The 125,546-nt window shown below is 40.9% G+C and overlaps 2 protein-coding genes across 3 annotated transcripts; both read left to right on the top strand.

Moving 5' to 3' along the window:
- The first annotated feature begins 31,804 nt into the window (after window positions 1-31,804).
- Window positions 31,805-64,288, top strand: LOC149450011 (melanin-concentrating hormone receptor 1-like). The gene is made up of 4 exons (XM_089692436.1): window positions 31,805-32,256; window positions 32,868-33,553; window positions 42,928-43,479; window positions 59,000-64,288. Exons 2-4 carry the CDS (start codon window positions 33,195-33,197, stop codon window positions 59,214-59,216), a joined length of 1,128 nt encoding a protein of 375 aa, XP_089548562.1. The 5' UTR covers window positions 31,805-32,256; window positions 32,868-33,194; the 3' UTR covers window positions 59,217-64,288.
- Window positions 64,289-77,231: 12,943 nt separating this feature from the next.
- NUDCD3 (NudC domain containing 3) lies at window positions 77,232-122,850 on the top strand. 2 transcript variants are annotated; one of them, XM_089692434.1, is made up of 7 exons: window positions 77,232-77,348; window positions 89,361-89,561; window positions 89,643-89,914; window positions 101,725-101,857; window positions 103,704-103,847; window positions 108,728-108,916; window positions 120,949-122,850. In XM_089692434.1, the coding sequence occupies exons 2-7, from the start codon at window positions 89,370-89,372 to the stop codon at window positions 121,057-121,059; spliced, it is 1,041 nt and encodes a 346-aa protein (XP_089548560.1). In that variant the 5' UTR covers window positions 77,232-77,348; window positions 89,361-89,369; the 3' UTR covers window positions 121,060-122,850. The 2 variants fall into 2 exon arrangements, with proteins under 2 accessions (XP_089548560.1, XP_089548561.1); XM_089692435.1 differs by having other exon boundaries at window positions 77,277-77,368.
- The last annotated feature ends 2,696 nt before the right edge of the window (window positions 122,851-125,546 follow it).

Below are 125,546 nucleotides of genomic sequence, written 5' to 3'. Positions count from 1 at the left end.
AAGAAAGGAGATTATATATATTCCAATTCTGAGAAATTTTCTGGCAAAGTCCACACTGCAACTTACACCTTTGGGAATGTAATTTTCCTAGGTCCCCTGCAACTCTCACTGGTTCCTCCCTCTGACTTCCACATAATTACTGTACCCTGTAAAGGAAGGTCAGAAGGAGGAACCAGTAAGCACTGTGGGGCACCTAAGAGATTGACAATTCTGAAAGTGTTGTTTCTCGGTTCACACTGATGTGGTGCAAACCTGATGCAATTTCACTGTGCGATTTCTGTAGTGGCAGTTGCGACTCTAAAGCAAAACTAATGTGATTTTTGAGGGGATTTGGCATAGCTGAAGATAAAAATCCCACTAAACTCACACTAAACTCGCACAGGAGCCTTTTTAAATTATTATTATTATACAGGATTTATATAGCGCCAATAGTTTGCGCAGTGCTTTACAATATAAGGGAGACAGTACAATTACAATACATTTCAGTACAGAAGGAATATGAAGGCCCTTCTCGTGGAACTTACAAGCTAAAGAAAGGGGGAGGTGATACAAAAGGTGATAGCTGCGGGGGATGATCTGGGGGAGGTGATTCAAGTACAATTCTTAGGTGGAGATGGGGTAGGCTTCTCTGAATAAGTGAGTTTTCAAAGATCCCCTAAAAACAGACAGGGTGGGGGCTGACCGGACATACTGTGGTAGGGAGTTCCAGAGGATGGGAGAGGCTCTGGAGAAGTCCTGGAGGCGAGTGTGGGAGCGGGTGATGAGGGAGCTAGAGAGGAAGATATCTTGGATGGAGCGGAGTGGGCAATTTGGGTGGTATCTGCGGATGAGGTTGGTGATGTAGCTAGGGGCAGTGTTGTGGATGGCTTTGTAAGCTGTGGTTAGTATTTTGAATTTTATACGTTGGGTTAGTGGAAGCCAATGAAGGGATTGGCAGAGAGGGGCAGCAGTCACTGATCGGTTGATAAGGTGTATGAGTCTAGCAGCAGCATTCATAATAGACTGAAGGGGGGATAACCTGTGTAATGGTAGACCAGTGAGGAGGGAGTTTCAGTAATCAAGGCGGAATAAAACCAAGGCGTGGATAAGTTGTTTTGCAGTGTCATTGGTCAGAAAGGGGCGGATTTTGGAAATGTTCCGGAGGTGGAGGCGGCAGGATTTAGCCAGTAATCGGATCAGAAGTGCACTGCAAAGATGTGAACAGCTTTCATAGCAAACAATGTTTATTCAGATGACATGTGAATCTATGCCTTTCGGATCGGATCTAATATGCATAGAATTCACATCAGAGTGAACCGGGATTTAAAGTTCAGAACAACATTTGGAATCTTTTACAGATGTGACTTTTAAACTTTTTCCATAATGTTAGGCAGGGATGGACTGACCCTGAGATAGAAAAGGCAGCCACTTAGGGTGTTGCAAGCTATAGCAGAGAAAGGGGGTGCAGAAATATCTGTACCATCCCAATCGTAACAGCACTGACACTGCTATACACACTCTGCAGTGGGGTGGAGTCTGCAGCTGGACTTCTAGTTACCCAGAAATATGACAGCCAAAACAAACTAGCAGCAGTCCCGCAGTTCAGTGCCTGTACTCTGTCATTGAGACTGCAACCTATCAAAGTGCAAATCTTTCCTAATTGGCTGTAGTTCCAGAATGTTTGATTGGTTACACCCTTTCAATAACAGAGTAGGTTCCCTGGACTGCTGCTAGTTTACTTACTTTCAAAAACAAAAGAAAGGGAAGAAAAAAGACTGCACACCTAATTAGCTAACCTTAAATGCATTTTATTATGCACCATAAACAGTAATAATCCATCAGAGACATGGCAATCCCACATAACAGAGGACCAAGAGATGAAATAGTCTACTGGGACTAACCTACCCCGAACCCTCCAAAAACCAACCCCTGACACAACCCACCCCACCAAACACTCCCAACCCCCCAACAACTCCCACAGAGACCCGCAATGCTCCCCTCCGCTAGATGGAGGGGTGCATTGTGGGTCCCTGTGGGGGTTGTTGGGGTTTTTTTTCCCATTCCTTGATCATTCAATTAACTTTTTTTGCTGAGAAAATCTATCACTCATTACTATTGTTTCTCCTAGAAATACCTGTGCCTGCATACACAAAATGTACACGTTCATCTAATATGAACTAGCTTAGTTTTATGGAGATCTTGCTATAAAGATCATCTGGTAGCCAGGCATCATCCACTGTTTTTGGCAGCTTTAGGCAAGCCACAGACATAAGACGATGGTAAGACTATCAAACTGGAAAAACATCTTGCTTACATGCACAATGTTTCTGATGAACATTTAGGTTTATGAATTAAGCAGACACTCCTTATATGGGGTTATCTCAATGAAACAACAACAATCGCATAGGAAAACTGAATGATCATTTTAAATGTAAAGTTGGATTTAGATGTGAGAGAATGGCTGGGTGTTTAAACACATTCAAACTGTCATACAAGGTTTAATGGTTGAGCTGTAAGCTGTAATGGAGCTGCTTGGTTCACATGAGTTTTCCTTTTTGGTTGAGAAGGGTCAAATATTATAAACATTGGGTAGATACTTCCTACTTATGTAAATGATATGTTTATTAAATGTTAGCTTCCGATTAATATTAATCATTTTGTTTTCACTGAAATAAAGTAGTCGGTGAAATTAACACTCAACATAGTGCTATCCATGTTCTAGCATAAATTTACATTTCTCTAAAGATTTAGAGGTAATATGTTGAATTCTTCATGTCCAGTATAACGAAGAGATATAATTCAGGCTCACTTGAAAGGTATATCTGATAGATGTGCATTGTATTACCTCAAAGAGTTATAATTTTGAGCTCAGCATAAGCAGAGAGGTTACATCTTCTGGGGTACACTACACAAACTATATATACTGCTCAAAAAAATTAAAGGAATACTTTTTAATCAGAGTATAGCAACAAGTCGATTAAACTCCTGGGATTTTGATTTGGTCGGTTAAAGTGAAGCTCCACCCAAAAGGGGAAGTTCCCCTTTAAGCCGTTGTCCCCCTTTGGGGAGTGAGGGGGAGGGGGGGTGGGGGTCGTTTACTTGAATTTGACAGGTTGAAAGGTACCTGCTCCCACTTCCACTGCGATCACCTAAGGCGATCGGAAGCTAAGTTATCCTCCCCCCTCCCTCTCCGCAGTTTTCAGGAACATGTGATAGATCCCAGAAAACTACGGGACCTACTCTCACAGGCGCAGTGGGTGCCCGGCTATGAAGCTGCAAGCTGTCACAGCCAGGTACCCACATTGAAGATGCCGGCGCTGGGGAGAGAAAACCAGCCATGGTGAGGACACCGTTGGACCGAGGAACAGGTAAGTGTCTGTATTTTAAAAGTCAGCAGCTACAGTTTTTGTAGCTGCTGACTATTATTTATTTTTTATTCAACTGGAACTCCGCTTTAAGTTGCAGAGGGGGGTTGTTAATCAGTTTCAGCTAACAACAGGTGCACTAGATAGGCAACAATTAGACAGGAACAGATTTACAGGTGGAGGCCACTGACATTTTTTTCACTAATTTTGCATTTAGTTAGGGTCAGTGTCACTACTGGTAGCATGAGGCAATACTTGGACCCTACAGAGGCTGCACAGGCAGTCCAACTCCTCAGGATAGCAGATCATTACGTGCCATTGCCAGAAGGTTTGCTGTGTCTCCCACCACAGTCTCAAGAGCATAGAGGAGATTACAGAAGACATGAAGTTACTCTAGAAGAGCTGTACAGGGACATAGAAGATCCTTAACCCAACAAAGGGACCAGTATCTGCTCCTTTGGGCAAGGAGGAACAGGATGAGCACTGCCAGGAGCCCTACAAAATGACCTCCTGCAGGCCACTGGTGTGAGTGTTTCTGGCCAAACAATGAGAAACAGACTTCATGAGGGTGGCCTGAGGGCTTTACATCCTCTATTGGGCCCTGTGCCCACTGCCCAGCACCATAGAGCTCGATTGGCATTTGCCATTGAACACCAGCATTGGCAGGCCGCCACTGGCACCCTGTGCTTTTCACAGATAAGAGCAGATTTACCCTGAGCACATGACAGACATGAAAGGGTCTGGAGAAGCCGTGGAGAATGTTATGCTGCGTGTAACATTGTTCAGCATGACCGTTTTGGTGGTGGGTCAGTGATAGTCTGGGGAGACATATCCATGGAGGGCGCACAGACCTCTACAGGCTAGACATTAGGTATGAAATTCTTGGACCCATTGTCAAACCCTACGTTAGTGCAGTGGGTCCTGGGTGGCAAGACTATGCAGGCAGTTCCTGGAGGATCAAGGAATTGATACTATTGAATGGACCTTGAGGTAGCCTGACCTAAATCCAATATAACACCTCTGGGATATCATGTTTCGGTCCATCCAATGCCACCAGGTTGCACCTCAGACTGTCCAGGAGCTCAGTGGTGCCCTGGTCCAGATCTGGGAGGAAATACTCTAGGACACCATCTGTCGTTTAATTAGGAGCATGCCCTGATGTTGTCAGTCATGCATACAAGCACATGGGGGCCATACAAACTACTGAGTACCATTTTGAGTTGCTGCAATAAAATTTCAGCAAAATGCACTGACCTGCTGCATCATTTTTTTACTTTGATTTTCGGGGTGTCTTTGAATTCAGTCCTCTGTAGGTTGATAATTTTATTTTCTATCAAACGATGGGGCATCATTACATTCCTAACATATTACCCAGTCCATATCAGTATAGATATCGAGCATGATATTTTTTTCCCATTGAGATCTGATGTCTTCTTTTAATTTTTTTGAGCAGTGTATTTACAAACTTTCATGTATTTTACACTAGATTTAGTGCAGATTACACCAATGAGATTTAGAAATGTAGCTGTATCAGTACCTATTTGTGATATCTATGTACACACATTAAATCGACCAGCAAAAAGACACACCCACCGGCGACAACTACCACCCACACGTGCTTGACATAGCTGGCACAAAATGTATCGCTGATTACAGTCTCTTATTATTCCTGACACAGAAGCCTTTCACACATCATTCTACAACCTGCATTTTGCGACCCCTGCCCCATACATTATTACTGTATTTTACTTAGACTGAGACTAATGAATTTTACTCTTCTCTAATTACTCTCATGCATACCCTGTAAACCATTAACACCTCTCATCGCTTCTTTCTTACATCTTATCGACTTTGAAGGATATAGAGAGCTCACCGAATCAGAATTCTTAGAAAAGAAGGTACCACAAGAGCACTACAGTGCTATTTATGGATTTTATCATTTAATGGAGATGTCATTTAACAAAGGTATAAGAAAGAAATGTCATTTACAATACCATTACCAAATTTGCACATATGTGAGATTCTACTAAGAGCTCTGAGAGTGTCAGGGCTAGTAAACAAGGCATCAGTGCAGGTTAGCTGGTAGATGGTAATGTAACGACCTTGGGCTTGTGTTGCAATTCAATTTGGAAGCAGAATCTGAGGGTATTCATACTGATTTTGTTACATTAAAGGCACATATTCTTTAACCACTTCAAAACCATGGCAATTCTAAAACTTCCCATGTGCATGTAAAAATCTGCATTTCTTGAAAAGTTGAACAAAATGATGGTTGTTGCATTTTTTTCATGATATTTGCCCAGCTATATTTTTTTTAAATACACTTTAATGAATTTTAGTGCACACAAGAAAAATATAATACCCAATTTTTTTGTACAATATAAAAGATCATGTTACACCAAGCAATTAGATACCTAACGTCACACGTTAACATTGCGCATGCCTATGGAATGGCGACAAACTAACTAAAAATCTTCATGGCCAGTGACAAGTACGTTTTACAGAGAGATCTGGGGTCTGTTAAACACCAGACCTCTCTTCTGCCCTCAAAAGCATCTGATCAAACCAAGATCTGTTTAATCAGATGCTTTACAAGCTGGTAACGATTTGTAAACATCAAATCGAAACCAAAACTGAGAAATTCTCGTCACTTTTGGTTTCTTTAGGCATTAAATATTTTTGATACTTTTACTTAAATGATTATAATTCTGCAGTTTATCTATTAATGTATTATACTTACTTTTTCAGGTTCAACAGATTTTTGGGGCTTTTTGAAAGAATAAACTGCAATGAAATTAGAGAGATTCACATTTTTATAAAATAGGCTTTAAGCCCACATTTATTAAAGACAATATAAACAAGCCAAGTGTATGTCTTCATTAATACTGAAGCATTTAAAGTCCCCATGTCTATTAAATAGTGTGCACAGAAAGGTGACGCTGTGAGTAAGAGCTCTAGGCCTTGAGGGAAAAAAAGGGCAAGTGGAGGCAGTCCCAATGCAACTTATGAGGACTGCATCCTTCAAGATAGTGAATGGATTTATCTCTGGTGAGGACACATGGATGAGGACACTGACATACAAAAGGTAATACGGGAAGGGGAGAAGATGGAGAGGTAACCTAGTTCACTATGGTAACTTTGTAAAATCAAAGGAAAGTGAAAAAGCTAGAAAAGAAAGAGCAGTCTAGAGAGGAAGAAGAAAAAAATGGAGAAAAAAAGAAGGGGGATAGGAGTGGGAAGAGCACTGATGTTCCCCAAGGGGTCCCTTCCATTGTGTAAGCAGTACAAAGAGGTGAAGCTTTGTACTGGGAGTTAGGGATGTGCATATTGGATCCAGGGGGTTTATACAACTAGAAATTTCTTATGGGTATCCAAAAGTATACTGGCGAGTTTCTCATTAATAAAAAAAACAGTAAATGTGGAGAAGCAAAACCCAGCGATTTCTTAGGAAATAGGTGATGAAACAAATTTGAAAAAGTTTAAACACTTTAGTCCAGAATCTACTCAACAATGGGCAGGTCCACCAGATTTGCAACATGTCTCCAGCAATGTTACAGCCTCAAAAAACAGGTCTGAATGAAAAGGATGGAGATGTGCCAGTCTGAAAGATACTAAGTACTAACAAGCAAGGACCTTAAGGGTTGTCTCAGCTATAGTTTTGTTAATAGAGCAAGAATACATAGTGGACCAAATTTACTGCCAATGCTCCTCAGTTTTAATGCCTTTGAGGTCGTTTTCCCACTGAGTGAGTAGTATGTGCAATTAGGCAGTTAAACTTGGAGTAACAGAGATGAAATTAGGAAAGAGAGAGGTACGTGACAGTATATATGTTCAAAGGCAGATAGTTGGGTTGTGAGTGTCTTATTAGCCAATATTTGATTTGCATATCTGGAACTTTTCTCTGAACTTAGCCCAACTATAAATACAGCTTCCAGTAATAAAGGAATAGGTGTACTAAAACTAGGCACTAGGTGATTTCAAACCAGGGGAAAACTGTGGATTCCCTAAAAGTGGAGACAATGGTAGGTGTGGAGATATGAGGTTGCTAAAATGTTTGGTGGAGTCCCAGACTGTCAAACTGTGTATACCTACTTTTTAAAAGATAAGTTCACCTTTCGTAACATGTTATGTTTTTTACCCATATTCAGGGTGTAACATGTAACATGTAAAGTACTGGCCTACGCTCCCCCCCCCCCCGATCCCCCATTGTGACAGCTAGCGAGAGATCTACACCCCCCACTAGCTGTCACAATTAAACAATTAAATAAATTTGCCACGCGATGCTCCATCCGTCACTCAATCACAGTATTCTGTGAATGGGAAAACGACAAGTTCTGACAGCCTTTGCAGCTGACGGCTTGCAGTTCTCAATGTACTACCACAGCACTGTTGATCACTGTGGTAGTTCATTGATTCTTCCTGTTGGTGTGTCTCTGCTTGTCTATACGAGGTACAAGCACAGATACACAGACGGGTCTACAGGAGTCCTGCATGGCACCAGAGATTTGCTGATCGCTGGTGCAATGCTTTCCATGCTTCCAAAACAAAAAAATAGTAAATATACATGCAAAAAAATGCATATTATTTTTTAAAAAGGTGATCTTATCCTTTAAATTACCATTTATTCTATTTTATTAGTCTGATCCTAAGAGCTAAAGCAGGGGAAAAAAACATAGTTTTATTTTCGTTCAGCCGGCAGACTGAATGAAGAAAAACTAGCGGGTTTCCTCATCCACAGGTGACCTGGATGGACAGGGCTGGTTCCCATTAGGCACTGTAGGCATGTCCCTAGAGGGACACCCATCTGTATGAGCAGGGCTGTCAACAAGGGGTCTCTCTCCTTTCCTTTTACACTAGCTCCCCACAGCACAAGGGAAACTGATGTAAGAGAGAACACTGTGGACCCTGATGTAAAAGGGGAACGCTGCTGACTGTGATGTAAGGGGAGGGGAAAGGCTTTGGTGATCAGAGACCACCTTACATCAGAGTTACCCTTTACATCACAGTCCACACTGTCCCCCATACATTAGAGCTCACCTGTACATCAAAGTCCGCAGTATTCCCCTTTACACATATTAAAATATTTCTTTCAAAACATTCATTAAAAAAAGGCGGTCTTACTATCTTTTTTTTAGGAAGGGGGGGGCTTCAGATTTCTCTGCCAATAGGCTCCTGAGATGTAATTCCGGCCCTGTGAATGGAGGAATCATCCCTGCTGTCCTTTTCTATTCTGACAGCAGGACTAGTTTGCTGCAGCACTGATTGAAGGAAAATTTTCCAAAATGTCTATTCTCAGGAAGCCATCCAATAGATCGATTGCAGGAACAGTCATAAAAGGTGAATATATTGGCGCCCAGCCGACACCAGCGTTATCAGCATGTAAAATACACAATGAATGAACCCAGCCACTCGGCACATGCGCAGTAGATCGCTGGGAAACGTAATGACGTCACATCGGTCAAACCCCGCCCTATGCGTTTCGTCATCGACGTCCTCACGGCGCATGTGCCAAGTGGCTGGGTTCGTTCACTGTGTATTTTACATGCTGATAACGCTGGTGTTGGCTTGGACACCTTTTGAGTTAAGTGCAATGAGTGCATAATAAATGAAGTTGTTTTAAGGTACCGCACTATGAAGTTGTTATTGTTCTTTTCCAAGTGTCTGGCCTAATACCCTTTGGATATGAACAAGGTGGAGTCTAGGAGAAGTGGATTTCCTTAGTGGTACTTTTCAATACAGATCATTGCTTCCTTCATTTTGGTTAATTTGGAGTTGGCTTCTGCTGAACATCACCCGCTGGAGATCGATCTACTAGTGGCTTATCATCCTGCTTATCATTGCTCCTAGAGCAATTAGCGCCTTATGCTGATTTATCATTTAGCTCTGGTGAGTTTATTCAGTTTTTCTGATGGTGGACTGTCAGAATTTTCTTAATTTTTTGGACTTTAAAGATTTTTACACATTATCCTTGGACATTTTTTTGAGACATTTATTTATTTATATTTATTTTGTATTTATTTTTGTTGTATTTATTTATGTTTAGATTCACATTTGTTTATTTGGGGTATTTATTTTGTTTTACTCACTAGCGCAAATTATTTTTTGTTCTCAGGCACAGTCATAGATGGATCAAACAGTCATAGGTGGACCGACATTCGGTTGGTCCTTTTGATCCATCTGTAACAGCGTATACCCAGAAATGGATGCGGTTCAACCATTTTGGTGAGAAGGGCTGGGGTCTGATGCCGCGATTGTGACACCATCTATGGCCAGTTTAAGGAGCCAGTGTATATTATCAGCACAGGCAGTGGGCACAGCAGCTACTGTCAGACTTTAAGCTTATCTAAATCTAAGAACATTTTTTTAAATATTTAGCTGCTTTCCAGTGGTGACTGTATTATTTTCAACTACTGATCCTGCCAGTAACACTTCCTAACCTACAGTGACAACATTTCTCAATCTGTACCTTTGGGAAGCAGGACTCTAGGAATACTTCCCCTCTCCTGTTCTCCAAAACCTAGGGGGAAGGTGTTTTGTAGTATACAGAAAATCTTGGGAATAATTGATAAACGTGTACAGGCAGAGATCACTGGAAATTATCAGTTTACAAGATTTCTGGCAGGATCGACAGGATTTTTTCTGCCCTTGTTGAACAGATATAACAAAATATTTTCAGTGGTATATTTAAACAGACCAAAAGGGAGTAAATAAGTGATGTTTCTTTGTTAGGGTTTAAATATACTTTCTGGCGATACATTACTTCTAACTCCAAGGGCCTCGTGAAACATTCAGTCAGAGTAAGTTACACTAAAAAGGGGGCAAAACTAAATCTTTTATTGGTATACTTACACTTGTATGATAATTTAAGACTGAATATTCAGATCCTTGCTTAAGCCCAATAATGACTGGTTATTGTTAGAGACCTCCATCTGTATCTTTCTTTCTCACCAAGAGTACTTTCTTGATATCCTATCCTTGACATCCTGTTAATTACTAATTTGATTAAGAAAAAATACGAATATGCTATATCAAATCACAACTAGTTAAGGGTCAGTACTCATGTGTGCTTTATTCAGGAAAGTCTTCACTTGCACCAATATGAGACAAATTCTTGGGCATTCCCCTTGCACTGTATTTTATACTTTAGGGCAGCACAGTGGCTAAATGGTTAGCACTTCCGCCTGGCAGCATTAGGGTAATCAGTTCAAATCCCAACCACGGCACCACCTGCCTGGAGTTTGCATGTTCTCCCTGTGCCTGCGTGGGTTTCCTCTGGGCACTCCAGTTTCCTCCCACACTCCAAAGACATGCTGGTAGGTTAATTGGATCCTGTCTAAATTGGCCCTAGTATGTGTGAATGTAAGTTAGGGACATTAGATTGTACACCCCTTGAGGGTTAGGGTCTGATGTGAATGTACAATATATATATATGTAAAGCGCTGCGTAAATTGATGGTGCTATATAAGTACCTTAAATAAATAATAAATACGTTCAATAAAAATGACTGAAACAGGAAGTAAATTAGAATTTCAAACATGATTAGGACAGAAAAAAGAAAAGTTAAAAAAACTTAAATAAAAAATATAGATTTTATGTTTTTTTTTTTATTTTGCATAGTAAAAAGACATTTGACATACGTCCATGCTGCATAGCCAAACTAGTTCAGCTTGGACTACACCAAATACAGCACTTATATTTAGGAGAATACAGACACATTTTGCCTAATTCTTATGGTGTTCAACTTGGAAACAGGGAAAACTAACCTATGATCCAGCCATGGGTACCAAAACGTTTCCTAAACTTCCATAAAAGGCTCTACTGCACTTTTCAGCAGCTAAATATCACTTGCTTTCAGCAGAAGAAATTGGACTGTCTCAGTCTTGCATTTAAAAACTTACTTTAACACCTGAAACTAGTGTGCATGATGAGTGTGCACTTAAAGCATGATAATGCTTTAATTGCAAGCCTGAACTTTTGCACATCTGCTTTGTGCGGGAAAAACACTGATGATTTCATCATCAGGTTTCATTAAAAACAAACGTTAGCATGTGAAAACATGCCAAAGTAGAAAGTTCATATTTCACCCTTAGTGAATCGGGCAGAATGTGTACAATGTAGAAGTAGGAAATAGTTTTACTGGATCCAAGTGTTCTTTCAAGCAACTCCAAGAATGTGTGGAATGGTTTCATGTTGGTGAGTGAAGAAATGTACATCAGTGCAATGGTGGTGAGTGGGTGTTGGTGCATTGTTAGCGAGTGTGGAAGTTTGCACTGATGCAGTGATTGTAAAGTGCCCCCTAATCTTCTTACTAGTCGGGGACCCTGTGAAAGTGAGGGAGCCTCAGACTGAGCATGGATATGAGAAGCACGGGTACAGCACACTACACTTGAGGACCTGACTGTGTGAGACTTAATATGTGAATTCTACTTACTGGCTGTGAAGTTTGTGCATGGTTGGTGCACTGGCAGGGACATGCATTGTCAGGCTGTGGCAGGGGAATGCGTGGTAGATGCAGTTGCGATGATGTGTGCTGTCAGTGTAGTGGTGGGGTTGTGTGCAGTCAATGCAGTGGTGGAGACGTGTAAGGTTGGTGCAGTGAATATGATGAATAAAGAAGTAATGCAAGAAATGGAGAAACATGATAGTGGCAGGGACACTACTATGTTTGTGGAACCCCAGAGGTAATAAACATTGTACAAATGTTTGCAGGGGGCATGATTACCATACATGCTGCATGCATGCACTGTGGCACTACTGGAGCTACTACTGCACAAACACGTAGTAGCAACTCCATTTTTTATTTTCTGCACAACACTGCTCTAGTCTGGTCTACAATAAAATGATGGTGACCAGCTTTAAGTGGCTACCAAAGGTGCCTGAGTATGATGTAGTAGACTGATGGAGCAGACACACGTGTGGTATCAGCTCTATGTAGTTGTACAGTCCAGTGGCAGCTGTTGATACAGTACCAGAGCAAAAGCTTTAAGAAGTCTAACTTGAAAAAATAAATGCTGTTTCTCTAACATTTGTCAGCAAAATGATTCACCACTATTTGTCTCTGCCCATCTAATCTATTCAATCTTTTACATCATTATTTTGAGCATGCAATCTACATATCAGGCTGAAACTGGGGGGGCAACTAAAAATCTATTTTACTTCTTGTATTTATTTTCACAATAAGTAGTGGATAGTATTTACAAATGAAGAGAGAATTTACAAATGAAATAAGTAGCTTAGTAATAAACAAAATATGAATTGTAATTGAATTGAGGCGAGCCATTGCAACCACAGTTTCTAACTGGTTAATCCTTTCTTTTCCTTAGCTTCTTACTCCTGCTACTTATTGTGTGTTATGTATTAGGCAGCAACCAGCCATACAGAAAATATGTAGCATATGTCAACATAGAAAGATGTGTACCCAGTAAGAGATGTCTTCCATGAATCAATGCCTAAATAGACAATCTGAGCCCAAACTGACCTAAAACTCTGAAGCAGGAAATAGCTTGAAAGCCAAAATGAAGCAGGCTATATCACCACTCAGAACTGTAATGACTGGTGGTTTACCTGTTGTCAAAAGGATTTCTATATGTGCTATTCATAACAGTACAGTGTGAATAGTTATGTCATTCATAACCTACAGCATTGGAGTAATGAGTTCCATTTGAAGCACTAGAGTTTGTGTGTGACACCATTGATTGCATGGGTTTCCATAAACTCTGTGAACTCCAATACCAAAAATAAACCCCAAATATTGTTTTTTTTATTAATATTTTATTAAATTTTACATTCCTTCTATTCCATCAATTAATAAAAATCTCAGTATAACTTATTCAATTATTTTCACCCAACATACAAAAAAATACAAAACTCCCCCTTCCCCCCCCATCCCAGTCAATCCCCTCTCTTCCCTCCCCCCCATTGTATTTTGTGACACTCCCACCAGATGTGACCTACCTTGCTCTGTTCCCCACAGCCTCTCCAACATAAAGGTGATTTATCACTATTTTGTTTGTGTACTATATTTGGTGTCATATACCACCTCGCCAAACATTTGTAGTTCATCTCTACATCTTTCATACTCACATTAGCATGTGTTAACTTATAAATCTTTTTTTTTTTTGTTTATCTTCCTCCATTTTTTTCCTAGTTCTCTCTCCCATCTCTCCATATATGCAGGTGCCGTATTTATTGTTAACTTAGTAAGAATTTTATATATTTTTGAAGTTCCATGTTTCCCATCCCCCCTGTGTACTTAGCAAAATTTCAAATGGAATCCATTGTTCTTTCTTCCTAAGGGGTCTAGGCAGTTTTTCCACAAAATGTTTCATTTGTAAATATCGCCACTCATCTATTTTAATAAACAACTCCTTCTTCTTTTTCATTTGTACTAAGGGGCAAATTTCCTCGCCTTTCATTAAGTCTCTTAATTGAGCAACTCCTTTTTTTATCCATCTCCCTGCAATCTTTTCTTTTCCCAGTGGAAAAAAATCTGTGTTTACAATAGGCATCAACATTGAATTGAATTACTATCCCATCTGTTTGTGCATTGTGTCCCAAGCTCTCAAAACAATTCTTGTAAATACACTTATATTATCTATCACTCCCCGACATTGGGGTGGTAACCAAATTATCCTATCCAAATATGTTTTACTCAATGTGTTTTCTATATTTATCCAACTTTTGCCCTGTGCATTATGTGTCCAATCAAAAATTTGTGCTATCAATACTGCATTATAATATCTACTAAAATCAGGTACACCTAAGCCCCCATTTTCTTTGTCTCCAGTTAGAACTTTGTAACTTATTCTAGGTTTTTTATTTCTCCATATAAACTTTAACATAATTTTTTTCATTGTCTTAAAATACTGTCCTGGCAGCTTTATTGGGATCATCTGAAATTTATATAAAAATTTTGGAACAATTACCATTTTAATTAAATTTATTCGTCCTATCCACGAAACACCACCTCTCCCATTTTCTCTCATTTCATCCCTAATTTCATTTAATAATGGAATATAATTCACTTCATATAGATTCCTTAGGGAGACAGCTACATTTTTTCCCAAATATTTTAGTTCTTTTTCCTTCCATGAGAAAGGAAATTCCATTTGTAAGGCCTTTTTCTCTCCTCTTGGAAGATTTATATTCAAGATTTCTGTTTTAGTTGGGTTAATTTTTAGGTTAGACAGCTTCCCATATTCCTTCAGTGTTTTCATTAAATTGGGTAATGTTATCCTTGGGTTACCAACATAGAACTGCAGTTTGTCTGCGTACGCCACAACTTTATGTTCTGTCTCCTATCCTAATTCCCTTAATATCTATATTTTTCCTTATTTTTTCTAAAAGGGATTCTAAGGACAGGATAAACAGCAAAGGTGACAATGGACATCCCTGACGGGTCCCATTATACATCTTAAAGTTCTCTGATATTTCCCCGTTAACCTTTATTGCGGCTGATGGTTGACTGTACAATTTCCCTATCCATTTTCTCATTCTAGAGCCCATCTCCAGAGTCTTCAGTGTATCCAACATGTATCCCCAGTCTAATCTATCGAACGCTTTCTCGGCATCTACCGACAATAACAAAACTGGGAATTTTTCTCTTTTACTTTTTTCTATAAGCATTATTGACCTTAATCCATGATCCCTACCTTCTCTCCCAGAGACAAACCCCATTTGATCCATATGGATCCACTCCGGCATTAACTCCTTCAGCCTATTTGCTAAAACTTTTGCATATAGTTTGGTGTCTATATTTAGTAGGGATATCGGTCTATAGCTAGAACACTGTGTACTATCTTTCCCTTCTTTTGGTATTAATGTAATATGTGCCTGGAGAGATTCCTCCCTCATTTCCATTTCCCCTTCCAGTGCATTCATATATATTGTTAATTTAGGTATCAATTGTTCTTTAAATTTCTTATAGTATCTCACAGCATGCCCATCCGGCCCCGGGCTTTTCCCTGCCATGGTGCTCTTTAATGCATTATAAATTTCTTCTTCTGATATTTCTCTCTCTAGGGATATTAACTGTTCTTCTCTCAATTTCGGTAACCCCAACTCTTTTAAATATATCTGTCTTTTTTTACTTCTTTCTTCCTCTTCTCTTAATGACTGTTGGGGATTGATATTACATAATTTACTATAATAATCTTTAAACACTTTTGCAATATTTTTGGTAGAATATTTTAGTTCTCCTTTATTATCTCTTACTTTCTCTATAAAATTCCTACTTTTCTTTTTTTCTTTGAGCCCTCATTAAGAATTTTCCTGGTCTATCTCCCCACCGATATATTTTGCTAATCATCTTATTAAACACTCTCCTTTTTTCTTCCTCTATTAAATTATTTAGTTCTTCTTGTTTTTCAATTACCTTCTGCTTAATCTGTTTTGTTATTTTCTTTTTATGTACCTGCTCTAATTCAAGTAATTCTCTATAAAGTGTAATAATTCTCTCTTTCCTTTCCTTTTTCTTTCTCACCCCAATCGCTATTAAGATTCCTCTAATATAGGCTTTGTGGGCTTCCCACACAGTCGCCACCAACACCTCTTCAGTCTCATTTCTTTCAAAATATAGTTCTATTTCTCTTTTAATTATCTGTTCTGTCTCCTGATCCTGAAGAAGTGTCTCATTCAACCTCCACGTATTTACCTTTTTTTGTTCTTTCCCTCATTTTAACCTCATTGTGACAGGTGCATGATCAGTTATAAAGTTATAACTTCTATCTTTGCCTTAACCAACGACTCTATAAGTCTATGGCCTACTAATATGTAATCCAATCTTGAGTACGTCTCATGTGCATGAGAGTGGAATGTATAGTCTCTCTCACCCAGATTTTTAATTCTCCAACTATCCACCAACTGACAATATTGTATTGTTTTCCTTAATTCTTTCAAATGTCTATTACCCTCTCTCAGCACATGAGACGTCGTATCAATCTGTGGTTCCATGATTAAAATCTCCGGCCACAATTAGTTTGCCTTTTAAAATCTAATAGCTTCTTCAATATATTCTTTAGATAGACCTCCGTATTTTTATTAGGGCAATATATATTTGCTAATGTACCGTATTTTCCGGCGTATAAGACGACATTTTAACCCCTGGAAATCGTCTACAAAGTCGGGGGTCGTCTTATACGCCGGGTGCTGTGCTGAAACCTTACCGTACTTCCGGGTTGATGCTACTGCGCATGTCTTCGGCAGCAGTAGACGATCGCGGATCACCGTAGCTCGCAGAACTGCATGAGACGTCGGATGCAGCAGTGCTTGATTGAGCTTGACTGAAACTGTGATATGCAGAGAAGGGATACACAGTGATTCTGCGCATGTCACAGTTTCAGTCACGATCAATCGAGCACTGAACGGCTGCATCCGACGTCTCATGCAGTTCTGCGAGGAATGGTGATCAGTGATCGTCTACTGCTGCCCTAGACATGTGCAGAAGTGTCAGCTCGGAAGTACCGGTATGGTACTGCTGCATCCGACCTTGTCCCCTTAACTGCTATGAGATACGGTAATTAATTATTAATATTATAATGTCTGTGGCAGTTCTGTGCAATTTATGGTATCTTGGAGACAGGCAGGGCTGGGCAGGCAGGGAGAGCTGACCCACCCAATCCAAGCAGGCTTTGTATGCAGTGTGCACAGTGTGCACAGAAAATACTGGTACATTGCTTGCCGTGATTGGTTGGAAGAGGGGGGTAGTCTTATACGGCGAGTATAGCCCAAACCCTATATTTTAACAGGAAAAGTAGGGGGGTCGTCTTATACGCCCAGTCGTCTTATACGCCGGAAAATACGGTACATTCTATGTCTTGCAATTTGCCCTTTAAGAATAAAAATCTCCCCTCCGGATCCTCCAATTTCTCTTCCAAATTAAACCGTATGTTTTTCGCAAACCCAATTGTCACACCTTTAGCACGTTTAATTGGCGAGTCTGCATAATACCATAATGGGTAGTGCTTAGAGTATAATCTCACATTAATTTCTTGTGTTAAATTGGGTTTCCTGTATAAACACTACTTCTATAAATCTTTTTTGTATTTCTCTAAGTATCTTAAATCTTTTCTCCCAACTATTTAACCCTTTAACATTATAAGTCATAAAATTAACCTCCTCCATTACTGTATATATTTTCCATTCTTTCTTTCCCTAGGATTCTCCCTACTTCTTCCATCAGCTCTTTTTATGCTGAGTATTACCCATATCCCTTTACCCTCCCGCACCTCCCTCCATTCCCCCCTCCCTCTCCTCCCCTTACCCTCTCCATCCCTTAGGCTACCTTTTTGCCTACAAATCATTCGTGGTCCCAATACCACCCCTGATTCAAGTTTAAAGTGGTGCTCCGATGGTGATTCGCCAGCCACCTATCCTCCTCTGTGTCCTCCTACTCTTTATATCTAATAAATCTTCAGCAGCCTCTCTAAGTGAAAGGGTTGAGTAAAAAAGGAAAAGAGGGCCAAGAAGAAGAAAAAAAAAAAAAAAAAGAAGGTCCCCTTCTCCCTCCTCCCCCCCTCCTCTTCTCTATTCTCTATTCCTCCTTCCCACTACCTGCCAATCTTCTTTTTCAATAGCCCCTATCTCTCCTTCCTCTTCTTCCCATCCAGGTATCACCATTTTCTGTAATTCAAGTTTCTCACAAAAGTCTCTCATATCTTCAGGAAATCTCAATCTTGCTGTACGTCCATTTTTCCATTCGATTAAACATGCCGGGAATCCCCATCTGTATTGCACATTTTGCTTCTTCAGCTGCTCTAATAATGGTTTCAGAGACCTCCTTCTTGTTAATGTCTCTATTGCTAAATCAGCAAAAATCTGTATATTTATTTCTCCATACTTAATAACCGTTCTTCCTTTTATCTTCTTCAATATCTCTTTTTTGTCCCCAAAGTTATGGAATTGCACAATTACATCTCTCGGTTATTCTTTATCCCTTTTTTGTTGGAGCTTTCCTACTCTATATGCACTATCCAATTTAAGCATCTCTGATATAGATCTGTCCATTATAGTATTCAACATTTTACATATTATATCCTTTAGGTCTTCACCATGTGAAATCTCTGGTATTCCTCTTATCCTTAGATTACGTCTCCTATCCCTATTTTCTTGATCCTCTATTTTATATAGCAGCTTTCTTTGTTCTTTTCTCATTTCTATCATCCGCTTTTCTAATTTCAAAATATTTTGGGCATGTTCTTTCACTTTTCCCTCTGTTTCTTCCACTCTTGATATCATTTGCTCAAGATCTTTCTGTATTATCACCATCTCTTGTTTTATTGATTTTTCAAGGCTTTTAAACATTTCTGCTATTTTTTTTGTTTGGCATTTGTAGTTCCTTTTCTTGTTCTTCCACCTCCGCTCTCTTCTTTCCTTTGTTGACTACTACTCGCCATTCCCAGGGATAGTCTAGGACCATCTTCCATACTGATTTCCAACACACTCTTTTCACTTAATCCTTGTTGTCTTTTTGGAGTTACATTCTCCTGTGAGGGTATATATTTTTTAATTGTACTTTTTTAAGAACTCTTGGGCCCACCTCCTTTGGCTACTTTATTTTGTACCGTCAAAGATTTAGTTCACTTCTCCAAACTTTGGGGGGGGGTTTAATTATTTTACAGTCCCTTATATCACTTCCAATCCCTCTGCTGGACTCTATATCTTCTGGGGATCTGTACTTTGTTATTTAGACCTCCTTTCTTCTAAACCCCCTGGGTAATCTCCCCCTTTTAAATTCACTTTTACATACAGTTCATTGCAAGCAATACAAAACACCTTGCTTCTCACACTCACCCTCCTGCCGTCTTCTCCTTTACATACAATGGCTTCAGGCTTTTCTTTCTATAGGCTGTGAGCTGTGAGCTGTGAGCTGTAAGCTGTGCTTCTCACCAGTTCCTCTGCTTGTATTGCTGCTTTACTTTTGCTTAGGGGGAGATTCCCCCGATGGGTTCCATCTCTGATGATCTAGGCCCCGTGTATTCAGTGGGAGAGCCGGTGTCTCCCTCCACCTGGAAACGCCGGCCGGCTTCTCCTCCTCCCAGCACTCCAAACAACCCGCTGCTCCGGACAGAGGCTTCACTCGTTCCCCTGCAGCGGACACCCGACGTTCCACCTCCCGCAATCTCAATACTCGACAGGTCTCCACGATCTCCCACACCTCCAGGAAGATCCCTCCTCTCAAAGGTAAGTCTTTACAAGCAACCCTGACGGCTTTGCTGGACACATATGAGGGGAAGGTGGCTGACTTGCGGAGAATGCTCACATTACGCTCTCCCTCACCGCCATGACCAGGCTCCTCCCTTCCATCTCCCCAAATATTGTTTTAACACAAAATGCAATATGTGTAAACTATAAATTCATCCACATGGTACACAACTCCTGGTCACTAAGAAATCGCTTCCTCCCCAGGAAGCCCAGAAATGAACCGTTGCTCAGCATCCAAATTTAAACAAAAGTCCTCAGGCTTATAATGTCAGTGGGTAAGTTCTTATTTCTTGGGTTTCCATCATAGATCTCTCAGTGCTTAATTCCTATATCTTCAAAGTGATGTAATCCTCTTCTCTGTACCCCTCAAAAATATCAAATAAACCGCACATAGTGCATTATCTGTTTTCACATAAAAAAAATTTTTCTAAATGACACTCACATGAAAGTGCTCAAAAAGTGCCAAAAACTTCACCAAGTGCCTCCGTGTTATATCCGTAATTCTTACGCTTACCCTCTAATCAAAATAGTTTTCTTTGTAAAGGGAGATCAATCCCATGAATTCCTCCTTCAACTTTCCTCCTCGTGTATGATAAATGACTCTCCGAAAAAATGAGATTCATATAGTGTAGTAATTTAAACAAATGGACATCATATAGTGCCACTCCGTGTACCCTAAACCCAAACCAGTGACCACCAATCTCTGTGAAACAATAAGGTGAATCACCACCTTACGACTTATGCACCTTACCAAACTGCATATGGATAAAACCTTGAATAGATAAACTCTTTGCGACAATTCAAACCATTATCGTTCTTCACAATTCAATCTCTATATCAGTATGGAAACCAAAGCACAATAGACAACCACTGCGTAGCAAACCAAACAATTAAATTTAATGAATGTAAAAAGTGCTTACAAGTAAAAAGATGTACATCAGCGTTGGTATACAATTCCTGAAACGGACCTCAACCAAAATGGTCACTGCTGAACTTCTGGCCAGTGTCTGACATCACTTATGATGCGTTTCGTCATTACGGCTTTGTCAAAGGATGCATCCAAAGGATTTCCTTGCTACTAAATATTTCACAGTCACCTGTTAGTGGTATTATAACAAAGTGGAAGCAACTGGGAACAACAGCAACTCAGCCATGAAGTGGTAGGCCACGTTAAATGACAGAGCGGATTCAGCGCATGCTGAAGTGCACAGTGCGCAGAAGAAACAAATACACTTCTGGAAGAATGGTCAAACATTCCCATAGACACGCTCCTAAACCTTGTGGACAGACTTCCCAGAAGAGTTGAAGCTGTTATAGCTGCAAAGGGTGGGCCAACTCAATATTGAACCCTACGGACTAAGACTGGGATGCCATTAAAGTTCATGTGCGTGTAAAAAGGCAGGCGTCCTAATACTTTTGGCAGAATAGTATATGTACTGCTTGAGAGGACTATCAAAAAACTGCATACCTAATAGAGGAAATGAGGATCAGAGAGGGTGGACATGCTACATTTTTGTCTTAGGATATGCTGTAGAAGACAATATGAAACTGGGAACATGTTACATGAAGCTAGTAGAGATCAATGCTATTATCCTAACCAATGCTCCCACTATAAACTGAGGTCCGAGGGCCACACATCATATACCAAAGGACCACATGTGGGACCACAGGTTGGGCACTAGGGCTCTAGGATATGATCCCTTTAGCAAAGCACGAGCAATTGCAAAAGTTGATGAAAATCTCAACATTTCAAGGCATGGCAAGAGGTTAATGAACTAGTCATCCCTCATTGAGGGCTACAGAGTAGAATGGTGCAGAAATCCATTAAGCAAATAAGGCTTTGTAAACAGATATACAAGTATGTACAGCACAGTGGAGTGTATTAATTTCTAGTGTATGTGGGTGGGTAAGTGTGTCTGCATGACTGTGACAGGGATTACTAAGATCCATTGGGTGAATGGTTTAATGTCCTTTGTGAAGTGCTAAGGAATTTGTAGACACTATGCAGAAATTAGAAAAATCTCTTTTCTGTAGAAAAATACAATTGCCAGTCTTAAAAAGTCATTGACATTTACATCTGGTACTTTACTTTTCACAAGAAAGTAACACAATAAATAACAGATTTGCCCATGTATGGACCATAAGCTATTAACAAAAATGCATGAACAAGATGACACATGCTGAATCTCAGTTGGTCAAGTTCTAGACTTTTATTTGAACACTTGTATCTAGATGAGTCACTTTTTATGCAACTCATAAGACACAAAAGTAGAAACACTGCAGAACTAGAGAAAACTGAAAGATGTAAAATATAATAGAGAAAAAAAGGAAAGAGAATGAGAAGAGGAGCAGAAAGATAAATATGAAAGGGTTAACAGGGAATAAAGAGAGAAAGAAATTAAAGAAGAAATGGAGGGGCACAGAGAATAAATGGCAGAATGAACTGAATATTATAAAATATGATAAATTTACTAGAAAAAACTCAAGCAAAGAATGAATAAAGAAAATATTGATAAAAGGAAACAGCATATAAAGCAGAGTTTCTCAGCTAGTGTTAACAGTATTATGTCTGCAAGAGTATCAAGGGGTATTTCTTGTCAAATACTATTAAACAGTCTTGTACACAACCAATTTTTTTCATTACGTCGTTATGTTATTATTTAAAAGATATAGATCCACACACTCAAAGTAGATGGTGGAATACCTCCTGCTGAGCTTCCCCACTGTTAGAATACACTCATCAGCAATGCTGGCTATAGCCGGCAGCACTGATCGAGAGAACATTTTCCAACAGGCTGGATGTATGCAAATTGATAGATAGATCAACTTGTGTACAACCAGCCTGCCCATACATGGATCGAATATTCAGCTGGTTCCTGCACTACTTCAAGGCGACTTCTATCCCACTTGTGCCCCTAGACTTTAATGGAAGTCGCCTCCAAGTCTGATCTTCATCTAGATTGATGTGATTTGGATCCGACATTACAGGAAGATTACCTAGGCATTCCCTGAAAGATGCTTCAAAGTTGCTTCAGAGTTTCTTCAAAGTTGCTTTAAAGTAGTACTCAAGTTGCCGGACAAAGTCGCACGACTTTCAGGTCGCAGTAGTGTGAACCGAGACAAAACTGACACATTTAAGTGGCTACCTGCAAGAACAGACTGAGAGAATAGAGACAATGGCAGAGAAAGAGTAACAAGTTGAAAGAAAGAAAATAGCCAGAAGAGGTATATAGAATATAAAAGTATACTAAGGGTGTCAGTTAAATCAAACATGAAGTTCAGAAAAAAATAAGGATTTGCGTACATTTATAATGAGGAATCTGAGCAGTGTCTTCGGGAGGACTTTTCAGCCTCAGCCAGAATACTGTCCTCAGTACCAGAGACTCCAGGTTGAAGGGCTGGCAAAAGGGGGCACAGAGAGTCATTATACAGATCTTGGAGGTTGGTGGGTTCACTGCCATTTCTTTTACTTTGCAATTAAACTTTTTCAGTAAAATGACACGCCAATATGCAAGGAAACTTGTACATTATTATTTTGAGCGTGCAATCTATATATCAGACTGAAATAAAACTTAATTTACTTCCTGTATTCTATTTTTTTACAAAGAGTACAGGATGCCATCATACAGTGTACAGAGAATGAATAGAGGGCATGGGAGATAAGGGTACAATGGAATTGAGGGTAGGAAGAAAGAATATAAAAGATATGGAACAAGAGAGAGGGAGAACAGAGAAAGCAATGAGGGGATAGAAGAAAAGTGAATAATGGAATTGAACGTATGGAAAAGACTACAAGGCGATGGACCTAGAGAGGGAAAAATGGAGAAATTGATAAGCGGATATGAGAGAAGTGTAGAATGAAACAGACAGTAACTTCTGGTTCACACTATACCCACATGTGAATCTTACAGGAACCATACTGCATTCCTGTGCAATTCACATGTGGTGCAATTTGAGCAGCATTGTACCAAAGAAGTACAGGCACCTTTGAGCCTCACTGCAATCGCATTGCATGGTCATTTTGTACCATGCGATCCGGTGCAGGCAAACCGTCTGTCAGGAATGAACTGGCCAGCAATGGTGGGACTCACCTGCCTTATGAGCTGCAGTACCAGGGCTGGCCAGCGGGTGCTCCCAGCAATCAGAGACTCAACCTTGCAGCCAGTCAAACACCTGAAACTGATTATACTGGTGTATTTAAGGGATGGCCAGACCTGCAGACTCTGCCTTGGTGTGTGTTTCTCCTGGGCCCTGTATCCTGTTCCTGTTCGATTCGTTGCTGACCCTGCTCTGATCCCTGGCTTTGTCTGACCATTCTCCTGCTCCTGATCCCTGGCTTGTCTGACCATTCTCCTCTGCCTGACCCTCTGTACCACGCTGCCCGCTACCTGCTGAACCTGGCTTGTGACCCCGACCATTCTCCGCTTGCTCCCCCTGTACCTACCTGCCCGATTGATATTGACCCGGCCTGCCTGACGACGCTTGCATTGTATGTACTGTCATCTGTGGGTGGTTGGTTTGGTTTGTTTGCACTGTGTTATGTTTTAGTATTGCACTGTGTTTATGTTTGTATTGTTAGTGTTAATAAATTATATTGTTTATAACATATCTGAAGTCTGCGTTTCCCTGCGTCAGTCACACACCTCTAATCATACCCGGGAGCCCTGACATTACACCAAGGCCAATCCTGACCAGAAGTGGCTGCACAGGGAAGCCATCTTGGTTTGTTGATGGGAAGGATGGATCTTGATGAGGTTGCGTATTTATACCTGATGTCTCTACCCGGCCTGATGCCTCTACCCGGCCTGATGCCTCTATTCATCCTGCTGCCTCTATTCAGCCTGCTGCCTCCATTCAGCCTGCTGCCTCTACCCAGCATGATGTTTCTACCCAGCCTGATGAACTGATCCAGCCTGATGATCCTATTAGGCCAGTTTGGCAACAAGGAAACGTACTAGCAGGAACACAGGAACAGGAACAAGAATGCAGGATTACAAGATACAGGGCCCAGGAAAACCACACACACCAAGGCAAAGACTGCAGGTCTGGCCATCACTTAAATACACCTGCATAAGCAGTTTCAGGTGTTTGGCTGACTGCAGAGTTGAGTCTCTGATTGCTGGGAGCACCTGCTGGCCAGCCCTGGTACTGCAGCCCACAAGGCAGGTGAGTCCCACCACTACTGGCAAGTCCATTCCTAACACCTGCGCTATCCAACAAATAACAAAGTGAAAATTAAATAAACTGAAGTGGGATAGCTGCTGCTAACATCAAAATGTGTTCCCACAAAAATGACAAATAATAAACAAACATGTGATGACACGCTGCTGACGAATAGACAGAAAGATTTTCCAATTTCTTAATCCATAGCCATGTGGTAGTAATCAGACATCTTAAGTGCGCATTTGACTGTCAGATCAGAGCTAGGGATCGACCCCTTTAAGAGCAATGGAGGTCTCATATATCCATCTTAAAAGGAACAAGAAAAACTCCCATGGTGCAGTACAAACTATCAGTAATATTTATTAAAAAACAGTGTTACACTCACATGTATTCAAAGATAAAAACACCTTAAAGCACAAAATCACCAAATGCAGGCTGTGAATCCCATCAGCTGGTTTCAGTAATCTCGTCTGTTCAGAGCCACGCCTCTTACACGTTACGTCACGCCTATTATAGCCTTTAAAATCGCAAAAATTTAAAGTGTTATTAATGTGAGCAGCTATATTAAAGTATATTGGATTTTAACATTGTTGGCGGTATTACACTATTTTGTCCCTCATATTGTTTACATCTATATGGTGCCGGATATATGGGGATACATGCAGTATCATGATTAATGGATCTGGATACGCTATGAAGAGAATATAGATATTGTGGAGTTCTACAAGAGGGTCATCTCCCACCAGCATATATATGATATTGAAAACATCTTTGGTTTTGATTATTGGTAAGGGTATGCATTCCTTACCACTATTAGAAGTGTCACAGTGTTAGTGTGAATATGAGCACTGAAAAGTGATTCACATACATAGTGTTTTTCACTGTTTGGATTCACCGTTTTTTCTCACTTTATTCACTTTTTTTCACAAAATAATAGTTTTGGTTTTATGTCACTTGAGTCACTATATTTATGATATTTAAAAAATAATGCACTATGTGATTTTTCTTTTTTTTGATGGTATATTGCTGTCGAATATATTGGAAGAACTACAATCCTTTGGACACTTGTTTCTTCATTGCTATGAAAATTAGCTTTTATTTTGAGAACATTTTAGGGTCTGGACTTTACTTGTGTAGTCGTTAATTGAGGATTTTAATTTTTAATTTTTATTCATTTTTTATTTATTTTATTCATTTAAAGCACTTTCTCTTCATCTGGATGTGTTTGAAGGGCCACAGCAATAGGTTCGATCATGACAGCAAGTATTGCATGAGAAAGTGGGCAACTCTTGCAAGTAACTCTTTATATAATAAAGGGGACAGACAACAATTTACTTATCTTCATGGTCACCTGGGAGGATTTATAAAGGAGGGCAATCCATCTCAAAAAGAAGGGAAAAAACCCCATCCTCTTCAGCACCATGTGCATATGTATGTCTAATTAGCTGAATCAAACTCTTTTTCTATGTCCAGTGCTACAATTATTCTGGTGCCCCAGTTGGTATGCAAAGCTTGAAAGATAGAAAAAAGTATCCTGATATTAACGCCAGTAGACTTTTGTGGAATAAAACCTATTTGATCAGGGTGTATCAATGTTTCAATAACACTAGACAAGCAGGTCACCAGCAGTTTAGTGAGGACCATGTTAAGGAGCGATCCAGGTCTATAAGAACTGCAGCTCAAAGGATCCTTCACAGGCTCTTGGAGAGCTACAGGTGAAACACGAAAAATTAGAATATCGTGCAAAAGTTCATTTATTTCAGTAATGCAACTTAAAAGGTGAAACTAATATTTGAGATAGACTCATTACATGCAAAGCAAGATAGTTCAAGCCGTGATTTGTCATAATTGTGATGATTATGGCTTACAGCTCATGAAAACTCCAAATCCACAATCTCAGAAATTAGAATATTATATGCAATCAATAAAACAAGGATTGTACATAGAACAATATTGGACCTCTGAAAAGTATAAGCATGCATATGTACTCAGTACTTGGTTTGGGCCCCTTTTCCAGCAATTACTGCCTCAATGCGGCGTGGCATGGAAGCTATCAGCCTGTGACACTGCTGAGGTGTTATGGAAGACCAGGATGCTTCAATAGCGGCCTTCAGCTCTTTTTCATTGTTCGGTCTCATGTCTCTCATCTTTCTCTTGGCAATGCCCCATAGATTCTCTATGGAGTTCAGGTCAGGCGAGTTGGCTGGCCAATCAAGCGCAGTAATCCCACGGTCATTGAACCAGGTTTTGGTGCTTTTGGCAGTGTGGGCAGGTGCCAAGTCCTGCTGGAAAATGAAGTCAGCATCCCCATAAAGCTCGTCTGTGGAAAAAAGCATGAAGTGCTCCAAAATATCCTGGTAGACGGCTGCGTTGACCCTGGACTTAATGAAGCATAGTGGATCAACACCAGCAAATTACATGGCTCCCCAAATCAACACAGACTGTGGAAACTTCACACTGTCAGGTCAGCAGTCTTTCCCATTATTTTGATTCCTACTGAACCAGACTGAGAGACCATTTAAAGGCTCGGGAACCCTTTGCAGGTGTTATGGTTTAATTAGCTGATTAGAGTGGGACACTTTGAGCCTAGAATATTGCACCTTTTCACAATATTCTAATTTCTGAGATTGTGGATTTGGGGTTTTCATGAGCTGTAAGCCATACTCATCACAATTATGACAAATCACAGCTTGAACTATCTTGTTTTGCATGTAATGAGTCTATCTCATATTTTAGTTTCACCTTTTAAGTTGCATTACTGAAATAAATGAACTTTTGCACAATATTCTAATTTTTCGAGTTTCACCTGTATATTCACCAAGTACATGGTGTGACAATTGTGCACAATAGAGACATGAATTCTGTACGCAACAGCCAGTTTGTCTCTACTTTCCTCCCTCCTCCCTCTAGAAATGGAATTTGTAGCTGGAAGTTTTAACAAAACTTCAAAAGAGCCTCTTATCTTAAATAAAACACACATAGAGACTCAGTTCCAGAGCTGTAAACTGCTAATTAGTCTTGTGCAAGATGTCCGTTTTGACAACCACTTTTCTCTGCCCGATCGTAAAACAATAACTCAGTCAGCCAACACACACCTGACCTGTTAGGCCATTAGGGCTCCAGGATGCAGAGCATGCCATGAAATGTCCATTCCACATGTAACCATTTCACATACAATTCATAATGTTCAGCAGGAACTGGGCACATTAATATTAGGTATATATTTAAAAAGATCATTTTAATGTGAGTCAAACCAGGCCATACATGACTATGATAGCACATAGGAGAGAGAAGAAAGCAGTATCTTCCCTCCTGGGTGACAAGGGTGCACTGTGTTTGCTATCCTTGGGTTTGAAATATAATTCTGAATATTAATCTGCCAGTTGCTAGAATACCACCTGTACATACTGGAAGTTATTAATATTAGTATGAAATTGCAGTGGGGACTTGGTCATAACCTTGGTTACCACCTAGCACCCATCCCCAAACTGGATGATTGGTCATTTGTTCTTAGGCGACACCCCTTTAATATCCTAGAAAAGGACTGATAGGCCTGGAGGAGAGAGCTCTCATTTTAACATCAATCAAGAAACATCTAACGGACTTGAGAGGGAAGGCAATCTTTTTGCTCGGACAATTGGACTCTGCTTAAACCAAGAACATTGCAAGTATTCTGCTTTCTTAACTCTTTTCTTTTATTTATCTGTTGCTTTATTGTTCTCTTTATGTCTTTGTAACATCTTTTTCTGTAAATATTTTAATTGCACCATTTTAACCTTTTTAGTAATAAATCCTATTTTGAAAAGTGTTGAAACTGTCTCTAAAGCTTTTAATGCAAACTAAAGAATCACTGTCTCTTGAAGAGTGCTCCTGTATGTAATAATCCTCTGAATATCCCTGTCTGTGGTGACAGTGTGTAATACAGACGCTTATGCTAATATCATAGTGTTGTTGTTAGGATTTGTGAGTTTCCTCCTTCTCTGTAAAAAGGTGGTGGTGGCAGTGTGAAGGGTTAATTTCGTAATTAACTTGACCCAGTAACAATCGCTCTCAGGCTGCTGGCACATAGATTGTGGTCCAGCAAGCTGGAAAATCTTTGTGCAGGGTGCAGCTGAGAGTGGCATTGTTACGCAACATTGTGACAGCACGGTGTGAGATCAGCTGGTCCTTTGTCACAAGTTGGTGAGAAGGGCAGGGGTTGGGTGCCACGTTCCGTCACACATGGAGTCAGGAAGGGTATCCCGCTCATGAAAATCCACATAAAGATCCCTACAAGCAGGAGCAAGAATATATATATATATATATATATATATATATATATATATATATATATACAGTCAGGTCCATAAATATTGGGACATCAACACAATTCTAACATTTTTGGCTCTATACACCACCACGATGGATTTGAAATGAAACGAACAAGATGTGCTTTAACTGCAGACTGTCAGCTTTAATTTGAGGGTATTTACATCCAAATCAGTTGAACGGTGTAGGAATTACAACAGTTTGCATATGTGTCTCCACTTCTTAGGGTACCAAAAGTAATGGGACAGAATAATAATCATAAATCAAACTTTCACTTTTTAATACTTGGTTGCAAATCCTTTGCAGTCAATTACAGCCTGAAGTGTGGAATGCATAGACATCACCAGACGCTGGGTTTCATCCCTGGAGATGCTCTGCCAGGCCTCTACTGCACCTGTCTTCAGTTCCTGCTTGTTCTTGGGGCATTTTCCCTTTAGTTTTGTCTTCAGCAAGTGAAATGCATGCTCAATCGGATTCAGGTCAGGCGATTGACTTGGCCATTGCAGAACATTCCACTTCTTTCCCTTAAAAAACTCTTTGGTTGCTTTTGCAGTCTGCTTTGGGTCATTGTCCATCTGCACTGTGAAGCGGCGTCCAATGAGTTCTGAAGCATTTGGCTGAATATGAGCAGATAATATTGCCCGAAACACTTCAGAATTCATCCTGCTGCTTTTGTCGGCAGTCACATCATCAATATATACAAGAGAACCAGTTCCATTGGCAGCCATACATGCCCACGCCATGACACTACCACCACCATGCTTCACTGATGAGGTGGTATGCTTAGGATCATGAGCAGTTCCTTTCCTTCTCCATACTCTTCTCTTCTCATCACTCTGGTACAAGTTGATCTTGGTCTCATCTGTCCATAGGATGTTGTTCCAGAACTGTGAAGGCTTTTTTAGATTCATTTGGCAAACTCTAAATTGGCCTTCCTGTTTTTGAGACTCACATCTTGTGGTGAACCCTCTGTATTCACTCTGGTGAAGTCTTCTCTTGATTGGTGACTTTGACACACATACACCTACCTCCTGGAGAGTGTTCTTGATCTGGCCAACTGTTGTGAAGGGTGTTTTCTTCACCAGGGAAAGAATTCTTCGGTCATCCACCACAGTTGTTTTCCGTGGTCTTCCGGTCTTTTGGTGTTGCTGAGCTCACAGGTGCGTTCCTTCTTTTTAAGAATGTTCCAAACAGTTGTTTTGGCCACGCCTAATGTTTTTTCTATCTCTCTGATGGGTTTGTTTTGTTTTTTCAGCCTAATGATGGCTTGCTTCACTGATATTGACAGCTCTTTGGATCTCATCTTGAGAGTTGACAGCAACAGATTCCAAATGCAAATAGCACACTTGAAATGAACTCTGGACCTTTTATCTGCTCATTGCAATTGGGATAATGAGGGAATAACACACAGATGGCCATGGAACAGCTGAGAAGCCAATTGTCCCATTACTTTTGGTCCCTTAAGAAGTGGGAGGCACATATGCAAACTGTTGTAATTCCTACACCGTTCACCTGATTTGGATGTAAATACCCTCAAATTAAAGCTGACAGTCTGCAGTTAAAGCACATCTTGTTCGTTTCATTTCAAATCCATTGTTGTGGTGTATAGAGCCAAAAATGTTAGAATTGTGTCGATGTCCCAATATTTATGGACCTGACTGTATACACAGTGCATACCAATCAATAGGGATTCCATACAGTTCTGGGGTCTTATTATTGGAAAAGGACAGGATAGCGGCTTTAACCTCATCTAAAGTAATAGGGTCTTCCAAAAGGGTTCTATCTGATGAGGAACGAACCAGGATAGGTAGGGTTTGGAATTTATTTCTCAGTGTAGAAACATCATACAGGAGAATGTGTGGATAATGGTAATAGGTTAAAAAGACCTGGAGTATCTCTGTAGGGGTCATCTGAATCTCACTTTTAACAGGCAAGCATCATTACCAACAGTAAAGAAAAGCTACAATGGGGCATGGTCTGAAATACCATTTAAGAGAAATGTGGCTGCAGTAATCTGTGAAAGAATAATGAGACACGCAAAGGCTAAATCTTTGTGGGATGCTGAGACATGAGTAGAAGAGAAACAGGAACACTGCTTTTCCCCAAGATGTATCCTCCTCCAAATATCAACACTCCACCACATATGTTGAGTAGACATCAGTGAGGTTTAGAAGATCTTTAAACAAGGATTCAGTGAAGATCTCCAGACATCTACTCTCCGCACCCTTGTGTAAACTGATCACTCGTACATTACTTCCACGGAGATGGTTCAAAATGTAAAATTTTTAAGTACTACCAAATGACTTTTCACAAGTCTCTGATGGCATTATCAAATGTACAGATGAGATTTGTTGTATGAATGTTTGTACAAAAATCTACCAATGTATAGCCAAGCTTTACTGTCCTGTTGCACTTTTTATTGCACAAAACTAATAGGAAACATGAGACTTATTTGTATGAAGATGAGCTTTCATTGGAGTTTTGAAAGCATATAAGTAGCCAGTGAGTCAGTTTAATGGCATTTTAGTTTTGGATGGACTGCAACTTTAAATTTTCTTTCCCCCTGGATTTAAGATCTATCCCATCATAATAAAAGCCCACAATACCTTTCTCATCTCATGCATGCTACATTATAGCAAAAAGTACATATAATTTTTTCAGCAATTTTTGATGCAGAACAACAGCACATCTGGATGGAGGCATTTGCAGAGAAGATGAAACAACTGCACTTAATAAGGAATCTGAGTGTGTATAGAATAGGGGAGGGTTAGCTAATGGACCTACATGAATGATGTCAAAGAGAAAGGAAACAGAGGGGATCAAAACAGAGCATAACTGAGAAGGATGACTATGAGAGAGGTATAGAGCAGAATAGAGGAAGAATAGAAAGCTCTGTGAAAAGAGGGAGAGTGTAAACGACCAGCTGAATCTGAGAATGGACAAGTACAAGTAGAAAGTAGGGGGAGGAGAGACATAACACAATGAACACAAACAGAATGAAAGAGAGGGGATCATGAAAAGCAGGAAAGAGAGAGGGTTTATTAGAAGAGGGAGGGGAGAGAGACATACAGAGGGGTAGATATAAGTAGATTAGAATGCCCATTTCTTACCTATTAGCCTTCTCTCTCCTTTCCGCTTTCCCTGCAATACCAAGCAACAAGTCACAGGTAATTGGAGCACAGATCTTGTCCTTGTCACATACTTAAATGCAGACACATTCACTGAGGCAGCTATACAGCAGGTAAGTCATAGAGAACCATCTGTGTATTATTGCATCTGTTTTAATGAGACAGTATTAGTGATTGAGCAGAATATAAAAGGAGAGTATTTCATGTGTATAGCACAAATATGTAAATTAATGATGTAATTGTGATGTATGACAGCACCTATATTTTGCTTTCTGTTCAAACTAGCTTTGTATGCCTGTTTTATAGCCAAGCAGACAAGCACTATACTGCAGTATATTAATGATACGCTTTGTGGTAATGCAGTACAGCTGCATTGACTGGATTAGCATTGCCTGTGAAATGCCACTGGTTTCTGGAAAGTGGTTATGAACATAAAGCCAGCTTGTATGAGCAATGACTATGTATGTCTAATATTGAATGTACCCAGATGTGTGTAGGCATTATATTGGGCTTGCAGCATCAGTAGCCTCTTATCACTACAGATTGTGTCTGGCTATAAAGTGAGCATATATATACTGTATGGTATGACTATGTGTATGCTAGTGTATACGGTAGAGTGTGCTGATCTGTGGGTAGGCAATGGTGCAGACTCATACAGGTGTCATGTCTCTGCGTGGGAGTGAGGTCATTAACCATCTATCTGTCTCCTTTATTTCTTTTTTAGGGCTGCCACAATGATGGGAAAGTGAGAACAGAATGAACCTGAACCTGTGGAAATGTACAATCAGAGACTACTGTAGAGAGTAGGCAGTGGAATTCAATGAGAATGAGGGGCTCACTCTGTATGTATGTATGCTTATAGTGCTACAGTCAAAAGAGGCTTAAGTCTCATAAAGCAAATACACTACAAGTAACAGTCACATGGGACAGACTGTGCCACAACAGAGGATATGCTTACATTTTAACAAACGTGTAGGCAATGGCAAAAACTTAAAACATCTGTTAAGACCAGGTAAACCCCATAGTTTTCAAAGAAGCTATTCCTGAGAGCATGACACCTTCACTTCCTTGGATGCCTACAACCCTACCCCCTGCCTCTGGTGTTATGTCTCTACGAGGTCCTGGGTGGGGGGTAGTGTATGGGATAATCTGTGGCTGTGGGGTACTGTGCAATGGACTGGTCCTAGCAGTGCTGCTCAGCTGCCGACACACTCTGGTGTCTGACCTGTATGTGGTGAACTTGGCCCTGGCTGACCTACTCTCTTTGCTTGGGATGCCCCTTCTTATCCATCAACTTCTCCATGACAGAGGCTGGGTTTTTGGAGACATCCTGTGCCGTGCTGTGACTGCCCTGGACCTTAACAACCAGATCACAGGTGTTGGCATCATCACTGCTCTCTGTGTGGACAGGTAATTGAGAAAAACAAGCAAGGTATTTTGTTTACATGGAAAGGAAGCCTACAGAGATCTGGTGTCCTGAGGTTTCATAACCCCAGGACTTAGGTTTACTGGCAGTAAGTTGAGCTGTGGCACAAAATGGACTATGGAACTCCTACAAAGAGAAAGGAAGCATGGGTAAAATTAGTTTTCTTTTTTATGTGTCTCAGAGTAGAACTATCTGTGCTTTTCATTGCATCCATTTATTTTCTCACCTGCAATGAAAGAATGAAAAGGAAATCTGATTGGGACCCATATGCAGTACAGTCATTTCTTCTTTCAGACACAGAAGGTAAACTCTTACTGGCACTGGAGGTCAGTTGTGGGCAGGAGACTTTGTTGCTGCAGAATGACTTTATCTTAAAGCTCTTCCAACAGTAGAAAGACCTTGTACAGTGAGGAACAGAAGTATTTGAACACCCTGCGATTTTGTAAGTTCTCCCACTTAGAAATCATGGAGGGGTCTGAAATTCACATTGTAGGTGTATTCCCACTCTGAGAGACAGAATTTAAAAACAAAATTCAGGAAATCACATTGTATGATTTTTAAAGAATTTATTTGTCTTGCACTGCTGAACATAAGTATTTGAACACCTGAGAAAATCAGTGTTAATATTTGGTACAGAAGCCTTTGTTTGCAATTACAGAGGTCAAATGTTTCCTGTAGTTCTTGACCAGGTTTGCACACACTGCAACAGGGATTTTGGCCCACTCCTCCACACAGATCTCCTCTAGATCTGTCAGGTTTCGGGGCTGTCACTGAGCAACACAGAGTTTCAGCTCCCTCCAAAGATGTTCTATTGGATTTAGGTCTGGAGACTGGCTAGGCCACTCCAGAACCTTGATATGCTTCTTATGGAGCCACTCCTTGGTTATCCTGGCTGTGTGCTTTGGGTCGTTGTCATGTTGGAAGACCCAGCCACGACCCATCTTCAATGCTCTGACTAAGGGAAGGAGGTTGTTGCTCAAAATCTCACAATAAATGGCCCCATTCATCCTCTCCTTAATACAGTGCAGTCGTCCTGTCCCCTTCGCAGAAAAGCACCCCCAAAGCATGATGTTACCACCCCCATGCTTCAAAGTAGGGATGGTGTTCTTGGGATGCAACTCATCCTTCTTTTTCCTCCAAACACGATGAGTGAAGTTTAGACCAAAAAGTTCTATTTTGGTCTCATCTGACCACATGACTTTCTCCCATGCCTCCTCTGGATCATCCAGATGGTCATTGGCAAACTTCAGATGGGCCTGGACATGTGATGACTTGAGCAGGGAACCTTCCGTGCAATGCATGATTTGAAACCATGATGGCGTAGTGTTCTACCGACAGTGACCTTTGAAACTGTGGTCCCAGCTCTCTTCATGTCATTGACCAGCTCCTCCCTTGTAGTTCTGGGCTAATTCCTCACCTTTCTTATCATCAGTGATACCCCACGAGGTGAGATCTTGCATGGAGCCCCAGTCCGAGGGAGACTGAGAGTCGTCTTTAGCCTCTTCCATTTTCTAACAATTGCTCCAACAGTTGATCTATTTTCACCAGGCTGCTTGGCAATTGCCCCGTAGCCCTTTTCAGCCTTGTGGAGGTCCACAATTTTGTCTCTGGTGTCTCTTGACAGCTCTTTGGTCTTACCCATGGTAGTAGTTGGTGTCTGACTGACTGTGGGGTGGACAGGTGTCTTTAAAGTGCTCAGACAGGTGCTACTAAGTTAGATTAATGAGTGGAGTAGAGGTGGACTTTTTAAAGGCACAGTAACAGGTCTTTGAGAGCCAGAATTCTTGCTGTTTCTTAGGTGTTCAAATACTTATGTTCAGCAGTGCAAGACAAATAAATTCTTTAAAAATCATACAATGTGATTTCCTGAATTTGTTTCTCTCAGAGTAGGAATGCACCTACAATGTGAATTTCAGACCCCTCCATGATTTCGAAGTGGGAGAAAATCGCAGGGTGTTCAAATATTTCTGTTCCTCACTGTATGTGTTTGTGGTCATTTGTCATAATCGTCTCACATAGGCAAATGTGCTTTAAAAGGTTTCCTGTGTTGTCTAAAGATACCATTTTAAATTATATACAACATATCACTTAACAGACAACAAATTATTTTGTTCAAGCATGCGAACCCCAAATCTGACTGCATCCAATATTGGATGGGTGGATATTGAGGCTGTCCTCCTAAAACATTAACAGTGGGGACGATGTTTTAATGCCTAACTTTACAGCCAAGTAGGTTGTCATCTTAGCCTCTGTTTTATCTGCCATTGTGCTGTATAAGTGAACAGTTATGACACCAGCCATTTAAAGTTTGACAGTTCAGTTGAGAGCACAAACAACTGTGACAGTTATCATGTACGGCATGCCTTGCATGTAACTATTTTAGGAAACAGTTAAACCAAAGGGTTTTATTCCACTTTGACTTTTCATTCACAGCTAGAATTTGCTTCTGTTTTATCTGCCATGGTGCTGCACAAGTGATCAGTTATGACACCAGCCATTTAAAGTTTGACAGTTCAGTTGAGAGCACAAACAACTGACAGTTATCATGCATGGCATGCCTTGCATGTAACTATTTTAGGAAACCGTTAAACCAAAGGGTTTCATCCCACTTTGACTTTCCATTCACAGCTAGAAAAAAAAAGGTATTTCCTGCTATTCCAGAAGCAATCTTTTGAATTGAGCAGCTTTTTAAGTTCCTCATAATTTCATGTGCTTTGAGTAGGATGATGGTTTGCATTCAAATCTATTAGTCTAAACTCAAGGTTCACCTTTGCCAGCTTTTCCAATAAAATAAGTGGCTGAAAGCCACAGTACAAAATAGCTATGGAAGTATACATAGAGTAATGTTAAGGTTAGTAACCTGCCATCTGCTAGTAGTTTCAACCTTTCTCAACCTTTTTTTTTACCACAGGGAACCCTTGAAATAATTTTCAGGTTTCAGGGAACCCTTGCTATAATAATTATCTCTACAGTTCACAATATAATTGCAGGCTAAGCATGTTGTAGATATATAGTAAAAAATAACAGGATAAAACATGCAATATGCCTAGAATAAGTGATGGCCAGAGCAGATATTTTTAACACCTTTCACTTCTTTATGACACAGTTATTTTGAGCAATAATAATGAAATTTATCTAGCAGTAATAATGGCCAGAAAAATGAATTGCAGTATCCTTTTACATTGGTTTCCAGTGAGATATGTGCTCTCATACCTTAGTGGTCAGTGGAAAATGAAGAGTCCCTATATATTGTTGATAAGTGGAAGAAGTCAGTGAAAATAATACCCTGTTGACACTGGAAGCAGCTGCAGGAGCATACAAATTAAGAGAAGAAAATGCAGGACGCTGCAGCCCTAGGACCTGGGGGAATCATCAACAGATGTAAAGCACTGTCAAGGTGAATACATTTCAGGGAAGGAGTGGGGAATTTATGCTGGGGGCCCTTTTATCCTGGGGGATGGAAGAGGGGATTTTTTTCTTGGAGAAAGAAATTGTCTGACTACTGTGTTCTAGCTGTTACCTAATTTTACCCCTGCATCCTGTATGTTTCCTTTTTTTTACCCCTGTGCTTTGTGCTTTACTTACTCCTGACTCCTGCGCTCTGTTCATTATGCACTCTGACCCTCTGAGCTTTGTGAATTACATACTCCTGACCCCTGCAGCCTGCACCTTACATACTCAAGACCCCTGCTATCTGTGCCTTACATAGTCAAGACCCCTGAAATTTGTGCCTTACACACTCCTGACCCCAGAACTCTGTGTCTGACTACTGCGCTCTGTAGCCTACATACCTTTGATCCCTGCACACTGTGCCTTACAAACTCTTGCCCCCTGTATACTGTGCCTTACATACCTCAGACCCCTGCACACTGTGCCTTACATACTACTGCCCCCTGCACACTGTGCCTTACATACCTCTGAACCCTGAACAATGTGCCTTACATACTCCTTCCTCTGCACACTATGCCTTACATACTTGTGACTCTGTACTTTACATACTCTTGACCCATTCACTTTGTGTCTTACATGCTCCTAACCCCTGCACTCTGTGCCATACATACCCTTGACTCCTTCTCTGTGACTTACATACTCCTGCACACTGTGCCATACATACCCTTGACTCCTTCTCTGTGACTTACATACTCCTGCACACTGTGCCATACATACCCTTGACTCCTTCTCTGTGACTTACATACTCCTGCACACTGTGCCATACATACCTCTGACCCCTGCACTCTGTGCCTTACATACTCCTGACCCATGCACTCTGTGCCATACATATCCTTGACTCCTTCTCTGTGACTTACATACTCCTGAACACTGTGCCGTACATACCTCTGACCCCTGCACTCTGTGCCTTACATACTCCTGACCCATGCACTCTGTGCCATACATACCCGACTCCTTCTGTGTGCCTTACATACTCCTGACCTCTGCAGATTGTGCCTTACATATTTCTGACCCCTCCCCCCTTCCCCCTTCCACACTTCTGTCATCTGTACACTGTGCATTGAGCTACATTGTAAACTATATACTCCTGAGCAAAGCACTCCTAGTTTAAACAGATGCTGTTTGCCAAGTGTTTAAATATACAATGCAAATATAGAGCAACAGTAAAAAACAAAGGCAGCTGACAGTTACATGTGGCACTTGAACTACTAGTTGCAGATCCTTTGTTTAAACCATAATGGCTGCCTTTGAACATTATAGGGTGGTAGAAATTGTATTGTGTATACATTTGCTAAATCAAAAAGCAAAGGCTGTTATTCTTTATTTTCTGTCAGATTTGATACAAAGGAACTGCAGTGTCCTTTAATGACATCATGTAAAATGTGCTATTCACATGTAAAAAAATGAATTTTAAATAACTTTGATTTTGAAAAGCTAGTGAAGTTTAAAATACATGTTAATAAATGCCAATGGTATATTTTATTCAGGAACATAACTTTTTAGGCTTTTATATTTTAGGCTTAGAGTTTCCTTACAGGAGAAGTATGAACAAAGCTTTTTAGGCCATACTTCTCCTGTGGGTCACAGGAGTACACTTTTTTTCTGCACTCCTGTGACCCAGATTCAGACAATGTAGGACTAAAGTCAGTAGTCTCTGATCACTCAGTTCTCTGTGTAGAAGTGGCGGGGGACAGCTGCAGCCTGGATCAATGCTGCAGCCATCTAGGTGAGTATGTATGTTTGTTTTTTTGGATCCCGCACTTCTCTTTTAACCAATTCAATACCGGGCAATTTTACACCTTCCTGCTCAGGCCATTTTTCAGGTTTCAGCGCTCTCACACTTTGAATGACAATTGCGCGGTCATACAACACTGTACCCAAACTAAAATTTTATCATTTTCTTCACACAACTAGAGCTTTCTTTTGGTGGTATTTAATCATCGCCAGGGTTTTTGTTTTTTGCTAAATTAACAAAATAAGACCGAAAATTTTGAAAAAAAACACATTTTTCTTTGTTTCTGTTATCAAAGTTTGCAAATAAATAATTGTTCTTCATAAATTTAGGCCGAGATGTATTCTGCTACATGTCTTTGGTGAAAATAACCCAAATTAGGATGTATTTTTTAGTTTGTAGGAAAGTTATAGGGTTCACAAACTATGGTATAGATCTGAATATTGATCAATCCTGAAGTACTGACAGCCAATCTAATTTCTTGAGGTCCAAGAATGTCAGAATAGTACAGATGTCCCCCAAATGACCCCTTTTTGCAAAGTAGACAGTCCGACGTACTTCATAAGAGGCATGGCGAGTTTTTTGAAGTTGTATTTTTTTTGTCATAATTTTTCGGAAAATGAAAAAATAAAAAAAATTATTTTCACTATTTGTTTTTTACATACTGTCACCAGTGCAGTACAGCGTCATCATATAACCGGCATGGCGGTGATCAGGGACACTGACTGGTGACAGTGTGAAAAAAAAAAACATATTTTTTTTAAATTTTTTTTATTATTTTAACTTTTTTATTAAATTTTTTTTCTTTTTTTTAAGATTTTGTTTTTCATATTTCACTATGTCCAAAGTAGTACAATGTTACCATAGTAACATTGTACTACTTTGGGGAAGTGATCAGTATATATATATATATTTTTTTTTACACAATTTGCTTATAGCAAAGAATTACTTTGCTATAAGCAAGCATTTACCTGAATGACATTGATTCATTCAGGGTTTTTTTTTTTTTTTTTTGTGCTTAGCTGTGATTTGGCCACAGCTAATCACATGACATGTGCATGTGATTAGCTGTGACCATTCACAGCTAGACACTAGTATACAATGGATGGCATGAATGAAGCCATCCATTGTATACAACTGTCATGTGACCTGCTGTGATTGGTCACATGGTACCGGCAACGGGGCCGATACTCAGATCTGTTATCGGCCGTGTCCGAGGTACACGGCCGGTGACAGATCGCGCCGCTGCGCGGGTCTGCAATCGCGCGAACTGCGCATGTGTGGGAGTATGCCAAATGGCGGCCTCCCGGAAAGCTAGTGCATTTTTCTGGACGCCATACGGCTATTGGCCAGGCATCAAATGGTTAAAGTGATTCTCTTTTAAAGCCAATGGCTCCCACTGGCTGTCTCAGCCAATGAGGAGGAAGAGACCCTAGGCTGTCATTCACATCACTGGATCGCGATGCGGCTCAGGTAAGTATTGAGGGGCTTAGGGAGCTGCTGCACACAGAAGGTTTTTTACCTTCGTGCATAGAATGCATAAAGGTAAAAAACCTTCAGCCTTTAAAACCACTTTAGGCTGTCTGTCCATATGTTTGTGATGCACAGAATGAATTCTAGAAATAGAACCCCTGTGGATAAGGGATAATTTGAAGCCTGTGGTTCCTTCTGAGTCATGACATAACTAAAATTGGGGAACGATCTGGTTTACACTTTATTTGCAAGGGAAGGAGGAGACAATGCCCTTTATATGAAGAGCAATATACAACCTCCTATAATATAAGGTACTGAGGAAATGGCAGAGACTCTTAGTTGCCCTAGAAACAAAGAAATGAAGGAGAGGGAGACACTAACAATGGGGGTGACCTATATGATTGCAGTATAAAATGTGGGAAAAGGTAACAAAGTTCTTGGAGGTCTACCAAGGACATTTCATTGGTGACAACGATGAAGTACTCAAGCAATGAGTTTTTAAAATGGGAAGCATACTAAATAATGAAGTACATTTAGTTTTACTTTTCTATAACTGTTTGAAAAATAATGGTGCAAATATTCTTTTAAGTTCCTGTGCAACATTTCCTTCTGGCTCCTCAAATATGAGATTTAAAGTTGGACTTCACTCTTTCAATCCACATGAACTATTTTTAATTGTTATGCTGCTAGCATTGTAAATAGGAAAGTATATCATATTTGCTTGTTTTAAACATTCCTTTTACATTTCTTCAGTTACTTCCTGGTTTCCAGCCCTAGGTAAATGATGTCATACATCTCAGAAGTCTTCAGGAGGGATTTTCTCAGCTAAGCACACCCTACTGCTTGCTTTCCTGAGCTAAGGGCAGATAGATTTCAGGAAGTAAATGCCACGAGTCTTCTGACCTAATTCAAGATGCACGTGGACAGAAATGCAAGAGGTGATTTCTCAGCAAAATAAAGCATTGAGACATGGAAGGCTGAGTTTGCTTTGAATATTAAAAGTGAATTAAATAATGCTTTTGGTTTGTGGTGCTCAGATGTAGTGTAGTTCCGCTTTAAGTTATACATGGAGCCTGGTGGGCTTCTATGGGTAACCACATTTTGTACATTGCTTTGACCTAAAGTGTTACTAAACCAACAGTAGTAAAATTTCTCTGTATATGTAGTAAAGCATGCTTGTTATACTCACTGTGAAACCTAAGGGGTTAATCCTCCGCATTGTGTAAAAAGGCTGTTTGATCCTGTCTTCTCTGATCCTCTCCGTCTTCTACTGTCCCCAATTCATCTGTAAATTTCTCTGTATATGCAGTAAAGCATGCTTGTTATACTCACTGTGGAACCTAAGGGGTTAATCCTCTGCATTGTGTAAAAAGGCTGTTTGATCGTGTCTTCTCTAATCCTCCCCTTCTACAGTCCCCATTCCATCTGCTGATATTACAGAGCTCTAGGAGTTACTCTGCACATGCTCAGTTTAGTGTGTATTGCTAGAGAGGTTTTTGTTTTCTTTGAGAGTGTGCATGTGATCAGCACAGAGCCAATCAGCACTGTCCAGACAGAGGGTCAGGTGTTATGCAGCCTCATAGGACAGTCAGAGCAGAATGAAAACTTTTTCCTACAAGATTAACCAATTCTCAGCTGGACACTGAATGAAGTCACAAGACTGCTATATACTGCTGATGAGAAAAGGTATTTAGCAGTGTATATTTACTAAAATAATTATTAACTAATAATTTTCATATTCTGTGTACTGCGGGAGACCGGATATACTGGATGCCGGGTCCTGGGTTTAGTAACACTTTAAAAACGTATGTTTTGGGTCCCTGTATTTTCAATATTTCATTGTACAATTCTCAGGTTGTACTTCCAGATCCTGTAGCAACCCTAAGGAACAAAGATCACTGATAAAATCACATGAAACTGATCAACTTCAAAACTGTGTTTCAGCGAATGGCTCACTAAGGTGGGGTTGAACATTTAAAGTATAACTAAACCCAAGAACACAAATATTATTAATTTAAAGCCTGTGCTTAGATGTGGTGACTGTATACGTTTTCAAGAACATAGTTAGCAAGCACAGAAAATATGTATTGATCTTGCTGGACATGCATCCTTGTCATTTCTTGTGAGATGAAGTGGAAATAAATCTTGGGTAAACTATTAATCCTATCACCCCACGTGTAATGGAGATCAACATAGACAGACAGGTTTGAAATCCAGAGAGTATGGTATTTATAGGATTAGCACAAAAAATAAAGGAAAAAAAATTAAACATCTAACAACAAATAAAATAATAAAACATCTAACAAATAAAACATTCACATCATCTAAGCACTGGAATACTTCAATCTAGTAATGTTTTTGGGTTTAGATATGCATTCACTGGTTTTAAACTCTAAATTAAAGCTGAACCCCAATTGCATCATCTTTCATTGTGGTATTATTCTCTTATCTCTGTAAATTAGTTTTCTTTTCTCGGATTAGCATAAAATTGCGTTAATGTGTGTGTCAGTATAGATTTGATACCTATTTTGATAAGAAAAAAGGGGAGAAAGTAAAATCCAGGGGATATGTTTTCATTTGTACCCATCAAGTATATCAGGTATGAAAACATTAGTGGAAAATTAATGAGTAATGGTATAAGAATGTAAACCGATAACATTAAATATTTGTAACAGAATTATGTTTTTTCTGGTCTCTTGGCAGATACGTGGCAGTGGTGCACTCAGCAACCATGGGCCAGCGGAGGAGTGTGCGCTGTACGTGGATAGTAACTGGTTGTGTTTGGGTATGCTCACTCCTCCTCAGCACACCGGTCCTCCTCTACTCTGGAGTGCAATGGGGAGATGGAGTGGCTCTCTGTGTCCTGGATCTTCCTGGAGCTCCTCCATCGCTATATTGGTACACATTAATGCACAGTCTCTTGACTTTCCTCTTGCCATTGTCAGTCATTGTAGTGTTGTATTCCCTCACCCTTCATCACCTTTCTAGAGTTATGAGAAGAGTTCAAAGGGCTCCGTCTCAGCGCAGTCGCAGAGTCACCAGGATGGCTCTGGCTATTGTGGCTGCATTCCTATTTTGCTGGGCTCCCTTCCATGCAGTGCAGCTTGTCAATCTTTTCTCCAGTGGGCCTCCTTCAATCTCTACCTTCTACCTCAATCAAGCTGCTATTTGCCTGGGCTATGCTCACAGCTGTGTCAGCCCGCTCCTGGTCATCTGCTGCACTGAGGGCTTTCGGGAGAGGTTGCCTCATGCCCGGTGAGTACAATTATTATTATTTATTTATTACAGGTACTTATATAGCGCCGTCAATTTTACGCAGCGCTTTACATACATACAGTCAGGTCCATAAATATTGGGACATCGACACAATTTTAACATTTTTGGCTCTATACACCACCACAATGGATTTTAAATAAAACGAACAAGATGTGCTTTAACTGCAGACTGTCAGCTTTAATTTGAGGGTACATCCAAATCAGGTGAACGGTGTAGGAATTACAACAGTTTGCATATGTGCCTCCCACTTATTAAGGGACCAAAAGTAATGGGACAGAATAATAATCATAATTCAAACTTTCATTTTTTAATACTTGGTTGTAAATCCTTGGCAGTCAATTACAGCCTGAAGTCTGGAACGCATAGACATCACCAGATGCTGGGTTTCATCCCTGGTGATGCTCTGCCAGGCCTCTACTGCAACTGTCTTCAGTTCCTGCTTGTTCTTGGGGCATTTTCCCTTCAGTTTTGTCTTCAGCAAGTGAAATACATGCTCAATCGGATTCAGGTCAGGTGATTGACTTGGCCATTGCATAAAATTCCACTTCTTTCCCTTAAACTCTTTGGTTGCTTTTGCAGTATGCTTTGGGTCATTGTCCATCTGCACTGTGAAGCGGCGTCCAATGAGTTGTGAAGCATTTGGCTGAATATGAGCAGATAATATTGCCCGAAACACTTCAGAATTCATCCTGCTGCTTTTGTCAGCAGTCACATCATCAATAAATACAAGAGAACCAGTTCCATTGGCAGCCATACATGCCCAAGCCATGACACTACAACCACCATGCTTCACTGATGAGGTGGTATGCTTAGGATCATGAGCAGTTCCTTTCCTTCTCCATACTCTTCTCTTCCCATCACTCTGGTACAAGTTGATCTTGGTCTCATCTGTCCATAGGATGTTGTTCCAGAACTGTGAAGGCTTTTTTACATGTCGTTTGGCAAACTCTAATCTGGCCTTCCTGTTTTTGAGGCTCACCAATGGTTTACATCTTGTGGTGAACCCTCTGTATTCACTCTGGTGAAGTCTTCTCTTGATTGTTGACTTTGACACACATACACCTACCTCCTGGAGAGTGTTCTTGATCTGGCCAACTGTTGTGAAGGGTGTTTTCTTCACCAGGGAAAGAATTATTCAGTCATCCACCACAGTTGTTTTCCGTGGTCTTCCGGGTCTTTTGGTGTTGCTGAGCTCACCGGTGCGTTCCTTCTTTTTAAGAATGTTCCAAACAGTTGTTTTGGCCACGCCTAATGTTTTTGCTATCTCTCTGATGGGTTTGTTTTGTTTTTTCAGCCTAATGATGGCTTGTTTCACTGATAGTGACAGCTCTTTGGATCTCATCTTGAGAGTTGACAGAAACAGATTCCAAATGCAAATAGCACACTTGAAATGAACTCTGGACCTTTTATCTGCTCATTGTAATTGGGATAATGAGTGAATAACACATACCTGGCCATGGAACAGCTGAGAAGCCAATTGTCCCATTACTTTTGGTCCCTTAACAAGTGGGAGGCACATATGCAAACTGTTGTAATTCCTACACCGTTCACCTGATTTGGATGTAAATACCCTTAAATTAAAGCTGACAGTCTGCAGTTAAAGCACATCTTGTTTGTTTCATTTAAATCCATTGTGGTGGTGTATAGAGCCAAAAATGTTAGAATTGTGTCGATGTCCCAATATTTATGGACCTGACTGTATACTGTGCATTCACATCAGTTCCCAACCCTCAAGGGATGTACAATCTAATTATAAATTTGCATTTCTACCCACATCAAGTATATATATACCACAGTAAAGCTGATCTATTATCTTGCTTGTAAAAACTAATATATAGCTTTAAAGTAGCTCTAAAGCTGTAATATACTATTAGCAGTAAAAAAATAGAACTTTTTTTTTCTTATAAATGCATTTAAACCTGCGTGATAAACAAACTGACTTCTCTTTCTGAAAATGCATGGCTCCTATGCTGACCCTGGCTTACATTCGTTGATCAAAGACCAAGAAAATATATATGCATATAAGGACATGTCATACTTCTAATTTTCCTGCTTTAATGTGTTGATAGATACACAAACACACAGTATGTGCATATATATATATATACAAATTAATTTTTTGTACATCTACTGAAATGGCTGTTCTTTGTGCTTCAGGTACCTGGGTACCGGAGAGGGTTTTATCTTTTCTTTGATGTGAGGCTTATTCACAATGTATTGGTAAATTATGTTACTGCATCCAGGTAATTCTGAACATACCTGTTTTTTTCTGCAAGAACTCTTTCATCACCTGAGTCAGACAGGCAGAGTCTTCAACATCCTAAAGCTGGCCAGAGGTGGTTAGTTATTTTTTTCATTCAACCAGAGGGCTGAGCAAAAAAACACCCAAAATAATAGACTTCTCCATCCACATAAACGGTACCCACTGCAGCTGATTGGCTGTAGCTGCTGAAGGAGATAAGTTTTCCAGATTGTCTCTTCGATCAATCAAACAACTGACTTCTGTTGAGCAGGGACAACCACACACTAATTGAAATACGGAATCTGGCTGAATTCTGATCAGTGTATAGTAAGCTTAGCATTTGGTATACCTTTCAGTAATGATACTTTTGGGTTGCTTTCTGCTTTAAGATTGCTTTCATATTAGGTAACATGTGTATATTTGATAGGGCTTTCTCTTTCCTGACTGGTAGCTGACATCACTGATTTTCTCTCTGATCATATTGAGGCCCTGCCACTTTGACAGAAATTCATTTTCTAAAGTATGTACCAGAAATATATCTGGCCACACACTGATCGAAATTCCTGCTGAACTGGCCGAATTTCAATTAGTGTATGGCTGTCCCTGATAGACTTTTCTGTAAAAGGGACATGTTGAAAAATGTTCCTCAAATAGCAGCTGCTGATCAGTGTTTTCTGACAGTAGTGGGGGGGCACCTCATTGGTGTGCATGAAGGAATCTGTTAGTATTTTTCTTTCAGCCCACAGCTGAACGAAAAAACAAACAAAACAACTAACTACCATCCAAACTTCAAACAGGAAAAACCTGTAGAGGATTGTTGGCACTTTTGTATTGCAATCTTGAAGTATGGTTACAAGAAGACCCAGTTTTTTTCATCCTTATTGACCACTGTTAATTTTGATGTCAAATTTCGATTTTGTTTTAAATCATGGTCTTTTGACTAAAATGCCATTTTAGTTTCAGACAGCACAGGGCAGGGTATTATACTTTGGAGATGGGGAAGTGACCTGAAAGTGGGAATGGGGAAGTAAATGAGAGTGAGGGAGTGCACAGGGAAGAGTGCTTTATACTCTGAGGATTGGGAGGTGAGGTGACCTCCAACTGGGAATATGGAAGTATGTGGGGTGGGGGGTGCACAGGGCAGAGAACTGAACAGTCTGCGGGGGCTCTTATTTTACAAGGTACTAAGTATTGCTATCTTGCTGCAAGGAGAAACACTCATCACGTCATATCCAGACATGAATCCAATGGAGGAATTCCACATTTTCTGTGGTTTGCAGGGAATTGTTCCAGAACTCCCAGGCAGCAGGGAGACAAAAGGAGCCTACGTCCCTCAGCCAATACAGCTTGCCGATAGAGTCAGGGGTGTGGGGCTTTAACAGACAGGCAGAGCTCAGAGGAAAGCAAAAGTTCAGGTGGGTAAATGTCCCTCCCTCACATTTTCATTCTGTTTTCATTCAGTGGTGAAAATTGGAATTGATTTTTGTCATAGTTTTCGTCAATTGACATAATTCTATTTTTTATCACTGAAAACATGCAGGTGACGAAAACATTTTCGGCAACAAAATTAACACTGTTATTGACCACTTTTTTTGCATACTTTTCAGGGTTCTATTGATATGTTCTAGCAGCCCATCAATTTGGGGGAGGTGCATAAATCAGTAATTTTAAAAAACAGACAAAGCCCTCTGGTTACCTTTGACATGAAAGGGGTCACTTGGCCTGTCAAAATATCCTTAGGATATTTGCTGAGTCATCCATTTTGCCCCTAAATTACCATAAAACACATAAGAATAAGCCAAATACAACACCATCCTTGTGTGCAAATGGGGAACCCCCAGCTGCCCCACAACCTTCTCTAGCCCCTTCTCTACTTGATACAGAGTGTCATTATATATTGCAAAATGAGGGTATGCCAAGCTACCTTCCATTTTTTGGGGGTACTCAGTTTTTCATCTTTACATTTTACCATGGATTTGCCAAGTCTGTGGTATCTTAACAGTTGTGCAGATAATAAAACCCAGAACCCTACTGTGCTAGTAGCATGCCTCAATGGAAAATAAACAACGTATAACAGACAATAAAGGCAGTGCTTAAATCTAAAAAATGCAACACAATAATAAAGAAAACCAATAACAAAATGGTGCTATAATAGAAAATAAAAAACGAAGTCCTTAAATACTGAAGAAGATAAAGAAGATCCTAAACCACATATAAACCATGTAATGCAATAGGTACGCTCTCTGTATCCAAACCATGTCACTCCACACCATGTGAACCTTAAACCGTGAAAAAAAACTCCGAGACCTCCAGGTTATAGTTAGGCCATAATCCACCAACGTATTAAATTCTACCAATATTCAAACAAACTTAAGGTTTCCAGAATATATCAGAAAGATACCTCTTCCTTACACACTTGCACTCATCGTGAATTATGAGTTACTTGATATGGTGGCAGAAAAAGCAGCCCGGCTCAAGCAGATAGACAGCTAAGAAGTCTGATATTATGCAGCTATTATTGATTGTACAGTTAATAACTGAGGACACCTCAAATTGGGATCGCGCAACTGTGTTTTGGACTATCGGTTATTTCTGGCACTAAAGTGGTATCCTTTGAGTCTTCTACCATGACCACTAGTGGGAAATACATCTAACATAAGGGTGTCTACGTCCCCCTTGATATCAAGGGGGATATGAATATCCTTTACTTCAGACATATGTATCTGTTTTATTCATGCCTCCACCCGGGGTACTTCTATTGTAATAGGACATATCTGCCTTCCGGTCTTAGTTCCTAAATGCAATATCAAAACAAACTAAGCAAATAGTCTCCTTAGGCTCATGTAATATGAGGCAGTTGGCAAAAACATGTCCCAGTACTTGGCATTAAAAAGGGTGCTAGCACATAAGCCCACTGATCTTCAGGTAGTTTCTTATGTTCTCTTCAAAAAGTTGAGGCAGGTTCCAATATCATCCTCCAGAGCCAATTTCCATAAAACATTCTGCACCAGCTGTTGAGGTGTAAATGTTGCCCCCTATGCCACCATTTGCTTCTCTGACATGGCCTGTATCTTCTACATTAGAGCCAGGTTTACCTGCTGTAGTCTCTCTAAGGAGGCTTCAGTCAGCTGTTGCATCTGTTAGGCAGTTAAGCAGTTTTGCAGTAGCTAGTTAGTCTGTTGGTTAGCATTTGCCATTAATAGCTGTTTTCCAAGCTCCTCACAGAAGAGAGAATGAGAGAGAACTGAGCATCAGTCAGCTCATATATGTAAAGGCCTGTGCACATCTGACATGAATAAAGAGGTCTGGCTACCAGGTAGGAGATGGACCTAGGAATAGCACCTCAAAGTCTCTACACTAGGGGTATTGAATTAAAATTCATGGAGGTCCAATCAGTAAAATTTTCATCCAACAGAGGTCCGAACTGTATTTTTTTTTTCAGCCATCTCCTACTGTATATCACAATCCCTATACTTTAGTGTCCTCAGTACCCCCTACACGTCACAATCCCCCACTTCACATCAGTTTCACCTTTACAGTAGTGTTCTCAGGCCCCCTGCACATCACACCTACCCCTTTACAGTAGTGTACTGAACCCCCTTCATATCACACACTCCCATTATTTTCAGCAGTCCTCAACCCCCCCTTCAGATCATCACCCCCACACTCTGCCCCCTTCACATCTCTCCCCCACAGTACTGTCCTCTGCCCCTTCACATCACCCCCAGCAGAACTGTGCCCCCTTCACATCCCTCCACAATACTGCCCCCACTCTACATCTACGTCCCCACAGCACTGTCCCCCCCACATCTCCACCAACAGCCTGCCCCATCCCTTCACATCACAAATCCTCCTCCCCCAACAGTAGTGTTCTCTGACCTTTTCACATCAACCCCCTACACACACACACACACACACACAGCACTGCCCCTTTCATCACCCCCAGTAGTATACACATTCCTCCTCACATCAACCTCTGCCCCTTCACATCCCCCCACAACACTGCCCCACCCTTTACATCTCCCCCTCCACAGCATTGCGGACAGCAGGAGACAGAACATTTCTGGAGCGAGTGTGGAATAACAGCACAGTATTGATTAGAATGTGGGAGTGGGAGCTGTCATAACATTTCTGGATCGGATTCAGGAAGTACAGCACAGCAATGAATAGAGCGCGGGAGCTGCCTGAGTTAACTTTTTGTATTAATCTCCCTGGATTCCCTACTCCTTCTTTCCCACCCCTTTTACCCCCTTTTCACCTAACCCCCATTCATTGTCCATCCCAGAATTTTACCATCATGCGCCACACACTGACCCCAGCCTATTTTTAAATAAAGGTGCAATCACTGTGACGGTGTAACTCCCCTCATTCATTCTGTTGAGACACTGTTCTAGTTGTTTTCCACTATTGGGCTCACGCCCCTTTTTATCTTATTTTTGGTTGATACTTTGTAACCTCTGATTATTCATACATAAAGATACTGTACTGTAGATCCTATATCAGATGCTGCTTCATGCACCAGATGGTTATTTTTCTCAATAAATATTATAGAACAAAAACAAAGCAACAGGTATTTATTTATACTTGTGTAAAGGTACGAACATGAAGGAATGTGCACATATTGCAAAACATTTACTGATTATGTTTACATTTAATATATATTTTGCACTGACACTCTTCAATGTTAACAGCCTTATCAGTACCACTGGGTCCAAACCTTTCAATGTGCATTTTCATGCTTTTATTATGTGTATTAAAAAATGCATTTTACATGTGCAACCACTGTCACCAATAAGCCCCAGTAACCACCATAGTTATCCCCTTACCACAAATAACCCATATCTTAGCAGATTTCAGGTGCAGATGTACCATTAACACATGGCCGCAGCCTTGTCCAAAACTGCATTAGTTTTATGTTTTGCAGCACTTTTCTCCCTCCTGTCCCCACCTTGCTCCTTTGCATCTGGTTAGGATACCCAGCTTGGGGAAGAATGTAAGCTGCTCCTCTGACTTACCAGCTGATAGCTAAGCTCAAGCACTGTTGTATAACCAGGGGATTGATTTAATTGCTCCCCCAGGTCACTGATATGGCAGTGGGAGAGGATGTCTTTTGCAGGGGCACTGTCACCTTGCCCTGCTTGGGGCAAAGTTAGTGTTTTTTTATGGAGCTAGTTTTTCTGTTAATATCAGAAGTACAATAGGCTACATTTATTTATGCTAAGCATGCACAATACATAATTAAAAATAATATGAAATGTCTTGCCAAGTAGTTTGCTTAAGGATCAGATGAGCTTAAAAAAAAATAAAACTGGAAAAAATTGTACTTACATCTGCCCAAGATGTTCACATAAAACGTGAGACTTGTTCTCTCGTAAATAGTCATGGAAGGAGAAAGAAACTAAGCACTGAAAATAAAATGAGCTGGTTTCTAATAAGAGGCCATGAGATTTCCAAAGGTCAAGTCCAACATCCCTTTAGATGACCATAAATATATACTATTACTGCATATGCCCGAGCTGCAAACCTTTCAATTAACCTTGGCCTGTCTTGCTAATATCCACTTAAATGATTACTGACTGGCCATATTACAGTTCATCATGTAAAAATACTGCATATCCAAGGAAACAGAAGAAATACCAAATCTCACTTATGCAGACACAGAACCAAAGGTGCCAGACAGGGTTACATCTAAATAAACACCTTCAACTATTATTAATATTATACAGGATTTATATAGCGCCAACAGTTTGCTCAGCACTTTACAATATAACGGGAGACAATACAGCAACAATACAGTTCAATACAAGAGGGATAGGAGGGCCTAACCACTTGAGTCCCTGAGCCTTTTTCTCCCTTACAGTGTATCTCTACTTTTGCAGCCAAATTGGGTTAACACCTACTTAATAGTTGTTACATGTCCCCATTTACATAGCATAACTTTACAAAAATATTTAAAAATGCAAACTTACCTTTTTATAGATGCCCCTTTCTGCAAATTCCATCAATGTAAAAGCCTACTAGTTCCCTTTGTTTATAAGGGGGCTGAGAGCTGTGTTTTTTCAATAATTATCTCTGTCTGTATTATGATGGCAGATATAATCTCATTGGTTGTAAATTAGATTTTAACATTACCTGCCCTAAGAAAGGGTTAAAAGCATCTTAATAGGAACTGGATTCATCTAGTCCAGACTTTCTATTGGGACAGGTTACAGTGATTTTCTTGGGGAATTCTTCCAGTCAGCCATGACACCTTCTCCTAAGAGACATTTAAAAGGTAAGAAATATTTTTTTTAAAAAATGAGATAAGCTGTGTGAATGGGAGCAGATAACAGATAAACAGTGAGGTTTTTAAAATTTGAATGCAAAAATAGAAATACACTTTAATTCTTGAGTTTCAAAGTATTTATTTTATTTCAGGAATGTCTTGGTTCTGCACCTTTTACCTTTAAAGGATAAGTTCACCTTTGGGAACATGTTACATGTTCCACCTGTTTTTGGGGGGAACATGTAACATGTTCCCAATGCTGCACCCTGCGCCCCCCCCTCCCTGTGACAGAAGTATGGGGAAAAGTTCCCCGTGCTAGCTTTCACTTTTTTAAAACACACGGCCGCGTCATTCATTCACATTTACCTGCAAAAAAAATGTGCATCTATTATTTTTGGTCAAAAGGTGAAATTATCATTTAACTATCTCACTTATACTCTACCTTAATGCTCCATCTCCCCTACCTCGCTTCATGCTTGCTACCTATCTGCTGCATGACATGATATTTCAAACAGCCTGCTTAGCCTCTTCTATATATTTGGACGCTGCTAAGATCTATAAGCCAGTTGACTGATTTGCTTGATTTGTTGAGCTGTGACAGACATTGCTGTCCAACTACTATATTTAACAAGACTGACCTATTACAAAAGGAAAACAGTCTGCTGGGCTTTCTTACTTGCTTGGCCGCTGCTATAGGATCTATTAGCCATCTGATTGCTTCATCCGACCTGCCCAGGCTTGACAAGTTTCTCTCAAACTGCCATATTCAACAAGACTGTATTGTCACAAGGAATCATTGTATTTATGCTTTAGCTACAATTTAACGCCCTACAATAATTTCCAGTCCTTTGATGATTATACTTTAGCACTGTGGGACTCTACCATCATTTTAAGTGGCAACATAGCCAGATAATAATGTACTTTTAGCACTCAACTATCTAGTGCAATTATTAGCTGAGTTTTAGCTCAAGCTTCCAAGGGACACACACACATATGAGATGCTACCTTGAAACAATTATTTTTAATTCCATATTTATGGCTTGTTTGCAGTGGTGAAACTTTATAGTCTTGACACCTGATATCCCGACAATATTAGTTTCTGAATGTTTTTTTTGTCCATTATACGCGCTTTTTTGCGTGTCTTTTTAACTTGTGTGTTTTCCTCTAAAGCTGGAAGGTGTCTTGGAAATTCGCTATGAACAAATTTCTCCTTACCATGAGTACTCGCAGTTGGATGCGTAGAAATCCCCCATAAAGCTGTGCGAATCTCGCTTACCACGACTGCAGCTAAATGCCACGATTCCTGCCCCTCCAACTGGGTTACTATCTTGAGATGTGGGGAAATAGAGTTTCGGTTACCCAGGAATGATCAGGCGACACTCTCAGGTTGCTGTTGGAATTCACAAAGAGGCGGATCTAACTCCAGCCTCCGATTTTTATTTACAAGCAGACACAAACCCCCCACATGAATAAGGTCAATCCCCTCCCACAGAACAATGCAATGGGGAGTGCCTATACACAGGATGTACATTCCGATTGGAGCATAGCCTTTCCTTTTATCTATCACCAGTCCTCCCCTCCCTCCCCCCATGCTCTGAGGAGAGCAGACTTCCTATCCTACTAGCTCCTAGTGATATGTAAATTCTCTGTACAAGCAGTCCCTAGATTAAACAGTGTCTGTATCTGATTGGGCCCGATACGATCTTTGCTAAAACACATCCATCCAGATACAGTTTCAGGTTGGTAATGGCTTGTAAGATATACATGAGCCTACACGCGGAGTTCACACTGCTTGGCGCCTTGCGGTACGGAGTCCATGTGGTACTATGCTGCTGATATGTGGATACAGGCCCACGGCCTACCACCGGCAGCATTCGCATCGAATGCCGTTGTGGTATACACGCCGGTCTATAAGCGCAGATCTGCCATCTCATCCATTACCGAGCTGAGTACTGTAATACATATATTGTACATGCACATGGCCCAACTGCAGCCTTCTGAGCTTTAATTAAGCCACACAAGAGACATATGAATAACACCAATATATGACACATTTAAAGTTCAACCAAAAATACAAAATTTCCATGACAAAGGTCAATATTTGATATACTGATAATCTTTTGTAAGTTATAACTTTTTGTATTCAATAAAGTACATTTTTATGATAAGACCCAGCCTCAATCACTGTCACTGAATTAACCTCTTTATTCCCAGGGGACTTTTTTTTTTTTGTTTGTTTTTTGGCTATAGCGGCAACATCCATTTGGTGAGTGGAGATTTGGGTTATCTCCTAAAATGCTTTATGCCTTATGTTTTGGGGATGTTTTTTAACCTAATGTATTGCTAATTGTAATGTATCACTTTATTTGGGATAACACATAGGTGTCATTTTTATGTAATGCAGCAGAATGGTAATGCTCAAAGTAAACATTTGTGTTTTTGTTTAGGAGATACTTTATTCCCCACTCAATGGTACATTGCGATACACACAGAAAAATAAGAAATTAGTTTGTGTAAATCGTTAGCATAGCATTAGGATAAGATTAAATTGGATTGGCAAAAACACTAATTAGCATAACGGTGCCTTTTTCACAGATTTGCTAAAAATCCGAAGAATATTGCATTCACTCATGAGCATTTGACACTCGTGCATTAAATGCAAATGTCATCTGGATCATCTGTTATAGTTGGAACTTTAACTTCTTTTTATTCATTTAATTTTGTTTTACCTTATGGGAGGTCTGGATCATGTCAGTGGAAATTTGATCCAGATTATGCTGCTGTGAAACAGTGATCAGGCTGCAATCAACCAGCTATAAATCACTATAGGAGTGACAATTTAAAATGGGGACAAATAGCCATTTTAAAATGGCACCGAGGACTCTAGTGGCTACTAAATTGTATAACTATTAATACCCTTTATTCAATTTCAAAATAAAAAATAATCAAACCTCATTATATTCAAATTTGAATTAAGGATATTGTTATTAGTTGTATGTGTTTGTTAATTGAAGGTATTGTTACATAAGTGTGAGCCTTTTTGTAGTTTTTTTTCTTTTGTTTTTGTATCTGTTTTGAGTAAGCACCAACAGTGGTGCATTGCTTGTTTTCTTTGTAATTTAGAGCCGATTCACACCAATGGGAATGCAGTAAGGTATGCACAATGTGCATTGTACAACACAGTGTTTTTTTTATTTTGTTTACATTTTATTAAAACTGACAGCATACTGAAAAGAAGAAATAAGACACACTGCCTTGTCTATGCATTGTGACTGAATTGGGCAACTCTGCATAATGAGGCTGGTGTGAAAAATTATTTATGCAAGTACAGTCAATTGCTACTGCTGTATACTGCAAATCAACATTAGCCTAATTTACACAAGAAATGAGAATCTGATTGACAGTTGAAGAGGTTTATATGGAGGGCACACAATGGATGTAAAGGAAACACTGCAGTTAACATTATACTGCATATACATAACAAGTTTAAAGTGTTTGCAAACCCAAGATTTGATTGCTGCTTAAGAGTCCATTTACACCTGTCTACTCTGGTGTGTTGTGTTAACATATTATATCTCATGTTAACGTTCATTATGTAACAATTACCCATTCATTTTGCAAAAAATATAACTGCACATTTTTATTCAGTAGGCCACTGTGTGTATCAGTGTGCTGTAATGCAGGTGCATTATGAAGTCATTCAAAATTAATGTCACTGCAGCAAATCACAACGCATAATGTGTGTTGCCATATGTTGCAGTAGCTCACATTGCCGTAACACAGTGGTGTGAATCTAACTTTAAAGGTTCCTCTCACCATTCTAAATCTAACATTGCTGTCTTTATTGCTAGAATTCTTTGAGAAGCATTTGGAAATACCTATTGGTCTTGGCAACATATTACTCTTCTAGGTAGTGGGTAGCAATGCTAACCACAGGGTCCAATTTCTGTTGCAACATTATCAGCAAGCTGTGCATGCTTCCACACTCTGATTACAGCATCCCAGACTGACACACAGTATTCTTGAACTCCTCTGTAATTAGCCTGTAATTTCAAAAACATTATGGGAACTGAGTCTATAAAATCAACTCAAGACCAGAGCACCAAAAATATAATACAAAATCAACTATTTCGATACCCTATAGCAGTGTTTCTCAACCGGGGGTTCCGCGGAACCCTACGGTTCCACGAGAGGTCCCCAGGGGTTCCGCCGCAATTCAGCATTGTGGCGGATGTATACCACGCAGTGTTGTTTGCAGTAGTGTACTTAGTGCCCACTGACAATCAGTACTGTCAGCACGCATTGATACCTGATGCCTCCTCCTTAGTTCCAGCTCCTCAGAGGGAGGCGCCGGGAGTACTGCACACAGCAGGAGCTGAAGGGAGATGGTGGGAGGGAGTGCAAAGCACAAGCCCATAACTGGAACACTAGGTGAGATCTCTTGATGACTCTGTGTAGAGGTGCCAGCAGAGTGCTGGGAAGGTAGTGCAGAAGGGAGCAGAGAGACAGAGCACTGTGTGTGCAGGGCTGCCGTCAATACAGACTGGAGGTTGAGCAGAGAGAAGGAGCACATGGCTAAAACAGGAGGTGACATATTTGGCAGCAGTGATGCAGACTGCAGAGAGGGGGAGCGCACAGTTGGAAGAGACTGAGTGTAGCAGGAGGTGAGATCAAATTAGCTCTATGCTATGCCATAACTGGACATAAAGCTATTATGATCTTACCTCCTGCTACATTCAGTCTCATTCAGCCATGTGCTCCTGCAGTCTTCATTCAGCACTGCCATACACAGGATGCCCCTACTACATTATTCCATGTGCTCCCACTCTCTGCTTCCCCACTCCACAGTCTGCATTCACTTCTGCCATACACAAGATGTCACCTCCTGATCACTCTCTGCACTCCACTCGATGCCACCCTCTGAGTTCACAGGAACCACAACTACAGAGGAAGCACTGTCAGTGTGTATTAAAAACAGTTTACGAATTACAGTCCAATTACTTTTGGTTCCTTGAAAAAGGGGGGATGGCTACTCTTAAGAGCTGTAATTTCTAAAGCTTAAATATGTTTTGGTAAATACCTGAAAAAATCTAAAATTGTGCCTGTGTCCAAATATATATGGACCTAACCTACATCTGCCAAAATATGGATCTGCGGTGGAACCCCAAGTGAAAAACCCTGTGGTATGGATTTGCAGAGCTGTGCAGGGAAGCATACTGTTATTTACTGAACTGTTCCCCACAAGTCCTCCTCTTCTGCTTGACTCAGGCTGTTAAATGTAATATCACCTGGGATGGACGAGAGGAGGGCTAGTGGGGATCAAGGAGAAAAGGCATGTTACAACAACAGCTTCCCTGCACTGCTCTGCATTTGTTTGTTAATTGTTGTTATAGCTACAGCTCACTGATCAGATCCAATGTTCCGTGAGCTGTAGATCTGAAAAAATTATTGGAGAGGGTTCCCCGAGATCTTTAACTTTTTGCCAAGGGTTCCTCCAAGGTAAAAAGGTTGAGAAACACTGCCCTATAGTCTACAGCCACAAAAATAATTTTACATAATTCCTTTACTGCAAACATAACAACACACATTGGATACAAACACTAGAAATCAGCTCATGCCATTTGTTTTGGTGGGTTGGAATATTGATTCCGTTCGATTCAATAGTATATGGAATACATAGCAAATCTTCTGTAAAAACTGCAAAATTTTTCAAATACACCTGGACCAACAAATATACAAAACGAATTCCAAAGATATGAAACAAATTCCGAAAACAAAAAAGTTCAACAAAATGAATATGACTAAATGAAATTCTTCAATGAACTAATGCATCTGAAACAAAATGAACATTTCCTGTGTGCACTTGTCTTTTATCAAGCAGTTATTATGTTTGTATATTGTTTATCCTCAATATGTACCCTCTGATTACTAGCGTTAATTTGCAGAAAGCATCTGTACTCCTTAGTAACCCCCTTTTTATCAGTGGTAAACTGAGCATTATTCTCTAATTAAAATGCAATATTAATGTCATGAATACAGGAAGTCCCCAGGTTATGAAAAAGAGAGGGTCTGTAGGTTTGTTCTTAAGTTGAAATTTGTACGTAAGTTGGAATAGAGTCATGTTTTAAGTGTAGTTCCAGCTAAAACAAAATTATATTTTCATAATTAATAATGCATTTTTTTGGATAGCATAGGGAAGGGTTAACACCCCTGTAATGTTTGTTTTGCTGTCTGTGCTCTAGTTCAGAAGATTTCACCTCACTTTTTGTCCCTGTGACAATCGGGTTTTCAAAATTTTGGGTTGTTGTGGAAACTAGGATTGGTGATAAACCTTCAGTGGAGACACCTTTTTCCCATGATAATTCTTACAGGAGTGAATTTCCCTTTTCCCTAGGGGTAGATTTTCTCTCACTTCTTGTTTTTCCCTCCTTTCCTAAGTACAAGTCATTTGTGACTCCAATGTTAGTAACTTGGGGACCGCCTGTAAAGTGTTAGCTATATAAAGTGAAATGAGGTGTAACGGAGCTCAAGGTCTTAGTTTGACATGTGTGGGCTGTGACACAGGCAAAGAAGCCTTACTTAGTCCCAAAGTCCTCAGTTCTCCAGGACCGGCAAGAATGATAGCAGTCATGTGACTGCTATAAAATAACAAAAAGGTATTTGACTATAAAAACATTACAATTTGTAAGAATGTGACTGGTTTGTTTAATTACTAATGGTTTACATATATTTAAGGGTCTATTCACACCTTTGCATTTCTACCTTGTTACTGCAACAATGCAGCATCAAAAAAAGAAAGTTTTGCAACAGCCAGGCATTACCACTGCAGTTGGCTTACCTTTAGTTAGGCTGTTGGGTAGAACTCTATAACGTAAAAAGCCATGCATGTGTAGCTTGTAAAACTCAACAAAAATGGATTATTGCTTTCACTGAACTTGTCTTAGTGTTTCAGATGCCACAATCCTTTATCTCTGCATCATTTTTATTTACAGGTGTTGCCGTTTCCTTTTCCGTCGCTGGGCGGGGTTCTGGCCAATTTCAGCCTTACCCCACCATGCACCAACTTCTACTGTTAACAGTCCACCACTTGATGGATTATGCACCCCTCAGCATCGAAGAAGGACGATACATTTGGAAACCCCACCATGTTCCATTACTGAAAGCACTAGGATCAGTCTGGGAGTAAGAGATGAGAGCAGTATCCTGTGATCAGCACAAAAATAGGTGCTACTGATCCTCACATATATTTTAGCCCCAGAAATGCAACAAAAAGCATTCAATCAAATTCCAGGTATCAATTTTCCAGTACAGTTTACACAAGGAATGCAGATTTTGGAATGCTGGACAAGGATTACAACAGCTGTGCAGTAATTGTTTTAATGTATTTTAAAGTGTTTAAACTGAAATCATTAGTGTACAATGTTGCAAACAACTTGTGTTCTAGTGAATTGTGTTCTTGGGTTTATTGTTCCTGGAATTAAAGTTGCAGTGTTTTCTCTGGTTTAAAGGGCAACTCTAAGCAAAAAATAAAAACAGGCAATAGCTGCTTCCAAGAATTGGCAGTTCCCAATCACCTACAGAGGCAGCTGAGTCCTCTATTCACATAGCAGGACATACTGCTCATAGCCATGTGAATGTCATATCAGTTGTCCTAAATGGGGTATTGCAACAAAAGCATGAACTGACAGCAAGTATGCATTGGCTGATTCATTAAAATATGACATGAGAAAATAAGAGCAAATGTTAACTCCATGTTTGTTCTTTTTTCCTTTTTATAGTTTTAATGTATCAGCCCCAACATTTGCTTCAGTTTTTGTGAGCTTTCTTCTGAATCCCATTTAATTCTTGCCTGAACTGAAATTACTCTGCCTGAATGCAGCCAGCTCTAACCTATGTCATTTAATTCTACCTGAATCTTACTAGTACTTTTAACTTATGGAACTGTTTTTCTTATGCATATATAAGATGTCATATAATTTCCCTGCAGTCTGGAGAGGCCTGTTTGAGCTTTCTACCATGATGGGAAAACAACCCATGATCTGTTTGTCTTCCTGCAAATTTGGGCACTGCCTTTAACCTGGCTAATTCCTCCTGCTGCTCTATAAATCCTGCAGACTGACCAAGGATCCCTTTCCTTCTCTCTTTTTTGTAAGGAAGTGTGCAGTGCATTGTGCACATAATGTTCAATGTTTTTATTTTTTAAATAACTAACTTTTTATACTTCCCTGCTCTGTGCAGTGGTTGTGCACAGAGCAGCCCCGACCCTCCTCTTCTCAGTTTCCCCGCCGGCACTCCTGGTTCCTCCCCCCTGCTGAGTGCCCCCATAACAAGCAGCTTGCTATGGGGGCACTCGTGCAGGCTGGCTCTCAGGCCACACTGTGTGTTTCTATTGACACATGCAGTGCAGCTTGGCCCCACCCCCTCCTCACAGGCAATGACTGACAGCAGCAGGAGCCAGCAGGAGAAGGCGGAGAAAAGCAGTGTTGCTGCAGACATGCACAGCACTGGATCAAGATCAGGCTCAGGTAAGTACAAGGGAGTGCTGGGGAGGGGACTGGTCACAGAAGGTTTTTTCCTTAAAGCACAGAATGCATTACAATAAAAAAACTTTGGCCTTTAGAACTACTTTAAAAGGATAAGTTAACCTTTTGACAGAAAATAATAAATGCACATTTTTTTCAGATTAAAAAAATTTTATTATTTTTTGTTGCAGGAGCCTATAAAGCATTGCACCAGCGATCAGCAGATTGCTGATGCCATGCAGGTCTCCTGCAGACCTGTCAGTATACCTGTCTAGTGCTACAATCACATTTATTTATCTTCTTTGTGTATTATATATTTACACATATTGCATGTTTAATTATTTATTTTGACAGCTAGCAGAAGGAGAAGATCCCCTGCTCACTGTCAAAGTGGCGGTGGTAGTGGGGGGGGCTGGTCCATTCATAACATGTTACTTGTTATACCCTGAATGAGGCTGTAACATGTAACATGTTAGGAAAGGTGAACTCCTATTCTTTACATAGAACAAATAGGCTCTAGTGGCTGTCTTCAAGCAATTCCTGCATACATTATAAGGGCTGGTTCACACCAGATACAGTTCAGTGTGGTTTTTTTCTGCATGAAAAACACATGGACAGTACATTATATGTGTTCCAATGGCATAGGTTACACCTGTGCAGTCAGTTCCAGTATGTTCCAGTGCAGAAAAAAAGTAGAATGTGCAGCATTTTTTTCTGCACAGAATTGTACTGGAATGTGGCAAAATAATGCATTGGAACGTATTACAGCACAAAATAAAAATCTAGAAAATCTTGGTAAAAAAATAAGAAACAAAGAGGGGAAAAATGCACTGGATTACACTGAAAACAGATAAATATTTGCATGCTGAAACGCTGCCCGAATGAGTCTTTTTGTAGTGTGAACCTGAATACAACTTTGCATTAAAGACACTCATTGTTCCTATCCTAGGGGGGAACGTAGGAGGGTAAGCAACTTTGGCATTGCCTTGCCTGATGCTAAATGTCAAAGAATATTAGCTGTTAAGGAGCATGTGTATGTAGATTATGGGAGGATCATTAAAGGTGAGTGTAATTTTACTAGGCCCAAAACCTTTGGCTATATTTTTCTGGGCAAAGGAAACTTAGTTATCAGCTGTCCATAGATGCAGAGAAACTCCAAAGCCAAAAGCAAAAAGAGCTGAGTCCTCTAGACCTCACTTCTACTTCACAAAACAAAATCCTCTTTGAAATTTCAGACTGAGGTGTTCCTAAATTTCCTAAGCTGTAGCACCTTAAAAAACTATATTGATCGGTCTTTGAATTTCTAGCTCTTATTCACACTAGTCTTCTGGGTTTGTTTTATTTAAATGTATTTATTTCAGGTACTTATATAGCGCTGTCAATTTACACAGCACTTTTACATTTATATATTGTACATTCACATCAGTCCCTAACCCTCAAGGGTCGTACAATCTAAGGCCCCTAACTCACATTCATGCATACACAAACCAGGGCCAATTTAGAAAGGATCCAATTAACCTAACAGCATGTCTTTGGAGTGTGGGAGGAAACCCACGCAAACACAGGGAGAACATGCAATTTTGCCACTCCAGGCAGGTGGTGCCCTGGTTGGGATTCGAACCAACGACCCTAGTGCTGCCAAGCAGAAGTGCTAACCATTTAGCCACTGTGCTGGAGAAATCAATTTGGGAAGCATACAGTTATACTTCCTAGATCACTTTCTCTTGCATTTAAAGGTACATGGGTTTAGATGTGCCCAGAGTACTTAATTTGCTCCTGGATTCACTGATTTCTATTACTTCTAAATGCAGCTAAACTTAATGCGCCTGAACAAAAGTGATAAAGTTTGTTTTTCTTAAATCCAGCCAAATATAACAAGATACAAATGCCCACTAAAGCCTACTAAAAAATAAACGTTATGGGTAATTTCCAAGCAGATATAAAATGCATGTAATGCTTTACAATGGCATAATTCATATTGTGGTGTACTTTAGGTCAGGTGCATTCGGTTTTAGCTGCATTTAGGAAAAACAAATCAATACAAGCATGAACAGGTTATATACTCTGAGCGCATCTAAACCCATGAACCTTTAAATGTAAGAGGAAATGACCAAAGAAATATAAAATGTGTTTTAGGTCCCTGATCAATTTCATACCATAAATAAAGTAGCAGAGTTTAAAATAGCAGCTTCAATTCACAGAAGGAGAACAACCTCTAAATTAGCTTTCGGCACTTTCGGCATATGTTAAAGCGCAACTAACCTGCAGTTTTCATGCGACTAGCTGTACTTTGCTATAGACTTCTATGATGTCCTGTGGTTTTGTTGCAGTGTCAAAAAGCGCACTAAAGATGTAGCAAGCAGGAGTTTTGGTGTGCTTTCTGAAACTGCACCAAAACCCCAAGACCTCATAGATGTCTATGGGAAAGCACATCTAACCTGCACAAAAACTGTGGTTTAGCTGAGATCAGGGGCAGACTGACCATTTGGAAACTTGGGCACTGCCCGAGGGCCCGGGGTCAGTAGGGGGCCCCATGAGATGCCCTGTCCCTTTTTCATAGGCTTTTTTGAGTTTGGGCAAGGACACGGGGCCCCATGATTCCCTATTGCCCAGGGGCCTAATGAGTTGTCAGTCCACCACTGGCTGAGATTTAGCAAAAGTGCAGCAGGGGAGCGTGAAGCCACCCTTAGGTAATTGTACGGTCTCCATCTACAAATTCCAATATGCCCTCCAAGTGTCTAACAGAAGAGAGTAAGGCTACTTTCACACTGATCCGCTGCAAAAACACAGCAAAAAAACATAGGAATTTTTACCGCGCTTTTGCCATGCTTTCTGAGTGTTTTTAAAGGACACATGACTGAAAAACTGCACCAAAAACGCTTCTCAGAGGCATTTTTGAGGCGCTTTTCAGTCGTTTTTGAAGCGTTTTTCAGGCATTTTCCATTGATTTCAATGGGAAGAAGCATATTTTGGACATTTTCTTTAACTCACAAAACATGCCCCAAAGATGCTGCAAGCAGGAGTTCTTACACCGTACCACAAGCGCAACGATTGAGTGTGAAAACATACACAGATATACATTCACATACATAGGGAAGCATTTTTCTTGAGTTGTTCAGGCGCTTTTTTTTATGCAAAAACGCTTCAAAAACTCCTCAGTGTGAAAGTAGTCTAATAGGTTATTTTCTGCTAAAAACATGTTAAACTTTAATACTATATGCAAGATATATATAATTTCAAATCTACCGTATATTGAATTTTCATAGAAATGTTATGATGTGGCAATTTTTCTGCATCTTGCTGTTATCATGCTGTTATTTTTCTAATAAAATATTACACGTCTATTAAAAAATACAGTAAAAGACAATGAACAATTAAATGTACTGTATATAAACACACACACCTGTGTATGCCTTTGGCAGTATCCTTGATCCATTTTATCTAAATCAGCCATCATGGACTTTGTTCATCAACCTGCCTCATAAAATTTTTCACATGCTTTGCCAGCAACCAGTTTGAGTCAAACTGTACTTCCAGGTGTACTTCCATAGGTATGAATTTGATAGGATGTTATGAATATGTAATTAGGTCCTACATATGTGTTTACAATATCAAGGTGTTTTAAAATAACTGTAAGAACTGAAAGTCCATGTTGGCCATAGTACACAGCTTTATGTCTACTTTCATTCTCCAACCTGTTCTTAAAGCATATCCTAGCCCAAAAAAGAAAAAAATAATATATCGCAAACTTATTATTGCTTGTGATGGCTGCATGAGTTTTCATTTTGCATTTCAAAAAGTGACTGTTGATCTTGTCAGAAAGTAAGTGTCTGTTACTTCCTATGAGCTGAACTAAATGTACAAACCATGTTGTCTTCCTTCTGTAAATTACTAATCCCCACCCACCTGTGTAAAGATGATGAAGAGAAAAATACATCTGATGTCCAGCCTGGAAGACAAGCAAGGCTCCCTCTATATCGTGAACATCGCCATCCAGGGACTGGAATTGTGTTATTCGCATTATTACAAGGTGCAAATTAGAGGGGGAAAAAAAACAAACAAGAAAACTTACAGTATGCAGATACCTCATCTAAGAGCTGATAAACTGTAATATATTAAAATGTTTTTGGGTTAGGATATAATTTAAGACCTGATTCTTAGACTACAAAGTGCCTCCAGCAACAGTTACAGCAATTGGTCGCTGGCTGTACGGAGAGCCGTGATCAGCTGTGGCTGCTGGCAACCTGTTATTAGAATGAACGGAGCCTGTGGTTACACCTAGCTGCTCTCAACTGCAGCTTTATTCTCCATGTACACTGCAGCTGATAAACTGACGTTCAGGAGCTTTTCTGAGTTTTTTTTCAGCAACCCCTGAACTCTCCCTAATGTTTTCCTATGTGTCCATGTACACATCATCATTTACAGGCAGTTGAGTTTACAGTCGTTTTTTTGAACGCACCAAACTTGCGTTCAGGAGTAGATTTCATCAGCATTCCAAACGCCGAATGCTTGTAAACGAGTGTAAACGCGGCTAACCGTGTTTATAGGTGTTTGCATTTAAAAGCGTTTTTTAACTGTTCCATATCCAAATGCTGTCCAGTGCCTTTTTTCATCATCAGAAATGCATGCAAAGCATTTTCCATGTATTCAAATGGACCCAGTACACCTGTACAGTCAGTTCCAGGTTTTCCGTGAAGGAAAAAATGGTAGAACGTGCTGCATTATACTCATGATGGGATCCATAGTGAATACAACCAGAAAAGACAGGTAATCTCACATACTGCTCTCTCTGCTTCTGCTCTCTCTATTTCTCTCAAAATGTCTGAAATAGTTAATTTTTTTACTGTTTTTCAGTGCATTTTGGGCATTTTGGAAGGTCTCCTGATGTTATCTTAAAAAACCCTTCTAAACGCAAATGCACATAAACGCAGTATGCAAACGCAGCTATACAGACATTTTTTAACCTACATTTTCTAGCAGTCAGTTTCCATCATTCAGAAGTGTTTTCCAAATGTCCCGTGTACATGGAGCCTTAAACAGAGGATTCCTGCCACTACAATTCACACTGGCCTTAATTGCCACTGTGAATGCAGCCTTAAAAGCTTAAAGTTTTGTTGACTACCTGTTATGGAGATGATGGAATCTGTTTTCTCCAGATTTTTTTTTATAAAACACATGATAAATCCTTACTATTTTTAATACATGTAGTAGTGAATGGGTAATGCTATCAGTCTAATCCTGCTGTTCAACATGGTTTACCTACTGACTGTATTGGCCCTTATTTATAAGTGTGTAAGATCATGGTTGGCAACCAGTCAATTGTGATCTACTGATAGAACGGAACTAGTGAGTATATCACAAGGCCTTTGGTTATTTCAGACAGGGAGCTGGGTAACCACCCAGAGGAGTAATCTGGCTTACTGGAACTTGGGGAGTCAATGTGCATTGAGAATGGGGGGATAAAAATAACAAACACAACAGGTACATTGGAAGCTAATTTCCATGTTTTGTTGGCACAGGTGACCTCTGCTCTAAATATTTGCTTAAACAGTTAGATCTTGTATAGCTGATGTTGACTCTATTATCAGACTTATGCCTATTGGCTGCTGATTTTCACGTAAATACTGCCCTGTTGATACCCACCTTTGCCTTATAGTTTGGGATGCACTGATACCGATATTGGTGCCGATGCAGAGTATTTTCATGAGTACTCATACTCGTGAAAATGCTCCAAATTCCTGAAACCAATACTTTGTGGTGCAATCTGTGTCAATACAAAATGTATGGATGCAAATTGTACTGCAAAGAATTGCACGCGATTAGAACAGGATTGCATTGCGATTCCTGTTCAAATTGCATGTGGGTTCCCCACTGCTCCTGTATGAACCCAGGCTTGTCATAGCCTGAAATCACATAGAAACGGTGCATGAAACCACCCTGCACCGACTCAATGCCGTCACAGAAGGAAAAGCTGGGGAATTCAAATCCCTGCAGCTTTCTGTTTTCTCAATGCAGGGATGACACTATGGGCTAGACAGCTTTTGATTAGTCAGCACCGTGACGGTTCTGAACAATCAAAAGCTGTCTAGTCTGTACTGTCATACCTGCAATGAGAGGAGAGAAAGCCGCGGGGATTTAATTGGTACAATGTATCTTCCTCTCCTTTCAGAAGCGAAAGAAAAACATGAGCAGGTTGTACAGAGACCAATCACTTTTTTTTTTTTTTTGTAATCTGCTGTGGTGTGCAAAAACAAAAGCCCATAAATGAACAAAAAAAGAGTGCATATGAACACACACAAAAAGTGCACTTAAGTGACTGATCAGGTGACCGGGTACCGGGAGTCCTGACCGTTAGTACGAGACACAGGGCTCTTGGTGAGCGGCACACAGTTTTAAAGCCCACCTCCTGGATGCCGCATATATGTGTTACTGTGTCGTTATGGGGTTAAAGAGGGTCTAAGGGGCTTATTTATAACAGAGATCATATTTCACCTTCTCAGTTATACTTCACAGATCTACTGAATACTTTGACATGCCCTTTCATTAAATGAGGGCCCCAGTATGCACTCTGCAGCATCCTATTGAGCTCAACGTTTTTACCTTCATGCATTCCATACATGAAGGTAGAAACCCCCCCCTAATAATTACCTAAGCCCCCTCTGGATCCAGTGATGTGCACAAGAGTAGCAGGTCTCTGGGGACCCCCCTCCTCACTGGCTGAGACAGCAGCAGAAGCCATTGGCTCCCACTACTGTCATTCACAGCCAGTGAGCCAATGAGGAGAGAGTGGGGGTGAGAGTCATGCTCTGTATCTGAATGAACAGAGAGAGCAGTGACTCAGGAGCAAGCCTGCTCATGTGCCCCTACAGCATGCTCCTTGCTCTTAGGGTACTTGGCAGAAGAAAGGGGCCAGGAGTGTCAGCAGGGGACTTGAGAAGACTTGTGCAAAACCATGGCACAGAGAAGATAAGTATAACATGTTTGTTATTTTAAAAAAGTCATCCTTTAATATCACTTTAATGCAGCACACAGAAATCCTCTATTGGAGGAGAATCACTTTGACAGGTCATGTGACTGTACTCTCTTCCCATCTTTTATTTTTTTTTTCAACAACTTCCAATCATTATTATTGTGCTGAAAAATCTAAATGAATGATTATTAGATAATACTGACGGTTCATATTTTAGATACTAAGATAAATTAGGACAATGAAAAATTATGGCACAGTGATGTGAACTATTCAGATATTTAAATATGGAAATGATTTAGGAGTTTACAATATTGGAGAAAAGCATTAAAGTGTTACTAAACCCAGGACCTTGCGTTCACTATATCTGGTCTCCCACAGTACACACAACATGGAAATGCAACTATTTTAGTAAACATAAACTGCTAAATACCTTTTCTCATCAGAAGTTAGAGCAGTCTTGTGGCTTCTATCAGCGGTCAGCCAAGCACTAGCTAAAGCTTGTAGGAGTTTTCTTTCTGCTTTAGGAGGATGCAGGACCCCTGTCCGCTATCTGGCCAGTGCTGATTGGCTGTGAAGATCACATGCACTCTCCCAAGGAAAAAAAAAAACCTCTCTAGTAGTAAACACCAAACTGAGCATGTGCAAAATGCCTACGGTTTAGTCTGTCTTATCAGGAGATAACAGGTGGTCAGTTGAAAAAGGGGAGGTACAGAGAAAAAAGGATCAAATGGCTTTTTTACACAATGCAGAGGATTAACCCCTTAGGTTCCACAGTGAGTATAACAAGCCTACTTTACTGCATATACAGACTGATTTTACTGTTGTGGGTTTAGTAACACTTTAATATATAAGTGGAGCTTGCATGAAAAATACATTCCAACAGAAAAACATACAATAGTCACTTATCATTGTAAAATAAAAATATTATCCGCAAATGCCCTGACATTGAGAAAATGTCAAACCTCCCATAGCTGGTTTGTTTATGCTGGAGTTTCTAGTAAAGGCTACCACAGATGGCTTGAATTTCAGCCGATCCCTGCTGAATGGGAAGAAATTCAAGCTATGGGTGGCGCTGTCAAGAAGCCACATGGAAAATTGTCAGGCAAACAGTGACTACATCCAATCAGATGCAGTCACTGTTCAAGTATTCTGATAGCTGCATGTGCCTTCAGGAGAGCTTCCGCCATCCACGCTTTTTAGTGCTATATAGCTAGCATTAAATGGTTGTGTGACATTAACAATTGTTCCCCTTTGCACCCACAGATAATTGTGTGTCTGTCGTCTCAGGCAGCAAGGTAAACATTATTTACTGAATTTCTGTATTTTTGGAAATGGAAATGTAGCAGCTCCCGAATACAGTGTAATAAGGAATCCAGGCACTGGGGTAGATTTACTAAAGGTAAATAGACTGTGCACTTTGCAAGTGCAGTTGCACTAATTTTTCCCAGTGCTTAGTGAATGTTGTGAAGCTTTACTTTGTAAAGAAAACCCAGGCAGGTGCAAGGAAAATAAAAAAAAAACAATAAAAAACCCATCATTTTTGCTTGAACATGATTAAATGATGAAAATCAGCAGCGCTTTTCCACTTTTGCTAAGCTCTGGGGAAAATGAGTGCAACTGCAAAATGCATAGTCTATTTGCCTTTAGTAAATCCTTTCCATTGTGTGGACCAAACGGTGACCCTAGCAATTCTGATTTGAAACTATATTAAAGACAAAAGGAATAAGTTACAGAAAGTTTTTTTTTTAATTCTACCATAATTCAAAGTCCTCACATGCAATATAATAGTGTGATGGGTAAATATGCATTTCTCAACACATACATTTGTTGCCGTTTACTTGAAAATAACGTTTTTTATTTTGCACTGACGCAAAACAGTTGATTAATCATTTGTCGTAAAGGTATTTGTATATTTAGTCACTATAATTTCATATAATAATGTAAATGCAATTTCAAAAGTAATTTTCAATATTATTAAAACAATACCCGGTGATCCTGCAATGAAGGTCCTTTCTTAGATTCTTCCTATTATAGGGTGACCACATTCAGTCCTTGTCTCTCAGTTGTGCTCCCGCATTATAACCCTATCAAATGGGCTCCCAACAAAGACTACAAGTGGCTGTTTCAACTCACATTACACAAGAATTGTCCATTGTCACCATCAGGAAATGCCATACAGCCATCGCTGGAGTGCATATAGTCAGGAAGTGACTGCAAACAAGAGACAGCAGATCAGCAACAATGGGATGTAATAAAGGTTAACAAAGCAAATTTTATTTGTATCAATTTATGATACACAGTGCACAGCAAATAAAACATCATTTAGGCAGGGTTAACATTTACTTTAAATATTTCAAGTAGTTACAGGTGCATCTCAATAAATTAGAATATCATCAAAAAGTTAATTTATTTCAGTAATTCAATTAAAAAAGTGAAACTCGTATATTATATAGATTCATTACACACAGCGTGATATATTTCAAGCATTTCTTTCTTTTAGTTTTGATGATTATGGCTTACAGCTAGTGAAAACCCAAAATTCAGTATCTCAGAAAATTAGAATATTACATAAGACCAATAAAAAAAAAGGATTTTTAATTTAATACAGAACTGTTGGCTTACTGAAAAATATGTCCATGTACAGTATAGTATGCACTCAATACTTAGTCGGGGCTCCTTTTGCATGAATCACTGCATCAATGTGGTGTGGCATGGAGGCGATCAGCTTGTGGCACTGCTAAGGTGTTGTGGAAGCCCAAGTTGCTTTGACAGTGGCCTTCAACTCATCTGCAATGTTGGGTCTGTTGTGTCTCATCCTCCTCTTGACAATCTTGACAATACCCCACAGCTTTTCTATGGGGTTTAGGTCAGGCGAGTTTTCTGGCCAATCAAGCACAGTGATACCATGACCATTAAACCAGGTATTGGTACTATTGGCAATGTGGGCAAGTTCTGCCGGAAAATGAAATCAGCATCTCCATAACCACTTGCCTACCATTAAACCTGGTATTGGTACTTTTGGCAATGTGGGCAAGTGGCAAGTCCTGCTGGAAAATGAAATCAGCATCTCCATAACCACTTCCCTACAGGGCACTTATACCCCCTTCCTGCCCAGGCCAATTTCCAGCTTTCAGCACTGTTGCACTTTGAATGACAATTGCGCAGTCATGCAACACTGTACCCATATGAAATTTTTAGCCTTTTTTTTGTGACAGATAGAGCTTTATTTTGGTGGTATTTAATCACCTCTGGGTTTTTTATTTTTTCTTAAACAAACCAAAAACCACTGAACATTTTGAAAAAAAATTTTTTTTCTTAGTTTTGGTATAAAATTTTGTAAATAAGTGATTTTTCTCCTTCACTGATGTGCGCTAATGAGGCTGCACTGATGGACACTGATAGGTGGCACTGATGAGGAGGCACTGGTAGGTGGCACTGATGGGCATTGACAGGCATCACTGATAGGCACTGAAAGGCAGCATTCATATATGGCACTGATAGGCGGCACTGACTGGCACTGATAGGCAGCACTGACGGGCACTGATAAACGGCACTGATGCACACTGATAGGCGGCACGGACTGGCACTGAGAGGCGGCACTGATTGGCAGCACTGATAGGTGGCACTGACTGGCACTGATGGGTGACACTGAAAGGCAGCTCAGATGGGCACTGATATGTGGCATTGATGGGGACTGAAATGTGGCACTGGCAGGTGGCATGGATGAGCACTAAGAGTTGGCACTGATGGACACTGACAGGTGGCACTGCTGGGGCTACACAGATCATCAGGGCACACTGATCATCAGTGCTCTGATGATCTGTGTACATGTCCCCTCCGAGGAATGCCGATTACCTGCTCTCCTCTCCTCACGAGCTGTCAGCGTGACAGCTTGTGGGGAGAGAAATGCAGATAACCAGCATTTCCCTGTTTACATGTGATCAGCTGTGATTGGACACAGCTGATCACATGACGGAGCCGACATCTTTGGCTCTTTCCGTTGATCGGTGATCTGCTGTGTCCGAGGGACACAGCGCACCGCCGATCGCCGCGCTGCGCGCTCCGGGAGGGGTTAGAATGTGACGTCCTCCCAGAATGAGAGAACCACCTTGCATCCGTCATATTAGTATATGGCGGGCAGGAGGTGGTTAAAGGAGCATGCAAAAACAGCAGAAAGCAGCTCAAAAGTGTCTTAAAGTGGTATGTCACCTAAAAACAAAAATGTAATATACTGCAACTTACCAATCCTTAGATGTGGTTACTGCATTTGTTTTTTTAGGCTTTTTCCCCCTTTATTTCCCCTGGTGATCTGGCCAGTAACACACTTTCTGTGTCTGCAATCTGGATGAAATAGTAAAAAGGATACCTTTGGACAGCAGCATTGCCAGTCTGGGAGAGGCTAGTGTTAGACCAGCAGATTTAGATGAACCTGAGTAACAAATTGAAGCTGAACGCCAGCTAACATTTTATAAGCAACTACAGCAAACTGTTTCCTTTTGGGACAAAGGTTTTACATGAATATATCAAAGATGACTATTGCATGAACCCCTGTTAGTGTTAAATGATCAACTCTCTAACTGGACAGCTTGGTCAGTTAATGTAAGTTGAAAAATAACAGCCTTACTGACTGGATTACCAGGGAAAGAGCTTAAAAAGGAACTAATGCAACCAACCAAAGCTGCAATTTTATTTTTGTTTTTGGGTTTAACACCCCGGTCACATCACATCCGACTTTGAAATCGAACATCTTACAGTGAAGTCGCATGATTTCAAGGTCGGATGACATGCCAATTTCAGGTGCGATTTTCAAGACATCTGACACAGATGTCTATGCAAATCGCACCAAAAGTAGTGCATGTACTACTTTAGAAATCAGAGCGGCTCCGACCAAGTCTGACCAAATATAACCGCTGTAATTACGAACAATAGGGTGCGACTTGGAATGTGATTTGTTACGTGCCAATTCCGGGGTGTAATACCACTTTAAACTGTGAAATGCAAACTAAATACAACTTTAACCATGCTGAATTTTTCAATCTTCAATTCTAAAAAAACAGATGTATCGCTGTACTGCAAATTATAAAACGTTCTATGGATTCTAAACGTGCCCATAGACACAGAGGGGAGGTTGGACATATGGGCACCTTCAAGATGCCTACATTTCACTGCAGCTGGATGTGTATGCGCAACCTGGCCAAGAAACAATCTTTGTATAAATGATTTTTCTACAAAATGCAAGTTTGCATTGGTGGATAGACATTTGCATTTCGTTTTGTTCAGATTCATTTTTTATTATTCGAAAATTCGGAAGTATCCGAATTTCCAAATTACAATAGTAATGAATTTTAACAAATCCAAAATACCAAAACAAAATTTCATCCGAAATTTGAAACTAATTTGAAAAACAAGAATAGAATAAAATATAATAGAAATTAAAGGAATATAAAAAAATTATAGAAAATAAACGAATATAAAAGGAAATAATAAAAAAAAGAAAAGAATAGAAGAGAACAGAATAGAAAATAAAGAAACAAAATAGAAAAGAACAGAATAGAATAGTAAAGAACATAATAGAAAATAATAGCATAGGTAGAATAGAAACATATAGAGAAAAACAGAATAGAATAGAAAATAATAGAATAAAATAGAAAAGAATAAAGTAAAACGGAAAAAAAAGAAAGCATACAGCTGTCTTCCCAAATTTTAACAGAATAGAATAGATAATATATAATAGAAAAGAATACAATATAAAAAACAATAGGATAAAATAGAATTAAATAGAAAGAATATAATCGTCTTTCGCAATTCGAATAGAATAAATTCAAATAAAATAGATTAGAACAGAATAGAATAGAAAAGAATAGAAAAGAATAAAATAAAATAGAAAAGAGTATAATAGAAAATAATAGAGTAAAATAGAAAAAAATAGAAAATAATAGAGTAAAATAGAAAAACATACAATAGAATAGAATAGCATAGGATAGGATAGAGAATAGAATAGCATAGGATAGAGTAGAATAGAATAGAAAGAATATAACCGTATTCCGAAATCTGAATTTGAACAGAAAAGAACAAAATAAAATAGAAAAGAATAAAATAGAATAGAAAAAATAATAGAATAGAACAGAAAGTATATAACCGTCTTCCGAATTTTAAATTTTGAATACAATAAATTTGAATAGAATAAAAAAGAATAGAAAATAAAAGAATAGAATAGAAAAGAAAAAAAAACAATAAAATAGAATAGAACATAACCGTTTTCTGAAATTCATGTTTCAAATAGAATAAATTAGAAGGGAAGGGAAAGTTAAAAACAATACACTAGAACAGAGTCAAATAGAAAAAAAATAACCATCTTTAATTCAAATTTTGAATAGAATAAATTTGAATTCAAATGCCGATTCAAACTTTGCAACTGAGTTTGCAAAATTCGAATCGAATTCAAATATGCGGAATAAAACGAATTCTGAAAATTAATTTAACTAAATGACATTTAAATAAGGAATCTAAACAATATTTTTCTTTCTGCACAGGTGTATTTGTGGACTGGCTAGGACAGGGAGCATCGGCCAAGATTGTGGAAAAGAACAAACATATCCTTATCAAATAATAAACGGGCAAACAGGGCAAACGTTTTCAGTACTTTATCTGACCATATGCTTGAGGAGCCATTCATTGACTAGAGGCTTGTCACATGACAGAGAGGGATCACTGCAATTACAGCCTCTTTACAAATCAATACTTCAAAGATTATGCTCCCCACAGTAAGGTGACCAAATTTTTAAAATAAAATCTGGGGACACTCTTACCATTCAGCATGCTGAATGGTAAATACAGCCAAATTGTGGAAGCAGTGGAAGGGGCTTATAGAGGTATGGATAAATAAATCCTGAGCCTACTCTGCCATGGGTTAAAAGTACATAATCCACAGAGTGCAGGGGTCAGGAGTGTATAACCCACAGAGTATAGAGGTCAAAAGCAAATAAAGCACAGAGTACCTCCTAAACAAAATTCCTCTCTACTCCAAATATAACCACCCACCAACCATAATGAGACTATCTCCAGCACAAATTCCATTCGTCCTCCTTGAAGTGGACTTACCACTGCTTGACATTAGATTACAACTTCTGGTGAGTTCCAAAGGTCTCGACACCACGATCACCCACACTTTTTTTCTTCCTTGTGTCACTTATACAGCAATTGTTACAATACATGGGCAACAAATGGGTAGTCGTGACAATACATAAGGCAATTGGTGTGCCAGCTGCTTTAAAGGCTCTCTGAACATGATTCTTTTAGGGTTAAGAGGTCAGCAGTAAATAAGGCAGAGGATAGAGGTCAGTAGTAAGTAATGCAGAGAGAAACACAGGTTGGTAGTAAGGCAGAGGGCAGCAGAGGTCAGTAGTAAGTAATTAAGGGGCAGCAGAGGTAAATAGTAAGGCAGAGGTCAGTTGAAAGTAATACAGAGATCAGTAGTAAGGCAGAGGATAGAGATCAGCAGAGAGCAGCAGAGGTCATTAGTAAGGCAGAGGACAGCAGAGGTCAGTTTAAAGTAAGCAGAGGACAGCAGTCCAGATCAGTAGTAAGGCAGAGGATAGAGATCAGCAGAGAGCAGCAGAAGTCAGTAATAAGGTAGACAATAGCAGAGGTCAGTAGTAAGGCAGACAACACACAAGTCAGTAGTAAGGCAGAGGACAGCAGAGGTCAGTAGTAAGTCAGAGGACAGCAGAGGTCAGTAGTAAGTCAGAGGACAGCAGAGGTCAGTAGTAAGTCAGAGGACAGCAGAGGTCAGTAGTAAGTCAGAGGACAGCAGAGGTCAGTAGTAAAGCAGAGATTAGTAGTAAGTAAGTAGAGGACAGGAGAGGTCAGTAATAAGGTAGACAACAGCAGAGGTTAACAGTAAGGCAGAGGACACACAAGTCAGCAGTAAGTCAGAGGACAGCAGAGGTCAGTAATAAGGCAGAGAACAGCAGAGGTCAGAAGTAAGGCAGAGGACAGCAGTAAGACAGAGGACAGCAGAGGTCAGTAGGAAGGCAGAGGTCAGTAGGAAGACAGAGGACAGCAGAGGTAAGTAGTAAGGCAGCGGTTAGTAGTAAGGCAAAGGTCAGTAGCAAGGCAGTGGTCAGTGGTAAGGCAGAGGACAGCAGAGGTCAGTTGTAAGTAAACAAAGCACAGCAGAGGTCAGTAATAAGGTAGAGGACAGCAGAGACCAGTAATAAGGCAGAGCACAGCAGAGCGGAGTAGTAAGGCAGAGGACAGCAGAGGAGGGTAGTAAGGCAGAGGACAGCAGAGGAGGGTAGTAAGGCAGAGGACAGCAGAGGTGGGTAGTAAGGCAGAGGACAGCAGAGGTCAGTAGTAAGGCAGAGGACAGCAGAGGTGAGTAGTAAGGCAGAGGACAGCAGAGGGGAGTAGTAAGACAGAGGACAGCAGAGGTGAGTAGTAAGGCAGAGTACAGCAGAGGTCATTAGTAAGGCAAAGTTCAGTAGTAAGGCAGAGGACAGCAGAGGGGAGTAGTAAGGCAGAGGACAGCAGAGGGGTGTAGTAAGGTAGAGGACAGCAGAGGGGAGTAGTAAGGCAGAGGACATCAGAGGTGAGTAGTAAGGCAGAGGACAGCAGAGGGGAGTAGTAAGGTAGAAGGCAGCAGAGGGGAGTAGTAAGGTAGAAGGCAGCAGAGGGGAGTAGTAAGGCAGAGGACAGCAGAGGGGAGTAGTAAGGCAGAGGACATCAGAGGTGAGTAGTAAGGCAGAGGACAGCAGAGGGGAGTAGTAAGGTAGAAGGCAGCAGAGGGGAGTAGTAAGGCAGAGGACAGCAGAGGGGAGTAGTAAGGCAGAGGACAGCAGAGGTGAGTAGTAAGGCAGAGGACAGCAGAGGTGAGTAGTAAGGCAGAGGTGAGTAGTAAGGCAGAGGACAGCAGAGGGGAGTAGTAAGGCAGAGGACAGCAGAGGGGAGTAGTAAGGCAGAGGACAGCAGAGGGGAGTAGTAAGGCAGAGGACATCAGAGGTGAGTAGTAAGGCAGAGGACAGCAGAGGGGAGTAGTAAGGCAGAGGACAGCAGAGGGGAGTAGTAAGGCAGAGGACAGCAGAGGGGAGTAGTAAGGCAGAGGACAGCAGAGGGGAGTAGTAAGGCAGAGGACAGCAGAGGGGAGTAGTAAGGTAGAAGGCAGCAGAGGTCATTAGTAAGGCAGAGGTCAGTAGTAAGTAATGTAGACACCACTGTCTGGCACAGTCAGTCAGGACTTGGGCACAGCTATCTCATCCATTATTGGGTACACTAGTTCTGTTGACACCCCGGGATTCCCTCACGTTGGAGGGACTTCCTCTCACTTCCTGTTTTGTCTATGAACAGGAAGTGAAATCTCAATGGGACTAACAGGGCTGTTTTACCCTTCAATTCTCTATCCAAAATGAAATCGTGTTGTGTTTAATTCCACCTTAAATTGCACTCCATTCCCAAGGCAGGCTACCACTCAGTCATAGGGCACAGCTGCTTCCATAGTGGACTCCACACACCGCTACAATGCAGAAAAGCCTTCCTATAACAATACTTCCTGAATGAGGCAACACTGCTGCCCGGCTCAGTATGGCGACAATACGTTCACCTCAGCAGTGAAGGGTGCGGGCTGTAGGGGAGGCACACAATACACAGAGCTGCACAACCCCCTCCACATTGATTACACATCGTCCTGATACCACAGAACATCTCTCTGCATCTCATTATCAGCACATCTCCATAGCAACAGCCTCTATGAATCTGGAAAATTCTCTCCAGCTAGCAACAGAGTAGACCGGAAGCGGAAGTGCAACCTCGCCGGAAGTTTTTCTGTGGAGGAGAGAGCGGAGAGTGAAAACAGTGAGTGTCAAAATTCCCATGTGAGTTGTGCGGGGACTGTGTGGGGAGAGATCGGGCGGTGTGTGGTGGGATCGTGTATGGGAGGCTGGTCTCCCCTATGGTGTACAGTGACAGCAGTACAGAGCTGTGAATGTCAATAGACTTCAATAGCCTTCATTCCTGTTAAATGACTGCTGGCCTGTTCTTATCTATGACGGGAGGTGTGATATGATACCATGCTTCTGGAGAATGAATGACTCTGTTCACACCTGTGCGCTTCTGCCTCGCTAAATGCACCTTCCCAGCATGACAAAAGCACGTGTAAAATTGTCCCCTTTAAGGGCTTCTTTATGGCCCATTCACCCCAAAACTGAACATGTATGGTGTGGTTTTATTGTTTACATGCAGCTGACACATGGTTTTCCATCCATATTTGCCCTGTGAGGTCACTTCCTTCTTTCTGTGGGTTTTGGTGGAACTTAGATCCATAGAGCGTAAAGTCGGATCAAAGTCGCACGGGAAATTTCGTGACTTTGGAGTTTGCTAGTGTGAACCAAGACTATCATTCAACGGTGGGTCTGACTACAGAGGGACAAGTCACATCTAAGTCGCATCCATACAAAGTAGTAAGAGTGTGAATGGAGCCTCCGTGAAGAAAGTAAATTGAAATACATGAAAAAATGATTCCAGAAAACACACTGAAATGCTTGCAAACACGCATGCCGAAATGCATATTGAATCCATAGATAGTGGTTTACATGAGCCTTTAACCACCTGCCTACAGGGCACTTTTACCCCCTTTGTGCCCAGGCCAATTTTCACCTTTCAGTGCTGTCACATTTTGAATGACAATTGCGTGGTCCTGCAATATTGTACTCATATGAAAATTTTATCATTTTTTTCACACAAGTAGAGCTTTCTTTCCATGGTATTTAACCACCTCCCGCCTGCCATATAGTAATATGACGGACACAAGGTGGTTATCTCATTCTGGGAGGATGTCATTTGATGTCCTCCCATTCTCACCTCGCATGCACGGCTCAGGGAGCACGAAGCGTAGCGATCAGCGGTGCGCTGTGTCCCTCAGACATAGCGGATCACCGATCACAGAGCCGAAGATGTCGGCTCAATCATGTGATCAGCTGTGTCCAATCACAGCTGATCACATGTAAACAGGGAAATGCCAGTTATCGGCATTTCTCTCCTCTTGAGCTGTCAGCCGGTAATCGGCTTTCTGCGGAGGGGACATGTACACTGATCATCAGGGCACTGATGATCAGTGTGCCCTGATGATCAGTGTAGCCCCATCAGTGCCACCTGTCTGTGTCCATCAGTGCCTTGTGTCAGGGCTCATAAGTGCCTCGTGCCAGTGCCACATCAATGCCACATATCAGTGCCTACCAGTGCACATCACTGCCACATATCAGTGCCCATCTGAGCTGCCTTTCAGTGTCACCAATCAGTGCCGCCTATCAGTGCCCATCAGTGATGCCTGTCAATGCCCATCAGTGCCACCTACCTGTGCCTCCTCATCAGTGCCCATCAGCAGCCTCATTAGCGCACATCAGTGAAGGATAAAAATCACTTATTTACAAAATTGTATAACAAAATCTAAGAATAAACTTGTTTTTTTTTTTCAAAATTTTCAGTGGTTTTTGGTTTAAGAAAAAATAAAAAACCCAGAGTTGATTAAATACCACCAAAATAAAGCTCTATCTGTCACAAAAAAATGATAAAAATTTCATATGGGTACAGTGTTGCATGACCACGCAATTGTCATTCAAAGTCCAACAGCGCTGAAAGCTGGAAATTGGTCTGGGCAGGAAGGGGGTAAAAGTGCCCTGTAGGCTTGTGGTTAATCGCCACTGGGGTTTTTATTTTTTGCACTATAAACAAAAAAATTGCAAAAAATTTGAAAAAAAAAAGTTTTTCAAATTTTTCAAACGGGTAATTTGTCTACTTCAGTGATGTGTGTTGATGAGGCTGCACTGATGGATACTAATAAGCAGCACTGGAAGGCACTGGCGGGTGGCACTTCTGGACATTGATAACCAGTGCTGATCTTTTCTGTGACAATTGCCAGTTGTCAGCAGTACTTTCCTCAGGCTGTGACAGCGTGAGGAAAGTGCTGCCAATAACCAGCAACTGTATTTGCTCCATAATCTGATGTGTCATTGGACACAGCTGATCACGTGGTAAAAGGCTACTGTGATTGGATCACAGAGATTGCCGGGTGCTGGCCGCTGGGGGCACACAGGAGGGCACGTTCTGGGAGGACATCATATGACGTCTTCCCAGAACTGGTCAACGGGGCTGTAGCCGTCATTCGGCTATAGCATGGTTGGCAAAAGGTTAATCCTATCTAGCTGTTCAAATCTGTGTGCTGTGTTTTTTTTTTGGTTTTTTTTGTGCTTTTTGCTTGTAGCATCTTCAGTGCCCTTCCATTATAATAAATGAGAAGTGTACCAAAAACACACTGCACATTTTTTTAAGTGCATTTCTTTGAGGCACTTGTCCGTTTTGCCCAGGTAACCGAGGGGGAAAATTAATTTAAAACCGAATATGGCTAAAACAGGAAGTGAGAGGAAATCCCTCCAAAGTGAGGTAATCCTAAGGTGTCAAAAGAACTAGTGTCCCCATTGGAAGATGTTGGGTCTCATGCACACTGGATGGTTTTGATATCTCTCCTAGACACCTTTCCTCCTGGCAGTGGTGTTTTGGCAGAAAAAACACTTGATGCTTGTACACGTGTGTACAGTCAAGCAGGGTGGATAAAAATCAATAATTTTTTTTAAAAAAATAAAAAAAAATCTGATTTTTTTATTTAAATCGTTATTCCATCATGAAATAAAGATTAGTTTTTTAACTATGTAGAATAAGGCTGTATATGTTTTATTTGTTTGGTAAATAAATTCCATTAATCCATTCACAATGTCATGCTCTTCCATGTAAGATTATTGGGCAGTTTCTCTGCCTACCAGATATTATCACAGATGCTTGGTTTACTTTTGCAGTTCTCAAAACTGAATTTTACTCAGCAGAGATCATATGCCTCTTCTTCACAGCAAAAATGTTATAACATGAACAGAGTTAAGAAAAAGACCTTAATCCTAACTTCTACAAACCTATGAATACAGAATCAACCCCTTCAGTTGTAAGTTTCAAGAAGTTCAGTGAATAGAATAGAAACAATATTTTTCTGATTGTTTGGAGTGGAATAGATCTGCACAAGAAGAAAGTGAAACTAAGTGTGAGGAGGAAGGGGCTGACAGTCTAAGTTTCTTAAAATATATATATTTTGTTTAGCCAAATTAGTTAACAAACATGGATGTTTGTTTAAGCAAATAACATATGCTGTAATGTTATTGTTTCAGTTGAATAAATCTATTTAAATTGTTATTATTAAGATAATTATTATTTTTCTCCTTCCTAAGTACAACAGAAAAGTTGTCCAAATTTGAATGATTAACCAATTAAATTGGGGATAAAAAAACTAATATGAAAAGTTGTTATTCTAAAAATCTTCATCTACTTGCATATTAAAGTTATACCAGCAAGAATTAATCTATGTAGAAAACTATGATTTAAATCAAGCCTTACTGACTAGTGATTTAAATCAGTTTGATTTAAATCAAATCCACCCTGCAGTCAAGCCTCAAGTTTTGGGCGTTTAATTCATGTTATTGGCCAGAATGATAATTTATTCTGGCAGTTGAAATGAATAAACATGCAAGTGCTAACTGCACCTAGTGTTAACATGTTTAAATGTGTTAAAACATGCGTATACATACATCAAGCCTTTTTTTTTTCTGCCAAAACACCTCTGCTCCTAGACACACTGGCAGTGTTTTTTGTTTCTGTTTCTAAACTCCTCTAAATGCCTATGTGTGCATGGACACAGGTTAATATGCAGGGGCGTTTAGAGGCAGAAAAAAAAACTGCCAGATTCCCCTAAGAGCAGTGTCAAAAAGTCCAGTGTGCATATGAGGCCTTACTGTTCTGGTATCAACCTAAAATGTGAGATTTTCCTTCACTTTTGATGATAACCGTAAAGAGGACAAATAGAGAGGATGAATCTCCCTAAGGCTAGGTTCACACCTATGCAGTTTGCATTTGATCCATTTCTGCAGTGCACTTTGCATTTTGTACATGTGTTTTTGATGCATTTCGCAGGATTTTTTTTGTTTGTTTCTTTTGTTGCTAGGCAGATTTAAATACAAAAATGCAGCACATGCTTTTCTTCAGCGTCTCCATTGACGTCTGTAGAACCAAAAAACTCAACTTTTTGCTTTTAAAAAAGTCCCTGATCCTTTCCAAAAAAAGCACTGGGTGAAAATGCAGAGATGTGAATGTGTCCCATAGGAAATCATGTTAAATGGACTGTAGTACATTTCTGCAAAACACTGCGGAAAATGCTTAGGTGTGAACCTATGGCAATAGAGACACAGACCAAAGTAAAACCTGACATGAGTTCTAATGCGTCTCCACTCTATCCAAAACTAGAAAAAATGTTTGCCTTCAGTTACACTTCAAAACCACTGTCAGCTTTATTTTTTTTTATGCCATTTATGTCTCATTAGGAAGAGTTCCTTTCCTGTTCTGTAAATTAAACAGGAAGTCTTTCCAATGTGAAGGAAATCTTTTTTCAGTTGTCATGGGAAAAAAAGTGCCCCAACTGGATGGAAGATTTCCCCTCTATTCCTGTTCTAATGAGAATGCTACATTTTGGATGCACTTTCAGTACTGTGCAAAAGTTATAGGCAGTTATGAAGAATGGTTTCAGAAAAAGAAGTTTTAATAGTTTATCAATTAACAAAATGGAAAGTAAATGAACAGAAGAGTAATCCAAATCAAATCAATATTTTGTGTGATCATCCTTTGGCTTCAAACCAGTATCAATTCTTCATTTCTTCTACAGGTGAAACTCGAAAAAATTAGAATATCATGCAAAAGTTCATTTATTTCAGTAATGCAACTTAAAAGGTGAAACTAATATATGACATAGACTCATTACATGCAAAGCAAGAGAGTTCAAGCCATGATTTGTCATAATTGTGATGATTATGGCTTACAGCTCATGAAAACCCCAAATCCACAATCTCAGAAAATTAGAATATTACATGCAATCAATAAAACAAGGATTGTACATAGAACAATATCGGACCTCTGAAAAGTATAAGCATGCATATGTACTCAGTACTTGGTTTGGGCCCCTTTTGCAGCAATTACTGCCTCAATGCGGCGTGGCATGGAAGCTATCAGCCTGTGGCACTGCTGAGGTGTATGGAAGACCAGGATGCTTCAATAGCGGCCTTCAGCTCTTCTGCATTGTTCGGTCTCATGTCTCTCATCTTTCTCTTGGCAATGCCCCGTAGATTCTCTATGGGGTTCAGGTCAGGCAAGTTTGCTGGCCAATCAAGCACAGTAATCCCACGGTCATTAAACCAGGTTTTGGTGCTTTTGGCAGTGTGGGCAGGTGTCGGGGATCGCCGCAGCGCTGGGCTCGGTCCCTTACAGCAGGTGCCAAGTCCTGCTGGAAAATTAAGTCAGCATCCCCATAAAGCTTGTTTGCAGAAGGTATCATGACGTGCTCCAAAATCTCCTGGTAGACGGCTGCATTGACCCTGGACTTAATGAAGCACAGTGGACCAACACCAGCAGGTGACATGGCTCCCGAAATCAACACAGACTGTGGAAACTTCACACTGGACTTCAAGCATCTTGCAGTGTGTGCCTCTCCATTCTTCCTCCATACTCTGGGTTTCCAAATGATATGCAAGTTGGTCTCAACAGAAAAGAGGACTTTGGACCACTGAGCAACAGACCAGGTCTGGTTTTCTTTAGCCCAGGTAAGACGCTTCTGACGTTGTTTGTTGTTCAGGAGCGGCTTGACAAGAGGAATACGACATTTGAAGCCCATGTCCAGGATCCGTCTGTGTGCGGTGGCTCTTGATGCACTGACTCCGGCCTCCGTCTACTCCTTGTGAAAGTCCCCAACACTTTTGAATGGCCTTTTCTTGACAATCCTCTCCAGGCTGCGGTCATCCCTGCTGCTTGTGCACCTTTTTCTTCCACACTTTTCCCTTCCACATAACTTTCTATTAATGTGCTTTGATACAGCACTTTGGGAACATCCAACTTCTTTTGCAATGACCTTTTGAGGCTTTCCCTCCTTATGGAGGGTGTCAATGATGGTTTTCTGCACAACTGTCAGGCCAGCAGTCTTTCCCATGATTGTGATTCCTACTGAACCAGACTGCGAGACCATTTAAAGGCTCATGAACCCTTTGCAGGTGTTATGGCTTAATTAGCTGAGTAGAGTGGGACACTTTGAGCCTAGAATATTGCACCTTTTCACAATATTCTAATTTTCTGAGATTGTGGATTTGGGGTTTTCATGAGCTGTAAGCCATAATCATCACAATTATGACAAATCACAGCTTGAACTATCTTGCTTTCCATGTTATGAGTCTATCTCATATATTACTTTCACCTTTTAAGTTGCATTACTGAAATAAATGAACTTTCGCACGATATTCTAATTTTTAGAGTTTCACCTGTAGGTGCACACAGTTTTTGAAGGAACTTGGAAGGTAGGTTATCCATCATGCCATACCATCAGGTGTGTGATTGGCCCCAAATTTAACACCGAACATACAGCCAATGTCATTCAGAACTATCTTCAGTGTAAAGAAGAACAAGGAGTCCAGGAAGTGATGGTTTGGTCCCCACAGAGCCCTTATCTCAACATCATCAAGTCTGCCTTGGATTACATGATGAGACAGAAGGATCCGAGGCAGCCTACATCCACAGAAGATCTATGGTTAGTTCTCCAAGATGTTTGGAACAACCTACCTGCAAAGTTCCTTCTAGTACTGTGTGCACAAGCACAGTGTTTACCTTGAAGAATTGATGTTGGTTTGAAGGCAAAGGATGGTCACACCAAATATTGATTTGATTTGGATTTCTCTTCTGTTCATTTACTTTCTATTTTGTTAATAAACTATTAACACTTCTATTTCCAAAAGCATTCTTAATTTACAGCATTTTTTCACAAGTGCCTATAACTTTTGCACAGTACTGAACATTTCTAGTGACATTGGTGACCTGGACAATAAGGGCTCATTCACACAAGGTGCTATGTCTGGCATTTTTTTGCACTGGAAAAATACAGGTGTCCCATTCACACTGCAATACAGCCAAATTTTTCAGGTGGAAAATTCCACTTCAGGAGTGAAGGTTCACTTTAATGCTAGTTGTGTAAAGGTATCACATTAATTTAGAGTGATACTAAAGGCTTAGATTTAAAAATAAACCTGTTATATTTACCTGCTGTGTGCAGTGGTTCTTCAGACAGTAGTCCAGATCCTCCTCTTCTCTGGTCCCCCACCGGCACTCCTGGCCCCTCCCTCCTGTCGGGTGCCCCTACAGCAAGCAGCTTGCTATGGGGGCACCTGAGCAGGCACGGTCCTAAGCAGCTGCTCCGTGTGTCCATTCACGCACAGAGCCACGGCTCGGCCCCATCCCCTGTTTCTTCTCAATGGCTTACTGGCTGTGATTGACAGCAACGAGAGCAAATGGCTTCCCCTGCTGCTCAGTCAATGAGAGGAAGTCCCGGGATAGCTGAGACTCCAGTGCACATCACTGGATTGTGAGTAGGCTTAGGTGAATATTGGGGGGCTTATGGGGGTGCTGCACAAAGAAGTTTTTTTTACCTTCATGCATAGAATGCATGAAGGTAATAAACCTTGAGCCTTTATGACCACTTTAAGAGGGCTGCCTAATGCACAATAAGTTTTGTGTACTTTTTTTTTTTTTTTCTGTATTACATTGCACATTCGTGTATTACTATGTGTTCTAGTGCGCTGTGGCGTACATCCATTGGCAAAGTTTATTTGGGTAAGAACAATTATGTGTGTGACTGCGTTCTAGATATCAAGTGTTAAAATGCCTAAAACAAGAAAATTGTTTAAATAACACTGTGTGAAGATGTGTATACAAAATATCCACTTTCAAAACCTTTTTACTTTTGAAAGTGAATGTTTTGTATACACATTGTCACACAGTGTTATTTACACAATTCTCTTGTTTTAGGCATTTTAACACTTGATACCTAGAGTGTGGTCACACACATAATTGTTCTTGCAAACTCCACAGTGAATGTAGTGACTGCAGCTGGAGCATTTATTTTATTAAATTGTTTGGTGCAGAGTCATCACTTTTATAAAGTTTGTTTGGGTGCCATTAAGAATGCAATTGCAGCACACCATCACGTAAAATGCACATATTACCACAGCACTACAGTATGAACCCAGTCATAAAGTATCTAATGCCTGTTTTTACTAGGTGATGAGATCGGAAAATCTGAGGCCTCATGCACAAGTGTATTTACAGCTTCCAAACGGCCCTTCATATTATCCTATGTGTCCATGCACACAGACTTTTAGAAGCTTTTAGTGGCAGGGGCTTTTAGGAACTGTAATAAAAACCCACTGCCAGTTCGTCCAGGAGCAGCAGTGTTTTGGCAGAAAACGCTTGACACGTCTAAATGCGTATTAGCGCTTGAGCAATCACTCATTTAAATGGCCAGAATAAATTATTATTCTGGTCAATTAAATGAATTAACGCCCAAGTGCTGGATGTCTGTAAATGTGCCTAAACACTTGGAAAAGCATTAGACACTTTTACAAGTGTCAGGCATTTTTTTTTGCCAAAACGCTGCTGCCAAGAGGAGGATTGTTTTTAAAATGTCCTGTGTGCATGAGACCTGATACTTGTTTACAGAATGTTTGCTCCTGGTCAGTGACTGTAAAGTATGTGAAGCCATACATAGGCAGGCGAGTAGCATTTTCAGAGTAAAAGCAGCAATGGTCTGAGGACTCCCTACTTGAGAGGTCCGTTACTAAAAAGTGCTGACATGGTTGTGTGGGAAGATGGGTAGTGCATCACATGCTCTTCTATACTTTGAAGTTCCAGGTATGTACCTTTTATGTCTACAGGTGAATGGAGTGTTGAGAAAGCATTGGGAAGGTTAGTATAAGCTACAGGGGCCGGAGTTGAAGTCTACCTGTTGCTTTGCTCTGCATGACTAAAACAGCCCAAATCCCAGAAAAACTTTTTTTTTTCAGGCCTCATTTTTGTGTGTATGGGAAGCCCATGTGCCGTGTACAACTGCCCATAGACATGAATGGCTGTATGTGGGTATAAGCCGGTACTCATGTATGCTCACAAATACTGTATGGAGGAATTATGTACAAGTACTGGCTTATACATGCGCACAGCCATTCAAGTGTTTGGGCAGCTGTATGCAGAACCTGGGCTTCCTGGGTGTGGAAAAAAGGCAGAATTTTACATAGTAAATCCTCTTGTGGGCAGTTTAACTTCTATATTGAATGCCTAGTGCAGAACACAATAGTAACATAGGGTTCACAAACAGACTGACGGTGTACAGAAGGGGATTAGACATCTGACCCTCCTGGAATAGTGTTGGATACAAATATTTTTCTGCCTTTTTCGCTTGAAAGGAAGTTGGGTGAAAACTCTGCAATAGGTACACTAGCTGCCATTAAAAAAAAAAAAAAAAAAAAAGAGGATAGACAGACGGATAGCACCTTAACCCCCCCAATCAAAAACTTTTTTTTAGGGGGGCAGAAGGTGGGCTTCAATAAAGCAGATTGCAGGTGCAGTTTCAAGTTCCTGCACACTTAGGCTTCAGAGTCTCTCCACTACCTCTGTACAGTCTTCTGAGCTGGAAGGAGTGTAAATGGACTACAAGCCTGCTGATCAGCACAGTCCCAGCCCATTCAAACTGCATGTCCATCTGCCACACTGGTGCCCCACACAGCTGCGCCATTTTCAAAATATGACAGTGGGCGCAGGGAGAGCATCTCCTGTCTACTGTCACGGGGAAGGAGGGTGGTTGTTGAACATGTTACACAGGTGTAACATGTTTAGAAAGGTGAACTTATCTTTTAAGTATTACTATGATAATACTGAGACCCAGATAGGCAGCAGCTTGGGCAACAAATAGTTATTGCTAGAAATGTATTTTCAGTACAGTTTAAAAGGCCTTTCCAAGTAAGAAAAGCAATGTAGCTCCTTTTTATAGTGGGGAACATTTATCAGTTCTGTAGCAAAGCAACGCTAAACAGGGGCAAAGTAACCAGCCTTTGTCAGAATCTGATACTGTCAAATGTATTTTTTCTCTTCTGGGCGAATGTTTTTGGGCTATGTGTAAAAGAAAAGAAACACTGTTGCATGTAACTTAATACTTTGTAATAGTAAGCAGTCTATTCCCAAGAGTTTAGGTCAGGGCTGTAGCTGGCATGCAGTCCAGTGTCTCTGGCTGTAATGAATGAATGGTGGAGAAAGATAATGACTGATGTAAAAATTAGTAAACCGTACATTCAGGCATTTGAGAAGGTTATGTGAAGCGGTCTTCTCCAGAGGTGAAACTGGCACATTTACTTCTGTGACTAGGCAGATCTAGTGGTCCAGGTGCCCACAATGCTATTGCTACAAGATCCACATTTTCTACACTCGGGTTTATTCACTAAAGCTGGAGAGTGCAAAATCAGGCTTGTTTCTGCATAGATCCCCAATTTATAATCTGAGTTCGTTCAGTTAAGCTTTGGCAATAAACCCTGGAAGCTGATTGGCTTCTATGCAGAAGTGAGCCTCATTTTGCACTCTCCAGCTTTAGTAAACCCCTATGAATACCTGGAACGCAAGACGTTTGCATTGCAGGCATTTGTCCTTGGGTACATACTGCCCCAATGTTAGTAACACTAGGTGCACTGTCCATCTCATAAGAGTTTGACAGGTTGTCATTAGCTGGGCTGACCTGAGCACTTGTGCCCTCTGCCAGCGACTAAATGCCAGAGCCCCATGCACCAAACTAAATGCCCGGTTTGAATGGAGCCTTAGGTGAACCTGTGTCTTTGTCCATGCAGGGCAAAGCAACAAGTTCACTATAATATGCTTTTTTTTATAGTTGGCTTCAGTTTACAGTAGCAATGTGGCATGTACACAGGGTTGAGAAGCCTCCCTCACCCCCATGTGATAGCTTTGGGTGTCTGTAGAGACAGTGGCCAAGCACCAGACCTGTCGCACAAGAGGAATGGAGGTGAGTCACATGATCCATACCTGGAAGTACTTGATTAGTTGCTTTGCTCTGTGAATAGAGCTTTAATAATAAAGAAAAAGTAAGTATAAGCTGCTGTGGGGTCAGGCATTAAACAGATTCTGTTGTGCCTTGTATAGGCAAAGGAGCCCAATTCCTGCAAAGCATGTTAACGTTCTGAAAAGTTCTAATGTTAAAAAGGGTTGGTGTTGTTTCTGTCCCAGTTGGAGAGATTTTTCATCACTTCCATCCAATCAGCTTGAGTTCGACTTTTTCCCCAGCCATTCCATTCATCTGCTGGGAGTAAAGAAGATGTGTAGTACTTTTGGATATGAACAAGCGTTTGACTCCTTCCATGTGACCGCACTGGTGCTTGCTAACTAGCCCAATACTGTCAGTCAGGCTTGCGTAAGCTTCAACTGGAGATTGGACTTACACGTAGCTTAGACAGAACTGGCTTCTCACTCCCTGTGGCTAACTGAAGGTGGATGTAGAGCAAATGAAGGTGAGCATATGCAGTTGGGGAAAGAACATTGGTAATGCACAGGTCCATTTTAAAGGTATGCTATGCAAAGACTTTTCTGCATCCGGCACATTATCAGCTGTGTCAAATTCCTAGTCCTTCACTATGTGCAGTGGCTCCATTCACCCTCCCATACACCACTACTATGTCCTGTAATGACATAGGAGTCAGCAAATGGAACCAGAGTAAGCAAGGGGGTCCAGGCATTAAAAATATTTGGAAGTGGTTTTGCAAGTGAGATCTTTAAATACAGATGCTCATCTCAAGAAAACACAAGAGTTCTCACGTTTTGGATAAATATGGGATTTCACATTTCCCTTTTTAAAATAAAATATGTTTGCTGAGAAACGCTGCAATGTAACCCCACTGTGTTGGATTCTGTTTGCAGGGTGCTATCATGGAGTTGGAGATGTCAGACCGTTATGACCATGTTTTGCTGGGTATCCTGCAGCATGTGGGGAACATCCAGGAATTTTTAAATGTTTACTTTGGGTTCTTGTACCGCAAGACAGACTTTTACCGGCAGTTAGTGAGCCCTCAAGAGCGGATGGGATTCCCCCCGGGTGTTGCCCAGAACATGGTGCTGCAGGTGAGTATTTGGCTTTTACAGTGTGCAGTACCATGTACACAGTGCTGGTGCTGGAGGTGAATCACACTTCTCCTCTCTCAGACATTCAAAAACTACGAGCGACTGGCCATGAAGGACCATGAGCAGAGGGTGCGGGACTTGGAGGAGAAAATGAAGAAGCAGGAGGAGAAGTTGGCCGAGAGTGGTGAGGCACCTATGGCGACAGAGGAAGTTGTCTTAGAGACACCGGCAGATGAGTCACCTGGAGAGCAGGAGAAGCCAGAGAATCCGCCAGAAAATTCAGATACAACAGAAAAAGCTGCAGAGGTGGATGCTAGCACCAGCAATATGGACAGCTCAGCTTCTGCATCCGGGTAAATTGGTCAACAAATTATATGAAGTATCATTTTCCTATGACCTTTTGTATATCTTGTATATGCTATATAATTTTTTTAAGTTGCTATTATTTTTCCATGAAAGTGGAATTACCTTTTAAACTTCTAATGTTTAGCTTTAGTGGCCTGAATTCACATCTTTAATAACCTGTGATGTTGCCGCCATGCAGCCCAAATCCTTACTATGGCTGGATGCCAGTGAGGCACCGCCTGACACATCCGATGCATGTAAAAGCTGCCAATTGTTTTATTTTTAGGTTTGATTAAAGAGACTATTTCTCAGTCTCCCGAATCCTCCTGTCACAGCAGAATGTTGGGCTGTTCTGAGATGCAAAATAAAATGGTGTCAGAGCCCACTAAAAACTTTTTCCCCTCCAACACAAATCCACATCTATGCCCCATGACTATGGTGGGCAGCTGCACAGATAAATAGAAAGGTGCAGAAAAAAGGAAGAGGGAAGTTTTGTCTGTCAAAGTGGCCCAGCATTCTGCTGTGACAAGAGGGTTTGGGACACTATTGGTGCCTGCGCTTTATAACTGTAACATGTGTTTTTTTTTTTCCCCTTTGGACAGAGTATCTTTAAAGTAAAAGCAAAATGCAGGCTGCCGGAAAAGCTGTTGCCATAATTTTGCACGCTATAGCAATCTTGCCTTCTAGACTGTTGTTTTTCAGAGCCACCAGAGTCCTAAATCTCTGGCTATTGGGCGTCCACTCATGATGCAAATCCGCAAGCAATGTACACTTAAAAAAAAATGTTAGGATATTTTTGTGATGTTAGAAAAAATCCACCCTTGCAGTGGGTCTCTCTCCCACCCCCACCGCAAGGGTTACCTGCTTGTTTAGTCTAGGAGCAAAGAATTAAAAGAGAAGTATGGACTTTTTTTTTTATTTTAAATCATACTTACCTAGGTGGATGCAGCATCGATGCTGCATATGTCCCATCCGGCTCTAAGGGTTAGAACTCAGGGCTGTCTGCTCTGCCCCAGTGCTGGGCTGTGGAAGGGGCTAACCCTACTCCTTGTTCCAGCAGATTTCCTCCAGTGCTAGTCAACCACTATTCTGTAAGCTGTGACCAACTTCAGTTAATGTCCCTGTGTTGTACATGATCATGCCAAGGCTCTGCCCATAGACTAGAGCTTCAGGTAGAGGAGGAGAGCGTTGAAACAAGAACCCTTGCAGTGTGGGGGGGCCCCACTGCAAGGGTGGAATTGCACCCAAATGAAATTTATGTCCTTTTTTTACCCCACAAATTGAGCTTTCTTTTGGTGGTATCTGATCGCCTGTGCATTTTTTATATTTTGCACTATAAGGCAAAAAAAAACGAACAATTTTGAGAAAAACAATATTTTGGACTTTTTGCTGTTAAATATGTCCAGTAAAAAAATGTAAATCTAATTTCGTCAATTTACAAATGACTGTATAGATAATGGGATTTTTTTTTTCTACTAGTAATGGCGTCGATCAGCGACTTTTAGTGGGACTGGGGCGGACATTCTGACACTGGAGGGAACTAACTCGGTGTCACTGACATCTCCAGTGACACCAATACAGTGATCAGTGCTAAAAAAAAGCACTGACACTGTGCTAATGAAACTGGGCAGGAAGGGGTTAATGTGAGGGGCGATCAAAAGGTTAACTGTGCGCTGGGAGTGTTTTACTAGGGGGCAGGGAGATGGTCTTCACTGCAAGCACACTGATCGGGATGGCTGTACTGTGCACAGCCATCCCGAGCAGTGTGCTCGAGCTGACAGGGAGGAAGATTGTTTGTAAACAAAACAATCTTCCTCCCCGTTTGGAGATGCTTGGTAATCACTGGGCGCTGGCGGGTAATTACTAGCCAGGACTCGGTGATTGACATCTGCAGCCTACCGGAAATGCAAAATCACGTGTATATATACATGATTTTGCACACAGGTGCTGCCCTGTAGCAGTATATCTGCTATAGGGCGTTCCTTAAGTTGTTAATAAACACATCATACTTACCTGCACTTACCAATGCACAGAGCAGCTCCGATCCTTTTCTTCTCAGGTCCTCTTGGCTCTTCCCCCTTGACCACTGCCCCCAATAGCAAGCAGCTTGCTATGGGGGCACTGGTGCATGCTCACCTCTGAGCCGCTCTGTCCGAAGACACATAGCGAAGACACACAGCTCTGTCCCACCCCCTTGCTCATTGGCTCACTGGTTTTAATCAACAGCAATGGAAGCCAATGGCTCCCGCTGCTGTGTCTCAGCCAGTGAGGAGAGAGAGACCAGGACAGCCGAGGCTCCCGTGCACATCGCTGGATTGAGAGGGGGCTCAGGTAAGTATTATGGGGCACTGAGGGGGGAGCAGCACACAGAACGTTTTTTACCTTCATGCATAGAATGCATGAAGGTAAAATACATTCAGACTTTACAACCACTTTAACCTTAATGTGAAGTGACTCTTGTGCTGGTGCTGCTTGTCATAGTGGAACTCTTTAGTCTTCTGCCCCCACTGATCTATGAATGGAGGAGGTGGACCTTTCATTCATCCACCTTCCTCCATTTTTATTCATGGAAGCTATAGCACAGGTTCTATGTATGGAGGAGGGGGGCAGATGGGGGGGGGGGGGGCATAGTTGGCATGATGAGTGCCTATGACAGGTCCCTCGGCTGTATTTACCTCCAAAACACTGGAAGACTACTGCTGTGGAGGTGGGCAAAGGACTGAAGATTTCCACTCTGACTGCTGAGAAACAGCACAATAGACACTTTGCATTAAATGTAGGTAATGTCCAGTGTGCTCTTTTGAATTTTTTTTTATTTTATTTTTTTTAAACATTTTTACTGACTTAGGCTTTAAGGGATAAGGTCACCTTTTTGGACAAAAATAATACATGCACATTTTTTTGCAGATAAAAAAAGTGTTTTTTTATTATTTTTGTCCAAAGGAGCCTAGAAAGCCTTGCACCAGTGATCAGTAGATCACTGATGCCATGCAGGTCTCCTGCAGACCTGTCATAATATCTGCTTGCCGTACGGGGTGCCGTATGAGATGCAAGCAGATATTCTGACAGGAAGCTTCAATGAAATACCGCGGCACTCCACAGCGCTGTGGAAATTCATTGAAATCTACAAGCCCACAGCCACTAAAGCTGTCGGGACTTGCAGTTCATTCATTCATGGAAGTCCGTTAATGAATGACATGGTCGTGTGGGCGGAGCCCTGCATGGCTGCGCTGTTTTCAAATTTGACAGATAGTATGGGGAAAAATCTCCCCATACTATCTGTCAGAAGGAGGGGGGGGGGGCGGCTGCAGCTATGGGAACATGTTACATGTTCCACCCTAAAAACAGGTGGAACATGTAACAACATATTCCAGATGTGAACTTATCCTTTAAGCCTCTGCTGTGTACAGGAAAAAAAAATGATAATCTGCATTAGCTGCTATTACAGTGTGTCTGTTTTTTACTGACATTGAACAGACACACCTGTTTCTACAAGTCAACTGCTGTAAAACTGCTGTTTAAGAGGACCTTCATCATTATTTAAAGTGGAAATGCACTGCATCTGAGCATCACAAACCAAAAATGCAATTTAATTAATTTTTAATATTCAAAGCAAACTCCCCCATCCATCCATATCTCCATGCTTTATTTTGTTGAGAAATCACTTTGAAAAACACCCCCTAACATTTCTGGCATTGGCCATCTTGAGTAAGGGCAGATGATTTGTGTATCATTTACTTCCTGGAATCAATCTGCTCTTAGCTCAGGCATAGGCTTAGCTGAGAACCCTCCCTCCCCTACTGAAAACTGATGGGATGTGTTACATCATTTGCCTAGGCATGGAAACCAGAAAGTAACTGAAGAAATGTAAAAAAACAGGAAAGTATAGCATATTTACTTATCTGTTTACTAATGCTAGCAGCATAAAAGTTAAAATTAGTCGTAATTGGATGACTACCTGGCTTATTGGCCGTAGCCATAGCTTGTTTTTTGTTGTTAATGTATGTTTTCTGAAAAATTACTAATAAATAGAATTTTTCAAAAAAAGTTAAACTTAGTCAATGCTGATTGAGAGAGTGAAGTTTCACTTTAAGTACAATGTTTGACTATCTTCTTCTCATCTTTGTCTTATACAAAGGGTAAGTGGACTTTCATGCACCCAAATGCAGCCACTCCCTGCTTAGCTTGCTCTAGACTTAATTCCCAGGGCCAGGCAGTATTTACATGCTCTGAAATTAACACTTATGTCAGGGCTGACTATAGAGCATAATGGCTGTAGCTCAGTACATGCCAGGTTCAGACATTATTCTCTGCAGCTGTGCTTTAATGTATGTGTGTCGGGTCGCTGGAGTCTTGAGGGATGTAAATGCTTGCCCAGGTAAAATACGGGATGCAGTATTTTGCATGAAAGTGCACTTGCCCTTTAAATAAACTCTCCAGAATAATAATTTTGTAAATTATTTAAACTACGGGCTCTATTCATTCAGCAACTATATTTTCACTAATTACAAAGATCTAGCTATATCATTTTAAAATTGCAAGCATCCATTCTTTTTTGTCTGTTGATTTCACTGGATAAAAAAGTTACATTATTTGAACGCACATTGACCTCCTTAAATAGCATAATGAAAACAGACACATAAATTTATTAGAAACCGAGTGTAATTTAACGATCATTTATGGAAATTGGGAATCATGACAGATTAGATTATGAATTAAAATGTACTCAAAGGTTGGATATAACTATACAAGGAAATAAATTGTTTTAGGAAACTATACCCTGACATGAAGAGGAATTGTTTTAATTCTGACCACTATCGAGCTCTGGTGCAGAGTAAGTGTTACATGTACTCGGCATCCAGTAAGTTCATGTAAAGGCTAGCGGTTAGCAATTTTCAGAGAAAGATTTACTGTATTGATAAGGCAGACCAGTTATGTGCAAGGCCAGGCGCAGTGAGTGACTATATTGGAAAGGTAAATGTTACATGGTCCCTGTGTGCCAAGTAGTGAATGAGAGGAAAACTCCCCTTAATATGATATTGCATTCAAAAACAGATGATGCCACCCTGATCAAAATAAAGAGGCAATAGAAATAAACATTGTGTGTGTGTGTACAGCTTACGTAATGAAGTAAGATATCATCTGGAAGAAATCTATCTGTAAAGCTAGCCATACATTATACAATTTTTCTTTAGATTTACCAAAACCATATATTATGAGGTCAAGCCTAAACCTTCTCAATTTGTATGCAATCAATCAACCAACCCATAAGCAATAACATCCGGGCTCATGTGGGTATCTGAATAATTGGTCTTTATTTGTTATATTTGTGCAGTTTTACAAATATAGGTTTCTGTTTGCCCCTTGATTAACATTTGGACTATGTATAGCCCTGGCCAAGGGTTTTGAGACTGACACAAATATTAATTTTCACAAAGTCTGCTTCTTCAGTGTTTTTAGATCTTTTTGTCAGATGTTATTATGGAATACTGAAGTATAATTACAAGCATTTCATAATTGTCAAAGGCCTTTAATGACAATTACATTAGGTTTATGCAAAGAGTCAATATTTGCAGTGTTGTCCCTTCTTTTTCAAGACCTCTGCAGTTCGCTCTGGCGTACTGTGAATCAACTTCTGGGCCACATCCTGACTGATGGCAGCCCATTCTTCCATAATCAATCCTTGGACTTTGTCAGAATTAGTTTTTTTGTTCACCTGCCTTTTGAGGATTGACCACAAGTTCTCAGTGGGATTAATGTCTGGGGAGTTTCCTGGCCATGGACCCAAACGTTCGATGTTTTGTTCTCCATGCCACTTAGTTGTCACTTTTATCTTATGGCAAGGTGCTCAATCATGCTGGAAAAGGCATTGTTCGTCACCAAGCTGTTCTGGGAGAAGTTTCTCTCGGAGGATGTTCTTGTGAGTGAGCCCACTCCCATGGCTGAGCAGCAACCCCACACATGAATGGTCTCAGGATTCTATACTGTTGTCATGGCATAGGACTGATTACCTTTCTTCTCCAGACAAGGGTTTTTTCCAGATGCTCCAAACAAAAGGAAAGGGGATTCATCAGAAAAAAATCACTTTACCCCAATCCTCAGCAGTCCAATCCCTGTACCTTTTGCAGAATATCAGTGGCTTCTTTGCTGCCCTTCTTAACACCAGGCCATCCTCCAAAAGTCTTCACCTCACTGTGAGTGCATATGCACTCACACCTGCCTGCCGCCATTCCTGAGCAAGCTCTGCACTGGTGGTACCCCGATCCCGCAGCTGATTCTTCACAACAACTGAACCTCTCTTTTTTAAGTTCTTGATGGTCTGATAAATGGTTGATTTAGGTGCAATCTTAGTAGCCGCAATATCCTTGTCTGTAAAACCCTTTTTGTGCAAAGCAATGATGACTGCACGTTTCCTTGCAGGTAACCATGGTTAACAGGAAGAACAATGATTTCAAGCACCATCCTCCTTTTTAAAGCTTCCAGTCTGTTATTTTAACTCAATCAGCATGACCGAATCACTGACATGATGTCAGCTGGTCCTTTTGTGAAAGGGCTGAAATGCAGTGGAAATGTTTTTTTTTTTTGTTTTTTGTTTTTTGCAATTAAGTTCATTTTCATGGCAAAGAGGGACTTTGCAATTAATTACAATTCAAATTGACATCATAAAATCTGACGCAGAAGACATTGTGAAAATTCATATTTGTGTCCTTCTCAAAACTTTTGGCCACGGCTGTAGACTAGCATTCCTGTCCAACTCTGTCTTTTGTATTAGAAAGTAGACCTTCTCAAATGCATTCCCTTGAATGTAAAACCCCCAAAAAGGCTGCATTTGAACTGCATTGCCTGCAATGGAAACAGATCTTCGCAATCTTGGCTGCATTTAAAGAAATGCAAAGCAAGTCAAATGCAAGCCTCCTAATTACACCACTGAGATAAATGGTAACGACCTGTCCTTTGGTGTGTATTGCAAACTAAGGTCTTGGGAAAACAAAACATGTTTTATTTAGTAATGTTTTTAGTATATAATCAATGCTTCCTGATAACCAAGGAGAGGAACAAGAATTTATGGGACTTTTAAAGTGGATAATCTCTCAAAGAAATGTTATTAAACGCATCTGCTAAAATACAATCTTTTATTATCACTTGGCCATTAAACAAACTATGGCTACTGGTAAAATGGCCCTACCATCATTAAAAGCAGAACAAAAAAAAACATTTTTTTTAATTTCAGAAAACATGATCTTTTTTTGTTGTTTTTGATCTAAAACCCTTCCAAAGCATATTACTTTATCACCCTTCCCCCAAAGATTCAAAATATAGCTGTAACATGCAGAGATCTAGTGATCACAAAATACTCTGTTGAAGCATTAGTTGAAACACGTTGGGATTCAGAACTCGTCCACAGAGGGGTGTTCTAAAAACAGAGCGAACAAAATAAAATCTCTCCTAAAGCCAGCCAGACCATTGATGAAACTCAAGCGTGTCATGTGGGACATTCACAATATAATGGTAATGACAGCAATAAATCAACCTAGTATTCAGAAGTAAATGTGTATATATTTACCAAAATTATTTTATCCAAATAAACTTTGGCACATGTAATCGTGGGAACCACATAAGGCTCCAAGGAATGAGTCCACTCAAGGCAAAAGTGCAAAGCTACAGATATCTTCACTAAAAAGAAGAAAAGTATATGATGGCACAAACCAGGTAGTTGGTGGACATCTCTGGGTTATCAAAAGAAATTGGGTACATTTAGAACTTTAGAACCCTACAGAGTGACACTTCAATATATTGAGTACAACTAAAATCAAAAGTATCTAGTAGGAAAAAATTCCGAGTGGTCCATTGAGTTTGCCCCTGTTGTGTGTGTTTTTTTTTTTTTGTCTGAGTGTAGATCTTTTATATTTGTCCTAAGCATGTTTGAAGTCATTTACTGTTGGCCTGCTCATTTTCTAAAATTACTTTTGAACTTTCCTCCAGTTTGCCTGAGGTCATGTACCCATGTTCTTGATTTTGATTTCTTAGTGAAAACATCTTCCTCCTGAACCTTATTCACCCCCTTGATGTATTTAATCACTTAAGTATCGGACATTTTCATCCCCTTCCTGCCCAGGCCAATTTTCAGCTTTCAGCCCTGTTGGAATTTGAATGACAATTGCACGGTCATGCAACACTGTACCCGAATGAAATTTCTTTTTTTTTTCACACAAATAGAACTTTCTTTTGGTGGTATTTTAATCTTCACTGGGTTTTTTATTTTTTGCTAAATAAAGGAAAAAAAGACAGCAAATTTTTTGAAAAAAACAAAAAACTTTTCTTCAGTTCTGTTATAAAATTTTGCAGATACATAATTGTTCTTCATAAATTTGGGCCAAAATGTATTCTGCTACATTTCTTTGGTGAAAATAACCAAATAGGAATCCCTTGGCCTCAAGAGATAGACCATCAGTAAATCAAGATTGATTTATTTTCAGATATTAATCATAGTTTGTGGACTACTTTACTACAGACTAAATCGTAAACCCTGTTTAGGAATGTAGACAGTCCAAGTTATTTAGTAATCGTCATGGTGAGTTTTTTTTTTTTTTTTTTTGAAGTTGTAGTTTTTTTTGTCATTTTTTGGAAAATAAGGAAATTTAAAAAAAAGTTTCACTTTGATTTACATACTGTCAGCAATGCAGTACAGTGTCACCATCTAACTGGTGTGGCGGTGATCAGCGACACTGACTGGTGACAGTACCGAAAAAATTTTTTTAGAATTTTTTATTGTTTTATTACAATTTTTTTTTTTTTCTTTAACACGATTGCTTATAGCAGTAAATTTCCCTGCTATAAGTAAGCATTTTGCTGAATGAATGAATGAATGAATCATTGTGTGTTTTGTTGTGATTAGGTGTGATTGGCCACAACTAATCACATGGTACAGATTGGCTGTGATTGGCCCTGACTATATCATGTGATAACGGTGACCAATCACAGTTAGCAACACAATTGTACTCCATGAATGGCATGAATCGAAGCTATTCATTGCTTACAATTGTCATGTGATTTGCTTTAATTGGTGACAGTGATCATATGGTACTGGCACCGGGCCAATACAGTGATCTGCCATCCGCTGTGTCCGGGGGGGCACAGCCGGTGACAGATCGCAACCTCGTATGCTGCGCACTCCAGGAGACATCATATGACGTCCCCCTGGAACAACGAAGGTCCTGCCCGGGCGGGAACTGTTTAAAGGTTTCAATCATGTCTCCCCTTTCCCTTCTTTTCTCCAGACTGTACATATTAAGTTTCCAAGTCTTTCCTGATATGTTTTATCCCTCAGACCTTTCGTAATTTTTGTTACCCACCTCTGGACTTGCTCTATCTTATCAATATCATTTTGTAAGTGAGGTCTCCAGAGCTGGACACAGTATTCTAAATGAGGTCTCACTAAAGATCTATGTAGGGGAATCAGGACCTCCTTCCTCCTGCTGGTGACCCCTCTAGTGATGTGTCCTAGAATTCTATTCACTTTCCCCACTGCCTGGCACACTGTTTGCTCATTTTGCAGTCATCTGAAATAATTACCCCTACATCTTTTTACTTTGTAGTGCTGGCCAACACTGTACCAATGTTGTACTTTTCTCAAGAAATTATTTTTCCCTAGGTGCATTTTTTTTATATTTAGAAACCCTAAACTGCAGTTTCCACTTTATTGACCAATTTTCCAGCATTGCCAAATCATATTCCACGTTACAGACACCCCCAGGATATCAACCCTCTTACGCATCTTTGTATCATCAGCAAAAAGACATACCGTACCCAACAATCCTTTAGTTATATCACTTACATATAGATTAAATAGAACAGAACCTAGTACAGAGCCTTGGAGTACACCACTAGCTTTAACTATATATATATATATATATATATATATATATATATATATATATATTTCTCACACTCCAACAAAGTGATGAACGCCACGGGCATCACAACCTAATGAGACTGCACTTACCGGCTGTTGTGACCCCCAAATTATATGAGGGTCAAATGCAGAGGACACCTTTTCCAATCTGTCACATTGGATGGTTAGAGAAATAATCACTACACTACATGTAACCCCCAAATGGTAGGCAGGTTTGCGATGATCAGAAACAGTGTAGTTCTGCTTTAAAAGTGCTTCAGTGACACCAAACTATTCACAAGCATCATAATATGGCCACTAGATCAATGGAGAGATCACTATAGTCCTCAGCAAACCAACCAAAAGCTGCATTGTGCTAGATGCATGTGTGATGACGCTTATTGCATTTCGATGTAATGCCTTCATCCGCTCCTGCGCTTTCTGAACTTATGTGAGGAAAATAAATAATTGTAGTACAAATAAACATTGTGTGTCGTCTAGTCATTGTCACATGTCACATTAGTAACTGTGTTGCTGATATGAAACCGGCAGTGGCACAATTGCCAAGAGGCCACTCACCTCCTATTATTATGTTGATCCTTAGCTGTTAGGACCAGCAAGCTGGCAGCTCCCTTGCATTGTTTTGCTGTGTTTTTTTTTTTTTTGCTAGGAGAGCCCATGGTGCACAAAAAACGAAATGCTAAAGTGAACCAAAAAAGGTGCACTGGGGTGTGTTATGTCTCTTCCCAAAAGGATGGACTCCATCATGGCCCCAAGACTCCTGTCGGGGGTAAGGCATACTCAGGTCCACCTAGCCAAAAGGCCTCACAGACCCCACTAAACATGAATGGCAGGAGCCAACCAAACAAGTATTGGGTGAGGGTCTCTCCTGAAAGGAGATACTTCTCCCCCCTCCCCCCCAAAAAAAAGGCAGTGGTGGAGGTTACCCAAGGGCCACACATCCTCCCCGGAGACTTCAGTGTAAGCCTGAAGGCTCACAGCTTACCATCTGTGAGTAAAGGAAAACACATCTAAAGTATAGTCACAAAACACGCAGAGTGAATAAATAGCCAAAATAAAAAAGGTGCCAATGTGCAAGACCACTAAGAATACCCATGGATCACCACTCCCAGGGCATACTTGGCTCCCTTACCCTTGGTTAGGCTAGGGTCCCTTGGCTAGGCTAGGATGCTAGGCTAGGCTAGGAAGCACCACTCCCGTCAGGAATAACTGGGCCCCTCAGAATCCTCCACACCTGGGAAAAAATTCCCAACCTCCACTTTTATTCAGTATGTGTTTTCTTTCCACGGGGAAGATCCTTTGCTGTTCCCGCACTATCAATCGAGATTCTGCAGTGTTCCAGCCATTTAGGAGCAGTGTCCATTAGTTAAAGTAGAATTTTACTTTAGTGATTCTGCTGTTGGCGAGACATTTGTTGCTAGCGGCAGAATTGCTAATCTGACATCATTCTTCTAAGACTCTGGTCAAAATGGGTGTTGGTTGGGGTTTGGACAGCAGTAATGATCTGCTGGCATGTACATTTTTAAAGACAAATTAGATGTTAGATTTTGAAAAATATCCTTAGCCAGACACGTGTAAGAGCTGCAGCAATGTTGAGTCATACTACTGAGTCAGAAGCATAATGTATAATGTGATGAGGAAGGTTCAGTAAATGAGAGTAATCAATATAGCCTTCAAGTACACTGGAGCTGATCACTACAACGGCTGTACACACACAGAATAAAGAGTCTGATATTGTGATTCCTAGTAGAAAATCTAGAGAATATAAATAGGCTATGGTGTCTATAGTAACCATTCATATGCTTGATTTAATTTTTGCTTTTAAACTTGACAAATGACAGGTAGAACCTGATTGATGATGTTTTTCCAAAGCCCGAGTTTAACAATGATTTTATTTCAAATTAGGAGCCAAGATGATTTCCAGATGGACCCAGACAGTTACAATGGTGCAGTGAGGAAAAACTACATATGGTCCCAGGATTACAGTGACTTAGAAATAAAAGTGCCAGTCCCCAAGGATGTTATGAAAGGCAAGCAGGTAACCTGGACTCAATATGAATCGTTACATAATACATAGCCTGTCAATTAAGTGCATATAGCTTGGATACATGAAGTAGAGTGTGTTTGGTATGCTGGGCTCCCAGTAGAGGGCATAGTAATACTAATTTAGTAAATATAAAGGGACTAGCTTTATCAGACACAAAAGGAATATGAACAGTCTAAGCGGTCTGTGTGTTACTGCAGTTATTTACATTGAACACGTTCTATTAAAGGACTTGGCGTTTTAAAAGTGACCGCAAGAACAATAGATATTTGTTTCTTATGGCTTTCAAACTGATTCTTGCTTTTATCCTTCCAGAAGTGAAAATGCAGGAAAGTTTAGGCGCTATGAGCAAAATTATTATTCTTTTGGATGCAACTTATAACAAAAATGGAGCAGCAGATGGCGTGCCCTAAAATATATTAGCAATGTTGATTACCCCCCCATTAAAGAGTTGCTTTGCCCCATATGAGGTTATCTTTTGAAAACTGGCTATGCAAAAGATAGTTTAGCAACATGTGAAAATGTTTTAAAAAAATATCAGAGTACATGCTGTTTGAGAGTACTTTCATGTCAGCCAGGTCTGCTGTGGTGTGTTAAATGTTGCATGTTAACCTGCAGTGCATTAAGGCAGCCTATTCATTTGAATGGGCTGCCTAAAGCATCACAACTGATCAAAAATTGTGCATGCAGCATTTTTGGTAGAGCACCGCAACAAATGAATGGCACCACCGTGTGTTACACAACACACTGTTATGAATGGGCCCTGAGACTGAGGTGGCATAGCAGGGAACAATATTTTCCAACACACAGATGACTTCCTTTTTAGTCACAAACAAGTTAACCCCGGTCATTTTTTTTGGTTGTATTGAAGACTTGCTTAAAGTGTTACTAAACCCAGGACCCTGCATTCACTATATCTGGTCTCCCACAGTACACAGAACACGAAAGTGCCATTATTTTAGTGAATAGAAACCGCTAAATTCCTTTTTCTCATCAGCAGTTAGAAGTCTTTTGGCTTCTTTCAGTGACCAGCAGAGCACATTTTAAAGCTTGTAGGAGGAGTTTTCATTCTTCTCTAGGAGGATGCAGAGCCCTTGACCTCTGTCTGGACAGTGCTGATTGGCCCTGTGCTGATCACATGCACTCTCCCAGGAGAAAAAACAAAAACCTCTCTAGCCATGCACACCAAACTGACCATGTGCAGAGTGACTCCACACAATATGTTTTATCAGGAGATAAAGGAGGACACTGGAAAAAGGGGAGGATCAGAGAAGTCAGGATCAAACATCCTTTTTACACAATGCAGAGGATTAACCCCTTATGTTCCACAATGAGTATAACGGGCATGCTGTACTGCATATACAGACTGATTTTACTGTTGTGGGTTTAGTAACCGTTTAGTCAAGCAAGCTGGGCAGGAAAGTGTAGGCTGAACCGATCATATATTCCAACAATCTATACCTTTTTTTTTTTTTTTTTTTTTTGTGAACCATGACAAATAAAGGGGTTACTTTAACAAATTAAAAAAATATTGGTTTTGCATGGACTGATAAATGACTTTTTGATTTTTGACCAATGTTCTGCATTGCAAATGGAGAAAATATTGTATAGTCGTCATGCTGTGGATGGTGGATATGGCATCTGTACGGAAACTGCTTTGCCCATATTGATCTTGGTACAGATTTTGGACTTGCAAAGTCTCATTTGAACTGTAAATAAAAAGAAAAAAAATTTGCAGATATAGTATTCTGTGTAATCTGTAGTTTAAAAGCTTTATAAAGGTTCATCAGTGTATGCCATAGTTGTGTCTCAAACCTTTGTTTCTCTCAAACATTTCCAGGTGTCAGTGGACCTACGGAATACATATATACGCGTGGCAGTGAGGGACAGTCAAGGAGAACGTGTCTTGATAGATGGAAACTTGACTCACAAAATAAATGCAGAGACCTCTTTATGGAGCCTGGAGCCTGGGAAATGTATCTCGGTAATGGGATAGATAAGGGCCCATATGTAACTCATTATTTCCTTGCGCAGGTGCAAGCTTTAAATAGTAGGCACTGTATAGAGCATTCTTAAAGGAAAGCTCCACACAGCTAGTAAAGTAATTACATAAACTGCTAAGCCTTTCCTGGGAAAGTTGCAGGTTTGCAATCCTCAGAAAATTTGGTCAACACACTTTTTTTTTTTTTCTTTTATTCAGTAGGGGAATCAGGAGTACTATGGGGGTCTAAAGGATTTTTTTTTTTTTTTTAACAGACATTATTTTTTACATTTTATAAACGCAATGCAAAGGTCTTGTGCAGCACATACAAGAAAGCAAAAAGAAGTATAACATCACATAAAAAAAGATATATAAAAGATATGCAAGCAGTCCGCAAAAGAATACATATAGTCCAGGTGGTGGAACATCAATATTTTAAGATGGTCACTTAGGTATCATTGCATAGTATCCTACTATTAAAAATATCCTTCAAGATAACTGAGAGGAGAGGGGGTGGATAGTAAAAGAGAAGAGGGGTAGGTGTTTAGAGAAAAAAGGAGGGAGTGTAAAATAGACCATATCCTTTATAATTTGATACCAGTTGTAAAGCATAGGCTTGGGTAGGATTGAAATTACCAAATAATAAAGGTTATGCCATATCATATTGTTAAACCTCTGGCTTCCACCCAAATTTTATCCAATTTTTCAGGGCAGTTGCATCCCATGTTCATTTAGTTTAAATAAAGACAGAACAGCATTCACAGTGGAACTCCACATTTGAATGGTAGGGAGATTAGACAATTTCCATTTAGAAAGGACTGGTTTCCTGGCTTAGGAGGCAGCATAGAAAAGGAATAACTGCTTATGAGAAATCATAGCAATATTATCACAGACTCCCAGAAGCGTAATCAAGGGGTCCATAGTAATGGTTAACCCATGAATTGCATTAAGATCCCCAAACTACATCATGACAAAACTGTTTTGTATACAGGGACATGTCCAGACCATATGTTTGAATGTACTAACTGCTATTTACATTTAGGGCATTGTTTGCCAACAGAATTATATATGACCAAGAGTCTCTGGGGAGTATAATAAATTCAGTGTAGAAATTTTAATTGGATGAACATATTTCTGGCCGAGACCATTAGGGGCAGGTATTGTTGCACTCTCACATCCCAGTCAGTGTCAGTTAAAGTCAGGATATCCTGTTCCCAGGAGTGAAATAATTGAGACTCCTTTACACATGAGCTGAAACTACAAGGACAAAAGTACTCGATCCACATTAATGGAAAATAAAAACTTCACAGAATGAGAGGCAAGGACGGTAGGAGTAGGGAATTGGGCTTGGACTGCAGGTCTCAATTGGAGAAATCTAAACAACATCCAAGTGAGAAGGTGAAATAGAGCTCTCAATAGATCAAAGGTAAGATGACATTCCTCATAATATGTTTTATGATTTTTATCCAAAACGTTCGGATCAGGTATAGAGTGGAGGTGGGGAATGGTCGCTTTCCCCCACAGAGGCTTGTAGGGGGAAATAGAATCTGCCTCCCCAATATTCACACTTTTTTTCTTCCAAACCATAACTGGAGTTCTTATAGGAATCATAATACAGGTGAAACTCAAACAAATTAGAATATTGTGCAAAAGTTCATTTATTTCAGTAATGCAACTTAAAAGGTGAAACTAATATATGAGAGAGACTCATTACATGCAAAGCAAGATAGTTCAAGCCGTGATTTGTCATAATTGTGATGATTATGGCTTACAGCTTATGAAAACCCCAAATCCACAATCTCAGAAAATTAGAATATTGTGAAAAGGTGCAATATTCTAGGCTCAAAGTGTCCCACTCTAATCAGATAATTAAGCCATAACACCTGCAAAGGGTTCCTGAGCCTTTAAATGGTCTCTCAGTCTGGTTCAGTAGGAATCACAATCATGGGAAAGACTGCTGACCTGACAGTTGTGCAGAAAACCATCATTGACACCCTCCATAAGCAGGGGAAAGCCTCAAAAGGTAATTGTAAAAGAAGTTAGATGTTCCCAAAGTGCTGTATCAAAGCACATTAATAGAAAGTTATGTGGAAGGGAAAAGTGTGGAAGAAAAAGGTGCACAAGCAGCAGGGATGACCGCAGCCTGGAGAGGATTGTCAGGATAAGGCCATTCAAAAGTGTTGGGGACTTTTACAAGGAGTGGACTGAGGCTGGAGTCAGTGCATCAAGAGCCACCACACACTGGACATGGGCTTCAAATGTCGTATTCCTCTTGTCAAGCCGCTCCTGAATAACAAACGTCAGAAGCGTATTACCTGGGCTAAAGAAAAACAGACCTGGTCTGTTGCTCAGTGGTCCAAAGACCTCTTTTCTGATGAGAGCAACTTTTGCATCTCATTTGGAAACCAAGGACCCAGAGTATGGAGGAAGAATGGAGAGGCACACACTGCAAGATGCTTGAAGTCCAGTGTGAAGTTTCCACAGTCTGTGTTGATTTGGGGAGCCATGTCATCTGCTGGTGTTGGTCCACTGTGCTTCATTAAGTCTAGGGTCAACGTAGCCATCTACCAGGAAATTTTGGAGCACTTCATGCTTCCTTCCGCAGACGAGCTTTATGGGGATGCTGACTTCATTTTCCAGCAGGACTTGGCACCTGCCCACACTGCCAAAAGCACCAAAACCTGGTTTAATGACTGTGGGATTACTGTGCTTGATTGGCCAGCAAACTCGCCTGACCTGAACCCCATAGAGGATCTATGGAGCATTGCCAAGAGAAAGATGAGACATGAGACCGAACAATGCAGAAGAGCTGAAGGCCACTATTGAAGCATTCTGGTCTTCCATAACATCTCAGCAGTGCCACAGGCTGATAGCTTCCATGCCACGCCGCATTGAGGCAGTAATTGCTGCAAAAGGGGCCCAAACCAAGTACTGAGTACATATACATGCTTATACTTTTCAGAGGTCCGATATTGTTCTATGTACAATCCTTGTTTTATTGATTGCATGTAATATTCTAATTTTCTGAGATTGTGGATTTGGGGTTTTCATGAGCTGTAAGCCATAATCATCACAATTATGACAAATCACGGCTTGAACTATCTTGCTTTGCATGTAATGAGTCTATCTCATATATTAGTTTCACCTTTTGAGTTGCATTACTGAAATAAATTAACTTTTGCACGATATTCTAATTTTTCGAGTTTCACCTGTATTTGGATTAGAGCAGGGACCTCTAAGCACAAGGCTGCCCAAAAGAGTAGTAGGACCCCAGCAATGCAACTTCAAGAGTTACCGCAGGGTCAGCATTTACAGTGGATCTCTGTATTTGAATGGTAGAGGAACAGAAGAATAGCTACCCACACTAAGACAGCAGGGGTGAATTTCCAATAACTAAGTTTCTAGCAACAAGGTCATTTTTAGCAACAGGGAATCCTGGTGCATCACTCTAAAATGTGGATGAATGTTAAAGACCCGTGCAGGGGAAGGATGTTCCTCTGTATGGAGATTCAAGGGTGAATTTTTGGTTGAACTGTACCCTTTAAGGAAGAACTCTACAGAGTACAATATGTACACTCTTCCATAGTTAAGCTGTGTAGGTCAAAATGAGGGATGTAAGACAGATATAGCGGAAGAAAGGGTGCATTCTTCTTTGGATGCTCTCCCTGGGACAGTTAATTTGGACTAGGTTCACATCTGTGCGGGTGTTTCCCACTGCGGGTTCACACCTGTTGCTGCAGCCACAACCACCAGCACAGAAGAATGCGCAGGATGCACGCAGGTGCCATTAATCCTAATGGCACTCCACACACACTGGATATTGCTCCCACCTTGGAAACCACACTGCTCTTACGATTCCCATGTGGGCTCTGAATTTTAAAGTGCTGCAGGAGCCTTTTCCCTGCATTTCAGGAGGCTTGGCAGCCCATTTAAATGAATGGGCTATTGTGCCCGCACAGCTCACAGAGCTGCATATGTGTGAACCTAGCCTTAAAGTGGTTCTCAAGCCTTAGGGTTGTTTACCTTAATGCATTTTCTATGCAATAAGGTAAAAAACCTGTGCTACATGTGCCCCCCCCTTATAATTACCTGAGTCCAGCAATGTGCATGAGAGCAGTGGGTCTCCCAGCTCTGTCCCCCCTCACTGGACAAGCGGGAGACCCCAGAAGATTTAGATCAGGGCTGCTCTGTGCAATACCATTGCACAGAGCGGGTGTGCATAAAATGTTTGTTATTGTGACGAAAACAAAAAAACCTCAAAGCCGTGATCCAGGATAAGCAAACATGGTCTTAAAACAAGAGGCATGTATATTATGTGAATCTTGGTGTGCTTTGTGTAGTTCTTACAAATCTGTGCAGTAATTCAGTGTGAATCTTTTCTTCTGTGCAAGAGCTTCCTGTAATAGGACCGGTCACTGCTCTCACTCCTTGTCTAGGGTGACTGATCCTTTTGTGACCATTATGAAATAAAAGTAACTGAAAATATTTGTGCCTGGAGATCAGCTTTAACAAGTGACTTGGTTTTCCTGTGCTCTTAAGAGGAAATTTATAATTGACAGCATTGCAAGAAAGCAGGTAAAGGTGTGATCCGGCAGCATATTGTAATTTCAGTTGATTCTACTTTTATATTCTCTTTAGTATGTTCTGTAAACATAGGGGTTGATTTTCTAAAGTCAAACAGGCTGTGCACTTTGATTGTTTCACTCTAGAGTATCAAAGTTGGCTTTCCTAGTCTTCACTTGACAATATACTGGAATGTAGCACCCTTGACTTTACAGCTATTGAAAATTATGGAAGAGGGTATTTGAATTGTTCTACCACCACTTTTAGCTTGCAAAAGAAAATCACCACAGAACTACAACCTTTTTTTTTTCCTCCCATAGATCAGTTTGAGCAAATGTGGCGAGTATTGGTGGAATGCAGTCTTGGAGGGGGAGGAAAAAATTGATATAGACAAAATCAACAAAGAGCGCAGTATGGCAACAGTGGATGAGGAGGAGCATGCCGTATTGGATCGACTTACTTTCGATTACCATCAAAAACTGCAGGGGAAACCACAGAGTCATGAAATGGTAAGTTGTAGCAAAGAGTTTCACCATTTAAGGTGAATGCTTTACCCTTACAGCGCAAATCGACAATTTTTTTGTATAGATGACCTCTGCAGGATTTCATACTTAAGCTGGCCATACACTGTTAGACTTCTTTGTTCCGTGTGTCGTGCAGGTTTAATGAAACAAATCTAACAGATCTATTAATGCTAAACAGCGCAGTTAGACGCTGGTGACACCTGTCAGAGTGCCCAGAGACTACATCTAATTTGATGCAGTCTCTGTTTGGCTGAACATTGTCCAGCAGGCTGCTTTCACAAAAGCTGATTGTACAATCAACTTTTGTTGAACAGAGTGGGCTTGGCAGGACCTACCAGTGAGCAAATTTCTTTATCATACATTTCAGGACACAGGGTTATTTTCATATCCATTACAATAGGGTATTGCTGCCACCTTCAGGTGCTTGGTCTCAAAAAAAAAAAAGACAGGAAATCTCTCAGGCATAAACCCTCCCAGCCAGACCTAGCATCAGATTTTTTTGCTAGTGTCTTAGGTGATTGTTTTTGTCCGTGCAGACTCTGCATGAAAATGGCTAGCTTTTCAAGTTTTCATCTGGGATTAGGAGACTGGCTTTTTCAGATCTGTTGCCTACAGCTTCTGCTGAGAGGAATAATACCCAGACCCCACACTAGACTACCCAGTGGCACCCTGTGCAATGATATTACTTTGAGTAACGACAAGGTGCTATACGGGTCAAGGGCAATGATCGCTAGCTAGGAAGCCGAGTCCCTGAAGACTTTTTTGTGGCACTGGCTCAGCAAGGTGGGTGAAGCTTGGACCCCCTTGTGGGTAGCTTCCCTGATGGTCTCTTATTCTCCTTAGGGACCACAGGGAACCGGAGAGACTAACTGTGGTCTGGCAGAATTATGTGCTATGCCTCTGTGTTTTTCACTGTGTTGAAGCCCCCGGTCCCTCGAGCACTACATAGCAGTAGCAGTGTTAGGGGTGGTCTGGGAGACTTTCCACGCTAAGTGGAGAGAGCGAAACATTTCTTCCTCCCCTGTCTCAGGTCATGGCCAAGATGATGTGCCGTATGGCAGTTGATACCACTGAGGGGCGGAGTATTCACATCGATACAGAGCATTCACAGCCAACACTCAGTGTACGCAGAGGAGTCGGACTACAGGCCGGAGCAAGCATCTTTGTATTGCCTACACATAGCTGTTGTCTTTGGGGGGGAGCTGGATCACTGCCATAGGAGACAGGAGTTTTTCCTTTGGGGGCATACAGTACATTATCCCTTTTTTCAGGGTACCAGCACACTGGTGCTAGTCACACTGGGGCTAGTTTACTAAAACTGCAGAGTGCAAAATCTGGGGCAGCTAGGCATTGTAGCTAAGCAGCTTCTAATTTCAGCTTCTTAATTAAAGCTTTTACAAAAGAACCTGGATGCTGACTGGTTTCTGTGCAGAGCTGCACCAGATTTTGCACTCTCCAGTTTTAGTAAATAAACCTTACTGTGTCTTCTCGGCTGATTTGGACCACTGATTCAACAAGGTTCCAGTAGTTGCTGTCTACAGGCAATGTCTCGGTGATAAAAGGAGAAGATCAAGGGGTTGACAGTTCCCAAAATCTATCATCAGGCATGGAGGAACCTGGATGTAACTCCCATGGCAATATATTCCCTGGGGGTCAGGTAGTTCAGTGCGGCTCTGCTTCCCTCCACTTCTGGTCCTTCCACTATCTCCAAGCACCATCCCCCAGTTCCTTTGTGTTGCTGGATTGCAAAACCAGCTTTCCAGAATCTTTTCTGGTTTGGACCATCTTAGTTGAAGCCGGAATGTTCCCCCTCTCCTCCTACCTTATTGACAGAGGAGGAATATGCAGAAGAAAATGTGGAGGGAGATGCAGAAGGCTCCTCATCTGAGGAATCCCAGAGTCAAGTTTTACCTCAAACTCAAGGGTCTTTGTGGGTTTTCTTGTGGTCCAGAACAATTTAAAGCTACTGCTGCCTGAGTCCTTTCTCCCAAAGGTTGCAGGATTTAGATAATAGTCTCCACCACAACATCCTCAATATTTTCCGGTACAACATAATATAAAGGATGTACTGTATGTGGATTAGGCTCAAGCTGACAAAGGGATTCATTCCTCCAAATTGAGTTACTCAGCAGTACTCCTTGAAAAGTGAGTTCACTAAGAGTATGCCTATCATAGACCCGTCTGTTTATTATCTAAAGAAGACCCTCACAGATCCAGTGAATGATGTCCCAGTATTTAAACATTCTTCGGACAAATGTCTAGAGACCTTATTTAAAGTCTCCTTTGCTTTTGTAGGGGCAGCCTTACAACCTGAGATTGAGGCTGTAGGAGTGTGTCAAAGCCTTAAGGTTTTGGCCTGTTAAATGATCAGTGGATGCCTTAAAGGACTTCATCTAGCAACTTTCTCAGGTGGGCATCTTGTCAGTGCACAGGTGCAGACTGAAGTGTTGGTCAGCAGAGTTGCCCAGTAAGAAGCATATTGAAAGCTTTCCGTTTCAAAGGGAATGTTTTCTTGGTTATGTTCTGGTTGATTACATCCAGAAGGTAACAGGTTAAGAGTACCCTTTTGCTGCTTAAAAAGAAGTTCAAGCCTGCAGTACCAAAAAATGCCACTACTACTTCCAAAAAGCATTCCTTTTAGTAGGCACGAGCCTCGGGCTTCAAGTCCAAGCCCCATTCCCAGTTTTGCAAGAAAACATAAATACTATAGCCCTCTAAGCCAGAAGAGAAGTCCACCTCCCAATGAGGGGGCACCCCTATTCGCTGTGGTGGTGGGACATATGCAGGTCTCTTGTGGATGATTGGGTTAAGGCCACAAGCTTGAATTTCCGAGCCTTCTCCCTCCAGGTAATATGCATTCAAATCTTTCTTTGAGAGCTTGAAAAAGAACAGTCCTTTTTTTTGCAGATTCAATCACTTACCATCATAAGGAGTGATCGTCCTGGACCAAGAGAGTGAAAAGGTTTCACGGTTTTTACTCAAACTCCTAGATCTCAAGAGACTCAAAGTTTCACCAAGTGCAGAAGTTTCAGGTGGAAATGGTGCATCAGTGGTTGCCCCCCTCCAGCTGGGCAGATTTTCTGGCATCAGTGGAAATCTAGGATGTTTATCTGCACATCCAAATCTTTTCACCTCACCAAAGGTTTCTGCGGCTGTGACGTAAAACCACCACTTTCAGTTTGTGGTGCTGCCGTTCAGCCTGTCCACTGCTCTAAGAGTTTTAACTAATGTGTTAGCCCTGGGTTTGTGGCTCATATGTAGTTAGGTTATTCCTGTCATAGGTATCTGGACGACTTGCTTCTGATATAACAGTCTGCTCTGCTTCTAATGTTCAATGCGAATTGAATGGTGCAGACTCTGAAAAAGATTGGATGGATCCTGAATTTTCAAGAGATGGCGTTTGATATGTAGGTCTGATTTTGGACAAGGTCCAATCAAGAGTTCTCTCACCTCAGGAGAAATGCCTTGCTCTTTGAAGGCGGAGTTGCTTCAAACTCTGACATACCCCTTGATTCTGCTTTGAATGGGGGTTCTGGGAAAGGTGGTAGCCTCCTTCAAGGCAGTTTCTTTAGCCCAGTTTTATTTCAGACCCCTCCAACTGAATGTCTTGTCAACATGGGACAGGAGGACACAGTCCTTGGACTTCCTGATGCACTTACACCCTTGAACAAGACTGTCTCTGGACTGGTGTATCTCTTAGAGAATGCTGGAGATGGGAAAATCATTCCTCTGTCCTTGGAGTCCTGATGATGGACACCAGCCTGGTGGGCAGCAAAGGATTTAGTCACTGCCGAAGAGGTCGGGACCCATCAACATCCTGGAATTGAGGATGATTAGTCTTGACCTGGTACATTGGTCAGTAGTGAAGAGCCTCCTTGTCAGGGTTCAGTTGGACAATTGCCACAGCAATGGTGTACATAAATCATCAGAGAGGTTCCAGAAGTCAGACTGCTCATTAGGAACCAGATCTCATCCTGTCTTTGACAGACCTTCATGTCCCCACCCTGCCTGCCGTGCACAGAGCAGCAGGGCCAGATCTAGCTGGTCTGATGTGGGCAGGCAGTGAAAAAAAATCAGAGGGGCAGAGGATAGAATATCAGGAGTTCAGCAGGACAGAGGGCAGGGTGTAGTGGGTCAGCAAGGCAGGGGATGGGACGCTAGCAGGTGAGTGTACAGGAGTCAGTAGGGCAGAGGATAGAGGTCAGCAGAGAGATGAAGGGTCAGTAGGGCAGAGGTGGGGTGGTCAGCGGGGGGAGTGTACATGGGTCAGTATGCAGTGTACAGGGGGTCAGCAGGGCAGAGGACATAGCATATGTTTCTAAAGGAGAAGTTAGCCTTTACAAAATATAAAAAATATGTAAGTATCGAAATTATTAACAATACTCATAATGAGTAGTCTGCTGGCTTTACAATGAAAAAGTCAAAACCGCATGACAATATGTGAGCATGACTAGAATTATGAAAGATACGGAGCACCCTGGGACAGAACAGAAAAATAAGTTATGAGGCTGGCCAGTTGGGGGAGGAAGGTCTTAAAGGGGGATTGAAAATAATCTGTGCCTGTTGTATACACGCACACATATACCACAGTCCTACCCACAAAATACTAATTACTGTGCCACAACTGACAGTTTCACAGACACAAACCTCAGGACAAAGAACATTTTTTTTTAAATTAAACATTTTTATTACATATGTTTTTATGCACACAAAAAGGATATTTTTGTCTTAGCAACCATACATGGATCAAAACTCATCTGGTTCAGCAGGGCCTGGATGAGTTTCAATCCATGTACTGTATGGGCAGGCTGATTTTACAGAAGTTGATATATCGACTGACTCAGGGCTGGGGAAAGCAATAGGCAGCTTAGGCAGCCGCTTGAGGGTGCCAGGAGGATTGGGGGGTGGGTTAAAATCCAGATGCCTATGAACTGAGCCCAGTATCTGAACCTGTTTGTAGTGATTGCAGATGAGAGGGACTCGGAAGGGGAGGCAAGTTGTCAAAGAAGAATACTTGCAGTGATTTTGGGGGGAGGGGGAAAGGATACTGTATGTGCTAGGGGGCACTTTGGGAGGGGAAAGGACTTGTGCTGGGGGGGGATCAGATTTTATATCCAACCCCTTTCTAGCACAAGTCCTCTCCCCTCCCAAAGTGCCCCCTAGTACATCCAGTATCCTCTTACCCCCTGCAAATCAAAGAGATGCAGGCTGCTTTAGAGGGGACAATCGTGGCATTTGAGATCCCAAGCACCTTACTAGAGAATTGCCCCAGGTGCCCAGACTAGTGCACCCTCTGCTAGGCAAGTTAGTGGGGCTCAGTGCCTGAACTTTTTTCGGTACTGGGTTCCAAGATAGGGCCAGTTAACACCATGAATCACACTATGCGTTCCTGTATGATTCACATGCCTTCCAGGTGCAGTGTGATTTCAGCCCATTTATGTAAATGAGCTAAAATTGGACCAGTCCACACCAAGAGTTGTGCATGTATTACTTTACAAAATGTACAGCAACCGAATCGCATAATACTTCTGTACCATGCAATCTAGTGTAGGCAAACACACTGCATTTGCGACCTGCGTTTAGGGAGTCATTAAGTTGACACCCACTGCAGATTGCAACTGCAGTGCATTTTGAATGCAGTGTGGGAAAAAGCACACGTAATGTCTGAACAGTCTTAGTCTGGATGCATGGGATTTTGTTTTTCTATTTCAATGGTTTTTATTAAATTTTAAACAGTATAAACAGAGGCAATAAAACACGCCCACGCAGGGGCTATCAATTGCACAGATAAACAATATGCAAAATAAAAAAAAAGGAAAAACAATGCTCTAATGCCAACAGGGCAAAAGGTACGCCCACGCAGGGGCTATCAATGGCACATAAGTTACAAAACAGTAATGTAACTGGTTATAACAACTAAATGCAGCTGCCCAGTCACACCAAAAACAGAGAGAGAGAGAAAAAAGAAAAGAGAGAAAGAAAAGAAAGGAAAAAAAAAAAAAAAAAGGGGTGGGGGCAAAGAGCAGGGATTCAAGAGCGCCAACACCGAACGCCATTACATCCCCAGACTAGCCGGGGGGAGTGAGGGAAGGGCATATTGCAACCACGGCTCCCATATTTTCAAAAATTTACGTTGGGAGTCGTTGCGGATACTCGACATCTGTTCGTTGAGCATCATAGTGGTCATACGATCCCGCACCCCCTGAAGAGGGACAAACGGACTCTTCCAGGCCTGAGCAATTGTTCTAGTGGCGGATAAAAACAGATAGGAAGCCAACTTCTGCTGGTGAGCTAAGAGGCCCGGTATGGGGCAATGAAGCAAGGCATACCGAGCATCCCGGCGTATGGAGAGATGGAACAAGGTGAAAAGGAGGCCAAATACACGAGACCAAAAACGAAACAGTCTCGGGCATGACCACCAGATATGTAATACATCACCACGATGACCACAACCCCGAAAACATTGTTCACTACAGGCAGGGTTAGCCCGGGCCAGCCGAGCCGGAACCCAGTACCAACGAAACAATACCTTATAGGCTGCCTCCAGTGTGGTCGTATTAAATGAGCATTTAGCTATGAGTGACCAGGCCTTATTCCAGTCCTCCGGATCCACAGCCACTCCCAGGTCGCGCTCCCACTGAACAACATATGAAAGAGAAGTATGCGACGAGCGTCTGTTCAGGGATTTTGTTTTTATCTCGGGAAGGTTCCACCAAAATCCAGGAAGTATGTATTTGCATTAGAGAGCATTACTGGGAAGGGGGATTTGGGTGGAAGGATTTGTGAAAATACTGGGGAAGAGGACTTGTGCTGGTGTGGGGGATTTGGGGGAAAAAGGATTTGTGCTGGGGAGGATGGGGGAAAAGGATGGGGTTGGCGGGAAGGTTGTGCTGGAAGGGAGGACCTGGGGGAGAGGATTTTTGCTGAGTGGGGGGATTTGTCCTGGGGGTATTTTAAGAGACACCCTTCATGCTGCTCCCCATCAAAAATATGAGCGCAATGTGAAGGAGGTCCCAGTGTGGCTGTAGAAAGTGGGGGTGGGGTTACATTTTAGAGGGGAGGGAGATGGCAGGAGCACCATTTGGGTGGGACACCAAAATGTACCTTCGCCTGTGCAGAAAAAAATCCTTGCACCGGCCCTGACCAACCTCTAGGAAAATTTCCACTCAGTTGGTCACGGTAGCACGAATCCGTGTATTCTGATGGCGAGGGAGTACTTAATCTGGAGTGATTCCTCCATCCACCTCGAATGTGGACGGGGGAATCGGCTCATATTTTTTTTTTTTTTTTTTTTTTGTTTCAGTCAACCCACTGGTTGAATGAAAAATATGACTAATATATGGGCAGCCTTATTGAGCCTACCTTAAAGAAGAATTTCATTAAAGCCAGCAACTGTTTAGGCAATGAATACCTTGGTCAGGGTGAGTGCCACGTTCACATTTGAGTCCCCCCTTACATCTAATTCCTCAGCATTTTCCCTATAAATCAGAGTCCCCCCTTAACATTTATGTAAGGTGCTGGTACACTGGGGACACTGGAGTCTGCAGAGTCCCTTCTTACATTAAAGTCCCACCCCCCAAAGCAGAGTGCCTTACAACGGAATCTGGCGGAGTGACTCCTTACATCAGAGTTTAGTTGTCCCTAAGTGCTAACTGGACATGAAGTGAACTGGTTAAGTTTGTGAACCTCCTGGAAGAACAGATACATGAAGAAAACTATGATATAATTGGTATTGCTGACTCTTGGCTTCATTCTTCAGATGACTGGGCTATTATTATTCCTGGCTATGTTCTCTTTTGGAGAGACAGGATAAAAAGGAAAGGTGATGGTGTCTTTCTCTATGTGAGAAATGATCTCAGAGCGAGTGTGAAAGAGGACCTAGTTGTTAGAGAGTTTGATGAGGCTGAAGCATTATGGGTGGAACTTCACATGGGGGTGCGTACTACAAAGGTAACCATTTGAGTTTGTTATTGGCCACCCATTGTTAATGAGGAGGTGGAGACTCAGCTCCTTGCACAGATCGAAAAGGCTGCAAGGGCTGGGACAGTGCTAATAATGAGGAATTTTAATTACCTGGAAATTGACTGGAGTAATGGCACTGCAGGAACAGTTAAAGGGCAAAAATGTATAAACCTACTGCAGGACAATTTGTTGGTAATGTTCATAGAGGCCCCAACTAGGAATAATGCTATGTTGGACCTGGTAATCTCAAACCAAGCAGAGTTTATTCCTAATGTCCATATAAAGAACATCTGGGTAGCAGTGACCAAACCCCCAAAAATTCTTCAAATATATTGATATTAAAAAGGTTCGGTCCAAGCATGTAGGCCCTTTACAAAATAATCTAGAGTGGGTGACGGGATAAATAGAAGGAAATTTATCAAATACCTTCTTCAGCTCTGTGTATACAAAGGAGTATGGGGGAGCTTTTGTCCATAATGGGCATGGTATTGACACAGCTCCAGATGATCCACATTGGCTCACAACTGATATGATCCAAAAATATTTAGACAGACAAAAGGTGAATAAAGCACCTGGACCATATGACATACACCCACGGGTCCTTTAAAGAATTGAGCTCTGTCATTTCAAAGCGATTGTTTCTAAGTTTTAGGGACTCTTTAATGACTGGCATAGTACCACTGGATTGGCATAAAGACCACATTCACCAGATTCATACTCCTGAATGGTCTAGGATTGTCAGTGGTGTACCCAAAGGTTCTGTGTTAGGTACCTTACTTTTTAATATATTTATAAACGATATAGGGTCTGGGATTAAAAATACCATTTTTCAGTCTTTGCAGATGACACCAAGCTGTGCAGTGGAATAACGTCCTTACAGGATGTCTCCAATTTACAAGCCGACCTCAATGCACTGTTTAATTGGGCAACTGTGTGGCAAATGAGGTTTAATGTTGATAAATGTAAGGTTATGCACTTGGGGGCTAAGAATATGCATGCATCATACATACCAGGGGGAGTACAACTGGGGGAATCAATGGTGGAGAAGGATTTGGGGGTTCTGGTAGATCAAAAGCTTAATAATGGCATGCAATGCCAAGCTGCAGTTTCTAAAGCGAGAAAAATCCTCTCTTGTATTAAAAGAGGTATAGACTCCAGAAAGAGAGATGTCATTTTACCCCGATACAAATCATTAGTAATACCTCATCTGGAATATGCAGTTCAGTTTTGGGCACCAATTCACAGAAAGAATATTAGGGAACTGGAGAAAATACAGAAGGGCAATTAAACTGTTAAGAGCCATGGAGGAGCTCAGCTATGAGGAGAGATTAGAGGAACTGAATTCATTCTTTCTGGAGAAAAGGAAATTAAGGGGGATATGATCAACGTGTATAAATACATCAGTGGTCCATATAGTGAACTCGGTGTAGAGCTATTCACCCTAAGGTCCTCACAGAAGACAAGGGGCACTCTTACATCTGGAGGAAAAGAGATTTAATCTCCAAATAGGGAAAGGTTTCTTCACAGTAAGAGCTGTGAAAACTTGGACAGACCCCCTCAAGAGTTGCTTCTGGCCAGCTCAGTGGATTGCTTTTTTAAAAAAGAGGCCTGGATTATTTCCTAGATACACATAATTTAGGTAAAGTTGATCCAGGGAATATCCGATTGCCTCTCTGGGGATCAGGGAGTAATTATTCCCTTGCAGGAGCAAATTGGAGCATGCTTTGCTGGGGTTTTTTTTTGTCTTCCTCTGGATCAACTGTGGGCATAGGATTCTAACTTTTTTTTTTTTTTTAATGGTTGAACTAGATGAACGTTTGTCTTTTTTCAGCCAGACTAATGTAAGATGGGGAGAGACTGGAAGGAAATAAGGAGAGTTCAGTGGTAGTGTAGAGTTCAATCACCCTAGGCTAGTCTCTGCAGGCGCAGAGGCTTAAATCATACAGCCAGATGGATCTGCCAGGTGCACTGCAATGCTTTTAAATTTGCCGTCCACACATCCCCTTTCTTAGGCACAGCACTGGTTGGGGATTGGAGCGTGGGAGAGCAGACGCAGAGGAGAGGGGTGGCAGGAGGCGGAGCAGATCAATATCTCTGTCCTTTATTGTCTGTGCAGGAGATGGGGGGGGGGGGGGGGTTGGTTGCGCTAGCTGGGCTCTGGGAGAGTATTACAGACACTCAGCCTTCACAGCTGCAACAGCCAAATACTCATAAATATTCCTGCTTCTGAAGGATGGTTGGAAACCCTGCCCAGGCACAACATCCATGGGGGCAGGTGTTGCCTTGGGGAAGGGGGGGCACAGCCAACAGAGATCTGGCTAGGCAGGTTTTCTCTGACTGACTGACTTCGGGGAAGTGTGATCCCCACCCAGAGGCATTCAAGCAACTCTGGTGAAGGTGAGTGATTTCAGATGTGGATCTTCTGGCATTCTGGTATGCAGTCTTTGGTCAGCAAGTCTAGGCTGCTGAGCAAGGTTAGTCAGTTGTTTGGGGCCTGTTGGTGTGTTGTTTTCCCCTCATATTCAGTACTTTGGGACATCCCTATCATAATGGATGAAGATATCCTGTGACCTGGGATGTACGATACAGAAAGTAGGATTTTTGGTTTACCTGTAAAATCCTTTTCTGGGAGTATATCACAGGGTATTGAGAACCCGCCCCTCTTCCTTTTTGTTGCTTTATGGCTTGCTAAAAAAACTGAAACTATGCCTAGCTGGGAGGGGTTATGTCTGGGAGAGGATTTCCTGTCTTTTTTGCCAGTGTCCAATCATCTGAAGGTGGCAGTATAACCCTACCGCAATGGATATGTGGATACCCTTTGTCTCTTGGTAAAGAATATTACAGGTAAAGTATTTAGTTTAGTGTATTTCCCAGCTTTTTCATTTTACTCCTTGCCAGCAGTCAGGAGAAGAAGCCTCGTGTAAACTTTCCCTGTTCTGAGTTAACATCAACATATAGACACACTGTTGAAGTATCTTGCCAGACAATGGGCTCTAGTTTTCACCCTAGGCTGTATCTTCTACACCTGACACCCCCACTAGCGTTTTCCTTGTAGTTCCTCATTCCCTGCAGAAAGGCACAAAAGCATTGTATTTCATTGTTAATTTGCCAAGCACTCTGCAGCCAATGTAATATACAGTATCTCACTGAAGTGTGTACACCCCTCACATTTTTGTAAATGCCTACATGTACTGTGACATACTGAAGCAGAGCACGATCCCCTCCCTTTGGAGACTGGGCCACAGGGCAGTATTCCAACATGATAACGACCCCAAACACACCTCCAAGACGACCACTGCCTTGCTAAAGAAGCTGAGGGTAAAGGTGATGGACTGGCCAAGTATGTCTCCAGACCTAAACCCTATTGAGCATCTGTGGGGCATCCTCTAACAGGAGGTGGAGGAGCACAAGGTCTCTATCATCCACCAGCTCCGTGATGTCGTCATGGAGGAGTGGAAGAGGACTCCAGTGGCAACCTGTGAAGCTCTGGTGAACTCCATGCCCAAGAGGGTTAAAGCAGTGCTGGAAAATAATGGTGGTCACACAAAATATTAACACTTTGGGCCCAATTTGGACATTTTCACTTAGGGGTGTACTCACTTTTGTTGCCAGCAGTTTAGACATTAATGGCTGTGTGTTGAGTGATTTTGAGGGGACAAAAAATTTACACTGTTATACAAGCTGTACACTCACTACTTTACATTGTAGCAAAGTATCATTTCTTCAGTGTTGTCACATGAAAAGATAGAATAAAATATTTACAAAAATGTGAGGGGTGTACTCACTTCTGTGAGATGCTGTATATATGGAAAGTTTTACATAACAACTGGTGGGCGACATTGGCAACTCCTTAAACTGTGCAATCACTGTGTGCTTGTGAAGACCTCATTGTCTTAAAAGTCAAATAAAAGGGCTTCCTAATTGTCACAAACATTCACTCTGTACAACTCTTATTGTAGCAATTCCACAGTTTGTTCTCTTGACTGGAATGGTTAACTCTTTGCCCATTTGTGCCCCTTTGTGACTGTGCTGGTTTTTTTTTTTTTTCTTCACAGAAAGTCCATGAAATGCTAAAGAAGGGATGGGATGCCGAGGGATCGCCATTCAAGGGGCAGGCGTTTGACCCTTCCATGTTTAATATATCCCCAGGTGCTGTGCAATTTTGAGAAGAAGGGTATACACAGGAGTGTTTATTTTTCTGTCCCTGCAGAGGTTAACGTCTACATTGCTCCATCTAAAAGACCAAAGCTGCCTCTCTAAACCATTACAATACACACCTGTGTATAATAATGTATTTAAATGATGTTTAAAAACTGGTTTGTAAACGATGTTCAACTGGGACTTGGTAGGGACTGGATTTTTATACATATTTTGTGAAATGCAGAAATCGGTTCTTCTTTCCATCATTCTGCTGGGTTTATTGGGAAGTCGCTGCAGTTAATCACTTGCCCATGTATCACACACAGTGAAATGTCTGCAGTTGGTTTTGTTTACATGAGGTTTCCAGTTTAAAAGGGAATCCCTATTGTAGTGTGAATGCTCCTGCTAGTTACATGGATGCTGTAACCTTTTTTTAATGCTCTAGTTTGATTTTATGTACAGTGGCAAAAGCTGGCAACATGGTTTTACACCAGACATAATGATGCCAATAGCTTCACAAGAAAAAAAAAAATCAGAATAATAGGGGAAGCTGAGGAACCTTTTGTGTGCCTATATAGACAGGTGAGGAACTGATAGAAATATCAATTGAAATTGCAAATCACCTTTGACCATTCAGTAAACACTTGACATTTTAGGCCAGAAGCTTTAGTAGTGACATACAATATAAGAAAAAGAAGAGCAATCTTGTGTTCTCAGAGATATTCAGAATTGATACATATGTCAAATTTATTCCCTATTGCAACATTGTTTTCTTTGGAAAAGCGTGATATTCTATATTGCCAGCTGACATTGGGTTTATATTAAGAAAAACAAAAAATAAGAATTTTAATAGGAATTATAATTTGACTGTAAATTCCTTATCTTGAAGTACAGTACAGGACACAACTTGTATTCTTCGACTGTGGGTTTTATGCAGGCTATCTTAAGGTGATTGCAATCACCTGAAGGTAGAACCAGCATATAACTCATGATCTAAGAATACAAGTCATGTGTCCTGTATTATACAGTTAAGATACACACTTTAAGAAGGCATGAGATTTCATTTACGGTGGTTATATTTTCCTGGAAAAACATTTTGTATACTTATTGCAACCACCTTTTTTTTTTTTTTTTTTTTTTCTTTTTCTTAAAGGGGTTATAATACAGAGTTGTTTTTTTTGTCAAGATCAATCCCTTGCCATTATTGAACTGTTGGTCTCAGTGTTACCCTCACAACCACTACCTCTGGCCTGTAGTCTCATACTTCACATTTGGTTTTCTGGCTTCTCCTTTTATGGACATAACACTGGATCAATATTTATGAACTTGATGTAATCATGTAAATGGTTAGCACTTCCGCCTGGCAGTACTAGGGTCGTTGGTTCGAATCCCAACCACGGCATCACCTGCCTGGAGTTTGCATGTTCTCCCTGTGCCTGCGTGGGTTTCCTCCGGGTACTCCTGTTTCCTCCTACACTCCAAAGACATGCTGGTAGGTTAATTGGCTCCTGTCTAAATTGGCCCTAGTATGTGTATGTATGAATGGGCGTTAGGGACCTTAGATTGTACACCCCTTGAGGGTTAGGAACTGATGTGAATGTAATATATTTGTAAAGCGCTGCTTAAATTGATGGCGCTATATAAGTACCTGAAATAAATAAATAATAAATAACCGATTATAAAACCGTATGTAATATCAAAGTGTGTGCAGCATTGACTACATTTTTTGTTTTTACATGTAACAAGTTGTTCATCCCCTTCAGGTTCATTATGGTGTATCATCCTCTCCATACCAATACAATATACTGGTGCATCTATGATTGTGGTTTGACTCTTTTCTCACTGCTACTATTTAGGGAGGTGTGGTTATTTTTAGTCTGGCCATGAAGCAGAGTATAAAAAAAAAATTATATATACAGTGAATATAAAAAGTCTACACACCCCTGTTAAAATGTCAGGTTTCTGTGATGTAAAAATATAAGACAAAGATAAAAAAAATTCAGAACTTTTTCCACCTTTTAATGTAACCTATAAGCCTTACAACTCAGTTGAATAACAAACTGAAATATTTTAGGCGGAGGGAAGTAAAAATTTAAAAAACTAAAATAATATGATTGCATAAGTGTGCACACCCTTAAACTAATACTTTGTTGAAGCACCTTTTGATTTTGTTACAGCACTCAGTCTTTTTGGGTATGAGTCTATCAGCATGGCACATCTTGACTTGACAATATTTGCCAACTCTTACTTTCAAAAACATTCCAAATCTGTCAGATTGCAAGGGCATCTCCTGTGCACAGCCCTCTTCAGATCACCCCACAGATTTTTGATCGGGTTCAGATCTGGGCTCTGGCTGGGCCATTCCAAATCTTTAATCTTCTTCTGGTGAAGTATGCTTTGGATCGCTGTCATGCTGAAAGATGAAGTTCCTCTTCATGTTCAGCTTTCTAGCAGAAGCCTGAAGGTTGACTAGTATTTGGAACTGTTCATGATTCCCTCCACCTTGACCAAGGCCCCAGTTCCAGCTGAAGAAAAACAGCCCCAAAGCACGATGCTGCCACCTCCATGCGTCACTGTAGGTACAGTGTTCTTTTGGTAAAGTGTAGTGTTGTTTTTGCGCCAAACACATCTTTTGGAATTATGTCCAGAAAGTTTAACCTTGGTTTCATTAGACCATAACACATTTTCCCACATGCTTTTGGGAGACTTCAGATGTGTTTTTGCAAAATTTAGCTGGGCTTGGATGTTTTTCTTTGTAAGAAGAGGCTTCCATCTTGCCACTCTACCCCATAGCCCAGACGTATGAAGAATACAGGAGATTGTTGTCACATGTACCACAGAGCCAGTACTTACCAGATATTCCTGCAGCTCCTTTAATGTTGCTGTATTGGCATCCTCCCAGACCAGTCTTCTTCTTGTCTTTTCATAAATTTTGGATGGACGTCCAGTTCTTGGTAATGTCACTGTTGCGCCATATTTTCTCCACTTGATGACTGTGTTCCATGGTATAGCTAATGCCTTAGAAATTCTTTTGTACCCTTCTCCTAACTGATACCTTTTAAAAATGAGATCCCTCTGATGCTTTGGAAGCTGCAGACCATGGCTTTTGCTGTAGGATGCGACTAAGAAAATGTCAGGAAAGACCTACTAGAACAGCTGAACTTTATATGGGGTTAATCAGAGGCACTTTAAATGATGGCAGGTGTGTACTGACTCCTATTTAACATGATTTTGAATGTGATTGCTTAATTCTGAACACAGCTACATCCCAAGTTATAAGAGGGTGTGCACACTTATGCAATCACATTATTTTCGTTTTTTATGTTTACTTCCACCCCTAAAAGATTTCAGTTTGTTTTTCAATTGCATTGTTCAGTTTATAGGTCACATTAAAGGTGGAAAAAGTTCTGAAATGATTTATCTTTGTGTTATTTTTTTACCTCACAGAAACCTGGCATTTTAACAGGGGGTGTAGAATTTTTATATCCACTGTACTGTGTGTATGTATATATTTATATATGTATATATATACACTATATTGCAAAATGTATTGGGGCGCCTGCCTTTACACTCACATGAGCTTTAATAGCATCCCAGTCTTAGTCCGTAGGGTTCAATATTGAGTTGGCCCACCCTTTGCAGCTATAACAGCTTCAACTCTTCTGGGAAGGCTGTCCACAAGGTTTAGGAGTGTGTCTATGGGAATGTTTGACCATTCTTCAAGAAGCACATTTGTGAGGTCAGGCACTGAAGTCGGACGGGAAGGCCTAGCTCACAGTCTCCGCTCTAATTCATCCCAAAGGTGTTTTATCAGGTTGAGGTCAGGATTCTGTTCAGGCCAGTCAAGTTCCTCCATCCCAAACTCGCTCGTGCATGTCTTTATAGACCTTGCTTTGTGTACTGATGCACAGTCATGTTGGAACAGGAAGGGCCATCCCCAAACTGTTCCCACAAAGTTGGGGGCATGAAATTGTCCAAAATGTCTTGGTATGCTGAAGCCTTAAGAGTTCCCTTCCCTGGAACCCCTGAAAAACAACCCCACACCATAATCAGGCAAGTACCATTTTCCTGGCAACTGCCAAACCCAGACACGTCAATTGGATTGCCAGACAGAGAACTGTGATTCGTCGCTCCAGAGAACGTCTCCACTGCTCTAGAGTTCATTGGCGGCAAGCTTTACACTGCTGCAGCCAACGCTTTGCATTGTATTTGGTGATGTAAGGCTTGGATGCAGCTGCTCAGCCCTGGAAACCCATTCTATGAAGCTCTCTACACACTGTTTTTGTGCTAATGTGAAGGCCACATGAAGTTTGGAGGTCTTTAGCTATTGCCTCTGCAGACCATTGACGACTTCTGCGCACTGTGCGCTTCAGCATGTCGGCACTGGGGAGACATGATGGTCGGTTAACCCAGCCAGTGTGAGAACACTGTGGGATTGTGGGACAGGTGAATGTCCGTTTTTTAAAAGTCAGCAGTTGCAGTTTTTGTAGCTGCTGACTTTTATGTTTTTTTT

This window comes from Staurois parvus, unplaced genomic scaffold, assembly GCF_062004578.1.
Source record: "Staurois parvus isolate SC_StPar_1 unplaced genomic scaffold, SC_StPar_1.0 ptg000586l, whole genome shotgun sequence".
Lineage (NCBI taxonomy): Eukaryota > Metazoa > Chordata > Amphibia > Anura > Ranidae > Staurois > Staurois parvus.
The sequence above is the reverse complement of the archived record's forward strand: the minus strand, read 5'-3'. Positions and strand labels throughout refer to the sequence as shown.

Excerpts from the sequence above, each read along its gene's own strand:
- LOC149450011 (XM_089692436.1), top strand. The coding sequence starts at position 33,195 with ATGACACCTTCACTTCCTTGGATGCCTACAACCCTACCCCCTGCCTCT. Across the intron at positions 33,554-42,927 it reads ACTGCTCTCTGTGTGGACAG|ATACGTGGCAGTGGTGCACT; the intron begins GTAATTGAGAAA and ends GTCTCTTGGCAG. Across the intron at positions 43,480-58,999 it reads GAGAGGTTGCCTCATGCCCG|GTGTTGCCGTTTCCTTTTCC; the intron begins GTGAGTACAATT and ends TTTTATTTACAG.
- NUDCD3 (XM_089692434.1), top strand. The coding sequence starts at position 89,370 with ATGGAGTTGGAGATGTCAGACCGTTATGACCATGTTTTGCTGGGTATC. Across the intron at positions 89,915-101,724 it reads AGCTCAGCTTCTGCATCCGG|GAGCCAAGATGATTTCCAGA; the intron begins GTAAATTGGTCA and ends ATTTCAAATTAG. Across the intron at positions 108,917-120,948 it reads AACCACAGAGTCATGAAATG|AAAGTCCATGAAATGCTAAA; the intron begins GTAAGTTGTAGC and ends TTTTCTTCACAG.